Raw genomic sequence first — 138,267 nt, 5'->3', positions numbered from 1 at the left:
AAAAAATCTCTCCTGAAGACCCCTCGTGGCTAGCAGACCTCCTTGGCATTGGTATTTAGTGCCTGAACATGTTGCAATATAGAAGAATATAATATAATGGGCAAAAGGGCAGCACTCATCCCCGTTGTTGGTCAGTGGTGTGAACTCCACGTTCACGTGGCAGTAACCTTAAAAAATACATATTGCCTCTTCATGACAAATCAAACATCATTTTGATGGTGTTTGAAGACATTTATGAAATTATAAACTCATACAGAAACAGCTTCTGATGGAGATGGATACATGACCTGGCAGTCGCACGTTCGCCACTCGTTGCAGAGGTTCAAGGTTCGAATCAAGCAGCCGCCCTGATTAATACTGCGGGTGTATAACCATAATAATGCATGCTGTCTGCTTCGATGGATGCTAAAGATCACCTGACGTAATTTGCAAGAGTATGCCACTATGTGCTTGGAACTGGGTACAATGTTTGCCAATATGGAAACCTACACCACAAATTCCTCAATTTGTATTGTGCAATCATTGTCCCCCTACTGGCAGACTAATGCTCCAGGTCACTCTTGCAAATGAGACTTATCCTGGTCTCTTCAGATCTCACGAGGTTAAACAAAATACACTTTTAAATTGATTTTTTAAAAGTTATGGCTCTCTTCACAAATTCAGATATATATTTTTAATGTGGTTCATGTCTTTGTTCAAACTTACCTAGAAGTGTGCTCTAGCAGCTTGATGGCCACTTCTCTTTTCGTCTTGTGGTCCAGGCATCGGAGCACCTGACCAAAGGACCCCTTCCCAAGTACATTCAGTACTTGGAAGCGGTACACCAGGTGTTCACCCGTGATCTAGAACAAGATTACACAAGAGTTCAGTACTCAACCAGGGCCGTCTCTAAGTGCTCAAACATTACTCAGTCTAAATACACGGCTCATTCAAGTTCTCATTTCTTAGTCACTGGTTTAGAGAAGTGAAGCACCTTGACACCTCACTTCTCTAAACCAGCTTAAAAGACGCTACGAATCTTAACAACGTTCATTGAAGCTCTGTCGTCCCGACAGGTTTGTTCCTTTCACCTGAAGAAGGCCACTTGTGTTGTGGCCGAAACGTCGTGAGAATTTTATCGTGTTATTTTATTATTTTATTACTTCATTCTCATTCTACTTGACTTTACCGAAAGAACCAAAGAAGATGAATCCTTGCAGTCACGAAAGCTTTAAATCGAAACTCATGAACATGTCTGAGCTTTCCCTGATGTCTCTGCCAAATACATCTTTGCCTCACACTGGAAACCACTAAATCATTCTATGAAAAGTGTGGGTTATAGAATGTCCTTTAACTGTATTTATGATGACAAAGATAGTCACCACATCGCACGCTTTGAGTGCACTTCTGCGGCCGTCTGGAATGCTCTTCCTTCCGATATTAGGCAGCCACTGGAGCGATGCACTGTTAAATCTAGATTTAAAACTCAAGATCACAGGTGTCACTTTTACATAGCCATGTTCATTCAATTCCCACATTCCACCCACACAGTGAGTGGCTTCACTCTGTATGCCCTGCATACTATACTCATAGGCCCATTCTAGGCTATGCCAACCCCACCCACTACTCAGGTAGCCCCACCTTTTGATCGTATCAATGGTTGAGCATTAGGCCAGAAGATTTTAATCGAGATAAATCCACATTTTTTTTGTAGTTGCTTTGTGGCACCAGGAGAGCCTTTCTGAAAATGTCCAAAACTAGGACGTTGAGTAGCTTAACGTTTCAGTGTTCTTCACACAGAAAATCATTAGCAACTTATTAGGTATACACGTGCGTGTAAGGGATGTTGTGGTTTATAGTGGAATGCATGATTTAGTTGCAATGAACATGGCCCATATTGGAGAGTCTTACCGGAATGTAGTGGCCGTCGATGTCATCGTAGCCATCATTGGAAGGGCCATTTCGTTCCGAACGAATCTTGAAATAAAAAACTTCATTGAAACACAATATTTCTTGACGTTCCTGCTCTGTCATTCTGTCTTTGAATTTGTCCAAGACTTCTGCACACGCACACATGCCCAAAGACACACATGGTCATTCATGCACATATACACGTGTGCAACAAACGTAATTACGATCACAAATGAATGAAGCACATCATGTTACACTTAACAAAGAGACTCGATTTGGGCCTCTTGTATGTGTGCTCTTAACGGATTTGTAAAGCCATTTATGGATCGGTCTTCTAGATAGATATGATGTGTGTTTGTTATAGAGGAGTGTGGCAGTAATTCATGTGGTGAATGATGCTGAATTAAGTGGAGTAAAAACCTTGTGGTGTGCAGCTCATGCCTGCCACTGGGAAGACGACTTCATCCGATGGAGTTGCCTGTTTTTGTCACAGAGATGCGCACAGAGAGGCACGCGTGAACATGCGGGCAAGCACACAGACATAGACATGTATACAGACACAGTGGTACACACACAAACACCCACTGAGAGAGTGCTTGTGGAAGGGCCTAAATCGCACAAAGCTCTCAGAGGATTACCCTAGAGAGTATTTTTTAGCCTGCACCGCCGTGATGGCCTCATATATTGGAAAAGGTCAACGCTTTACCTCACTATGCATGATCGACGAGCTGCGGTGAACCCATTTACTGTATACTGTTGGGTGGTATTTAAGAAACTTGCCCCATTGAACTGCCATGCTTGGAGATTAAAGCAGCGACCTCTGGTGTGGAAACCACTACACCAAGCAGCATCCAAGACATAGAGATTCACGAATAATAGTATATTGTACCTCGATGATGTCAAATAATCTGACACTTTGGGAATATTAAACGGTGCCCATATTCCCAGGTTTGTGCCCAATTCCATTAAACATCTTCAACTGCATTATCCATTGATTTCTAATTTACACAAATATGGCAAAAGGGTCAATTGTTGAAGGTATTTTATGAAACTGGTTACAGGTCACGAACCTGACCGCATTCATGAAGTCCAAGTAGAGCACCTGCCAATACGTGTGCTGTGTAATACGCTCGTGTGTCTCCTGGTTGGTTCACGAGTACTAGAGTCCCTTACTGCGAACTGAGCTGACAAGAAATTGCCTTGACTGTGTCGTGAGTTTGCCGTGTGTAAGCGTGTCAGTACCGTTAGGTCAAAGCGGCCCGTTGTGGTACTAGTTATAATAGGCGTTTACTAACAGCACTTACCCCAGAGTCTATAGAGCTTACACGATGTGGGGTGGGGGGGGAACTTTGATTCTTTGCTGTCAGTTGAACTAGTAATAAACCCATTTGGTGGTGAAGTGACCTGAAAGCCTGCACTGTGTGTTGAGCTCATTGGTCAATGGTAATCGTTCTATTCTAGAATGGCAGTGAAACACGTAGTCCACGAATACTCTACGATAAAAAAAGAAGTGAGCTTGTCTCTGTATTGTGCAGTCTGCTTATAAGAGCTTGCTGTCAAGTGAGTTACTGACCTGCTGCACAATTGCAGACTGAACATCGAGTTGATCCATCTCCAAAAGATCGTTCTGGAACACAGCACAAATATAGCATTAAAACCTAAATAACCTCCTTTAGCACCCTTCATTCGACCAAGCTAAAAGCAGCAAGGGAGATCTCTCCAGCAGGTGTGGCACTCTCCCAGAACTGTCTTCAATAGGGAGTTCAAATCCCCGTTTAAAGATTGGGAACCCTTCATCCTTGAAGAGTTCGTGACAAAATTAAGTGCCACTTTGTGTTAATCAATTAGTTGTCCGTATATTTAAATATGGGCCTCGCCATAGGAATGTGGAATTTACACCACCTGAAAATCACTACCCATGACATGAAGCTTAATAGCTTATTGAGCCCTTTCGCAACCAAAACCAACAACATCTACCTAAACCACAATCGCCATTAGCATCACTAGCACCACCACGGAAATTGTCTCTGACATCACCACAATCACCACCAGAAAGCAACTAAACCATCACCCCTATCACTACAATTAGAATCTTCACGTAACTATCACTTGCAACACTCAACACGAGCAAAGAGCAGCTCTCCCCACTGCCACCAGCAACCAACTGCAATCAACACGACAAAGATCAATGTACCGTCCTCAACACCATTACCATCACTTACGGTGGATAAATCTCTCGTCGGCAAACTCGTACTCGCACTATTGAACATTCAAAACAGAGTCCTCGTGGCAAGAGCCGTAGGTCGTGCCGCGTGCCGTCTCGAAGTTTAGCGCTATGTTAATCGCATCCGGATAGTGACGTCAGTAGCGACGTCACGGCATCCGGTGCGCGGAGTGTCACGTGGGCGTTCGTGGGGGGTCGCGTGTTGTGTAATACACGTGTTGTGTATTACCACGTGTGTAATACACGTGTTGTGTATTACACAACACGTGTATTACACAACACGTGTTGTGTACAGTATGTTGGACTTCTTTCGCACCGCACGTAGACAGCTGTGCTAATCGGAGGTGCCGATTCGAGCTGCAGTACAGTATAGTACAGCTGTTACCATCAGCCACGATGTAGTTCTCATTACAGTACAGTAGTATAAAGAGCAGGAATAGTTATTTCATTAACTTCACTCCACTTTGCCCCCCCCCCGTACCCAATGGATGTTTGGCATCGCGTGACGCCCGTGAGCGATGCCCACAAAGTTGTAACGCCTCTTAAATTTTTATTTAAAGCTTTCGTGACTGCAGGGATTCATATTCTTGGTTCTTTCGGTAAAGTCACGTTGAAGGGAAACAATAAAATAATAAAAATATAAAACAATTAAATTCTCACGGCGTTTTGACTGCAACACAAGCAATCATCATCAGATGTGAAAACCACAATAAAATTTTAATAACCGCCACTTTTTTCAAATTTTCCTGTTGTGGTTTTACACCTGATGATGATTGCTGCTTGTGTTGCAGTCGAAACGTCGTGAGAATTTTATTGTTTTATATTTTTACTATTTTATTGTTTCCCTTCTACGTGGTTACTTTACCGAAAGAACCAAGAGAAATGTGACGTCACGTCAAAATGCGCAACTTCAAATAAATAAAGACAACACGTTCTACTTTATTAAATAGACGTTTTAATAAATGTTTTCTCCTACATCAGAGTGCAGCGCCACATTAAATACGCACTACAATGACAATAGTTTAAAGCGATTTGAAGCATGTTTTATTTTTTTGGGGGGGGCAGAGCTTTGTGACGTCATATTTGAGAGAGGGGGGGTCTGACTTTTTGTGACGCCGTGTGACTATGGTGGTGGGGGTCAAAAATCGCGTGCCGTCTTGTTATTCCACTGCTGGATGAGGGGGTTCGCCACGCAGCCGCAGATTGCGGGTGTATCTTGGGCCACGCATCATCGCCACGCTCGTCCATGTGGGTGGGTGGGTGAAGGCGGAGAAGCATGGAAGTTCAGTTCAACAGTTGATGTTGCTGTGCTGCACTGGCGGGCTATAACAATGCTGCTGAAATGATGCACTTTACCGATTTAAGGCCGTGAAGATGATGTGTAAGAAATGTTTTTTTTAATATATATGATACGGAGACGGAAATGCGAATGGGGGTATATGGTGTTACTCTTTGTTTTTTTCTTTGGTAAAGTCACCTATAAATAAGAAATAATAAAATAACATAATAGCGTACGACGTTTCGGTTGCAACATAAGCAGCCATCATCAGATACAGAAGAGCTAAATTTACGACAGAGGGGAAACATTACCCCAGATGTATATACAGACACCCAAGTAGGGGGGAACTAACACAGATACAACAGGGGACAGAGAGAGAGAAGCACACCAAAACAAACAGGGTTTAGCAAAATTTGGAAACCATATAAAGCAACACAGACGGTCAGTCAAAACAATTGACGCATAGTCTGGTTGATTACGCTATTTCAAAGATTGCTAAATTGCAAGTTAAGTATGAAATTTAAAATACAGACTGCACACACACACACATAGACATCCAAGTAGAGCGAACCAGCACAGAGACAAGCACAGAGTGAAGTCGCCTTAAATAGGCAGAGAAGGTAAGGCTGAGAGACAATGGGACAAATTAGCAAGAGGTATGCATGGAGCAAAGGGGACGCGGCAGCACACACTCGGAAACACCAAGGCCCACACACAGGCAGAGACAGCACAGAGACACAAATCCAAGCCAAAACAGAAAGGCAGACACACAAGCAGAGACAACACAAAGACACAGACCTCATACCTCCCCGTAGAGGTGGTTCAGACTTGATTCGAAGCTTTCGTGACTGCAGGAATTACTGCAGTCACGAAAGTATATGGTGTGCTTATTTATTTTGATATTTTATATTCTCCAAGACGACCCGAATTATTTTCGGTTGTACACTGGCAGGAAACAGCTCCATATGTAAAATTTACAAAGGGCTGTAGCATTACACTTACTCATTCATTCTGGCCACAACCTGATACCAACATTGACCGATTAAAAAAACCCTATATAATCTGTTTAATACGTAGGTTTTCGCGATCAATATTATTCTCAAAAGTTTTTTTGGGTTAGATCACGCAAATATCAGTGCTGTTAACCCACCACCACCACAGCCAATTAAGACGTTACATACACAAAACGTACCAATGAATTTTACTTCAGCACACCGATGTCGAAGAGGAAACGGACATTTACAACTTTAGTACGATGTTTCAATGGCGATTACAACCGGCTTTATCGGGCGATTTTCCCAAATTGTGAATAAGTCTTCCCGTTTCCAGTCTTAAGTCAGGCACTTCCAAATACGGCCTTCAGCGTTGCCAGCTGTTTGGTCGCGGGCTCTTGCAGCCGTGTGACCTCAAGACACACACACACCTGCGCAAGCACACGGACGAGAAGCCGTATAGCTGCAACGTGTGTGGCCAGACCTTTAGGTCGCTTCCACTTGCTTCAGATGTTGTTTTCCCCGCTTCAAATAAAAGGTGCATCGTGTTGAAAAGTAAAACATTGGACAGAGCCTCTATCGAGCTGCACAGGGCTCGCAAATCAGTTTGGCCACCGATGAGCCAACACGTTTAACGCATATTATAGATGAGCAACAAGTATGACCATTGGACACAGGTAAAGGTGGAAGTTTTAATAGTATTTTCTATAAACTCATTATGCATTTCCATGGAGCATTATGGATAAAGCAGGATTAACTCAATTGTGTTCACAAGTAAAACGTGTTTCAGTCGATCAGCCTATTAGTTATCCAGAAAAATATTATCAAGCAGCATTTGTTAAAGCAAGCAAACTGGACCAGTTTAAATATTGTGGGTCTCATCAGCAGTTAGGCTGGTTTAAACAAATGCTGCTGAATTACCGGATGTTATTAGCTAAGAGCATTCCAAATAAAAATGGGACCCCGTTTAATGCACAAAATCAAAGCGATACACAAACTCATGCGTTGCTGTGGATAATTTTTGGGTAACAGCATATATAATCATAACTCCATTTTTCTTGGTTCTTTCGGTAAAGTCGCGTAGAAGGGAAACAATAAAATAATGAACTCAAGCACGTACACCAAGCTCTTAAGGCTAATGGTTATTCCGATGACACAATCCGCAAAGCTATCACTCCAACCATGAAGAAGGACCCTCTTGAGAAGCCTTTAAAAACCATCACGTTACCCTACATTGTAGGGATCACAAAAAAGTTCTCCAAAATCTTGAATAAACACAAGATCCAGGTCCGATTCAACACATTACATAAAATCCGTGATCTGGTTGCGTCTGTAAAAGATGTGATTCCAGACATACAGTACCCTGGTGTCTACAAACTAAGTTGCCTCTGTGGTAGTAGTTACATTAGAGAAACCAAACGGCATGTCTCGGACCGCATTCGTGAACACAAAGCAGACCTGAAACACGGTAGGACCAACACCTCGGCCGTGGCAGATCACTTATAATTCAGTAGGTTCACATGACATTGACTTCTCCTAGACAGAGGTTCTTTGCAAGCCATCTGGCTACCATGAGAGATTCGTTCATGAGGCTATCCACATATACAAACACAGACAATTTCAACCGAGAAGATGGATTCTGGCTTAGCAATCATTGGAAGGATTTGATAAACCATTTTGGGACTTAATTGATTGATCACGCTTACGCTGGCTTTCAGACCGCACCCATTATTTTCGTCTCCCCCCTCCTAGTTTCCGAACATAGATGGACTCATCCATCAGAATAAACTGTCAACTCGCTCTCCGTGGTGCAAACGTTAAAAAACCGCCACTTTTTTTCAAAATTTCTTGTTGTGGTTTTCACACCTGATGATGATTGCTTGTGTTGCAGTCGAAACGTCGTGAGAATTTTATTGTTTTATATTTTTATTATTTTATTGTTTCCCTTCTACGTGACTTTACCGAAAGAACCCAGAATATGAATCCCTGCAGTCACGAAAGCTTTAAATCAAAACATAACTCCATTGTTTCCACGTTAAAATATTCTTCATTTTATATTTTAAAAAAGCCTTAAAACCGAGCTCCATGACACACCAGACAAACATTTTATTGGCCCTGATGTGAAAGAAAGAGGGGTTCATGAAGGGTCAGCATTAGTTAGTCCAAGGAAGGAAAAACACCACTGGTTGGTAACTGAAAGTTAGCTTCTATGAAAGAAGACAACAAGAGAACGTTTAATTCGGCGAGGGGTGGGGGGAAAGGGCAAACGAGCATGGATGCGGGTGGAAGCACCACAGGTAAATCGTTGTACCAACTAATTCTAGCAGAAAAAAAGTAATTAATTCTGTCCATTGTAACAGAGGTGTCCATAGAATTTTCTAAGCACATCCCACCATTGGGACCACCATCCGAATAGAGCCGTTTTGCAAATCCTTGAACGGTTTGGAAAGTGAAACCTCAACAGAGGATGCGCATTAGGGAACCTGCAAATTATGAATGTTCAGCACAACCAGTGCGATTAATTCACGCCTGTTAAACAAAAATATGGGTCTCCATTGTGTGCCACTGCCTGTAACCCACCAAGAAAAGTTCTGGTTACTTATGACAATTTCGATTTAAAGCTTTCGTGACTGCAATGATTCATCTTCTTTGGTTCTTTCGGTAAAGTCACGTAGAATGAGAATAAAATAATAAATTGATAAAATAAAATAACACAATAATATTCTCACGACGTTTCGGCCACAACACAAGCTGCCTTCATCAGGTGAAGGGGGCGAGACTGTCTGGTAGGACAGCGCTGGAGTGAGAGAGCCACGTTCAGATCACGGCTTTTAAGCTGTGTGAGAGGAACAAAGAGCCTTGAAGGAATTAGCATAAAATTTAGCATTGAAATGGCTGAATGATTAGCTTGTGACTGGTCACAGAAATAGCTATGTTAAAAGTTAAAGCATACACATCCGCAGAGGCACCCATTGTTAAAAGGAATTAGCATAGAATTTAGCATTGAAATAGCTAAGTTAAGGCATACACATCCGCAGAGGCACCCCTTGACAATGGGATTAGCATAGAATTTAGCATTGAAATGGCTGAGTGATTCGCTTGTAACTGCTACAGAAATAGTTACGTTGAAGTCAGAGCATACACATTCACCGAGGCACTTAGTACAAATCAAACAGGAGAATTTAGCATTGAAATAACTAGGCGAATTTAGCATTGAAATAACTGGGTGATTTGCTAGTGACTGGTCACAGAAATGACTACACATCTGAGCTATTCACAGTACTATATAGTGAACCAATAAAAACTAAAATATAAATTACCTTCATGTTATCAATAAACTCTATATTCTCCAATCAGCTAAGCTACCAACCATAAGTCGTTATGTATCACAATGCTATATGGCGAAAAAATGGGTGGATTCTTACCCTCAAATTTCCGTACCACGGATAGCTACGGGCCCCGTTCAGACGGACGAGTTCGTCCATGGTCGAAACAGAGGAGGGGGAGAGAGACAGCTGCGAAGCCCTAGTATACTCCATGTTGTAAACCATACCATTAACCGTGGTGTGAGAGGTATTAAGAGGCAATGCTGGCGAAAGAGCTGCGGTCTGAAGGTCATCGTAAAATTACAATTAATTAAGAACAGAAATGATTTAACACATCTATCCAGTGGTTACTAAGCCTGAATCCATCTTCTCGGTTGAAATTGTCTCTGTGCTTGTATATGTGAATAGCCTCATGAACGAATCTCTCATGGTAGCCAGTTGGTTTGCAAAGAACCTCCGTCTTGGAGAAGTCAATGTCATGTGAGCCCACTGAATTGTAACAGTGATCTGCCACGGCAGAGGAGTTCGTCTTACCGTGTTTCAAGTCTGCTTTATGTTCGCGGATGCGGTCCGAGATGTGTCTTTTGGTTTCTCCAATGTAGCTACTACCACAGAGGCACTTTAGTTTGTAAACGCCCGGGTACTGTATGTCTGGAAGAGCATCTTTTACAGATGGAACAAAATCACGGATTTTGTGTACTGTGTTGAATCGGACCTGGATCTTGTGTTTATTCAGGATTTTGGAGATCTTTTTAGTGACCTCTGCAATGTAGGGTAAGGTGATGGTTTTGAGTGGCTCCACAAGAGGATCCTTCTTCATGACTGGAGTGATGGCTTTGCGGATTGTGTAGTCGGAGTAGCCATTAGCCCTGAGAGCCTGGTGTACGTGCTTGAGTTCACTGGTAATGTGTTCCTGGTCGGAAATGCATTGGGCTCTATGGTATAGAGTCTTGATGAGGCAGTTCTTCTGGGATGGATGGTGGTGGGAATCCGGTTTCAAGTAAGCATCTGTATGGGTAGCTTTCCTGTAGACAGAGTGGCTCATTGAACCATCATGTCTCCTTTTAATTAAGACATCCAGAAAGGGTAGTTTGCCATCTTTTTCGACCTCCATGGTAAATCTGATGGCTGGGTGTATGGAATTGATGTGGTCGCGGAATTGGTCTAGAGCAGGCTGGCCATGTGGCCAGATGACAAAGGTGTCATCAACGTACCTCTTCCATAAGGTCGGGCGTAGAGTGGCAGTCTGGATGGCGTCAGTTTCAAATTTTTCCATGAATACGTTGGCTACAACCGGAGATAGGGGGGAGCCCATTGGGGTGCCCTCAGTTTGTTTGTAGAAAGTTCCATTTCAGGTGAAGTATGTGTTGGTTAAGCAATGTCTCACCAGGGGGGGTACATCAGTATGCAGTCCTTGATGAACCAGGTCTTCAATGATAGCGATGGTGTCAGGTACCGGGACTTTGGTGAACAAGGACACCACATCAAAACTGACAAGCAGGTCGTTTGGGGACAGGGAAATGTCTTTGATTGTCGATACCAGGTGAGTAGAATTTAGTACCGCAGAGGTGGTTTTTCCAGTGAAAGGTCGCAGTATATCAGCCAGAAAACGTGCCAGTTTGTAGGTGGGGGAGCTGATAGTAGAGACGATGGGACGAAGGGGTGTATCTTCTTTGTGTATCTTTGGAAGGCCATATAATCTTGGTGGTCTGGCAGCAGAGGGTTTCAACGAGAACTGTTTGTTCTCATCAATTAATGCTGTTGAATCAGAGATAATTTTGTTCGTTTTGGTGACCAGGCTGTTGGTGGGATCTCTTTTTATTTTTGTATAGCTGCCATCGTTGAGTAGTTCTTGAATTTTGTTGTTATATTCTGTTTTGTCCATGATGACAGTGGCATTGCCTTTGTCGGCTGAGAGAACGACAATATCATCCCTCTTTTTTAATTGAGATAATTCAAAACGTTCGTCTTTGCTGATGTTGCTAGGTGGCAACTTAGCGTTTTTGAGGGTTGCAGCGATTTCAGATCTTGCTACGTCTGCAGAGATGTGACTCAAGCCCTTGAGTGCAACGTCGACATGGGCAATGATATCATTAACCGGTAAGTTTCTCGGTGTGACAGCAAAGTTTAGACCTTTAGCTAAAACGGATTTCAGACCATCAGAAATGGAACTGTTACTGCGATTAATTACGACTTTGTTGACGTCTATCTTTTCGGTGTGTGGATCCGATTTGTTGCTGGAGAGGTGATTGAATTTGGAAATCAAATTGTCCCTACATTTGTTCGACATAGTGGCAGCCGAAGAGGTAGTCATATTGTCTACATGTTACCAATCCGATGTAGACATTGTCGACGTTGCACTCAAGGGCTTGAGTCACATCTCTGCAGACGTAGCAAGATCTGAAATCGCTGCAACCCTCAAAAACGCTAAGTTGCCACCTAGCAACATCAGCAAAGACGAACGTTTTGAATTATCTCAATTAAAAAAGAGGGATGATATTGTCGTTCTCTCAGCCGACAAAGGCAATGCCACTGTCATCATGGACAAAACAGAATATAACAACAAAATTCAAGAACTACTCAACGATGGCAGCTATACAAAAATAAAAAGAGATCCCACCAACAGCCTGGTCACCAAAACGAACAAAATTATCTCTGATTCAACAGCATTAATTGATGAGAACAAACAGTTCTCGTTGAAACCCTCTGCTGCCAGACCACCAAGATTATATGGCCTTCCAAAGATACACAAAGAAGATACACCCCTTCGTCCCATCGTCTCTACTATCAGCTCCCCCACCTACAAACTGGCACGTTTTCTGGCTGATATACTGCGACCTTTCACTGGAAAAACCACCTCTGCGGTACTAAATTCTACTCACCTGGTATCGACAATCAAAGACATTTCCCTGTCCCCAAACGACCTGCTTGTCAGTTTTGATGTGGTGTCCTTGTTCACCAAAGTCCCGGTACCTGACACCATCGCTATCATTGAAGACCTGGTTCATCAAGGACTGCATACTGATGTACCCCCCCTGGTGAGACATTGCTTAACCAACACATACTTCACCTGGAATGGAACTTTCTACAAACAAACTGAGGGCACCCCAATGGGCTCCCCCCTATCTCCGGTTGTAGCCAACGTATTCATGGAAAAATTTGAAACTGACGCCATCCAGACTGCCACTCTACGCCCGACCTTATGGAAGAGGTACGTTGATGACACCTTTGTCATCTGGCCACATGGCCAGCCTGCTCTAGACCAATTCCGCGACCACATCAATTCCATACACCCAGCCATCAGATTTACCATGGAGGTCGAAAAAGATGGCAAACTACCCTTTCTGGATGTCTTAATTAAAAGGAGACATGATGGTTCAATGAGCCACTCTGTCTACAGGAAAGCTACCCATACAGATGCTTACTTGAAACCGGATTCCCACCACCATCCATCCCAGAAGAACTGCCTCATCAAGACTCTATACCATAGAGCCCAATGCATTTCCGACCAGGAACACATTACCAGTGAACTCAAGCACGTACACCAGGCTCTCAGGGCTAATGGCTACTCCGACTACACAATCTGCAAAGCCATCACTCCAGTCATGAAGAAGGATCCTCTTGTGGAGCCACTCAAAACCATCACCTTACCCTACATTGCAGAGGTCACTAAAAAGATCTCCAAAATCCTGAATAAACACAAGATCCAGGTCCGATTCAACACAGTACACAAAATCCGTGATTTAGTTCCATCTGTAAAAGATGCTCTTCCAGACATACAGTACCCGGGCGTTTACAAACTAAAGTGCCTCTGTGTTAGTAGCTACATTGGAGAAACCAAAAGACATATCTCGGACCGCATCCGCGAACATAAAGCAGACTTGAAACACGGTAAGACGAACTCCTCTGCCGTGGCAGATCACTGTTACAATTCAGTGGGCTCACATGACATTGACTTCTCCAAGACGGAGGTTCTTTGCAAACCAACTGGCTACCATGAGAGATTCGTTCATGAGGCCATTCACATATACAAGCACAGAGACAATTTCAACCGAGAAGATGGATTCAGGCTTAGTAACCACTGGAAAGATGTGTTAAATCATTTCTGTTCTTAATTAATTGTAATTTTACGATGACCTTCAGACCGCAGCTCTTTCGCCAGCATTGCCTCTTAATACCTCTCACACCACGGTTAATGGTATGGTTTACAACATGGAGTATACTAGGGCTTCGCAGCTGTCTCTCTCCCCCTCCTCTGTTCCGACCATGGACGAACTCGTCCGTCTGAACGGGGCCCGTAGCTATCCGTGGTACGGAAATTTGAGGGTAAGAATCCACCCATTTTTTCGCCATATAGCATTGTGATATATAACGACTTATGGTTGGTAGCTTAGCTGATTGGAGAATATAGAGTTTATTGATAACATGAAGGTAATTTATATTTTAGTTTTTATTGGTTCACTATATAGTACTGTGAATAGCTCAGATGTGTAGTCATTTCTGTGACCAGTCACTAGCAAATCACCCAGTTATTTCAATGCTAAATTCGCCTAGTTATTTCAATGCTAAATTCTCCTGTTTGATTTGTACTAAGTGCCTCGGTGAATGTGTATGCTCTGACTTCAACGTAACTATTTCTGTAGCAGTTACAAGCGAATCACTCAGCCATTTCAATGCTAAATTCTATGCTAATCCCATTGTCAAGGGGTGCCTCTGCGGATGTGTATGCCTTCACTTAGCTATTTCAATGCTAAATTCTATGCTAATTCCTTTTAACAATGGGTGCCTCTGCGGATGTGTATGCTTTAACTTTTAACATAGCTATTTCTGTGACCAGTCACAAGCTAATCATTCAGCCATTTCAATGCTAAATTTTATGCTAATTCCTTCGTCAAGGCTCTTTGTTCCTCTCACACAGCTTAAAAGCCGTGATCTGAACGTGGCTCTCTCACTCCAGCGCTGTCCTACCAGACAGTCTCGCCCCCTTCACCTGATGAAGGCAGCTTGTGTTGTGGCCGAAACGTCGTGAGAATATTATTGTGTTATTTTATTTTATCAATTTATTATTTTATTCTCATTCTACGTGACTTTACCGAAAGAACCAAAGAAGATACTTATGACAACTTTGCAGTGCATTTACTTAGCTCAAAATTATTATTCGAAAAAAACATTCATTCATCAAATGTACTTCATACCAAAAAAAATACATACTGCTGCCACAGATGACAAAAGTCAGTCCTATTGAACAATATATTTTTTTAAACATGTACAGTTTTGCTGTTGCAGCAGCAGAAGATTAAATGCTAGTGACATGAGACCACTGTTAGGAGGTGGGGGGGGGCATGCTGACAACACACAAACGGACAACGATCACAAACTATGTACAATGCTTACCACCGCTGGGATTCCCAACGGACTATGTAGTGTCACGTGCCTGAGCCTATGGGGGGAAATGCAGAAGTTGCATTTCCCAGGAAACAACGTCAGGTTTTCTCGCAGACCCAATTATGGGTGGTTTTGAACACCTTCGGCATAAATAACAAGATGATGCTTTTACATATATACGTGATTTTTTTATGGTGGTAAATGCAGAATGATGCTGAAATGTGTTCCTTTGGTTTAAAACAACTTGGCGAATTCACTGGTCGAGAATTTGGAAACCAGCTCGGCAGAACCTGGAAGTTGATCGATGGAAGTGAGAAACGTTGAATCCAAAATCAGCTTAAGATGAGAACGATGCTGTGATCATCATGGTTGACACTTTTGGGAGGAATGGCCCTTTTACATCGCCGAGATAAAGATGGGATGGACATTGCCCAAAACAGACATTTTTTTTAGGGCAGTGTTAATGACGATTCGTGTTGAGCTTTTGTTATTTGTACATCACTGCCAATGCAATAGTAAACATAAAAGATAGAAATTAAGATGCAGAAAATGTAAGTATATATTTTTTTTTAATTGAAATAAAAATGCCGTCCCTGTTTTCCCTTCAGATATAACAATGTGCAAGTTGTAAATGAATAATCTGAGTCTCCTTGCACCACATAATTAATGCAACCCGTGATTCAGAAATTCAGCTACAAAATCAACATTTAAGGCATGTAAAAAATACCATTTCGGGAGAAATAATGGTGCCAAAGTAATGAAAATCTTTGAATGCAGAAGTCAGAATTCCTCACATTCACACATCCTAAATGGAAAAGACAGGTTACATAGATAAACTATTCTTAAACTTAGAACAAAAATTGACGAGAGAAGAAATGAAATTATTAAATGCTGCAAAAACAAGGACGAAAAACCGTGCACATACGTGGACTCTCTCACACTTTCCCAAAAGCGTTTGTCTCGAGAAAAATTTAGTTTTTCTCCCAGAAAGCACGGGCAGGGTTAAGGAAACATCACATAAACTGTTCAGGTCAGCGGGCTTGGTTCTTTGGGTAAAGTCACGTGGGTTGAAAATAAAATAGATTAAATCACGACGTTTAGGGCGCAGCACAAGCGGCCCGTCATCAGGTGGGACAACCAACAGGAAGCAACAAACTGCTGAAGTGGGCGAATCGGAGTTGCAGAGAGTTCCGCTTCAGCAATTTGTTTCTTGCTGTGGTTGTCCCAACACGATGACGGACCGCTTGCGTTGCGCCCGAAACGTCGTGATTTAATTCGTTTTATACCTACGTGACTTTACCGAAAGATTACAGCAACTTGGGAAGGCCTTCGTTGCAGCAGTGGACAGATCAGGGCTGAAGACACACACACACAAAACACATACAACGCACAAATTAGTAAATATAATGTAGTACACAATAAATGCACGCGCGCAAACGTCACGCGAGTAATTAAATAAATACAGTAAAACCTTGGATTGCGAGTAACTTGGTCTGCGAGTGTTTTGCAAGACGAGCACATTTTTTAAAATAAATATTAATTTGATAAACGAGCGAGGTCTTGCAATACGAGCAGTACGTACACGCTTTGTACTGCCGAGCGTCACGTGATCACAACTGATGTACGAGTGCTTTGATATACGAGTGCTTTGGATTACAAAACACGTTTCCGAAACGAATTATGCTCGCAATCCAAGGTTTTACTGTGTACAGTACATGCATACACATACCTATACAAACGCAAATCAATATATGCAATAATGAATAAATATATACACAGTATGATATGCACACAAGAGCAGGGGGGAACATAAACACGTAGGGTTTCATGGACGTACATAAAGCAGTGTTTTAGTACTCGATGTTCAACCTTGTTTTCATGGTTGGTCACCAACACTCTCCAATTCATCGCAATTGTATGTACGTTTAACTTCTTTTGCATCATACGGAGCCAACCGTGCTAATCGGACGTGCAGAGGATTCCATCCGGTGCCGGGACCCAAAACCGAAACATTAAATTAATTTACTATAGATATAGGGTGGCCCGATCTGTATAACCATGCGATTTATGGACAGTTACTACATGGCAACATGTGCGATTGCGAGTGACATCAAACAAGCTACAATGACCAACAATGGCAACTCGCACAACGAGCCATCGAAAGCACAATATGTATTCAACTACCTCGAACAACAAAGATCCCCTGTGTAGCCTTAACAAACTGTTGGGGCGAGTGCTGTTAGCACCTATAAAGGTCGGCCCTCCCCTAGGCCGAGCCGGCCTAGGGGAGGGCCGGCCTAGGGGAGGCCCAGGACCCGGTTCAGATATAATCGTCACTGGTGCTGGCCGGACGTGGGAATCGAACTCGGGACGCCGAGTTCATAGCGCAGCGCGCTCACCGCTACACCACCGCTCCACTTACACACACACTCCACACTCGCAGCCCAGACAACTGAGAAGCATACGTTAATTTTTCGTCTCCCCCCTCCTCTTTTCCGAACATAGATGGACTCGTCCATCTAAACAAACTGTCAAATCGCTATCCGTGGTGCTAACGTTTAAAAATAAATAAATACAAACCGCCACTTCTTTCAAATGTTCTTGCCGTTGTTTTTCACACCTGATGATGACTGCTTGTGTTGCAGTCGAAACGTCGTGAGAATTTTATTGTTTTATACATATTTTATTATTTTATTGTTTCCCTTCAACGTGACTTTACCGAAAGAACCAAGAATATGAATCACTGCAGTCACGAAAGCTTTATATGAAAATTTAAGGTGTAAACCGTTTTTGTGGGGTGCGAAGCGTGTCAGTGACCAACTAGGCTTCGGTGGTGGTGGTGGTGAAGGAGTGGATGGTGTTGGTCGTCGCGTGGTGGAGTCATGGATGACGCCGGTCCGGCAGTGCAGCGCTCAGGATTTAGTGCGGAGGGAGTTGGGGGGGGTAAGGGCTGGATGGGGCTGTCCCCTCGCACAGCCCCGGGTTGCCTGCCCGTTCATCACCTTTGCGTTGGTGTTCTCCATCTCAACTTACAGCTGTTTTATTGTCATAATCAGGGATAATTTTAGATGCGCGATGTGTTGATGATGCACCCAAGGCCACACTCGTCATTCTTCCACTCGCACTATCTGTCTCAGGAAAACAGTATTATTGCATTCCAACACTCCCTGCCCTTTCCAACTTACCCCCCTTGAGTGCTCGTGTATCTGGGTGCACCATCATATTCTACCCGGATTCTCCCGGAGGTGGTCTCGCGTCAAACTCACCCATGTTTTACCACAGGGTCCGGGAGTCACCATCTCACACCGAACTTTGCCAATTCTCTCTCACATGGGAAACCCATGGCCAGGTCACTCGCTCGGTTTGCCGGGATGAAAACCCAGGTGGAGAGGTTCGGTTTGTGTGTTCTAGTTGACCTAAGCGCTAGTCGGGGTGCGTGCATGGGGTGAATGCATGGTGTGTGTGTATGTGTGGGCTGTATGTGTGGTGTGTGCATATGGTGTGTGTGTGGGGTGTAGGTGTGCGTGGGGTGTGTGTGTAGTTTGTGCATGGGGTGTGTGTGTGGGGTGTGAGCATGGGGTGTGTGTGTGGGGGGTGTGTGTGGTGTGTGTATATGTGTGGGGTGCATGTGTGCGTGGGGTGCAAGCATGGTTTGTGTGTGTGCGTGGGGTGTGCACGGTGTGTGAATAGTGTGTGTATGCGTGGGGTGTGTGTGTGTGTGTGTGGTGCAAACAAGTAAAACAATATTAATAAACGTTCCAACAAAACCATAAATGCCAAGAAACATTGCTACAAATGAAAAATTTGTATTTACAAAATACTGAACACGAGGCTTGTTTGCAAACTTGCATGAAAGTAAAACGTATTGCACATTTAAATCTTCTGCATTAATACGTTCACGGTGAGACGGCCTTCCTCTAAATTCAATACACGATTAAACTAAACTAATATATTTACAGTTATTATATACGAGTTAAAAACAAACTTGCATGAAAGCAAAACGTATTGCACATTTAAATCTTCTGCTTTAATACTTTCACGGTGAGACGGCCTTCCTCTAAATTCAATACACGGTAAAACTAAACTAATATATATTTACAGTTATTATTATATACGAGTTAAATACAAACTTGCATGAAAGTAAAACGTATTGCACATTTAAATCTTCTGCATTAACACGTTCACGGTGAGACGGCCTTCCTCTAAATTCAATACACGATTAAACTAAACTAATATATATTTACAGTTATTATTATATACGAGTTAAAAACAAACTTGCATGAAAGTAAAACGTATTGCACATTTAAATCTTCTGCATTAATACTTTCACGGTGAGACGGCCTTCCTCTAAATTCAATACACGGTAAAACTAAACTAATATATATTTACAGTTATTATTATATACGAGTTAAAAACATCCTTAGCTATTTCATTAACAGTAAGTCAAGAGAAAGGAGGGGGGGGGGGTGTTTGTGTGTGTGGTGTGTTATTGGTGGGTGATGGTTGGGTGGTGTGTGTGTGCATAGGTGGTGGGTGCGTGATGTGTGTAGGTGGGTGGTGTGTGTGGGTGGTGTGTGTGTGGGTGAATGGGGTGTGTGTGGGTGGGTGGGGTATGTCTGTGTGAGGTGTGTGTGTGGTGTGTGTTGTGGGTGGGTGGTGGGTGGGGTGTGTGTGGGGTATGTCTGTGTGAGGTGTGTGTGGGTGGATGGGGTGTGTGGGTGGGTGGGGTGTGTGTGTGGGGTGTGTGCAGGTGGGGTGGTGGGGGGTTGCAGGATGTCTTGGGGTCTGGGGTCTCTGCCTCTTCCATTCCAGGTGTCGACATCCCCCGGTGACGTCACCTGTTCCGGGCACAAACCCAGGGGAAGCATTGGGGTCATCAAGGGACAGAGCACTCAAGACACACAGCAGCAGGTCTCCAGTCGTGTCTCAAGATGCTGCATGACATCGTGCGACAAGGGAGTGGAACACCAACGAGAGAAGCAGCCAGCTGGATGCAGTGCAATACAAATTTGGATTTATCTTCTCCATGTAAAATTGGTGGGAAAGATATTTTGCGGTGACGTAATGTTCACATACATTTCCTCGGGATGATCATGTATTTTTAAGCTATGTTAATGAAAGATTCTGATTATTATGAAATAAATAGCTTACACCAAAACAGAACTCTTAGACAAAATAATCCTTTTCTTTTCCAATACAGATCTTTGGTCTTTTCTTAAATTGAACATTTATCTTGTTGATTGTACTTTAGCTGAAAGATTTGCATGCATTACGCGAGAGCTGAGCTTCTGTTAAAGATCTCAAAATAAGAGCTGAGTTATTGTTAACACTTATTTTTGAATGTAATCTCTTACGTAACATTATTTAATGCTTGTTTTTCAACATTCCGGTTTCCTGAAATCCAAATAAATTGGAATTTTTGCCCACGTGACAACATCGTTTGATTGGCTGTCAGTAGAGGGAAAAGCTGAAAATTGTCAGATACCTCGACGATCTGACCCAAAGTAACGAATAATGAATCTAAGATTGGTCGTGAAAGCCGAGATATAATACTTTTTTACCTTTTAACGTGCACAGTGCTCACTCACTCTTACAACGCGAGAAACCACAGAACCACAATTGTCCAAGCTCTGAGGTCCTCTATACGTCAAGGTGTTATCGGCCAAATAATGAGTGGCTTTAAAATGTCGAAGGAAACTGGGGATCCGGAAAAAAAAACCCCACGCATGCGAGGCGAAAACCACTCAATCCCATCCAGACGGAACAGGTGGAGTCCACATTTTTGTTGTGCTGCCTTCTCCTGGCAAGCCAGGATACGGGTGCCCACGGAAAGGGAGCGACCCACCAAACCCTTACCTCCACTGTACTGGAGTGGTGGGGTGCGCCAACGATGGGGCCTTTATTCTTCCGCATTGCAGCAGCAATGCTTCCGGACAAATCTAAGAAATGTCCGGAGTCGCTGCCGCACACGGGCAAATCTCCGCCCAGGCCCCCTCGATGCCTTCGCTCCGGTGTTGGCGACAGCTTCACTTATCGCTTGATGGCTGCGTTGGTATTCCAGGGCAGTGTAGAAACTGGCGTTCGAGCTGAAAGAGAGTTGCAAGGGCCACTGTTATGCCTCTGTCTGCCTTTCTTTATTTGTGCTGAAACTTTCCTACTGCAATACAATTCCATTATCTATCCTACTGCTACTCCCTGGCCCTGCCCCCCAGCCACAACCAGGTCTACCCCTATCAGAATATGTTCAGAATCAGAATATTTATTTAGACTGTAGGAATATTATGACCTTTAAAGCTCTTTTTTTTACAGATGTCAAGTAGATCACTGCCCCTACACCTATCACTACCCAAACCCTTCTGAAGATAAGAAAAGCCAAAGCATTTTCACACTCAAACGAGCAAGCAGAGTGGTGGGAATTCCACATTCCCATGGCAGGGGCCAATCTATAAATGAAAACCAATGTTAGAATGATGTCCAGTACTGCTGGACATCATACTGGACATCCGTGAAAAAGAGCTTCATAGCTCATCAAATTCCTCCAGTATAAATAAATATTCTGATTCTTTTCTAGAGTTATAGGCAGAGGAGAAGAGGAAGATCTGGAGCCTAGAGTTGAACAAGAGCATGAAGTCGACAATGAAGATGGCTGGGGAAGGACAGTTCCAGACTGCAGAGGAGAAAGAGCAACGTCTCAAAGAGAGCTGCATGCAGAGAGAAAGCATTGAGCAGGGAGAAACATCAAAGTCACTTCATAAGAACCTAACCAACACAAATATTCTTCAAGATGCAACGTGCACGTGGAGACTCACGATTGGCTCTTGGCTGACACAAAATCTTCCTCGAGATCTGACCCAGAATCATTCGTCCAGCTCTGCTCGCATTGGCTCACACGATCCACCTCCACGATCTCGTCCATTTTAATCGATGCGTCCACAGCATCCGGTTCATTGTGACTAGCATGGCTTTTGTCCTTGGTGTCGTCCTGAAGCCACCTGTGGTTCAAAGCTTCCTCAGGCGTGAGCCGGCGAGCGGGATCCCACCTGCCAAGATATGAACGGTGAATCGTCAGGGTCCACTTACCGTCTACATTTCTTCTAATAATGGGGTGGAGGTGTGGCACATGCAATTATTTACCTTCATTATGCAAACGAATACAAGAAGGCACAAGGCATGAAATATTGCCCTGTTATGACACAAAGCCACTCCCTGTCAGTAAAACATCACTCCTAGTAATGTGCACTCTGTTTACGAGAGTGCTGATGGTGAACACGAAAATAATGATGAATTAAGATCATATGTAGACAGTACAGGTATATCTTACTCAAGGCATCCTTGAACAAAATCGATTAACTCTCTGTTCGTAGTCCGAAGCTTTTCCTTAAGAGAGGTGGTGCTTGGAACGACCTTCCTGCCGTTCACCCTGTGGCACCCTGTCTTGTCTGTGTTGGAGAGAAAATGAGTGAAACGGGTTTCCGAGGATTACGAACAAGGTACATTACGGCAATGCTTGCCTGGATAATTGTGACAACAGAAGTAGCAACCTCCCCTCCACTTACCGGTGTCAATGTACATTTCGGTCGCAGCATCAATCATGGACCTTGGTGGGAGACCAAAAATCTGTGCACAGGTCACAGTGAAATTAATATACATGGGTTAGGTCATTGGACTGTGTGTATCGTAAACATACATACAGTAGACTTCCTCAAATGTAAATGTCTCTAAAACTGAAACGTTTATTCACAAGGACTGCACATGCTTTTACAACATTACCATATATTTTAATTATTGGGTACTTAATGAACAAATATTGCCCATTAAAGTTACTTCATGAACCTCAGGGATGAACAATGAACCCGAAGAATGGAAAGGGTAATAGTCTGTCGCTCTGAGTGATGATTATCAACAAGGCCAAATCACATCATACGTGCCCAACTATTGTCTGATCACATTAAAGATATGACTATTCTCTATGTACATACTGGCAGCAGAGCAACATTTGTTCCCATGGAATGAGGCCAAAAGTATAATTGCTCCACAGATTGCAATCCACGGCAGTCTCCTCTATGGTTGTTAGCGACTAATGGACCATCACTCGGCATTAGCATTGTGAGCCGGCTCAGCTAAAACTAAGCCATGGGCTCTGCTGTTGGTTGCAATTCAAATTCATAAATAATGAGATTATATTTTAGCATATTTCAGGTACCGTGATCATTTGGGCAAGATAATCTCCAGTGGTCCGTAAGAGAGGGTAGCCAGAAGAGAGCTCAGCAATTACGCAGCCCAGGGACCACATGTCCACTGCGCAGGTGAGTTGGAGGCCCAGGAACATCTCTGGAGCCATGTATTTCCACGTTCCGAAAGATCCGAAAACTGCGCACCACACACACATGGACAGCACCGATTGAGCGAGAAGGTCATGCACGTTATTTGTCCACTTAGATTTTTGAGTGCACACAGATTAAAACATTTACATTTTGTAGGATGGTAAAATTGGTCATTCTATCCAGCAGATGAATGTGGATCTTTCTAAAACTGGCTCAGAACTGGAAAAGTGTGAGCGGCACTCCAAGAGACGTTTTGACATTGGTAAAAACGTTGTTTGCAAACACCTATTAATGCCTGTATGACCTGATAGGGTCTCTATGGCTGAGAATAATAACTGAGTCACTGAGAATGTAGTGCATTGTAAAGCTGCTCACCATGCCACGTTTCCAAACGCACACACATAAGAATAACAGGCGCCATTCGCCACTAGGTAGCAGTGACGTCACCACGGGACCTGTGCCAGGCCAGGTGCACTTTGAGGCCACGTGAAATGTCAAAGTCTCACTGACATATCACGAAAGATATCTAGGTGCCATGGGTTGTCGAACTGAGATGACTGGCATATGCACCAACTATGCCCCCTCTGTGTCAACACACATATAAGACAAAGATCCCCCGTATAGCCTTAACAGACTGTTGGGGCAAGTGCTGTTAGCGAGCACCTATGAAGGCCGGCACGGCACACGAGGTGGTGGGGGGCCAGCAGCACGCCCGGCTGCTTTTGTCTCCCTAGTGGCGATGTTTACACACCGCACGAGGCGCTCATTTGGGGCTGAGTCGACCTCGGGGAGTCCCAGGACCGGTTCAGATAATCGTCACTGGTGTCGGCCGTGAGCGGGAATCGAACTCGGGGCGGCCGGGTAGGTAGCGCAGCGTAGCGCTAACCGCTGCACCGCGCTAACTGCTGCACTAGCGCTCCCCACTCGTATATTCACAAAGATTCACAAAGACGCACAGACACACACACCCTCACACGAAAAAACACAAGCAAAACTACTCACTTGGTTTCGTCATTTTGATGCTCGCGCCAAAATCAATGATCCTGATGTTGCCGGTTGCGTGGTCTTTGACCATGGTGTTTTCCTAGGAAAAATAACAGGGGATAAAAGTGGTTAATGTTCAAAAGTGCTCATGGCATGGATGGCCGGCGTGAACTCACCTCTGATTAATCAACACGTATAATTGTGCACTCTGCTAATTGCTACGGAGAGACGGGTACATTTTCGTCATTATATGAGAAGGCAATGATGACTAGGGATAAGACCCCGAGCCCCACGTGCACTGTAGAGTGTACATTAGCTCCAATAATATGTAACTGTTACAATCATATTACTTTACTGTTAATCGAATGACAGGAACTCGGTAATGTTAATTGACGTTTGATTTATTGGTGGTAATGAAGATATTCACAATTAAGATTATGATATCAAAGTTGATTTCTATATTTAAAATACTTGGGTCTAGAAAATTAATAACACTGGTGCTCAATCCCTATTAACAGAGATATTTAGCAGCGGTGTTGTGAGGTGGAGGGTGTGCCTCGTCACTATTGCAGGTGTGAAGATGTTCAATTATTTTTTCCAGTTGTTTTTGTTAATTTTCAGTTTTTGCGCGGGAAATCTAATAATAATAAGATGGCGACGGCCTCGTGGTTAGTCATTTTATTAACTTGTTTATTTTGATCAATTCAACTCGAATCAATAGATATAACGGATTTAAAGTTTTCGTGACTGCAAGGATTCATCTTCTTTGGTTCTTTCGGTAAAGTCACGTAGAATGAGAATAAAATAATAAATTGATAAAATAAAATAACACAATAAAATTCTCACGACGTTTCGGCCACAACACAAGCGGCCTTCATCAGGTGAAGGGACGAGACTGTCTGGAGGACAGCGCTGGAGCGAACACAGCCAAGCTCAGACCGCGACCTTTAAGCTGTGTGAGAAGAAACAGAGCGCCTTCTATGACCAGTCACAAGCTAATCCCTCAGTTATTTCAATGCTAAATTCTCCTGTTTCATTTGTACTAGGTACCTCTGTGGATGTGTAGGCTTTGACTTTAACATAGCCATTTCTGTGACCAGTCACAAGCTAATCACTCAGCTATTGCAATGCTAAATTCTATGCTAATTCCTTTGTCAAGGCGCTCTGTTTCTTCTCACACAGCTTTAAGGTCGCGGTCTGAGCTTGGCTGTGTTCGCTCCAGCGCTGTCCTCCAGACAGTCTCATCCCTTCACCTGATGAAGGTCACTTGTGTTGTGGCCGAAACGTCGTGAGAATTTTATTGTGTTATTTTATTTTATCAATTTATTATTTTATTCTCATTCTACGTGACTTTACCGAAAGAACCAAAGAAGGTATAACGGAGTTGAAAGATGATTAGAGCATTTTGGTGATGAAAATAGAAGTAGCTTTTTTGTGAAAGTTGATCACATTTTGGTGTTATTGTACTCGTTGGTTCTATTCGGTAAAGTCACGTAAAAGTATAAAACAACAAAAAATAAAAAAATCACGACGTTTCGGCCACAACACAAGTGGCCTTCATCAGGTGAAGGGACCAGACTGTGTCGAGGACAACGTTAGTCCCTTCACCTGATGAAGGCCACTTGTGTTGTGGCCGAAACGTCGTTAATTTTTTATTTTTTAATTATTTTTTGTTGTTTTATACTTTTACGTGACTTTACCGAATAGAACCAAAGAGTATGGATCCTTGCAGTCACGAAAGCTTCAAATCTAGAATTGGTGTTATTGTGTTACATTGTGCGGTTCATTGCGAATGCACAAAATGGCCACGTTGTAGCAGCCATTTAATATTGACTTAATTTGGTAAACAGAATCGGCGTTACTGCAGAGGTTATATTCCTGATTAATAGTTGTTTTTATATATTTATTGTCAGTAAAATTTGATTTGCCTAATTTGCATGTCAATATAATTCCATATTAAATATGTATTTATTATTAATAACTATATAAGTACACCTTCTTTGGTTCTTTCGGTAAAGTCACGTAGAATGAGAATAAAATAATAAATTGATAAAATAAAATAACACAATAATATTCTCACGACGTTTCGGCCACAACACAAGCGGCCTTCATCAGGTGAAGGGAGCGAGACTGTCTGGTAGGACAGCGCTGGAGTGAGAGAGCCACGTTCAGATCACGGCTTTTAAGCTGTGTGAGAGGAACAAAGAGCCTTGACGAAGGAATTAGCATAAAATTTAGCATTGAAAAGGCTGAATGATTAGCTTGTGACTGGTCACAGAAATAGCTATGTTAAAAGTTAAAGCCTACACATCCGCAGAGGCACCCATTGTTAAAAGGAATTAGCATAGAATTTAGCATTGAAATAGCTAAATTAAGGCATTCGCTTGTAACTGCTACAGAAATAGTTACGTTGAAGTCAGAGCATACACATTCACCGAGGCACTTAGTACAAATCAAAACAGGAGAATTTAGCATTGAAATAACTAGGCAAATTTAGCATTGAAATAACTGGGTGATTTGCTAGTGACTGGTCACAGAAATGACTACAAATCTGAGCTATTCACAGTACTATATAGTGAACCAATAAAAACTAAAATATAAATTACCTTCATGTTATCAATAAACTCTATATTCTCCAATCAGCTAAGCTACCAACCATAAGTCGTTATATATCACAATGCTATATGGCGAAAAAATGGGTGGATTCTTACCCTCAAATTTCCGTACCACGGATAGCTACGGGCCCCGTTCAGACGGACGAGTTCGTCCATGGTCGGAACAGAGGAGGGGGAGAGAGACAGCTGCGAAGCCCTAGTATACTCCATGTTGTAAACCATACCATTAACCGTGGTGTGAGAGGTATTAAGAGGCAATGCTGGCGAAAGAGCTGCGGTCTGAAGGTCATCGTAAAATTACAATTAATTAAGAACAGAAATGATTTAACACATCTTTCCAGTGGTTACTGAGCCTGAATCCATCTTCTCGGTTGAAATTGTCTCTGTGCTTGTATATGTGAATGGCCTCATGAACGAATCTCTCATGGTAGCCAGTTGGTTTGCAAAGAACCTCCGTCTTGGAGAAGTCAATGTCATGTGAACCCACTGAATTGTAACAGTGATCTGCCACGGCAGAGGAGTTAACAGTGATCTGCCACGGCAGAGGAGTTAAGACGAACTCCTCTGCCGTGGCAGATCACTGTTACAATTCAGTGGGCTCACATGACATTGACTTCTCCAAGACGGAGGTTCTTTGCAAACCAACTGGCTACCATGAGAGATTCGTTCATGAGGCCATTCACATATACAAGCACAGAGACAATTTCAACCGAGAAGATGGATTCAGGCTCAGTAACCACTGGAAAGATGTGTTAAATCATTTCTGTTCCTAATTAATTGTAATTTTACGATGACCTTCAGACCGCAGCTCTTTCGCCAGCATTGCCTCTTAATACCTCTCACACCACGGTTAATGGTATGGTTTACAACATGGAGTATACTAGGGCTTCGCAGCTGTCTCTCTCCCCCTCCTCTGTTCCGACCATGGACGAACTCGTCCGTCTGAACGGGGCCCGTAGCTATCCGTGGTACGGAAATTTGAGGGTAAGAATCCACCCATTTTTTCGCCATATAGCATTGTGATATATAACGACTTATGGTTGGTAGCTTAGCTGATTGGAGAATATAGAGTTTATTGATAACATGAAGGTAATTTATATTTTAGTTTTTATTGGTTCACTATATAGTACTGTGAATAGCTCAGATTTGTAGTCATTTCTGTGACCAGTCACTAGCAAATCACCCAGTTATTTCAATGCTAAATTTGCCTAGTTATTTCAATGCTAAATTCTCCTGTTTTGATTTGTACTAAGTGCCTCGGTGAATGTGTATGCTCTGACTTCAACGTAACTATTTCTGTAGCAGTTACAAGCGAATGCCTTAATTTAGCTATTTCAATGCTAAATTCTATGCTAATTCCTTTTAACAATGGGTGCCTCTGCGGATGTGTAGGCTTTAACTTTTAACATAGCTATTTCTGTGACCAGTCACAAGCTAATCATTCAGCCTTTTCAATGCTAAATTTTATGCTAATTCCTTCGTCAAGGCTCTTTGTTCCTCTCACACAGCTTAAAAGCCGTGATCTGAACGTGGCTCTCTCACTCCAGCGCTGTCCTACCAGACAGTCTCGCTCCCTTCACCTGATGAAGGCCGCTTGTGTTGTGGCCGAAACGTCGTGAGAATATTATTGTGTTATTTTATTTTATCAATTTATTATTTTATTCTCATTCTACGTGACTTTACCGAAAGAATCAAAGAAGATGAATCATTGCAGTCACGAAAGCTTTAAATCGATATATAAGTACACATTGTTTCGTTTATGCAGTGTTATCAGGGACTGTGGGAAGTTTAGGAGGCATTAAAGATGTTTTGGGGCAGATGCTTCTTTTTAAATATTAAAGATGTTTTGGGGCAGATGCTTCTTGTTAAATGTTAAAGAATATAATGTTAAATGTTATTCGACATGATAAGTGGCTGCTACCATAATTGAGATTTGGGAAGACTCCATGCTGAGAGATTGAGCTGTGGTCTTGTGACGTGGAGTCGCTCACTTCTCAGGAGGACGGAACACAGCGTGGATTATCTGCTCGTGTTCTACAAACTGTACCACTTGAATCACTGTCTATTTAGCCGACCTGTCCCCCTCGTTAGGATAAGTTACAGGTGCTTCTCTCCTTTTCCTCGTGTCAGAAACTTGTCTAACATTGCCAATTGTAATTATCGCTTTTGAGTGTTGTGATTGTGGCCAATGTAAATTAGAATCTCTTCAAATAAACTGCAGAGTGTACTCTAGAGCAAGAAGAGATTAGACGATGTCCTGGATTGAAACAAGTGTCGATTACTTTTTATACATTTATCGAAACAATAGCATTATTGTTGTGCAATTCGGTATGAGGTGCAGGGTGTTTGGTTTTCAATTTTTTGAGTTACGAGAGAGGTCTTATTTTAGATTTGAAGCTTTCGTGACTGCAAGGATCCATACTCTTTGGTTCTATTCGGTAAAGTCACGTGACTTTACCGAATAGAACCAAAGAGTATAGGTCTGATTTTGCCACAGTTGCCTCAAGGCAAAACATATCCATGAATGACGGCAGTATGCTATTGTATTTACTTACCATCTTCAGGTCGCCATAAATGATGGCCTCCTTCTTAAGTTTTGCAAGGGCCCTCAACATGGATCTTGCATAGAGCCTGATTGTTGACGGTGCAAAGATCGTGGAGTTGCCATGGAATTGATCAAAGAGGTCGATGCTGCAAGACAAGATATCGTCAATGGTTAGTCCACCTTCGACTATCTTGGTCAATGCTTAGGATCGCTTCATGAACTGGAGGAATCATGCTTTACAATAGATTAGGAGTTTTATCATGTAAAACCAAATTCAAATTTCTCCCAGGTGAATGATGATGAAACATGACCTGCATATTGGGTTTGAGAAATATAATAACATCAACTTATAACATGCACAGTAATCACTTCACTGCAATATAAAGAGAACATTACTCAGACGTACGAGGAACCACAAACAGCAAGTCAACCAAAGTCATGAGCAGGCGCCAAAAGATGCCTAAGCTCTGCGGTCTTGTACATATAAAGGTATTTTCTAAAAAAAAAAAATGAGCGTTTACATGTTGGAAGAAAGCGGAGCACCCAGACAAAAACCCACACTTGCGAGGGGGCAATACTGTATCCCGTACAGATGTAACAGGTAGTCTACACTTTTGTTGTACTGCTCTCTACCGACAAGCCAGGGTATGGGCACCTCGACGCCCACGGTAGGGAGTTTCGCAAAATGTGTGACCCACCAAACCCTCGCCTCAGCAGTGCTGGATTACAGGCGGGCACCAAAATCGCCTGGCTCATAGGGCTCGTTATGATAATTTGCTGTTGCATCTGGTTTCATGATAAAGGTAATGGATGAGACAGGACGTTGCGGTAGGTAACAATGTTATTTACAGATAACGAGAAACATTGTTTACTGTATTTGTAATTATTATGAAGTGCTATGTTTTAATGTGCTGTACAATGTAAAATGGTGGTAACCACTCAGCTCATATGTATTAAGTAAGGTGGGAGAGCATCGTTGCATCATAAACAGTTACGTGCCACGTTAAGGAGACACCCGTGTCCCTTTCATATTTTAAAAACTACCAATAAAGCCTTAACATGAAAGGGCTGGTACAAGCCGATGGGTGGTGACATGGCCTAATGGCAGCATGATCCCCGCCTTTCGTCGAGGTTCATGGTTCGAATCCAGCAGCCTCCCTGATTAATGCAGCTGTAATAATACCACACACCGCGTCTGTCTCACAGCCGATGTTAAAAATTCGAAAATTACCCGAAAAATTAATTTATTGCCGTTGTACAACTTAGGAATCATCGCCCCCCTACTGGCAATCTAATGCCCCAGGTCACTGTTGCAAATGAGACTCATCCTGGTCTCTTGAGTTCTCACCTGGTCAAACAACATTTTTTTAAATCTGAATTTCATCAAATGTTACCTGCACGTTTTAAAAAAATGCTTGAGATAAACACGATGTTGGCGCACAGATGTGATTTTTTTACTTACGTCATGAGCTCCATAACGAAGCCGGGATGCTTTCTGAACATAAGATGCCCGATAAATCTAATAATGTAGTTATTTTCATTGTCCTTGGACTGCAACGCTTTCATGATATGCGCCTCCCTTCTGCATTTCTGAAGGTCGTTTCTGTGGAGGGAATGCATCGGTGAGTCTCACCCCACTCTTAAGCCTTGCATATTTTTATGCATTATCACGCACATGGGATGGCGCGGTCAACAGAGCTCCAGAGTCATGACTGTGAGCGCTTCATCCCGGTCAACGTCAACGTCGTCCCTGCCCGGTCGACGTGATCAGCGGCCAACTGGGGAGGCTGCACCAATCGGTTGGGAAGTTGTCGATGGTCGTTACCCGAAAGAGGTTACCACATCCCATCTCAGTGCGGTGAAAATGTTCCACCACTGGATTGTGATCACTGTGGTTTTTGAGCTATGTTAAGCGAGTAAGGTATAAAGTGTCCTGCTCCTCCAACCGAAACTGTGGACGATGTTGTGACGCACTGTGGTCTGTGCTCCTTTAATGCGCAATTGCAAAAGTTGAAAAAAAATCTCTCCTGAAGACCCCTCGTGGCTAGCAGACCTCCTTGGCATTGGTATTTAGTGCCTGAACATGTTGCAATATAGAAGAATATAATATAATGGGCAAAAGGGCAGCACTCATCCCCGTTGTTGGTCAGTGGTGTGAACTCCACGTTCACGTGGCAGTAACCTTAAAAAATACATATTGCCTCTTCATGACAAATCAAACATCATTTTGATGGTGTTTGAAGACATTTATGAAATTATAAACTCATACAGAAACAGCTTCTGATGGAGATGGATACATGACCTGGCAGTCGCACGTTCGCCACTCGTTGCAGAGGATCAAGGTTCGAATCAAGCAGCCGCCCTGATTAATACTGCGGGTGTATAACCATAATAATGCATGCTGTCTGCTTCGATGGATGCTAAAGATCACCTGACGTAATTTGCAAGAGTATGCCACTATGTGCTTGGAACTGGGTACAATGTTTGCCAATATGGAAACCTACACCACAAATTCCTCAATTTGTATTGTGCAATCATTGTCCCCCTACTGGCAGACTAATGCTCCAGGTCACTCTTGCAAATGAGACTTATCCTGGTCTCTTCAGATCTCACGAGGTTAAACAAAATACACTTTTAAATTGATTTTTTAAAAGTTATGGCTCTCTTCACAAATTCAGATATATATTTTTAATGTGGTTCATGTCTTTGTTCAAACTTACCTAGAAGTGTGCTCTAGCAGCTTGATGGCCACTTCTCTTTTCGTCTTGTGGTCCAGGCATCGGAGCACCTGACCAAAGGACCCCTTCCCAAGTACATTCAGTACTTGGAAGCGGTACACCAGGTGTTCACCCGTGATCTAGAACAAGATTACACAAGTGTTCAGTACTCAACCAGGGCCGTCTCTAAGTGCTCAAACATTACTCAGCCTAAATACACGGCTCATTCAAGTTCTCATTTCTTAGTCACTGGTTTAGAGAAGTGAAGCACCTTGACACCTCACTTCTCTAAACCAGCTTAAAAGACGCTACGAATCTTAACAACGTTCATTGAAGCTCTGTCGTCCCGACAGGTTTGTTCCTTTCACCTGAAGAAGGCCACTTGTGTTGTGGCCGAAACGTCGTGAGAATTTTATCGTGTTATTTTATTATTTTATTACTTTATTCTCATTCTACTTGACTTTACCGAAAGAACCAAAGAAGATGAATCCTTGCAGTCACGAAAGCTTTAAATCGAAACTCATGAACATGTCTGAGCTTTCCCTGATGTCTCTGCCAAATACATCTTTGCCTCACACTGGAAACCACTAAATCATTCTATGAAAAGTGTGGGTTATAGAATGTCCTTTAACTGTATTTATGATGACAAAGATAGTCACCACATCGCACGCTTTGAGTGCACTTCTGCGGCCGTCTGGAATGCTCTTCCTTCCGATATTAGGCAGCCACTGGAGCGATGCACTGTTAAATCTAGATTTAAAACTCAAGATCACAGGTGTCACTTTTACATAGCCATGTTCATTCAATTCCCACATTCCACCCACACAGTGAGTGGCTTCACTCTGTATGCCCTGCATACTATACTCATAGGCCCATTCTAGGCTATGCCAACCCCACCCACTACTCAGGTAGCCCCACCTTTTGATCGTATCAATGGTTGAGCATTAGGCCAGAAGATTTTAATCGAGATAAATCCACATTTTTTTTGTAGTTGCTTTGTGGCACCAGGAGAGCCTTTCTGAAAATGTCCAAAACTAGGACGTTGAGTAGCTTAACGTTTCAGTGTTCTTCACACAGAAAATCATTAGCAACTTATTAGGTATACACGTGCGTGTAAGGGATGTTGTGGTTTATAGTGGAATGCATGATTTAGTTGCAATGAACATGGCCCATATTGGAGAGTCTTACCGGAATGTAGTGGCCGTCGATGTCATCGTAGCCATCATTGGAAGGGCCATTTCGTTCCGAACGAATCTTGAAATAAAAAACTTCATTGAAACACAATATTTCTTGACGTTCCTGCTCTGTCATTCTGTCTTTGAATTTGTCCAAGACTTCTGCACACGCACACATGCCCAAAGACACACATGGTCATTCATGCACATATACACGTGTGCAACAAACGTAATTACGATCACAAATGAATGAAGCACATCATGTTACACTTAACAAAGAGACTCGATTTGGGCCTCTTGTATGTGTGCTCTTAACGGATTTGTAAAGCCATTTATGGATCGGTCTTCTAGATAGATATGATGTGTGTTTGTTATAGAGGAGTGTGGCAGTAATTCATGTGGTGAATGATGCTGAATTAAGTGGAGTAAAAACCTTGTGGTGTGCAGCTCATGCCTGCCACTGGGAAGACGACTTCATCCGATGGAGTTGCCTGTTTTTGTCACAGAGATGCGCACAGAGAGGCACGCGTGAACATGCGGGCAAGCACACAGACATAGACATGTATACAGACACAGTGGTACACACACAAACACCCACTGAGAGAGTGCTTGTGGAAGGGCCTAAATCGCACAAAGCTCTCAGAGGATTACCCTAGAGAGTATTTTTTAGCCTGCACCGCCGTGATGGCCTCATATATTGGAAAAGGTCAACGCTTTACCTCACTATGCATGATCGACGAGCTGCGGTGAACCCATTTACTGTATACTGTTGGGTGGTATTTAAGAAACTTGCCCCATTGAACTGCCATGCTTGGAGATTAAAGCAGCGACCTCTGGTGTGGAAACCACTACACCAAGCAGCATCCAAGACATAGAGATTCACGAATAATAGTATATTGCACCTCGATGATGTCAAATAATCTGACACTTTGGGAATATTAAACGGTGCCCATATTCCCAGGTTTGTGCCCAATTCCATTAAACATCTTCAACTGCATTATCCATTGATTTCTAATTTACACAAATATGGCAAAAGGGTCAATTGTTGAAGGTATTTTATGAAACTGGTTACAGGTCACGAACCTGACCGCATTCATGAAGTCCAAGTAGAGCACCTGCCAATACGTGTGCTGTGTAATACGCTCGTGTGTCTCCTGGTTGGTTCACGAGTACTAGAGTCCCTTACTGCGAACTGAGCTGACAAGAAATTGCCTTGACTGTGTCGTGAGTTTGCCGTGTGTAAGCGTGTCAGTACCGTTAGGTCAAAGCGGCCCGTTGTGGTACTAGTTATAATAGGCGTTTACTAACAGCACTTACCCTAGAGTCTATAGAGCTTACACGATGTGGGGTGGGGGGGGAACTTTGATTCTTTGCTGTCAGTTGAACTAGTAATAAACCCATTTGGTGGTGAAGTGACCTGAAAGCCTGCACTGTGTGTTGAGCTCATTGGTCAATGGTAATCGTTCTATTTTAGAATGGCAGTGAAACACGTAGTCCACGAATACTCTACGATAAAAAAAGAAATGAGCTTGTCTCTGTATTGTGCAGTCTGCTTATAAGAGTTTGCTGTCAAGAGTAGTTACTGACCTGCTGCACAATTGCAGACTGAACATCGAGTTGATCCATGTCCAAAAGATCGTTCTGGAACACAGCACAAAGATAGCATTAAAACCTAAATAACCTCCTTTAGCACCCTTCATTCGACCAAGCTTAGAGCAGCAAGGGAGATCTCTCCAGCAGGTGTGGCACTCTCCCAGAACTGTCTTCAATAGGGAGTTCAAATCCCCGTTTAAAGATTGAGAACCTTTCATCCTTGAAGAGTTCGTGAAAAAATTAAGTGCCACTTTGTGTTAATCAATTAGTTGTCCGTATATTTAAATATGGGCCTCGCCATAGGAATGTGGAATTTACACCACCTGGAAATCACTACCCATTGCCTGAAGCTTAATAGCTTATTGAGCCCTTTCGCAACCATCACCAACAACATCTACCTAAATCACAATCGCCATTAGCATCACTAGCACCACCACGGAAATTGTCTCTGACATCACCACAATCACCACCAGAAAGCAACTAAACCATCACCCCTATCACTACAATTACAATCTTCACGTAACTATCACTTGCAACACTCAACACGAGCAAAGAGCAGCTCTCCCCACTGCCACCAGCAACCAACTGCAATCAACACGACAAAGATCAATGTACCGTCCTCAACACCATTACCATCACTTACCGTGGATAAATCTCTCGTCGGCAAACTCGTACTCGCACTATTGAACATTCAAAACAGAGTCCTCGTGGCAAGAGCCGTAGCTCGTGCCGCGTGCCGCCTCGAAGTTTAGCGCTATGTTAATCGCATCCGGATAGTGACGTCAGTAGCGACGTCACGGCATCCGGTGCGCGGAGTGTCACGTGGGCGTTCGTGGGGGGTCGCGTGTTGTGTAATACACGTGTTGTGTATTACCACGTGTGTAATACACGTGTTGTGTATTACACAACACGTGTATTACACAACACGTGTTGTGTACAGTATGTTGGACTTCTTTCGCACCGCACGTAGACAGCTGTGCTAATCGGAGGTGCCGATTCGAGCTGCAGTACAGTATAGTACAGCTGTTACCATCAGCCACGATGTAGTTCTCATTACAGTACAGTAGTATAAAGAGCAGGAATAGTTATTTCATTAACTTCACCCCACTTTGCCCCCCCCCGTACCCAATGGATGTTTGGCATCGCGTGACGCCCGTGAGCGATGCCCACAAAGTTGTAACGCCTCTTAAATTTTTATTTAAAGCTTTCGTGACTGCAGGGATTCATATTATTGGTTCTTTCGGTAAAGTCACGTTGAAGGGAAACAATAAAATAATAAAAATATAAAACAATTAAATTCTCACGGCGTTTCGACTGCAACACAAGCAATCATCAGATGTGATAACCACAATACAATTTTAATAACCGCCACTTTTTTCAAATTTTCTTGTTGTGGTTTCACACCTGATGATGATTGCTGCTTGTGTTGCAGTCGAAACGTCGTGAGAATTTTATTGTTTTATATTTTTACTATTTTATTGTTTCCCTTCTACGTGGTGACTTTACCGAAAGAACCAAGAGAAATGTGACGTCACGTCAAAATGCGCAACTTCAAATAAATAAAGACAACACGTTCTACTTTATTAAATAGACTTTTTAATAAATGTTTTCTCCTACAACATCAGAGTGCAGCGCCACATTAAATACGCACTACAATGACAATAGTTTAAAGCGATTTGAAGCATGTTTTATTTATTTATTTTGGGGGGGGCAGAGCTTTGTGACGTCATATTTGAGAGAGGGGGGGTCTGACTTTTTGTGACGCCGTGTGACTATGGGGGTGGGGGTCAAAAATCGCGTGCCGTCTTGTTATTCCACTGCTGGATGAGGGGGTTCGCCACGCAGCCGCAGATTGCGGGTGTATCTTGGGCCACGCATCATCGCCACGCTCGTCGATGTGGGTGGGTGGGTGAAGGCGGAGAAGCATGGAAGTTCAGTTCAACAGTTGTTGTTGCTGTGCTGCACTGGCGGGCTATAACAATGCTGCTGAAATGATGCACTTTACCGATTTAAGGCCGTGAAGATGATGTGTAAGAAATGTCTTTTTAAAATATATGATACGGAGACGGAAATGCGAATGGGGGTATATGGTGTTACTCTTTGTTTTTTTTCTTTGGTAAAGTCACCTATAAATAAGAAATAATAAAATAACATAATAGCGTACGACGTTTCGGTTGCAACATAAGCAGCCATCATCAGATACAGAAGAGCTAAATTTACGAGAGAGGGGAAACATTACCCCAGATGTATATACAGACACCCAAGTAGGGGGGGAACTAACACAGATACAACAGGGGACAGAGAGAGAAGCACACCAAAACAAACAGGGTTTAGCAAAATTTGGAAACCATATAAAGCAACACAGACGGTCGGTCAAAACAATTGACGCATAGTCTGGTTGATTACGCTATTTCAAAGATTGCTAAATTGCAAGTTAAGTATGAAATTTAAAATACAGACTGCACACACACACACATAGACATCCAAGTAGAGCGAACCAGCACAGAGACAAGCACAGAGTGAAGTCGCCTTAAATAGGCAGAGAAGGTAAGGCTGAGAGACAATGGGACAAATTAGCAAGAGGTATGCATGGAGCAAAGGGGACGCGGCAGCACACACTCGGAAACACCAAGGCCCACACACAGGCAGAGACAGCACAGAGACACAAATCCAAGCCAAAACAGAAAGGCAGACACACAAGCAGAGACAACACAAAGACACAGACCTCATACCTCCCCGTAGAGGTGGTTCAGACTTGATTCGAAGCTTTCGTGACTGCAGGAATTACTGCAGTCACGAAAGTATATGGTGTGCTTATTTATTTTGATATTTTATATTCTCCAAGACGACCCGAATTATTTTCGGTTGTACACCGGCAGGAAACAGCTCCACATGTAAAATTTACAAAGGGCTGTAGCATTACACTTACTCATTCATTCTGGCCACAACCTGATACCAACATTGACCGATTAAAAAAACCCCTATATAATCTGTTTAATACGTAGGTTTTCGCGATCAATATTATTCTCAAAAGTTTTTTTGGGTTAGATCACGCAAAAATCAGTGCTGTTAACCCACCAGCACCACCACAGCCAATTAAGACGTTACATACACAAAACGTACCAATGAATTTTACTTCAGCACACCGATGTCGAAGAGTAAACGGACATTTACAACTTTAGTACGATGTTTCAATGGCGATTACAACCGGCTTTATCAGGCGATTTGCCCAAATTGTGAATAAGTCTTCCCGTTTCCAGTCTTAAGTCAGGCACTTCCAAATACGGCCTTCAGCGTTGCCAGCTGTTTGGTCGCGGGCTCTTGCAGCCGTGTGACCTCAAGACACACACACACCTGCGCAAGCACACGGACGAGAAGCCGTATAGCTGCAACGTGTGTGGCCAGACCTTCAGGTCGCTTCCACTTGCTTCAGATGTTGTTTTCCCCGCTTCAAATAAAAGGTGCATCGTGTTGAAAAGTAAAACATTGGACAGAGCCTCTATCGAGCTGCACAGGGCTCGCAAATCAGTTTGGCCACCGATGAGCCAACACGTTTAACGCATATTATAGATGAGCAACAAGTATGACCATTGGACACAGGTAAAGGTGGAAGTTTTAATAGTATTTTCTATAAACTCATTATGCATTTCCATGGAGCATTGTGGATAAAGCAGGATTAACTCAATTGTGTTCACAAGTAAAACGTGTTTCAGTCGATCAGCCTATTAGTTATCCAGAAAAATATTATCAAGCATTTGTTAAAGCAAGCAAACTGGACCAGTTTAAATATTGTGGGTCTCATCAGCAGTTAGGCTGGTTTAAACAAATGCTGCTGAATTACCGGATGTTATTAGCTAAGAGCATTCCAAATAAAAATGGGACCCCGTTTAATGCACAAAATCAAAGCGATACACAAACTCATGCATTGCTGTGGATCATTTTTGGGTAACAGCATATATAATCATAACTCCATTTTTCTTGGTTCTTTCGGTAAAGTCGCGTAGAAGGGAAACAATAAAATAATGAACTCAAGCACGTACACCAAGCTCTTAAGGCTAATGGTTATTCCGATGACACAATCCGCAAAGCTATCACTCCAAACATGAAGAAGGACCCTCTTGAGGAGCCTTTCAAAACCATCACGTTACCCTACATTGTAGGGATCACAAAAAAGTTCTCCAAAATCTTGAATAAACACAAGATCCAGGTCCGATTCAACACATTACATAAAATCCGTGATCTGGTTGCGTCTGTAAAAGATGTGATTCCGGACATACAGTACCCTGGCGTCTACAAACTAAGTTGCCTCTGTGGTAGTACATTGGAGAAACCAAACGGCATGTCTCGGACCGCATTCGTGAACACAAAGCAGACCTGAAACACGGTAGGACCAACACCTCGGCCGTGGCAGATTACTTATAATTCAGTAGGTTCACATGACATTGACTTCTCCTAGACAGAGGTTCTTTGCAAGCCATCTGGCTACCATGAGAGATTCGTTCATGAGGCTATCCACATATACAAACACAGACAATTTCAACCGAGAAGATGGATTCTGGCTTAGCAATCATTGGAAGGATTTGATAAACCATTTTGGGACTTAATTGATTGATCACGCTTACGCTGGCTTTCAGACCGCATCCATTATTTTCGTCTCCCCCCTCCTAGTTTCCGAACATAGATGGACTCATCCATCAGAATAAACTGTCAACTCGCTCTCCGTGGTGCTAACGTTAAAAAACCGCCACTTTTTTTCAAAATTTCTTGTTGTGGTTTTCACACCTGATGATGATTGCTTGTGTTGCAGTCGAAACGTCGTGAGAATTTTATTGTTTTATATTTTTATTATTTTATTGTTTCCCTTCTACGTGACTTTACCGAAAGAACCAAGAATATGAATCCCTGCAGTCACGAAAGCTTTAAATCAAAACATAACTCCATTGTTTCCATGTTAAAATATTCTTCATTTTATATTTTAAAAAGGCCTTAAAACCGAGCTCCATGACACACCAGACAAACATTTTATTGGCCCTGATGTGAAAGAAAGAGGGGTTCATGAAGGGTCAGCATTAGTTAGTCCAAGGAAGGAAAAACACCACTGGTTGGTAACTGAAAGTTAGCTTCTATGAAAGAAGACAACAAGAGAACGTTTAATTCGGCGAGGGGTGGGGGGAAAGGGCAAACGAGCATGGGTGCGGGTGGAAGCACCACGGGTAAATCGTTGTACCAACTAATTCTAGCAGAAAAAAAACAGTAATTAATTCTGTCCATTGTAACAGAGGTGTCCATAGAATTTTCTAAGCACATCCCACCATTGGGACCACCAGCCGAATAGAGCCGTTTTGCAAATCCTTGAACGGTTTGGAAAGTGAAACCTCAACAGAGGATGCGCATTAGGGAACCTGCAAATTATGAATGTTCAGCACAACCAGTGCGATTAATTCACGCCTGTTAAACAAAAATATGGGTCTCCATTGTGTGCCACTGCCTGTAACCCACCAAGAAAAGTTCTGGTTACTTATGACAACTTTGCAGTGCATTTACTTAGCTCAAAATTATTATTCGAAAAAAACATTCATTCATCAAATGTACTTCATACCAAAAAAAATACATACTGCTGCCACAGATGACAAAAGTCAGTCCTATTGAACAATATTTTTTTAAAAACATGTACAGTTTTGCTGTTGCAGCAGCAGAAGATTAGATGCTAGTGACATGAGACCACTGTTAGGAGGGGGGGGGGGGGCATGCTGACAACACACAAACGGACAACGATCACAAACTATGTACAATGCTTACCACCGCTGGGATTCCCAACGGACTATGTAGTGTCACGTGCCTGAGCCTATGGGGGGAAATGCAGAAGTTGCATTTCCCAGGAAACAACGTCAGGTTTTCTCGCAGACCCAATTAGGGGTGGTTTTGAACACCTTCGGCATAAATAACAAGATGATGCTTTTACATATATACGTGATTTTTTTTATGCTGGTAAATGCAGAATGATGCTGAAATGTGTTCCTTTGGTTTAAAACAACTTGGCGAATTCACTGGTCGAGAATTTGGAAACCAGCTCGGCAGAACCTGGAAGTTGATCGATGGAAGTGAGAAACGTTGAATCCAAAATCAGCTTAAGATGAGAACGATGCTGTGATCATCATGGTTGACACTTTTGGGAGGAATGGCCCTTTTACATCGCCGAGATAAAGATGGGATGGACATTGCCCAAAACAGACATTTTTTATAGGGCAGTGTTAATGACGATTCGTGTTGAGCTTTTGTTATTTGCACATCACTGCCAATGCAATAGTAAACATAAAAGATAGAAATTAAGATGCAGAAAATGTAAGTATATATATTTTTTTAATTGAAATAAAAATGCCGTCCCTGTTTTCCCTTCAGATATAACAATGTGCAAGTTGTAAATGAATAATCTGAGTCTCCTTGCACCACATAATTAATGCAACCCGTGATTCAGAAATTCAGCTACAAAATCAACATTTAAGGCATGTAAAAAATACCATTTCGGGAGAAATAATGGTGCCAAAGTAATGAAAATCTTTGAATGCAGAAGTCAGAATTCCTCACATTCACACATCCTAAATGGAAAAGACAGGTTACATAGAGAAACTATTCTTAAACTTAGAACAAAAATTGACGAGAGAAGAAATGAAATTATTAAATGCTGCAAAAACAAGGACGAAAAACCGTGCACATACGTGGACTCTCTCACACTTTCCCAAAAGCGTTTGTCTCGAGAAAAATTTAGTTTTTCTCCCAGAAAGCACGGGCAGGGTTAAGGAAACATCACATAAACTGTTCAGGTCAGCGGGCTTGGTTCTTTGGGTAAAGTCACGTGGGTTGAAAATAAAATAGATTAAATCACGACGTTTAGGGCGCAGCACAAGCGGTCCGTCATCAGGTGGGACAACCAACAGGAAGAAACAAACTGCTGAAGTGGGCGAATCGGAGTTGCAGAGAGTTCCGCTTCAGCAATTTGTTTCTTGCTGTGGTTGTCCCAACACGATGACGGACCGCTTGCGTTGCGCCCGAAACGTCGTGATTTAATCTATTTTAATTTTTTGTCTCCCCCCTCCTCTTTTCCGAACATAGATGGACTCGTCCATCTAAACAAACTGTCAAATCGCTATCCGTGGTGCTAACGTTTAAAAATAAATAAATACAAACCGCCACTTCTTTCAAATGTTCTTGCCGTTGTTTTTCACACCTGATGATGACTCGCGAGAATTGTATTGTTTTATATATTTAATTATTTTATTGTTTCCCTTCAACGTGACTTTACCGAAAGAACCAAGAATATGAATCACTGCAGTCACGAAAGCTTTAAATCAAAATTTAAGGTGGAAACCCTTTTTGTGGGGTGCGAAGCGTGTCAATGACCAACTAGGTTTCGGTGGTGGTGGTGGTGAAGGAGTGGATGGTGTTGGTCGTCGCGTGGTGAAATCATGGATGACGCCGGTGCGGCAGTGCAGCGCTCAGGATTTAGTGCGGAGGGAGTTGGGGGGGGTAAGGGCTGGATGGGGCTGTCCCCTCGCACAGCCCCGGGTTGCCTGCCCGTTCATCACCTTTGCGTTGGTGTTCTCCATCTCAACTTACAGCTGTTTTTATTGTCATAATCAGGGATAATTTTAGATGCGCGATGTGTTGATGATGCACCCAAGGCCACACTCGTCATTCTCGCACTATCTGTCTCAGGAAAACAGTATTATTGCATTCCAACACTCCCTGCCCTTTCCAACTTACCCCCCTTGAGTGCTCGTGTATCTGGGTGCACCATCATATTCTACCCGGATTCTCCTGGAGGTGGTCTCGCGTCAAACTCACCCATGTTTTACCACAGGGTCCGGGAGTCAACATCTCACACCGATCTTTGCCAATTCTCTCTCACATGGGAAACCCATAGCCAGGTCACTCGCTACGTTGCCGGGATGAAAACCCAGGTGGAGAGGTTCGGTTTGTGTGTTCTAGTTGACCTAAGCGCTAGTCGGGGTGCGTGCATGGGGTGAATGCATGGTGTGTGTGTTCTCCATCTCAACGAGCTCTTCAAGCATCTCTGCGAAACGCACAGGAACGGTAATGGGTACACGTAGCAATAAACGTACCAACATACAGTCAATCGTATTTTAAATCTATATTGAAAACCAATTTCTTTAGAGCTGCTTTTGGTGTTTAGTTTGTTGGCCTTCTCCCCACACCTCCGGTAAGCATGGCTGGCTACGTACGGTGCGAAAGAAGTTCAACATACACACATGCGTACGTACGGCAGACTTCGCATCCTACGCTTCAGGCCCAGCAATACGCAAATAGCTTTTTTTATTACTGGCAAGGCTTTGCAAATTCTTACACCGATGCCAGCCTGCAAGCCAGCACTATGGAAGCAGGATTGTTGCGGTCCCAACTCAAGGGTTTAAACACACAGCACGATTCCACCTTTGGGAATAGTTCCCGCAAGTAAGGGGAGGAGCACTCTAGATTGTTATTTACTGGAACATTTCAACATACGAACCTCACTGCAAAAGTTTACTGTTACAATAAATGGTCAATTTAAAAAATGGTATTAAATCTACCTTGCTTTAAAATTCGGTGTTAAGTCTCACTGGCAATGGTTGACAGCGTTCTGCATTTAATTCAGAGCGCAACGCTGTGCGTAATGGCCTGATACATTTCATGACCATGTCATAGATGCTAGACTGTGTTTGAAACGTGCGATGGATGCTATTTCACAGTGCGTTGTTGTGACAGATGCTAGACTGCGCTTGGAACTGTGCCTTGCATAGAGTCCTGAACCCACAAATTGTTTATTTAGTAATAAGAACACTACATGCAATTTATATGCCACGGCAGCGAGATGTTAACTACCCTGCCTGGTATACAGGAGGTCGTGGGTTCAATCCCGACCCGGATGCCTGTTGTATATTTGGAGTTTGCACGTCTCTCCCTGTGGTTGTGTGGATTTTTCTCCACGTTGTCAAGTTTTCCCGTCCACATTTAGAGTATTTGGCTGCAATGCATTTCCACACAATAAGCCACTTCGTTGAGCTATCAAATGTGGCCAGGTCGCTTCTGAAAAGGAGCTACGTAGCTCAGTGGGGCCTTATATGGTAAAATGAAAAGTTTAAGAGTTTAAAAATAAGTATTTTTTTATATGTTCGGCCGTAAAAACATTTTCTCTAAATGTCAACTGTTGACAGTACCGTGTTGCCATATGCTCGTTGATTTGTACCGATTTTATATTTGCGCAACACATTGTTACCACGAAACTATGCATCACACGTTTGAAAAGTTAAATCGTATCATAATTTCTCCGCACCTCCGGTTAGCACGGTTGGCCAAGCACGGTGCGAAAGAAATTCAACACACGTACGTATGTAATTGTCCAACATTCGCGTAAGCCAAAAGAGGCACAATCAACCAACAGAAAAACCACCGTGGCACGCACGTACCCCGTAAAGCGGCATCTCTTGCAGAGCGGTCATCGATGATGCCGATGACCTGCTCCGCAAAGTCTAATGTGCTGCACTCCCCCTGGCTCCAAAGGTCATGGAGCTGGTTCTCCAGCGACAGCTGCAGCAAGAACCTCTGTCGCACGCGGCAACGGCAACGTCAGTAAGGCGCGTTGAGGTTTTCAGGGCGCATCATTCGGGCAAGCTGCATCTCGCTACGCCGCAACGATCAGGCAACGTATGCGGGTATGTGGAACTTCTTTCGCACCGTACGTAGCCAACTGTGGCTAATCGGAGGTGTGGGGGAAGGTACAGCAAACCACAAAAAGCAGTTCTAAAGAAATGAGATTTCAATCTAGATTAACAACACTCAGGTATGTATGTTTTAAAACGTTTCCAGTCAATCGGTGTTGATACGAGCGAGAGGAAAACCCGAGTGCCCGGTGAAGACCTGCACGGGCGAGGGGGGAGGCAATACTATCCCATGCAGATGGAACGGATGAGAGATTAGTCCACACTTTATGTACCATCTTGTGCTGGCCAGCCAGGTTATATAGCAACTCGACGGACAACAGGAAGGGAGTTTTGAAACATCTGTGTGGTCTACCTCGCCTCCACAGTTCTCGATTTCGTGTGTGTGTGCGTAGACATAAGGCCTACTTTGGAAAAACAAGCGTAACAAATAATAGATAACGTAGGGTCAGAAATGCTTTATACAAAAAACTAAACTATTGGTGGAGCCCCCATTGAGGTGCTGCTAAATCGTTTATCGGACGACACGAGTGCGTCAAAAGCACGCAAGACGTGGACCCCCCGCGTCCGTCACGGCAACGGGAGAGTGCAAGCCGGCCGCTGAAGCAGGCCATCGCACCTGCAAGTCCACCTGGTGCTGCTCAATGATCTTATTCTTGAGCGGCTGGAGAAGAGACTCTTCGGAGGGCTGCCACAGTGGCATCTCCTCCTCCTGCGCATGCACGCATGGCCAACGCAGCACAAGGGGGAACAACACACGCTGGTAAATAAGCCCATCGGGTTATAAGGACTGGGGACAATTGATGGCAAACAGAATGATTGTACATTGCTCGTGTGGCAGCCCCTTTTGTCAATCCACTGCTGGATGAAGACCTTCCCCCGCACCGTGAAGGTCGGGGAGCGTGCATGTTTGGGAGAACGGAAGTATCTCTCTCGCATCACTACTTCCCACTCCACGCACTCTGCTACCTCTCTCCCCTCGCTCTACTTCCCACTCCACGCACTCTGCTACCTCTCTCCCCTCGCTCTACTTCTCACTCCACACACTCTGCTACCTCTCCCCTCGCTCTTCTCCCCTCCGTACACTCTGCTACCTCTCCCCTCGCTCTTCTCCCCTCCGTACACTCTGCTACCTCTCTCCCCGCTCTACTCCCCTCCGAACACTCTCCTCCCTCTCTCCCTGCTCTACTCCCCTCCGTACACTCTGCTACCTCTCCCCTCGCTCTTCTCCCCTCCTTACACTTTCCTACCTCTCCCCTCGCTCCACTCCCCTCCGTACACTCTGCTACCTCTCCTACCTCTCGTCTCGCGCTACTTCACCTCCACACACTTTCTGTTCCCAGTAGCCTTGGCATTCGCCCGAAGCTCCCAGTCAACTGTTCGCTCAGGGGGAGGTCGCTCACTCTCCTCTGTTGCCCCCCATATTCTGGGACTCCCTTTGCCCCCGGCCACCCATGCTGTCAGCTCCCTGCTCGCATTCAGGCTCATGGACTTACTTTTATTATTTTCTGCCGATGACTATTTACAAAACATGCACAATGTTTAAATGCCTCGTTAGGTGCCGTTGCTTAGATGTTCAATTGTGTAGTAGTTTCATTGATAGGTGGCTGGTTAGTTGTTTGGTTTCGTTTGTTTTTGTTTTTTCGTTCAATTGCTGAATAATACAGAGGGGAATGTCAATGTTTTTGTCTCTTCCTGAATGAAGAACTATTAATGCGTATTTGCAAATGAGTGTCAATGTTATTTTCTAATCGTCAGCGAGCGATTGTCAATGTTAATGTTTATTCGTCAATGTTTCGCGACTGTCACATGCCATCCTATGCCCGGGGGATGCTCAAATAAACCACCGGATTGATTTCCGTCTCAATGTCACTCGCCAGGATGAGAGAGGGCAGCCGGCGATGACGCGGCTGAGCGGCCTCCTTTTCCCCCGCCTCGTCCATATTGACGTCGTCCTCCGGTTCAGGCTTTACCACGGCGGTGGTGGGCGCGAGCGGTGCCGATTGTCGCTCCTCCCCACCCTGCTCCACCCCCAGCTCCTTGACCCTACATGCGGACATCACAGACGAGAACAAAGGGCAGACCGCCTTGACACCGCAGCCCTCCCAATACTGATGACTCATTCCACCCCTAGGATTTGTGTGGTGTGTGTATGTGTAGTGACTGGGAAGGTCACTGTTTGGTGCCAGGCTTGCGAGACCACGGCGGGATGTATACTGTTGTGTGTGCACCCCAGACACGGGGTGTAGTACCAGCCCTAGTGCGGGCTTGGGTGAGCGCTGGTTAAGCGCGGTGGCACCACGCACAGCGTGCGGTGCGGGCTCCCTTTGAGAGAGCGAGAGAGTCAGCCAGCTAGGGTTACGTTGGGGGCATGATATTCTGGCTGACCTGGGGACATGTGACAGGATGATACTGGAGGAGGGCAAGGGCGAGAGAGATCGAGAAGGTGGGCGGGGCAAGAGGCGGAGCCAGCCCCAGCCCGGCCCGATATAAGGCCCCCCCCCCCCCGTGAGGGGCTCGGGGTTCTTACTGTTGGAGAGGCAGGAGATCCACGTCAAGCTTCTAGCCCAGGGGTGTCCAAACTTTTTTTCCCAAGGGCCACATACAGAAAAATATACGAAGGACTGGGCCACTCACTAGACGTGAGGTATACTGCCTCACTTCTCATGCACTAATATTGGCAAAATCAATCAAATGCAGGTAAATTACATTTGATAATTGAACATGTTTAAAGAAAAAAAGCCTCCATCATTAAATTTTTTACAATAAAGTTGGCAGGTCATTCTCTCAGTGACAGCCTCAGATTGGTTCTTAGGGTGCTGATCCACCTTCATTGTCCTGTATGAAGGGAGAGACAAGAAGAGAAATAGGGGATGTGGATATTTCAAGCTTATTACACAAATAAATTATTGGGCTTGTTAACACATCAACTAATGTTTGCTAAAAAATTGTCATCAACTTTAATTGACTGAATTTATTAAGTAATTGGGCTTATTAACAAATGAAAACTGCGTGTTAAATTTTTTACTTACCTGTAATGGGAAGAATGTTGCGCTCAGTGGGAGCAGTGATGCTGCGCTTTGGTCTGAAGGATAGCTGGCAGGTCAGGAGTAAGTTAGGTAGTTGAGATCCGAAGGACGTCACGGAGATCGCTGTCGGTCGTTCTGGTTCTCAGTCTGCTTTTGTTCAGCGTTAACAGAGAGAATGTCCGCTGACAGATGTATGTTGAGCCGAACAGACTCATTATTCGTTTTGCGTGGCGTCTCATCAGAGGAAACTTGGCCTTTTCCAAGCTCCGGTAGAAGTCAGGTAGGGAGAGAAGCTAATGCTGATTCTTCAGAGAATCATCACACTGAATTTCGATCAGTTCTAATTGCAGACTCTCCTCCACTTCTTTTGCATCCATTGAAAACGGAGCCGCATATAGTGTGATTTCCTTCTCAATGACAGAAATATCTTGGAAGTGCTGACTTAATTCTGTCATGAGAGATGTGATCACAGACACATATTCTCCCATTGTTGCAGAGAGCTTGGCATTTGGAAATGTGCATTTGATTTTGGTCAGCGTGGGGAAGTGCGCTACATTGAAGTTGCGCAGTTGTGACTCGAAGAGACGGAGCATCGCATGGAATGCTTTCATGTGCGCATACAGCTGTGGTACCAGCTGCTCTTTGCCTTGTAGTCTCTTGTTCAGGGTGTTGAGATGATCAGTGAGATCAACTAAAAAAGCCAGGTCTGCCAACCATAAAGGGTCACTGATCTCATGGAGAGGTCTGCCCTTTTCTTTCAAAAACTTGTCGATATTTGATCTCAGGGAATAAAACCGCTGCAGCACGGAGCCGCGACTGAGCCAGCGCACTTCAGAATGATAGAGTAGGTCCCCGTATTCAGCGTCGACATCAGAGAGGAACGCTTGAAATTATCTGTGGTAAAGCCCTCGTGCCCGAATTATGTTGACAGTTTTCACAACTGTGTTCATCACATCGCCAAGCTGGATTATCTTGGCACAGAGGGCTTCTTGGTGGATGATACAGTGCATTTTGACAGCCTCACCTCCGCTCTCCCGCACCTTGGCACTCACCATAGAGGCCATTCCTTTGCGCTCGCCTGTCATTGCTGGAGCCCCATCCGTTGTAATTCCACACAACTTGTCCCATTTAACTCCAGCCTGGTCAATTGCATCTGACACAGCTTCAAACATGTCCTTCCCAGTTGTTGTCCCCTTTAGACTCCAAAGATCGAGCAGTTCCTCCGTAATGCAAAAATTATCAACTCCCCGCAAAAAAATGAACAGCTGTGCAGTGTCCATGGCATCTGTGCTCTCATCACATTCAATCGAGTAAAAATCGAAAGCACAAGCTTTATCTGACACTTGTAGTTTTAAGTTAGCCGACAAGTCTTCAATTTGCCGCACAACCGTATTTCTGGAAATACTAACAACGTTGAAATCCTGCATTTTCTCCAGGCACAAAATTCCCATGACTTTAGTGAGGCACTGTTTGATGAAGTCACCGTCTGAGAAAGGTTTCCCGTGTAGGGCAATGAGTTGAGCTACTTCATAACTGGCTATTGTTGCATTTTCTTGAGCTTTGTTAGCACGAAAAAAAACCTGCTGCTGCATTAGCAGGCTAGTTGCCATTTGCTTTACCTTCTTCTGCTCGGTGCCAGTGTAGGACGTGAAGGTCTGATGTTTAGTTTCATAATGCCGTCGTACATTGTACTCTTTTATCACGGCAAGACTCTCACTACAAATCAAACAAACACACTTCCCCTTGGTTTCTATGAAAAAATATTCATTTTTCCACTGAGTCTGAAATTTTCTGCACTCGCCTGCAATCTTGCGTCTCTTCGGTTCCGGCATTTCTGGTGACCCTGAGCAAATTTTTTCTTCGATTGCTTGCTTTGTGGAGACGCTGCCTTGTTCAAGACAATAGCGCCACCTAGGTTTTAAACGAAAAAGTTCAATACAGTGGGCCATAGTCCATTATATTTTTAGACTTTGATATGGGCCAATTAAAAATGGATGGCGGGCCGCAGTTGGCCCACGGGCCGTAGTTTAGACACCCCTGTTCTAGCCTATAGCCACACGGTCCGGGACCCAGCTTGTGGTCCGGACCGGGATAGTGGAACCGTGTCTAGTTCCGCCGTAACGTGGTTAGTTGGGTGGTAACCACCCGTGGGTATGTTGTGTCAATAGCCCTGGAGTATGTTGTGTTAATAGCCCTGGAGCATGTTGTGCAAATAGTTAATAAACGTGTTGCTCCCAAGACAACGTCTGCGACTCAGTTGGACTCACTACGTATGTACACACGTGCTTGTGTGTATGTGCATAACCTTATGGCAAGAGGTAGTGTGGTGTTTAGCGCACTGCGCTACGAACTTGGAGACCCGAGTTGGATTCCCGCTCACGGCCAACAAAACCGGTGACGATGATCTCAAGCGGTCCTGGTCTTCCCCTAGGTCGACTCAGCCGCAAATGAGTACCTGGTGCAATGCGGAGATATCGCCACGAGGGAGACAAATGCAGCCGGGTACAGTGCTGGCCACCCTGCCCCCTCATGTGCCATGCCAATTTTCATAGGTGCTTGCTAACAGCACCTGTCCCTACCGTCTGACAGGGCTATATGGGGGATCTTTGTCTTTGTCTACGTAACCTTATGGGAGGAGTGGCAGTGCAGTGCTACAAACTCGGCGACCCGAGTTCGATTCCCTCTCACGACCAATAATGGTGGCCAATATTTTAACCAATTATGGGCCTCCCCCTCGGTCGACTCGTGCTTAAAATGAGTACCCGGTGCGGCGTGTAAACGTTGCCACTCGGGACAGAAAGGCGGCTAGGTGTGGTGCTGGCCACCCCACCCCCTTCATGTGCCGGTGACAGCCTTCAATAGGTGGTCACAAACAATACTTGCCCCTGCGTACCCCACATTCGGCACTACAATTCACACACCCCTTCCCCCGGTGATTTGCCTCACCTGTCTGCGTATCGCAGCGTGTTGTTCGTGTGGTCACAGGAGCTCATCGCAGGAGAAATCATGGCGATCTGCAGCATCCACACGCGAGCACAGCGAGAGAAGCGGGCAGCGAGTGTGTATTCTATGTGCACAAAGCGGTAGTGGTGTCCCGGTTAGCGCTACGCTGCGCTGTGAACCCAGCCACTCGAGTTCCATTCTCGCTCACGGCCAACACCAGTGACAATAATCTAAACTGGTTCTGGGCCTCCCTAGGTCGACTCAGCCTCAAATTCGTACCTGGAGCAGTGCGGAAACATTGCCACTAGGGAGACAAAGGCAGCCAGGAGCGGTGCTGGCAACCCCTTTCCCTCGTGTGCCGTGCCGGCCTTCATAGGTGCTCGCTAACAGCACTTGCCCCTACAGCAGGTACTCATTTACTAATGCTTTATTATTTATTTACCAGGTAAGCCCGTCTGAGCTATATACAGTAAAACCTTGGATTGCGAGTAACTTTGTCTGCGAGTGTTTTGCAAGACGAGCAAATTTTTTAAATAAATATTAATTTGATAAACGAGCGAAGGTCTTGCAATACGAGTAGCACGTATACGCTTTGTACTGCCGAGCGTCACGTGATCACAACTGATATACGAGTGCTTTGGATTACAAACGCGTTTCCGGAACGAATTATGCTCGCAATCCAAGGTTTTATTGTAGCTATTTTACAGAAGCAACCTGCCCACAAACTCAACGAAATGGCTCATCATGTGGAACCTTATAGCAGCCAAATACTCTAAACACGCATTTCTAAACGTGGACGGAAAAACTTGACAACCCAAAGAAAATTCCACGCAACCACAGGGAGAGACGTGCAAACTCTAAATACACAGGCGTCAGGGTCGGGATCAAACTCACGACCTCCTGCATACCAGGCGAGAGAGATAACATCTCGCCACCGCGGGGCCCCGAGTCAACCTAGGGCAGAGGCCCAGGACCAGTTTAGATAATCGTCAACGATGGTGTTGGCCGTGAGCAGGAATCGTACTCGGGTCGCTGGGTTAGTTACGTAGCGCGCCAACTATTGCACTACCGCTCCCCACAAACGCTAATGCACATGCACGCGCACACACACGTACCATGCAGGTGCGGGAGTTCTCCCCGATGAACGAGTCCCTCAGCACCTGGGTGAGTTTGCTGCCGCGGAATGGCGTGTATGCCTTGTTCTGGCCCAGCGCTCGGATGCACTCCTACACAAGCGCACGTCGACACGTGAACGCACGCAGCACACGCATGTACAACAACAACAACCGCCGCCGCCATACGCCACCAGGTGGCAGCGACGTCACCACGGCACTTGTGCCAGGCTGTGCGCACTTCTAGGGTCACGTGAAGTGTCGAACGCCTGCTGGCAGGAGGTCACGGGACAAACCAAGGTGCCATGGTTTGACCAACTGAGATGGCCGATGCACCACCTGTGCCTCCGACTGTGCCAACTTGCTGCATTTTACCCGTCCGGCGCCATGCTCATTGTTGTGAGCGTCGCTCCTCTGCCTTCCGTTGTTGCTGGAGCGCGTCTGCCCCCAACTGCCCAGTAGTGTCCTTCACGAGCCTCTTCCACAGAAGCCAATCTTGACACCGCTGCTACCAATCATTGGCAAGTCCACTCAGCTCCACACTCTCATTCCACATCATTCCATCTCTTGTCGAGCCCGTGCCATACCCGTTTAGCACCCCCACGCAGACACGTGCGCGTCCTCATGGAAACGAGGCACAGCCAACAAACCCGTAGTGTCAGACAGGGGGGCATTCTGAGCCCCCCACAATTCTCAATATTTTGGTACAATAAAGCAATGGGCATTACAGTCTTTGTTCACATGCATAGCAAGTTTGAGGAGCTTGAGCAGATCGTATAATTACTCATTCTGTTTAGCGTTTACTGTTTGTCAAAAAGTATGTTTAACATTATCCGTGTCGCACCCCTCTTACATTGTGTATTCCCGCCCCTCCACTCCCCCTTTAAACAAAGTCATGCAGTAACAGGGTTAACAGCCATGGGCAAGGACCCCCTTGACAATCTGTGCAGGGTAGTGTCCCGTTTATACGATAGGAGATAACTTACGTTGAAATGAAACATGGATTTAAAGCAATAAAGAGGTAATAATGTACCTGTCAATCAACGGGTCGGATAGCCTAGAAATCATTTACAGGATCCCCATTTATTTCCATGGAGATTTTTAGATGCAGTTAGCAGCCCTGCACAATGTAGGGCTTCCTTACGACAATACCACAATTTGACCATACTGCACCACGCTGGCGAATTAAGGTAGGTGAATGTGCGGAGCATAGATGCGAGAGCCTCGGAGGTACAGCGCAACAATGGACTTTGCTGCTATGTCCCCCCGATACCCATGGCGTGGTCTCTCAAAAGCCCAAGGACACATATTTTATACATTTTGGTCACCCCTCCCAGCATTGTCCAGGCTCAAACCCGATTGGCGTCCAACATCTGATATCAAGTGCATTCTGGGTGATTAAGCCTTAGACAGAGTGTGATATTAGAGCGAAAATTGTACTGGAGCCAACGGCGCTGCTGCAGTTGTAGTTACGTTTGGGGAGGGCCCGTCCATAGTGGGGTGCGGGGCCCCAGGGTAAATATCACACCGCGTGGGGCCGCCCGAGGCCTTCAAACTAAATTATTACATCTGACACCGTGATGTCGAAGTGCGTGGCCCCCCACCCCCAAAACGCTGGGCACGGGACGGTCGTCCCGATTAGCCGTATCCCTAAGGGATGGCTCTGCATTTGGTCCCCAGGTCTCTGCACCGCCCTGGTGGAGAGATGGCCAAGCGGTATGGCGTTTGCTGCAGCTGTTGACAGTTCGAATCTAGCGGCCGCCCTTGCTGCATACCGCAGGTGTATCAACCCTAAAAATACACGGTCGGCTTCGCAGCGGACGTTAAAGATCCGGCGACGTCGTGTGCACGAGCAGGCCCATTGTGTGCCGGCGTCACGGTCCACGTTTGCCAAATTTGCAAACGTACCCTCAAATAACTCAACTGGGATTATACCGGGGACCGGCAACTAAAATAACACGCGCCATTGTTTTTCGAATTCGTACAACAAAAAAAAACTAAATATTTCAAGAGCTTGTATTGCATGTGAATACAAGACACTGCTGAATAAACAATATCACGAAGCAGTCCTTAAAGAACCGCATGCCACTCCAGAGCCGCAGGTAATAACAATCATCAGTATGGGGGGGGGGGGACTGCAAAAAAAGACTTGGCAGTACCGTCCTGAAAGCAAGTCACGAGACTCGGCGAGGGTTTGCTGGGCAAAAAAACAATCCAATAACAAACCTTCAGCGCCAGCAGGCTCTTGTTGATCTCGGCGCCCTCGCGGCACATTTGCAGGTCGGAATTGCCCGTGTCGGCGCCGCGCTCGCTGCCGGCGAGATCCACGAGCGAGAACTTGCCGTGCAGGAGCTCGCCGCGCCTCAGTATCAGCTGGAAGATGGCGTGCGAGCGCGACGACGTCGCATTCGCCGATGTCTGGCCCGACGTCCTGTGCGCGCGTCACACGGGTTCCGCCCGCGTTAGCAAACCTAGAGGTCTGTGCGCCAAGGAAAGCCTTTCCCGTTCCAAAACGCCTGCAAGTGCCGAACCTCGAAACGCACAAGCGGCTCGTACTCGCCGGAGAGAAACGTAGCGACACGATCGCCGCACTCTACGATATTCTGGTGCCAAACTGTGCCACACGCCCTCCCGCATGGGCCTTGTGGCAGCCTCGGTAACGATCAAGTTATTTTATTTTAGTTTTCATCATGTACACGTACGTCACCAGAACTCAATCAGAAGAAAAACTGATGATGTACGCGTGCGGAACGGGATAGGCTTAAGTTGTGTACACGCGTATATATATACGGACGTGCAGGCATTCCTCGATTCACGAAAGCGATGTGTTCCATCCAAAAAACACGGCGTAAAACAAAACGTTGTAAATCAGAATGTTTTTCTTTCGGAGTCATTCCAACTCTACTCCGAACCTAAAAATGCATACCTATATCACTTTTCACAATACAAAACAAATATTAAAACAATTGGATACCAGTAATAGGTGTTTACCCTTCTAGCTGGCACAAAAACTGACACCTTTATACAAGGGGATCATGTTTGCAATAACCACAACACAAGCAGTCAAAAATGCAAACAAAAAGAAACAACTCTGATAATGATATTGGCACTGTCCTTGAATTTGATTGGTCCACACCCGAGACGGATTTTCTTAGAGCCTAGTCTCCACTGGTGTTGGACCAGATGACACCATAAGGCGTGCAACTCAAAAACAGCGCACTATCAGAGTATTGAGAGCTCGGGGTAAGCCTTTACATTATGAGACCTCCTTTGCCAGTAACAAGATATAGTAATAGGTTTTACCCTTTTAGCTGGCACAAAAACTGACACCTTTATACAAGGGACTAGGCTCTAAGAAAAGCCGTCTTGGGTGTGGACCAATCAAATTCAAGGACAGTGCATATCATCAGAGTTGTTTCTTTTTGTTTGCATTTTTGACTGCTTGTGGTGTGGTTATTGCAAACATGATCCCTTGTATTAAGGTGTCAGTTTTCGTGCCAGCTAGAAGGGTAAAAACCTATTCCTATATCTTGTTACTGGCAAAGGAGGTCTCATAATTGGATACTAATTAATTAAATGAAAGTATTATTATCACCAAATTATTTGTTTTATACATGTGCGTGCATGCTGACCTGCACTTGCTCCCAGTCTCAATGAGGGCGAGCACCTCTTCGCTGGAGGAGACGGGGCACTCGATGAGCCCCAACACCTGCACCTGCTGCTTGCTATCTTCCAGTATTCGCAGGGGCGCCCGCTTATTCAGCAAATCGAACACCTGCAATTCCAGTCACACGGAGACAAAAACCCCCACCCACCTCATGGCCTTAACAGACTTTTGGGGCAAGTGCTGTTATAAGCGAGCACCCTACCTTTGCCGGCACGGTACACGAGGTGGTGGTTGGTTATGACATTATAATGCATTATAATAAGGTCGCACTCAGTACACACAAAGTGCCTGCCACCAATGAACCACAATACCTTGCCGATTCTCGTCAAGAAACATAAACTATCATCGCACGAACACCGGTCATCCTCACAGCAGCGGCTTTTGGCTTGGCCACCGAACAAAGGTGGTCACCACATCGTGCGCTTTCAGAAGCGCTCCTGCGGCCATCTTCAGTGCTCTTCCTTTGGGTATTATGAAGACATTTTTAAACCTGGATTGAAAACGAATTTCTTTGGAACTGCTTTTTGCGTTTAATTTGTCGTCCTTCCCCCGCACCGCCGATTAGCACGGTTGGCCACATATGGTGCGAAAGAAGTTTAACATACAGCAATAGGTTTTACCCTTTTAACTGGCACAAAAACTGACACCTTTAAAAGGGTAAAACCTATTACTATATCTTGTTACTGGCAAAGGAGGTCTCATAAAAGTTTAACATGCTCAATCATGCTCAACCATCTGTGTCTCCTCGGCGGCAAATTTTACACGCCACACCAGGTATTCCACTTTGAGGCTGTCGACCTATGGGAGGACCCAGGACGGGTTCGGATAATCGTCACTGGCGATGGCCGTGGACGGGGATCGAACTCGAGTTGCCGGGTTCGTAGCGCGGCACGCTAACCGCGACACCACTGCTCCCCACACACCCCAAATAGCATTCGGGTAAGGAACCCAGGGGGCCCATGGGCTGTACCTGGTTCACATTTATTTCATACAACCGGCAGTTTGCGCACCGCGCTTTGAACCTGGCGACCTGAATTCCCATTCCCAGCCATGGCTGACATCAGTGGCGAGTTGATGTCCGAACCGGTCCTGGGAAGCCCATTCACCAACAACCCGCACTGACCAGCATGCTGAAGTTACCCATGACGGACGTGACATGGGGAGGGGCCCTTCATTCAGAGGTTGAGAAAAGACTATAAAAATTACATCGCATTCCATTCACACGCACATCTGCACACATGCTGCATTCCCACGGGCATTCCATTCATTCACACGCTCACACTCATTACATGCGCACGTCCTCACCTTCCCGCTGTAGATCTCAAAGAAGGTGGCGTACACGTGCAGATTCAGATGTCTGTAGTGCTTGTCTCCCTGCAGGTCAAACACATCACGTGCTAGGCAGGATGGGGGAGGGAGGGTGGGAAAGTCAAAGAAAAATTATAAATTCCACCTATCATCATTATTTCTATGGGACCATTATGCCAGTATCAAAATATTGAATGATTTAATTTAAAGTTTTAACTATTCTTGACCATCGGTAATCATCCCTCCTAGACGTACATCATCCTGCCCAAGCGCTCTTACTTTACTTGGGTGACCACCATGCACACATGGGTTATTATACGGCTATGGGGGCTAAATGCTGTGCAGCAGACGGCAGTCAAGCAAACCAAGTGTTGTACTGTATTTCTATGCTCTAACGTCTATGCAACCCACTTTCAACAACACGCACTTATCAGCGGGGAAGAAGGATAATGCTCGCGGCTGGCATCTCGCGAGGAGGCCCTCGTCAGCCTCTTTTGATAATTGTCACTATCGCCAGCATTTTATTTGAAGATTTCAGAGTCGCTTGCTCAGCTTTCTAACTAGAGCATAAGTTCCATGAGACACCCAACACCAGCTCAAGATCCCAGGGGTGCTGGCTCGGTGATATGAAGTGGACATTGCCATCAAACCACTCGGCCACCTCCTCCAGTACTAATGTTGACTATGCCAGAAGAGAGCTTCAAAATGATAAAGACAATTGCGCACCCCCCAACACCCCCCCCGCCCCACCCCCCAATGATGGGCACGCGGACAGCGTGGGGGGTGAGGGGGGAGGGGGCTACAAATAATATAATTAAATAACAATCACATGCGGGGGGCCTTAGGAGGTTGTTAAGACGCAGACCGCGAAACGATAGCCTCTCGTGGAGTTGAGAATCTTCGGTTTTAATAGTGCGCACTCCCGTTCCCCAGAGGTTAACGGGCCGCGACCCCGTCGCAAAAACTGCTCCACCGCCAATGACGAAGGGCGACCGCGCGGTGGCCTAGAACTCACGTGGGTTTTGCCGCTTCCCGTCTGTCCATAAGCGAAGCACGTGGCCATGCCCTTGTTGAAGATTGACTGCACCAATGGGTAGGCGGTGAATCTAAACAAAGAAACAGATCCCCCGTGTAGCCTGAACAGACTGTTGGGGCAAGTGCTGTTCGCGAGCGCCTATAAAAGCCGACCCGGCACATGCAAAGGGGTGTAAGGTAGCCAGCACCACGCTCGGCCGCCTTCGACTCCCCAGTGGTACTGCATACACATCGCACCAGGTACTCATTTGAGGCCAAGTCAACATAGGGGAGGCCCAGGACGGATTCAGATATGTCACTGGTGTTGGCCACGAGTAGGAATCAAACTCGGGTCGCCGGGTTTGTAACACTACTGTTCCCCAAACACAAACGACTTGTTGCGGCAAGTGGTTAGCGAGCACCTAACACACACACACACACACCCGGGTGGGGCATGGTGGCAGCAAGTAACCACACGCACAGGCACACAGACACACGTGACACATGCACGTGAGCAATTGCAAGGACACAAAGATTCATCACCCACCCTCACTTGATGCAGTGCACTTGCCACATCTAATTTCAACAGCCATTTACAGCGTCAAATCAGACCAGCTGTTTTAACAACCCTATTTATCTAAAGTGTTTTAAAGGGCACATGGCCCCTATTATAGAAGTAAAGCTGGTAGCCCTGAGCTCCAGGGTTTAAGCCCGGTGGGGGGGGGGGGGGTGGTGGGTGGGGTTCGATGTCTCTGATTAGCAAGGTTGGCTACGTACGACGCGAAAGAAGTTCAACGTCACAGCAAGGACCAAGGCCATGGGGTCGGCAACCCGCGGCTCCGGAGTCGTATGCGGCTCTTTAAGGACTGCTTCGTGACGTTATTTCTTGGGGACCGCAGTCTCCTATTCACGCGCATTGCGGCCCTTGACATTTTTTTTTCTCTACCGAATTTGACAAAAACAGCTCCTCTTGTTACTTTGGTTGCCGACCCCTGACCTAGGCGCTATATAATGCACTGCTGATTGAAGGAAGAGTGTTCATGCATGGCAATGGCTCAATGGGGTGGTGGGTATGGGGGGGGGAGTGGCAGTGGGTGGGCAGCGGCGGTGGCAGCGACCCAGCCGCGCCGTCTCACTTGTAGACGATTTCGTTGGAGGTCGACTCGTCGAAGGCATAGTCGAAGCGGAACGTCTGGTTCTCCAGGTACTTGGTGAGGTCAACCTTGTGTTTGGGCTCGTGGATCATGAGCACATCGCGGCTGGGCACCGTCACCACATCAATCTCCTTCTGCGCCAGCTCTGGGTCACGCGTGCGCAGACACCACCAACGGGATCGTCGTCCGATTTCGCAATTAATTTTCGGGTCACATCGCGCAGGTAAAAATGGGTGTCGTAAGCAATTCACAGAATTTAACGAACCGTTAAGATTGTTGTGAATTGCTCGACAGCACACCGGATATACTGAAGCAGTAAGAGACTGGCACACGTTTGCTCACGTTACAACTTTTATAAATTGGGTGTGTTGGGTGGTGGAGGGTGTACGACACACATGTACTTAAGATGACCGGACCGATACAAAATTATGAACCATAATATTGGTCGCAAAATGCCTAGGCATTAAATTTCAGCCATCATCATCGTAAAACCGATTATAGAAATATTTGTCAACAGCTCTTGCATGCGGTCTTAGCGGGGGTGGGGGGGTAGCGTGGGGGGGAGTAGCGGGGGGGTGGGTACTACGTATTGTTCGGTATGTGACTGCAAATGAGTCTTGAAATGCTACACAATAAACATTCAACTAGATTGCAAACTCGTTTCTTTAGCACTGCTTTGTTTAAATCGTTGTCCTTTCCCCACACCTCTGATGGCACGATTGGCTACTAATGGTGCAAAAGAAGTTCAACATGCATACAATTATTCCTGCGATAACACACGGGCATCATCAGTCGTGAGTGCAGACAGCTGAGGTTTGTCTACAGGACCAATCGCTGAACTACTTGTGTAATCCCCGTTATCTTCTTTGGTTCTTTCGGTAAAGTCACGTAGAATGAGAATAAAATAATACATTGAGAATGTTATTGTGTTATTTTATTTTATCAATTTATTATTTTATTCTCATTCTACGTGACTTTACCGAAAGAACCAAAGAAGATGAATCCTTGCAGTCACGAAAGCTTTAAATCAAAATTTAATTCCCGTTACACTGCAAAACTGACTACGTAGCCTCCCACCCACGCCCCCCTCCCACCCTCACACCCCCCCTCCCACTCACGCCCCACCTCCCACCCACGAGTACCTTTTTTGTTGAGTGGGCGCTTTCTGACGCAGACGCAGATCTTTCGCTCCTCCACCTGAATAGAGCCAAGGTTCACACGGTATAAAGTCAGAGTACTGAAAGAACGGAACTTGTATCGTACCAGGTAAGGCCCACTGAGCTATGTAGCTCTTTCCAGAAGCGACTTGGCCACAAGTGATAGCTGAACGAAGCGGCTTATCACGTGGAAATGTGTAGCAGCCAAAATAATACTCTAAACGCACGTTTAGAAATGGAGAGAAAAACCGGAGCACCCGGGAAAAAAAATTCGTGTGACCACGGAGAGAACATGGAAACGCCAAATATACAGGCACCAGGGGTCGGGACTGAACCCACCGACCTCCTGCATACTAGGCGAGATAGTTAACAAGGCATGGGGAGGGGGGGCCTTCAAGAACCTGGTCAAAGATGGAGAGCGGATGGTAGTCGAGGTTGGCACGGTATTCCTGGATCATCTTCAGGAACACCCAGTGAGGACCATTAGCTGTCTGTGTTTTAAATGAACACGGCACATGCAGGACATCACATGCACATGCAACATGAGCACGTGGCACAGGTTTGCAAGTGGCTATTATTAGTGTTCGTTCCACAACCTCCATTGATCCATTGACATATGAACCTGATGGCAGGACCCCGGGGTCCCATAAGCCCCCGGCTCTCGCATGAACTGCATTGCGACGTCATTTAATGTCTGAAGGCGACCGATTCGGCAATCTATTCCTCTCGATGAGCTCTGCACGATGCGCTTATCAAAGGTTCAAAGTTTTGTTCCTTCTGCGCATTCGTCCTCGCTGCGCTTGGACGACACGGCAACAGAACGATCCGCGCCAGGTGGGTCGCGGCGTTTTATGTGCGCGGTGGGACGGAGTCGCCAAAAGTAAATTAGTTCATTGCGATTTTCACTTCCGTTTATTCGGGACCCCGGGGTACCCACCATGAGGTTCATATGTGCACCCCACTAAAATAATACGGAGAAATGACGGTGAAAAGAACGTTTTATTTCAAAGCTTTTTTGTGGCTCTCGCCACACTCAATGCACTTTATGAATCCCTTTGACATTCTCCTTTGTCATGTATGCAAGCCATCGGTTTCGCAATATTCAATCACCCTTTCGAGAAGACTTGTTATTGAAACATCACAGGTGTATCAATACAGTGATCGACCTGTGTACAACATTACAATGTACATGTACAGCCCTTTAATAATGTATTTGGTCACTCTTCCATCTATTTTACAATTTGATGCAGAACGGCCGATTCTGTACAATATCTTCGCTTGCAGTTGCATATGACGTCAGTTTACATTCGAGTGAAATAATTACCCTAATTCCATGTCAATGTTTACATCACTACACTTTGCTGTGAACGGTTTTAAATGTCATTTGTCAGAAGATAACCTTTGTTAAAGGAATTTAATCGAGTTTAATATTGATTCATGTCCGTGCGTTCTTTTTCTTATTCCATCTGCGACGCTATTGCTTGCTCTTTGGTTCTGTCGGTAAAGTCACGTAGGTAATTTTATTAAGTTTTTACCTACGTAAGTTTACCGAAAGAACCAAAGAATATGGATCCGTGCAGTCACGAAAACTTCAAATCTAGAATTAACCACGCTATTGCTTGTTTCCTCTGATTTCTCTTCACTTCGTAGTTGCACGTGATTATTTGTTATTCGCTTTTGTAATTTTGATGACTCGGGGTCCACACTCCCTGCAAGTGAATCTCTCCGTTCTCTCGAGGATTCACCTGCTCATTAGAAATTAGTGGAGGGCCTCAAAATTCGATGACCCGGTACATCCTCTGTATTGATGGCTTGTATGTTGTCAGTGGCTTAAATGCGTGTTGATGCACTGGCTTTGCATATGTGCAGATAAGCCAGACGAGCGGTCCACTCCAGTCATGGATGACTCCTATGGCAACGTAGCAGCGGATCATGTTAAAATTGAGTCCTATGAAGGTACGGCTTGAACACCATTGTGTATACAATATCACCACATTAATTGCAAGCTATGTAAACTCTTTTACTGTTACTTGATGTTACTGTTTATATGCTATCCATAATAGAGGTTATTTTGAGCTACATCGTGTAAATCAAAATGCGTCGTTAAACCCACCACCACACGACACGGCCAATTAATAATGTTTGTCACATAAACAAAACTGTACTCGAATTGTAAACGTTGTGGGTTTTACCCTTCAACGCACCGGTGTGCTGAACTAGTAACGAATTGGCAGGTTCTGTTTACGGAACAAACCTTACTAATTAGTTGTCTGGTGGTAGAGAGCTTTAACGACACATTTATATTTACACGATCTAACCCAAAAACTTCCGTTATGGATATTGGTCGCGAAAGCCCACGTGTTAAACTGCTTATGTGTCATTTAAAATATCCCGTTTATTCGTAGTGTTATATTGCGGAAAATAATATTTTGTTGCGTTAATGTTATTGTAATGCAGCCCTACCACCGCACGCACACCCGTGCTTGGTCACCGTCGGTTGGTAAAGGAACCATTTAGATATCACTTGCCGCTGATGGTTGCCGTGACCGGGAATCCAAGTCATGTCGCGGGTTCAGTATTCCGCAGTGCAAGAACCACCGCACTACCGTTCACAGGGTCACTCGCGCAAAAGTGACAGGTGCAGCAGTAACTTTGCCTGACAGCAGTTTCGTTTTGAACACTTGGCCGCTTGTTTTCCCCCACTTCCAGATGACGACGCTTATTTCTCCAATTCCATACTGGTTCCTCAATTGACGGAGCAAGGCTCCGTGGAGTACACTACCAAGAAACGCTTTGGTAAGTGTGAGTCGAAACGGTGGATGTTTAAAACAAATGCTGGTGGCACCAAATGAATGCATGCAAAAAAAACCCGTCGTCAAATTTGCTTCTTCGCTCAAATTTGAATAATTTCTAGTTCCGTGAGATTTTTAAAAATACCATTGTGACCAACGCGAACACCATTTCTGTAATATGCCGTTTTAACGCTTTGCATGGATACCCTATCGCCCGGCCACGTTACGTGTCTTTCAACCGAGTAATTTGCCCGGTCGACACTAACTTTAATTTCTACTTTATTCAGTTTAAACGCGTGAGAGCAATGCGACTGGCGCATCTTCTGCTGCAGGTAAACGTCTGCCGGAGAGCCATCCAGATATCATCATTGAAGGCGTGACCTCGCTGCCCAATGCGTACGAGGTAGGCGCTGGCCAGTACGCTTCGTCAGAGTCGGAGAAAGGCCAAATGACCGAAGCAGAAGAAGAAATCGCCGCCACCGCCCTCGTGAAGGCTGCAGCCCAGCCGCCGAGGGGGCGTCGTTCATTCCCGCGCAGGCAAACCATCGGCAGGAGGGTCTCGGCAAAGCGACGGGGCAGAAGCCCTCCGGTGGAGATGCCGAGCCGTACGAGCGCAAGTGCTCGCTGGCGAATGCAGCCTCCGCCGACAACCCGCACCGCTGCAAGGTGTGCGGTCAGGCGTTCGCGCAGGCGTTTGGCCTGCGGCGCCACCTGCAGATGCACTCGGGCGAGAAGCCCTTCTGCTGCGACGTGTGCGGCCACTGTTAAAAACGAGGGAGTGCGAAAGAAAATGTGGCCGGAGTGGATCAGGGGCCAGAGCACTTCTCTGGCGCCGCTGAAAACCTCGGTTCAAATCCAGCTTTCAGTTTCTGTTCTCAAGTGGAGTGACTTGACGACGGTCTTGGCCTGGTCACAAATGACTGCACAAAACCCCACCACGTTGAATTTGGCTTTCGCTTTACAGATAAGTCCCCGAGTTACGATGGTCCGACTTACGATATTTCGATGTTACGATGGCGATAGCGATACGACAAAATTGTAAAATATTTAAAATTTCGCGCGGCAGGCAAACGCAGCAGCATACGAGGTACGATACTGTGCGTTGGGACGCTGCCGGGATGTTCGCATCTCCCTCCTTGTGTGGTGATGCCTCACTCTCAACACTCTGGTCGACGGAGTGAAGTTGTCACGGTGTTAGCGCGTGTACTGTACCTGTTTTTTTTACTTTACATTTTGCTGTGCAACACAGTATTGTAATTAATAAATACATACAGTATATAGTTGATACAGTACGGTACTGTAAATTGCTCTGTTTTGCTAAATTATCACCTTTCTTTAAGACTCCTGGGTAGGCTAGGCCATCTTCGACTTACGATATTTTTTTACTTACGTTGGGGTCGTCGTAACGCATCTCCATCGTAAGTAGAGGACTACCTGTATTTGGCTGAACATTTATCTTTATCGGGACGAATGGGAAAGTGCACCGCCTAGTATATGGATAAAATACAGTCGCTGAAACAGTTGTCAGAAGTCATTCTATGATGTAATTTTTTGCGGGCAGTCCTTATAGCATGTGAGTGAGTGAGACTTTGGAGACTTGGTGTCTCCCACAGTCTCACTTGTGAAAGAGGTGTGCTATTTCAATATGCTCTTTTCATCTGGTTATAGTCAGAAAGATCATCGCAAGCAGCAGTCATGTTATGAGACCAGATAAAAATACAACTCGTAAGATTTGAGACAATGCCACAAGACAAAGAGCAGATTTCAAAACCATGCTTATTAAGGTGAGCTAATCAGGTAACTTGTTTCGGAGAATATGGGTGCGTGTTTAAGGTTCAATGTTTTTGGCACAGTTCTTGGTACTGGTTTTAAATAACCAGATAAAGAGTTTTGAGTGAGGTTATGTAGCGAAGTCGAGGTTTAAGGTAAATGCACAGATAAATGGGAAGCCGAATTGTTAGCAGCAGACACTGCTACGAAATTGTCCGCATCGGAGGCAGCAGCTGAAGCAAGGGTGGCTGTACAAATGTGTTGTCAATGCTTGTGGAATTCTCATCTAGTACAAACCATCCTGGTGTAGCGAGAGCACCGTGGATAGTGCAACTGTGCTGAGAACCTGGCAAAACCTGAGTTTCTATTTTCTGGCCACAGCTAATATCGCTTGCAAATTTGTATTTGTGCCGCTCCTGGGTTCCAACCACTTCAGCCCGGCACTGACTAGCGTGGTGAAAGATGGTCAAGCAATCCCCCACAGTCAGCGCGCTGGGGAGGCCTTCCATCCAGCAGTGGATGGATAAAGGATTGTAAATTACTATTTGTTCTTATTACTCGCGGATATAGCCTCAAGATTGATGGCTTTTGTGACTCAACAGCCATCAATCGCCAGTGGCAACGCGTGCCCGGGTAACACTTACACCGCCTCACCGAGGTTTTCGGAGCCTCATATGAGCGCATGGAAACTTGCACTGGCATAGTCAACAAAGCCCATATTGTCTCCCTTCTCAGACAAATATGAAGTAGCACTAATTGGTGGAAATTCCAAATTTCTATGATGGGAGAGGGGGGGGGGGCTTTCTTTCCATGGAGCTCGTTGACCCACAAGGTGGTACTCGATCGATTTATCACAGAGGGATAATGGTGGGCCAGGTTGATCTCCAACCAATAATTTAACTTGTAACTTTCTTATACCCCTTTTACACCATACAACTGAGCCGTGCCAAATAAGTCTGTCCGTGGCTCAGTAGGCACCGGTTTAATTTTTTTTACCCCACTCATGGTCCTGCTTGGCCCCAAGACATATTCAGTTGTCTTGTGAGGCCAGAGTTGCTTTTGGCTCAGCTTTGCAAATATCCAGTGGGATCCACACACACACACATACCGAGGGCCGTGCGCTGGTGCAGCTCAGATGTGTTCGACTGGTGCTGTCAAATGCTCTTTAAGTTCATGCATAAATGTGTTTGACTTTTAAAGGCCAATATAGTTCATGCTGAATTCACTGTTGGTGAAAAAGTGAAATTTTTGAATACTTTTTTTTTATCAACCCGGAAAATGTCAAACGCAGCATCTAAATCATCCTCTGCATCACTAGCATTCATCATCAAAGCCATGTGCAAAAATTGTGATGTAATTTACATGTGTTGTGACGCCGACACGTGACTTTTAAAAGCCTTTATTCAGACACGGCACTAACGATGCCCAGGACTGGTTCTTGACCCTTGATCTTCATCTCTCGAATCTCCCCAATCCCTGTGCTTGTCTCCTTTTATACCTCCCAAGCCCCCTCTCTGGAAGCTTCTTTCGCCCCCACTCCCTTCGGCCAATCCTGACCCCCACCAACGGTTCTCCACTGTCCTCCAGTCCACCCCTTGCTTTTCCCACCTTTTTACCTTCAAAATATTTCCTCCAAAAACCTTCAATCTTGCCTCCCGACCAATCACAGTGGAGGCCTCTGCACCAATGGGAGGCATTGGCTTACATGCTGATTGTCAGACCGTACAATTGTGTCAGGTAAGCGGTCTGTTTTCTCGGTCATTACTAAAGCATGCTGGGTTTGGCTTTGAAGACAGATTCATGCATATGTAATTTGCGTTCATCGTTATCCAATGTGGTAATGAAACTCAAGTTGTGTACCACATGAGTAAGTGCTATGAGCTATGACAGCACTGAGTTAAAATCAGTGTGCCTGGAGAAACCCATGGCATGCATGCCAACACGCAAAACTCTGAATAGATACATCAGCCTACCTAATGCCCTGCATTTGACAAACGCCAAATTAATTAAGTATTCTCCAACTCGCAGCATCGTGAGAGAGATGATGATGGCTCGGAGAAGGCTTTTTATCCAACATGGCTGCTGCTGATCTTTCGCAAGGTTGCAGATGTGGATGCAGAGCCACAACAACTACAATTTCACATTCAAGTGAGATAGCCACGTCAGGAGCCAGCGGAGTGTGTCGCTGTGATGTCTCCTTCGTTTTTTCTGGATCGGGCATTGCTTCATATGCTGGATGGTCTGTTCTGGATGACCACAGTCGCACACTGGAGAGTTTTCATTTTCCAGGTATCCGCATCTGCCATGGTTTGTACAGATGCGGTTTAGGGTGGACCATGAGCTTTGTGAGTTCTGTTGAACTCCCTTATTTTTTTCCAAGCTTCATCGGGGTTGAATTCGCATTGTTAAAGGTTAAGGGAATGGGACCAAAATGGTTTGCGTGACGTCAAGCAACGGCGAGGGACGTTATTGAGGCCCTGATGAATGGGAAGGCGGCTGTTTCGCTCAATTCGCAGGAGTTTCCCGGAGGGTTGCAGCGTTGTGATGAATAGTGTTGGGGTCGACTTGAGGGTTCCACTGCATTGCAATGTTCCATTGGACATTAACAAGTTGAGAGTGACTATGAGGTATATGTGGGTTATGGAAATTTGATGATATTCATGTAAATTCAATGAAATTTGAAAATTGCATAATTTATCCGAAATTATGTTAATTTGGGTAATTATGCGTATAAATTATGCGAGTGAATGTGGTTATGTTAATGAGAGCATTATGAGAATCAGGCCCCGCCTCGGTGACGAGGGTCAGTTATCAATCGGGATAATGCAATTAATCGTATGCAATTATGCAGGTGCCGTGATCATACCAGAGTCAACTCGGCTTCGTTGTTTAACTTTGCATCATCGATCGGTATAATCACTTTAACATGTACTGAAAGTATTAGTGTGCTTAGGTCACCAGGTTCAGATCTCAATCGCAGAATTCAGTTATTATGCAGAATCACGGAAAGAATCACACACAACCCTTCTGCTTTAATAAATTTTATTTTCTAGCTAAACTTTAATTTTTGGATAATGAGAACTCTCAATCTCGGAATTTCAACACAGCATTAACACGGTAACCATCACGATTACGTTTTCACTTTGGCCTCGGCCATATGGTTAATTACCGCGTAACGCGACCTCAGTTGTTGAGAGAGAGAGAGACGTAATAAAAAAAAACATGCAAATGCTACTCTAAGCAAAACCTTAATTCTCTATTATGAATGATTATACTGGAATTTGCACACACAGTACCGCGTTCATTCCTAGATCCATAACAAGATGATGCAATTAAAGACGACCGACTGAAATACTTCTAAGTGACCGTATCCACGTAATTCAATGGGTTAGCCATGTTCTTCATTATCATTTGATATTTCAATGTACTTTATCATTAGTCTTGATGTGGTATGGCTGAGGTGGATTGTCGCTTTGGTAAATTCTCGTGTGATCGGGCAACGTCAGCGAAAGCGGGTTTGTGAAGGCGGGGGAGGGGCACACGACCGATGGCTGAGTTGAATTCTCGCTCGGGGTGCGAAGCATCGCCGGCACGCTGCGTTCGTCCTGGTGCTGCCCGAACGCTCTCAGCGCTGGCCCGCAGCGGCCGTGGCTTCTGTCACTGCTGCGGGCAGCTCCCTCTCCTTGAAGATGCGCGATCGCGCTCAGCTGGTCGGTGCGAGTGTGGGTCGAACACACGGGGCGCTCGCTGGCGCTGACACACTCTTGTTCACGGGCGGCTGCTCAGGCTCTTTCCGCTGCTGGATGAGCCAAGTCGCACGCTCTCTCTCTGTTGAGACGCCCCGAGCGCTCTCAGCGCTGATTCGCTGACAGCCGGCTTCTTCACTGCTGGATGACTGCTGCACGCTCTTGCTTGGCGGCGCTGACTCGTTGACTCTTTGTTTGTTGGCGGCTGGCCAAGCTTTTTCCGCTACTGGATGGCTGGCACTTGATGTAGGAATACGTTTTGAGCGATACTTCGTCCCTCAGCTCTGAACTCACACTCGGTGGCACCTCGCTAATTCTGTGAGTCTCGCCATGCTCGGTTGATCGAGGGGCCCTTCAGAGCCAGCCTCTCGCTCTCGCCATCTCTTCTGCCGCTCCCGGCTGTTGAACTCGGTGTGTCGAACTTAACTGGAACGGGCTGGACTGGTTTGTCGAGATGATGGTGGGCCATTATATTCAAAAAGAACCTCGGCTCTTCGCAGTGGAGGGGGGGCGTGGCTTGTGTGTGTGTGCGTTCGTGTGTGTGTTCGTGTGTGTGTGTGTGTCCGTGTGGTGGTGCATCAGCCAGTCATCTCAGTCAGTCGACCCGTGGCACCTGGGTCTGCCCCGTGACCTCCTGCCAGCGGGCGTTCGACACTTCACGTGGCCTCAGGGTGCACATAGCCTGGCACAAGCGTCGTGGTGACGTCACCGCCACTTAGTGGCGAATGGCGGTTGTTGTTGTGTCCGTGTGTGTCCGTCAACAAGCCATCCTGCGTTATACATCGATCACCGGACCCTCCTCACAAGGTATCCCTTCACCCAGCGAATCCAGATGGCTCCTCCTAAATTATTTTCCCGTGCTGCGGGGAGAGACAAAGACGGCCGGGGTCTCTCTCTCCAACCCTTGAGTGAGAGAAAACAGATACCCCTTTTTCACCGTCCTTCCGTGGCAGTCTGGAGATTTCGCAGATAACCTCTCTGCCCTCTCTTGGGGTTTCTTATTCTATACATTTATGGCATTTTTACGATTTCCATCTGTGATTGCGTGTTTTTGGGTTTGTGTGTTTTTATTCATTATTTTTTCTTTATTATTAAAAATAAATATATCGGCAGATATTATTGGTAATAGAAATTTTGGACAAGGCTCATGTATCCAACAACTACTTCTGGTCCATACTGGTTCACGGTACTCGGCTACAAAGTACGCAAGTGCCATCATTGCTGTCCATAGCACTGGGTGCTGATGCTCCCCAGCTTGTGCTAGCCAGTTTGCGGACCAGGTTGACCCTTGTTTTGGTCTTGGCAGCTACCAGTTTCACACCGAGGTAGGTTGGAGTGGGGTTGTTGTTTCACAGTGTTGCCAGAGAAGGTCACGTTCAGAGTGTGCTGCTGATTTGACAGGTGCTGATATGACAACTATTTCAGGACGGATACTTGTAAGTGTCCATCAGATAATTAAAATCTGGCTAATCACTTTAAGGAGCACAAATGAGTTTTATCTACTGAATGGAATGCGGCTGAGATATTGTCCGCCGAGAAGATGGAGTGATGAACTCTGAGCATGTGCAGATGATGAACGTATTCGCTGCGTTAAAGGCGAATTGGAGAACGGCCTCCACCCGTTACGGTCCACCACACGACTTGCTGTAAGGCCACATACACGTGCTCCCCGACTCCCCTCTACCTCTGTTTGCCACGCGATCCGTGATGGGGATCAGCGGGAGCGAGGTTGAAGAGTTTCCCCACTGGCCGTGCTGGACACTTGAATGCCAGGGAAATTAATCTTGCGCATGGCCTCTGCCTGCCGCGCTTATTCTCGAGCCTACCCTCTCCACGCTACTCAACATGCACACAATGCCAATGCCACACTTTGATACAGTGAGGGAAAAAAGTATTTGATCCCCTACTGATTTTGTACGTTTGCCCACTGACAAAGAAATGATCAGTCAATAATTTTAATGGTAGGTTTATTTGAACAGTGAGAGACAGAATAACAAAAAAAATCCAGAAAAACGCATGTCAAAAATGTTATTATTTGATTTGCATTTTAATGAGGGAAATAAGAATTTGACCGCCTCTCAATCAGAAAGATTTCTCTTAAAAGGAGTGCTCCTAATCTCAGCTTGTTACCTGTATAAAAGACACCTGTCCACAGAAGCAATCAATCAAATTCCAAACTCTCCACCATGGCCAAGACCAAAGAGCTCTCCAAGGATGTCAGGGATAAGATTGTAGACCTATACACGGCTGGAATGGGCTACAAGACCATTGCCAAGCAGCTTGGTGAGAAGGTAACAACTAATTTTTATTTAAAGCTTTCGTGACTGCAGTAATTCATATTCTTAGCTCTTTCGGTAAAGTCACGTTGAAGGGAAACAATAAAATAATAAAATATATATAAAACAAAATTCTACTCACCTGGTATCGACAATCAAGGGTATTTCCCTGTCCCCAGACGACCTGCTTGTCAGTTTTGATGTAGTTTCCTTATTCACCAAGGTTCCTGTACCTGACACCATCGCAATCATTGAAGACTTGGTTCATCAAGGACTAAACACTGAGGTACCCACCCTGGTGAGACACTGTTTAACCAATACATACTTCACTTGGAATGGAACTTTCTACAAACAAACTGAGGGCACCCCAATGGGCTCCCCCCTATCTCCGGTTATAGCTAACATTTTCATGGAGAAATTTGAGACTGACGCCATCCAGACTGCCACTCTGCGCCCAACCTTATGGAAGAGGTACGTGGATGACACTTTTGTCATCTGGCCACATGGCCGGCCTGCTCTAGACCAATTCTTCGACCACATCAATTCCATACACCCAGCGATCAGATTTACCATGGAAGTCGAAAAAGATGGCAAGCTACCTTTTTTGGATGTTATAATTAAAAAGAGACCTGATGGTTCAATGAGCCACTCTGTCTACAGAAAAGCTACCCATACGGATGCTTATCTGAAACCGGATTCCCACCACCATCCATCACAGAAGAATTATCTCATCAAGACTCTGCATCATAGAGCCCAATGCATATCCGACCTGGAACACATAGGCAGTGAACTCAAGCACGTACACCAAGCTCTTAAGGCTAATGGTTACTCTGACTATACAATCCGCAAAGCTATCACTCAAACCATGAAGAAGGACCCTCTTGAGGAGCCTTTCAAAACCATCACTTTACCCTACATTGCGGGGATCACAAAAAAAGATCTCCAAAATCTTGAATAAACACAAGATCCAGGTCCGTTTCAACACATTACATAAAATCCGTTATCTGGTTCCGTCTGTAAAAGATGTGATTCCGGACACACAGTACCCTGGTGTCTACAAACTAAGTTGCCTCTGTGGTAGTAGTTACATTGGAGAAACCAAACGCCATGTCTCGGACCGCATTCGTGAACACAAAGCAGACCTTAAACACGGTAGGACCAACACCTCGGCCGTGGCAGATCATTGTTATAATTCAGTAGGCTCACATGACATTGACTTTTCCCGGACAAAGGTTCTTTGTAAGCCATCTGGCTACCATGAGAGATTCGTTCATGAGGCTATCCACATATACAAACACAGAGACAATTTCAACCGAGAAGATGGATTCTGGCTTAGCAATCATTGGAAAGATTTGATAAACCATTCAGGTCTTAATTGATTGTTCGCGCTTACAGTGGCTTTCAGACAGCATACTTTAATTTTTCGTCTTCCCCCTCCTCTTTTCAGAACATAGATGGACTCGTCCTTCTAAATAAACTACCAAATCGCTGCACGTGGCGCTGACGGTTTTTATAAATAAATAAACCTTTACAAATCAATAAATGTATGCAAACCGACACACCTGATGACGACCGTTTGTGTTATGGTCGAAACGTCGTGAGAATAAGGTAACAGTTGGTGCGTTTATTCGCAAATGGAAGAAACACAAAAGAACTGTCAATCTTCCACGGCCTGGGGCTCCATGCAAGGTCTCACCTCGTGGAGTTGCAATGATCATGAGAACGGTGAGGAATCAGCCCAGAACTACACGGGAGGATCTTGTCAATGATCTCAAGGCAGCTGGGACCATAGTCACCAATAAAACAATTGGTAACACACTACGCCGTGAAGGACTGAAATCCTGCAGCGCCTGCAAGGTCCCCCTGCTCAAGAAACCACATATACATGCCCGTCTGAAGTTTGCCAATGAACATCTGAATGATTTGGAGGAGACCTGGGTGAAAGTGTTGTGGTCAGATGAGACCAAAATGGAGCTCTTTGGTATCAACTCAACTCGCCGTGTTTGGAGGAGGAGGAATGCTGCCTATGACCCCAAGAACACCATCCCCACCGTCAAACATGGAGGTGGAAACATGCTTTGGGGATGTTTTTCTGCTAAGGGGACAGGACAACTTCATCGCATCAAAGGGACGATGGACGGGGCCACGTACCATCAACTCTTGGGTGAGAACCTCCTTCCCTCAGCCAGGGCATTGAAAATGGGTCGTGGATGGCTATTCCAGCATGACAGTGACCCAAAACACACGGCCAAGGCAACAAAGGAGTGGCTCAAGAAGAAGCACATTAAGGTCGTGGAGTGGCCTAGCCAGTCCCCAGACCTTATTCCCATAGAAAATCTGTGGAGGGAGCTGAAGGTTCGAGTTGCCAAACGCCAGCCTCGAAACCTTAATGATTTGGAGAAGACCTGCAAAGAGGAGTGGGACAAAAGCCCTCCTGAGATGTGTGCAAACCTGGTGGCCAACTACAAGAAACGTATGATCTCTGTGATTGCCAACAAGGGTTTTGCCACCAAGTACTAAGTCATGTTTTGCAGCCGAGTCAAATAATTATTTCCCTCATTAAAATGAAAATCAATTTATAACATTTTTGACATGCGTTTTTCTGGATTTTTTTCAGTCTCTCACTGTTTAAACAAACCTACCATTAAAATTATAGACTGATCATTTCTTCGTTAGTGGGCAAATGTACAAAATCAGCAGGGGATCAAATACTTGTTTCCCTCACTGTATACTTACAGCTGTTTTTATTGTCATAATCGGGGATAATTTTAGATGCACGATGTGTTGATGATGCACCCAGGCCACACTCGCCATTCTTCCACTCGCACTATCTGTCTCAGGAAAACAGTATTATTGCATTCCAACACTCCCTGCCCTTTCCAACTTACCCCCCTTGAGTGCTCGTGCATCTGGGTGCACCATCATATTCTACGCGGATTCTCCCGGAGGTGGTCTTGCGTCAAACTCACCCATGTTTTACCACAGGGTCCGGGAGTCAACATCTCACACCGAACTTTGCCAATTCTCTCTCACATGGGAAACCCATGGCCAGGTCACTCGCTCGGTTTGCCGGGATGAAAACCCAGGTGGAGAGGTTCGGTTTGTGTGTTCTAGTTGACCTAAGCGCTAGTCGGGGTGCGTGCATGGGGTGAATGCATGGTGTGTGTGCATGGTGTGTGTATGTGTGGGCTGTATGTGTGGTGTGTGCATATGGTGTGTGTGTGGGGTATATGTGTGCGTGGTGTGTGTGTGTGGTGTGTGCATGGTGTGTGTGTGGAGTGTGTGTGGGGTGTATGTGTGCGTGGGGTGTGTGTGTAGTTTGTGCATGGGGTGTGTGTGTGGGGTGTGAGCATGGTGTGTGAGCATGGTGTGTGTATGTGTGGGGTGTATGTGTGCGTGGGGTGTGTGTGGTGTAGGCATGGGGTGTGTGTGTGGGGTGTGTGTGTGCGTGGTGTGTGTGGGGGGTGTGTGTGGTGTGTGTATATGTGTGGGGTGCATGTGTGCGTGGGGTGCAAGCATGGTTTGTGTGTGTGCGTGGGGTGTGCACGGTGTGTGAATAGCGTGTGTATGCGCGCGATGTATGTGTGTGTCGTGCAAGCAAGTAAAACAATATTAATAAACGTTCCAACAAAACCATAAATGCCAAGAAACATTGCTACAAATGAAAAATTTGTATTTACAAAATACTGAACACGAGGCTTGTTTGCAAACTTGCATGAAAGTAAAACGTATTGCACATTTAAATCTTCTGCATTAATACTTTCACGGTGAGACGGCCTTCCTCTAAATTCAATACACGATTAAACTAAACTAATATATATTTACAGTTATTAATATATACGAGTTAAAAACAAACTTGCATGAAAGTAAAACGTATTGCACATTTAAATCGTCTGCATTAATACTTTCACGGTGAGACGACCTTCCTCTAAATTCAATACACGATTAAACTAAACTAATATATATTTACAGTTATTATTATATACGAGTTAAAAACAAACTTGCATGAAAGTAAAACGTATTGCACATTTAAATCTTCTGCATTAATACTTTCACGGTGAGACGGCCTTCCTCTAAATTCAATACACGATTAAACTAAACTAATATATATTTACAGTTATTATTATATACGAGTTAAAAACAAACTTGCATGAAAGTAAAACGTATTGCACATTTAAATCTTCTGCATTAATACTTTCACGGTGAGACGGCCTTCCTCTAAATTCAATACACGGTAAAACTAAACTAATATATATTTACAGTTATTATTATATACGAGTTAAAAACATCCTTAGCTATTTCATTAACAGTGAGTCAAGGAGGGGGGGGGGTGTTTGTGTGTGTGGTGTGTTATTGGTGGGTGATGGTTGGGTGGTGTGTGTGTGCATAGGTGGTGGGTGCGTGATGTGTGTAGGTGGGTGGTGTGTGGGTGGGGTGTGTTCATGCGTTGGGTGTGTGTATGTGTGTGAGGTGTGTGTTGTGGGTGGGTGGTGGGTGGGTGCGTTGTGTGGATGGGGTGTGTGCATGCGTTGGGGGTGTTTATGCGTGGGGTGTATTTGTGTGTGGTGTGTGTTGTGGGTGGGTAGTGGGTGGGTGGTGTGTGGATGGTGTGGTTTGTGTGGGTGGGTGGCGTGTGTCTGGGTGAGTGGCGTGTGTCTGGGTAGGTGGCGTGTCCATGGGTGGTGGGGTGCATGATGTGTGTAGGTGGGTGGTGTGTGGGTGGGGTGTGTGTATTCGTGGGGTGTATGTGTGAGGTGTGTGTGTGGTGTGTGTTGTGGGTGGGTGGTGGGTGGGTGGGTGGTGTGTAGATGGGGTGGTTTGTGTGGGCGGGTGGCGTGTGTCTGGGTGGGTGGCGTGTGCATGGCTGGTGGATGCGTGATGTGTGTAGGTGGGTGGTGTGTGTGGGTGGTGTGTGTGTGGGTGAATGGGGTGTGTGTGGGTGGGTGGGGTATGTCTGTGTGAGGTGTGTGTGTGGTGTGTGTTGTGGGTGGGCGGTGGGTGGGGTGTGTGTGTGTGTGGGGTATGTCTGTGAGGTGTGTGTGGTGTGTGTTGTGGGTGGTGGGTGGATGGATGGGGTGTGTGTGGGTGGGTGCGGTGTGTGTGTGTGGTGTGTGTTGTGAGTGGGTGGTGGGTGGATGGGGTGTGTGGGTGGGTGGGTTGTGTGTGTGGGGTGTGTGTGTGTGGGGTATGTCTGTGTGAGGTGTGTGTTGTGGATGGTGTGTGTGTGGGTGTGTGGGGTGTGTGTGTGAGGTGTGTGCAGGTGGGGTGGTGGGGGGTTGCAGGATGTCTTGGGGTCTGGGGTCTCTGCCTCTTCCATTCCAGGTGTCGACATCCCCCGGTGACGTCACCTGTTCCGGGCACAAACCCAGGGGAAGCATTGGGGTCATCAAGGGACAGAGCACTCAAGACACACAACAGCAGGTCTCCAGTCGTGTCTCAAGATGCTGCATGACATCGTGTGACAAGGGAGTGGAACACCAACGAGAGAAGCAGCCAGCTGGATGCAGTGCAATACAAATTTGGATTTATCTTCTCCATGTAAAATTGGTGGGAAAGATATTTTGCGGTGACGTAATGTTCACATACATTTCCTCGGGATGATCATGTATTTTTAAGCTATGTTAATGAAGGATTCTGATTATTATGAAATAAATAGCTTACACCCAAACAGAACTCTTAGACAAAATAATCCTTTTCTTTTCCAATACAGATCTTTGGTCTTTTCTGAAATTGAACATTTATCTTGTTGATTGTACTTTAGCTGAATGATTTGCATGCATTACGCGAGAGCTGAGCTTCTGTTAAAGATCTCAAAATAAGAGCTGAGTTATTGTTAACACTTATTTTTGAATGTAATCTCTTACGTAACATTATTTAATGCTTGTTTTTCAACATTCCGGTTTCCTGAAATCCAAATAAATTGGAATTTTTGCCCACGTGACAACATCGTTTGATTGGCTGTCAGTAGAGGGAAAAGCTGAAAATTGTCAGATACCTCGACGATCTGACCCAAAGTAACGAATAATGAATCTAAGATTGGTCGTGAAAGCTGATATATAATACTTTTTTACCTTTTAACGTGCACAGTGCTCGCTCACTCTCACAACGCGAGAAACCACAGAACCACAATTGTCCAAGCTCTGAGGTCCTCTATACGTCAAGGTGTTATCGGCCAAATAATGAGTGGCTTTAAATGTCGGAGGAAACTGGGGATCCGGAAAAAAAACCCCACGCATGCGAGGCGACAACCACTCAATCCCATCCAGACGGAACAGGTGGAGTCCACATTTTTGTTGTGCTGCCTTCTCCTGGCAAGCCAGGATACGGGTGCCCACAGAAAGGGAGCGACCCACCAAACCCTTACCTCCACTGTACTGGAGTGGTGGGGTGCGCCAACGATGGGGCCTTTATTCTTCCGCATTGCAGCAGCAATGCTTCCGGACAAATCTAAGAAATGTCCGGAGTCGCTGCCGCACACGGGCAAATCTCCGCCCAGGCCCCCTCGATGCCTTCGCTCCGGTGTTGGCGACAGCTTCACTGGTCGCTTGATGGCTGCGTTGGTATTCCAGGGCAGTGTAGAAACTGGCGTTCGAGCTGAAAGAGAGTTGCAAGGGCCACTGTTATGCCTCTGTCTGCCTTTCTTTATTTGTGCTGAAACTTTCCTACTGCAATACAATTCCATTATCTATCCTACTGCTACTCCCTGGCCCTGCCCCCCAGCCACAACCAGGTCTACCCCTATCAGAATATGTTCATAATCAGAATATTTATTTAGACTGTAGGAATATTATGACCTACAAAGCTCTTTTTTTTACAGATGTCAAGTAGATCACTGCCCCTACACCTATCACTACTCCAAACCCTTCTGAAGATAAGAAAAGCCAAAGCATTTTAACACTCAAACGAGCAAGCAGAGTGGTGGGAATTCCACATTCCCATGGCAGGGGCCAATCTATAAATGAAAACCAATGTTAGAATGATGTCCAGTACTGCTGGACATCAAACTGGACATCCGTGAAAAAGAGCTTCATAGCTCATCAAATTCCTCCAGTATAAATAAATATTCTGATTCTTTTCTAGAGTTATAGGCAGAGGAGAAGAGGAATATCTGGAGCCTAGAGTTGAACAAGAGCATGAAGTCGACAATGAAGATGGCTGGGGAAGGACAGTTCCAGACTGCAGAGGAGAAAGAGCAACGTCTCAAAGAGAGCTGCATGCAGAGAGAAAGTATTTAGCAGGGAGAAACATCAAAGTCACTTCATAAGAACCTAACCAACACAAATATTCTTCAAGATGCAACGTGCACGTGGAGACTCACGATTGGCTCTTGGCTGACACAAAATCTTCCTCGAGACCTGACCCAGAATCATTCGTCCATCTCTGCTCGCATTGGCTCACACGATCCACCTCCACGATCTCGTCCATTTTAATTGATGCGTCCACAGCATCCGGTTCATTGTGACTAGCATGGCTTTCGTCCTTGGTGTCGTCCTGAAGCCACCTGTGGTTCAAAGCTTCCTCAGGCGTGAGCCGGCGAGCGGGATCCCACCTGCCAAGATATGAACGGTGAATCGTCAGGGTTCATTTACTGTCTAAATTTCTTCTAATAATGGGGTGGAGGTGTGGCACATGCAATTATTTACCTTCATTATGCAAACGAATACAAGAAGGCACAAGGCATGAAATATTGCCCTGTTATGACAGAAAGCCACTCCCTGTCAGTAAAACACCACTCCTAGTAGTGTGCACTCTTTCTACGAGAGTGCTGATGGTGAACACGAAAATAATGATGAATTAAGATCATATGTAGACAGTACAGGTATATCTTACTCAAGGCATCCTTGAACAAAATCGATTAACTCTCTGTTCGTAGTCCGAAGCTTTTCCTTAAGAGAGGTGGTGCTTGGAACGACTTTCCTGCCGTTCACCCTGTGGCACCCTGTCGTGTCTGTGTTGGAGAGAAAATGAGTGAAACGGGTTTCCGAGGATTACGAACAAAGTACATTACGGCAATGCTTGCCTGGATAATTGTGACAACAGAAGTAGCAACCTCCCCTCCACTCACCGGTGTAAATGTCTATGTCGGTCGCAGCATCAATCATGGACCTTGGTGGGAGACCAAGAATCTGTGCACAGGTCAAGTGAAATTAATATACATGGGTTAGGTCATTGGACTGTGTGTATTGTAAACATACATACAGTAGACTTCCTCAAATGTAAATGTCACTAAAACGGAAACGTTTATTCACAAGGACTGCACATGCTTTTACACCACTGCCAAATAGATTACATTTTTTATTGGGTACTTAATTAACAAATATTGCCCTTTAAAGTGACTTCAGGAACCTTCGCGATGAACAATTAACCGAAAGAATGGAAAGGGTAATAGTCTGTCGCTCTGAGTGATGATTATCAACAAGGCCAAATCACATCATACGTGTCCAACTAGTGTCTGGTCACATTAAAGATATGTCTATTCTCTATGTACATACTGACAGCAGAGCAACATTTGTTCCCATGGAATGAGGCCAAAAGTATAATTGCTCCACAGATTGCAATCCACGGCAGTCTCCTATATGGTTGTTAGCGACTAATGGACCATCACTCGGCGTTAGCATTGTGAGCCGGCTCAGCTAAAACTAAGCCATAGGCTTCAAATTCATAAATAACGAGATTATATTTTGGCATATTTCAGGTACCGTGATCATTTGGGCAATCTGACGTCCTGTGGCCATGAAGAGTGACTGCCCTGAAGCTAGCTCAGCAATTACGCAGCCCAGGGACCACATGTCCACTGCGCAGGTGAGTTGGAGGCCCAGCAATATCTCTGGAGCCATGTACTCCAACGTTCCGAAATATCCGAAAACTGCACACCACACACAGAGGAATAGCACTGATTGAGCGAGAAGGCCATGCTCGTTATTTTCTTAGATATTTTTTTTTTAGTGCACACGGATTAAAAAAAAACATGTTGTAGGATGTTAAACGTTGTCATTTTATACAGCAATTGAATGTGCATCTTTCTACAATTGGCTCAAAACTGGAAAAGCGTGAGTGGCACTCCAAGAGATGGTTTGAATTTTGGGTAAAAGTTGTTTGCAAGCACCTATTAAGGCCTACATGACCTATTAAGGCCTCTGTGGCGGAGGATTAAACTGAGTCACTGAGATTGCAGTGCACTGCAGTACTGCTCACCATGCCACGTTGCCACACGCACACACATTAGAATAACAGTCGCCGTTGGCCACTAAGTGGCGGTGACGTCACCACGGCGCCTGTGCCAGGCCATGTGCACTTTGAGGCCACGTGAAGTGTCGAAGGTTCATCGACAGGTCACGGGACCGAAATGAGTGGCAGATGCACCAACTATGCCCCCTGCTGTGCCAACACACATATAAGACAAAGATCCCCCGTATAGCCTTAACAGACTGTTGGAGCAAGTGCTGTTAGCGAGCACCTATGAAGGCCGGCACGTGGCGCACGAGGGGGTGGATGGCCAGCACCACACCCGGCTGCTTTTATCTCCCTTGTGATGTTTACACCACACCGCACTAGGTGCTCATTTGGGGCTGAGTCGACCTAGGGGAGACCCAGGACCGGTTCAGATAATCGTCACTTGTATCGGCCATGAGCGGGCATCGAACTCGGGGCGGCCGGGTGCGTAGCGCACCGCGCTAACCGCTGCACTTGCGCTCCCCACTCGTATATTTGTTGAGGAGTAGAGTGGTGACGGGATGTCCCACTCGCCTCGGGAGGAGCGATGTCATGTCCCCTCAGGGTATTTGAGGGGGGACCGGTGACGTGGACGGGGTCTTCGCCGGGAGCCGGGATCGTGAGCGGTAGGGAAGTTGGGACCCAGGGTAGGGGAGAAATAGCACCAGGCTAGGGGGGGCTACTTTACCCGGCTGGCCGAGTTGGATGAACCGTCGGTCAGTGCTGTGGGAAGAGCCCGTTAGCCTGGGAGGCGTAGGGATTCCCAGTACCCTTTTCCCCTGGGGAGATTTAGCTTATCTAGTGACTTGTGTTTGCCCTTGACCGAAAGCTAGGCGAAAGCCCTTAATGAACCGTTTGGCGTCAGCCCCGACAACGCTCTGCCTTCGTGTCGTCATTAACACCACAGCATATTCACAAAGATTCACAAAGACGCACAGACACACACACCCTCACACGAAAACACAAGTAAAACTACTCACTTGGCTTCGTCATCATGACGCTCAGGCCGAAATCAATGATCCTGATGTTGCCGGTTGCGTGGTCCTTGACCATGATGTTTTCCTAGGAAAACAATAACAAAGGGCAATAGTGGTTAACGTTCAAAAGTGTTCATGGCATGCAGCTCCTACCCGTTTAGACATCCAGTTAAGACTGCATTTTACATATCAGTGAAAAAGGTGGTTCTCACCTTTACTCGTGTAAGAAATGTGTCTAACTTTGGGCCAACTGTAGCTGTTGTCATTGTGACGAATGTAAATGAGAATCTTTTCAAATAAACTGCAGAGTGTACTCTCGAGCAAGAAGAGAATAGACAATGTCCTGGATTGAAACAAATGTCGATTACTGTTTTATACATTTATGGAAACAATAACATTCGGTGTTTGGTTTTCAATTTTTTTGAATTACGAGAGAGGTCTCACTTTTTTTTGCCACAGTTGCCTCAAGGCAACACAGATCCATGAATGACGGCAGTATGCTATTGTATTTACTTACCATCTTCAGGTCGCCATAAATGATGGCCTCCTTCTTAAGTTTTGCAAGGGCCCTCAACATGGATCTTGTATAGAGCCTGATTGTTGACGGGTCAAAGATCGTGGAGTTGGCATGGAATTGATCAAAGAGGTCGATGCTGCAAGATAAGATGTCGTCAATGGTTAGTCCACCTTCGACTATCTTGGTCAATGCTTAGGGTCGCTTCATGAACTGGAGGAATCATGATTTACAATAGATTAGGCTTTTCATTATGTAAAAACCACATTATACATTTTCCCAGGGTAATGAAGATGAAACATGACCTGCTCATTGTCTTCGAGAAGTAATAATAATAACAATAATACATCAACTTATAGTATGCAGAGGAACGATGAACCATAGACAAGCAGGTGGTCAACCAAGCGATGAGCAGACGCCAACAGAAAGCCCCAAGTTCTGCGGTTCTCTCTATGTCAAGGTACTAACGGAAAATGAATTGAGTTTCAGTTTCATTTTATTGGGAATAACCCTGTGAAGCCATTCGGCTCTTGATTCGGGTGGCAACCGCAACAAACAATAAAATAACAAGATACATTTAAAATTGTACTGCACGCAAATTTAAACATTCCCTACAAAAACAATGAAATCTTCGAGAAAAAGCACCATTAGTTTATGCTGCGTACGAAAAAAAGAATCCCATTTTGATGTTTGATCACAATAACAATCATAATACAATTTAGATTAAAATGTTTAGTCTAACTCTATACTATATAAAAAAAATCGGGCTAAACTAAACCCTTCTAGAAATTAATAAAATAATGCTATAAAAACAATGTAACGGTGATAATAAGAAATGTGATTGAAAGTTAACAATAGCGACATACATAACATATTATTACTAAACCTAGCATCCCTCGCTAGCTGCATGAAGGTCAATCCATAATAGCAGGAGTAACAATACTAGTAGAAGCACACTAGAATCATGTTTATATGTGGGAGCAAACCAAAGCACCCAGACAAAAACCCACACAAGGGGACAACACTCGATCACCGTTCAGGTGGAACAGGTAGAGTCTACATTTTCTGCTGGAATGCCCTCTCCTGACAAGCCAGGGTATGGGCACCTCGACGTCCACGGTAGGAAGTTTATCAAAATGTGTGTGACCCACCAAACCCTCGCCTCAAAAGTGCTGGATTACAGGCGGGCACCACCCTACCTGGCTCATAGGGCTCGTTATGAGAATTTGCTGTTGCATCTGGTTTCATTATGAAGATAATGGATGAGACAGGACATTGCGTTATCTAGCAATGTCGTTTACAGATAACGAGAGCCATTGTTTCCTGTTTATGTGATTAATTTTGCAAGCGCTATGTTTTAATGTGCTGTACGATGTTAAACGGTGGTGCCACTCAGCTCGTATGTATTCAGTAAGGTGTGGGAGAGCATCGTCACGTGCCACGTTAAGGAGCCACCCGTGTCCCTTTTATATTTTACCAAGTACCAATAAAGCCTTGAAATGGAAACGGCTGGTACAGTCTGATGGGTGGTGACATGGCCTAATGGCAGCATGATTCCCCACCTTTCGTCGAGGTTCATGGTTCGAATCTAGCAGCCGCCCCGATTAATGCAGCTGTACTAACACTCACACACTGTTTGTCTCACAGCAGATGTTAAATAAAAAAATACCTGCAAAATAACTTAATTGCCAATATAAGAATAGCTTTCACCCTTTTGGCATTGAAACAGGCATTAAGCTATTTAGACAACCCATTAAGTCCTTAATTGCCGTTGTACAACATAGGAATTAGTCACCCCCGCCCCTTCTGGCAGACGAATTCCCCAGGTCACTTTTGCAAATGAGACTCATCCTGGTCACTTGAGTTCTCTCCCGGTTAAACAAAAAAATAATCTGAAATTCATCAAATGTTAAACCTCCGCGTGTAACAAAACAAAAAAACTTGCGTGGATAAACACGATGGTGGCGCACAGGGTGTGATTTTTCTTTTTTTTACTCACGCGACTAGCTCCATGACGATTGCGGGATGGTTTCTGAACATAAGGAATTCGAACAATCGAATGATGTAGTTATTTTCCTCATCTTCGGACTGCAAGGCGTTTAAGATCTGCACCTCCATTTCACATTCCTCAATGGTCTCGCTGTGGAAGGAATGCATCGATAAGTCTCACCCCACTCTTAGGTCTTGCACATTTGTAGGCATTGCCACACGTGGAATGGCGCGGTCAACAGAGCTCCAGAATCATGGCTGTGAGCGCTTAATCCCGGTCAACGTCAACATCGTCCCTGCCCGGTCGACGTGATCAGCGTCCAACTGGGGAGGCTGGACCAATTGGTTGGGAAGTTGTCGTTGGTTACAATATGGGACCTTTCTTGCCAGTATCATAAGATAAGAATAGGTTTTTTTACCCTTTCTGGCAAAGAAAAAAACAGGTGTTAAGGGCTTAAAACACCAAACAGAATCCTTTTGCAAGGGGTAAAACCTATTCTTTTTTAATACTGGCAATAAAGGTCCCATATTGTAGCTGCTCACCCCGAGCTATAAATACCCTGATAGTGGCATTGTCTTTGTGCTGTTCGCCTTGTGGCATTCTCTGGTCTAACACTGTTTGAGACTAGGCTCTAAAGAAAAGCTGTCTCTGGTGTGGCTCAATCAGTTTCAAAGACAATGCCATATATTATCAGAGGATGTTTGTTTTGTGCATGTTCACCACAAATACGTGTGGTTAATGCAGACTTGATTCCTTGCAAAAGCATTCTGTTTGAGGTTTGAACATCTTAACACATATTCTTGGTTCTTTCGGTAAAGTCACGTAGAAGGAAAACAATAAATAAATAAAAAATTCTCACGACGTTTCGACTGCAACACAAGCAATCATCAAATTTTCTTGCTGTGGTTTTCACACCGGATGATGATTGCTTGTGTTGCAGTCGAAACGTCATGAGAATTTAATTGTTTTATATTTTTATTATTTTATTGTTTCCCTTCTACGTGGTGACTTTACCGAAAGAACCAAGAATATGAATCCCTGCAGTTACGAAAGCTTTAAATCAAAAATCTTAACGCCTGTTTTATTGCCAGAAAGGGTAAAAACATTTATTATATTGTCCATGGTTGTTACTCGAAGGAGTTGCTGCATCGCATCTCAGTGAGGAAAAACATTTTCACCACTGGATTGGAATCACCTTGGTTTTCAGCTATGTTCGGCGAGTAAGGTACAAAGTGTTCTACTGCACCAACCCAAACTGTGGACGATATTGTAAACCACTATGGTCCGTGCTCCTTTAATGCGGAATTGCTAAATTTAAAATCTCTCCTGAAGCCCCCTCGTGGCTAGCAGACCTTGGCATTGGTATTTAGCGCCTGAACATGTTACCATATGCAAGATTAGAATGAGCAAAAGGGCAGCACTCATCCCCGTTGTTGGGCAGTGGTGTCATTTCGACATTCACATGGCAGGAACCATAAACATTACAGACTGCCACTTGATCAAAAATAAAACATTATTTTGACGGTGCTTGATGACATTAATGATTAATACTGCGGGTGTATAACCATAATAATGCATGCTGTCTGCTTCGATGGATGCTAAAGATCACCTGATGTCATTTGCAAGAGTATGCCACTGTGTGCTTGCATCTGGGTACAATTTTTGCCAATATCGAAACTTACTAGACAAATTCCTCAATTTGTATTGTGCAACATAGCGATCATCGTCCCCTACTGGCAGACGAATGCTCCAGGTTACTCTTACAAATGAGACTCGTTCTGGTCTCTTGAGTTCTCACGAGGTTAAAGAAAATCAACTTTAAATTGTATCACTATTTAGACTTCCTCTGCAATATGTAAATTAGCACAACTTATTACAAGTTACAAAACCAGATTTCAAGATGTGGTTCATGTCCTTGTTCAAACTTACCTAGAAGTGAGCTCTAGCACCTTGATGGCCACCTCTCTTTTCGTCTTGTGGTCCAGGCATCGGAGCACCTGCCCAAAGGACCCCGTACCAACTACATTCAGTACTTGGAAGCGGTACACCATGTGTTCATCCGTTATCTGGAACAAGATTACAGAAGTGTTGAGCACTCAACCAGGGCCCTCTCTCAGTGCTCAATCATTACTCAGTCGAAACACACGGCTCATTCAAGTGCTCATTTATTGCTCACCGCTCTTGACATTCCCGCACTCCTGAAAATGTCTAAGCTTTCTCTGCTGTCATTGCCAAAAACCACGAAATCATTCGATGCAAAGCATGTCTTATAGAATGCCCTTCATCTGTATTTGTGAAATGGTATCCTCAGATGCGCATCTGCGGCCGTGTGTAACGGTCTTCCTTCCAATATTAGGAAGCCAATGGAGCTATACCCTTTTTAAATAATCTAGATTAACAATTCATTTTGGGGTCTGTAGTGGGATGCATGATTAGCTGGAATAAACGTTGCCCAAATTGAAAAGTCTTACCCAGGGACGGTCCAAGGATGAGCTGCCAGCATCTGGCGCCCTAGGCGAACCAATGCAATTGGCAACCCCCGACCCCCAAGGGCAGATGTAGGCTGAGGTTTACGTAAACTGGGGAAAAATGTTGCCCATATTTTCCCACTTCATGTGTTTTTAAGCGTGTTTTTTTAAACAGAGGAACGATTATAAATGTTGAGAAAGGAATTATAATTAATAGTCCCTCTACACGCACGGGAATTGAAATAATGACATCTTCGTGATCTAATTTGTATATTTTTATTGTATTTTTTTTCCTCGAATCTCGCACCCCACTTAACTTGGCACCCGAGGTGACCGCCTAGTCGCCTATATGGACGGGCTGCCCCTGGTCTTACCGGAATGTAGTGGTCGTTCACGTCATCGTAGCCATCATTGCGAGTGCCATTATGTTCCGATCGAATCTTGAAATAGAAAACTTCATTGAATTTCATGATTTCTTGACATTCCTGTGCTGTCATCCTGTGTTGGAATTTGTCCAAGATTTCTACACGCGCACACATGCCCAAAGACAGACACATACATAGTCATTGATGAACATACACGTGTGTAACAAACACAATTACAACACAACGGTGTGCTGTACTAGTGACTTTTTTTGGCATGTTTGGTTTACGTGACAACCCTTACTAGTTGGCTGTGTCGGGTGGTGGTGGGTTTAACGACACATTTATATATTTACGCGATCCAACCCAAAAAAACCCCTCTATTATGGACAATTACAACCACAAAGTAACCACGCATATAGTGCTAAACTTAAAGAGAATCGATTTGGGCCTCCTGTATGTGTGCTCTTAATGGAGTTGTAAAACCATTTAGGGATTGACTCTGGATGTGTGTTTGCTATAGAGGAGTGTGGCAGTAATTCATGTGGTGAATGATGCTGAATAAAGTGAAGTAAAACCTTGTGGTGTGCAGCTCATCCCTGCCACTGGGAAGACGACTTCATCCGATGGAGTTGCCTGTTTTTGTCACAGAGATGCGCACAGAGAGGCACGCGTGAACATGGGGGCAAGTACACAGACATGGACATATATACAGAGACACAGTGGTACACACACAAACACCCACTGAGAGAGTGCTTGTGGAAGGGCCTAAATCGCACAAAGCTCTCAGAGGATTACCCTAGAGAGTATTTTTTGGCCTGCACCTCCGTGATGGCCTCATATATTGGAAAAGGTCAATGCTTTACCTCACTATGCATGATCGACGAGCTGCGGTGAACCCATTTACTGTATACTGTTGGGTGGTATTTAAGAAACTTGCCCCATTGAACTGCCATGCTCGGAGATTGAAGCAGCGACCTCTGGTGTGGAAACCACTACACCAAGCAGCATCCAAGACATAGAGATTCACGAATAATAGTATATTGCACCTCGATGATGTCAAATAATCTGACACTTTGGGAATATTAAACGGTGCCCATATTCCCAGGTTTGTGCCCAATTCCATTAAACATCTTCAACTGCATTATCCATTGATTTCTAATTTACACAAATATGGCAAAAGGGTCAATTGTTGAAGGTATTTTATGAAACTGGTTACAGGTCACGAACCTGACCGCATTCATGAAGTCCAAGTAGAGCACCTGCCAATACGTGTGCTGTGTAATACGCTCGTGTGTCTCCTGGTTGGTTCACGAGTACTAGAGTCCCTTACTGCGAACTGAGCTGACAAGAAATTGCCTTGACTGTGTCGTGAGTTTGCCGTGTGTAAGTGTGTCTGTACCGTTAGGTCAAAGCGGCCCGTTGTGGTACTAGTTATAATAGGCGTTTACTAACAGCACTTGCCCCAAAAGTCTATAGAGCTTACACGATGTGGGGTGGCGGGGGGGGTGGAACTTTGATTCTTTGCTGTCAGTTGAACTAGTAATAAACCCATTTGGTGGTGAAGTGACCTGAAAGCCAGCACTGTGTGTTGAGCTTATTGGTCAATGGTAATCGTTCTATTCTAGAATAGCAGTGAAACACGTAGTCCACGAATACTCTACGATAAAAAAGAAGTGAGCTTGTCTCTGTATTGTGCAGTCTGCTTATAAGAGTTTGCTGTCAAGTGAGTTACTGACCTGCTGCACAATTGCAGACTGAACATCGAGTTGATCCATCTCCAAAAGATCGTTCTGGAACACAGCACAAAGATAGCATTAAAACCTAAATAACCTCCTTTAGCACCCTTCATTCGACCAAGCTTAGAGCAGCAAGGGAGATCTCTCCAGCAGGTGTGGCACTCTCCCAGAACTGTCTTCAATAGGGAGTTCAAATCCCCGTTTAAAGATTGAGAACCCTTCATCCTTGAAGAGTTCGTGAAAAAATTAAGTGCCACTTTGTGTTAATCAATTAGTTGTCCGTATATTTAAATATGGGCCTCGCCATAGGAATGTGGAATTTACACCACCTGGAAATCACTACCCATGACATGAAGCTTAATAGCTTATTGAGCCCTTTCGCAACCATCACCAACAACATCTACCTAAACCACAATCGCCATTAGCATCACTAGCACCACCACGGAAATTGTCTCTGACATCACCACAATCACCACCAGAAAGCAACTAAACCATCACCCCTATCACTACAATTACAATCTTCACGTAACTATCACTTGCAACACTCAACACGAGCAAAGAGCAGCTCTCCCCACTGCCACCAGCAACCAACTGCAATCAACACGACCACGACAAAGATCAATGTACCGTCCTCAACACCATTACCATCACTTACCGTGGATAAATCTCTCGTCGGCAAACTCGCACTCGCACTATTGAACATTCAAAACAGAGTCCTCGTGGCAAGAGCCGTAGCTCGAGCCGCGTGCCGCCTCGAAGTTTAGCGCTATGTTAATCGCATCCGGATAGTGACGTCAGTAGCGACGTCACGGCATCCGGTGCGCGGAGTGTCACGTGGGCGTTCGTGGGGGGTCGCGTGTTGTGTAATACACGTGTTGTGTAATACACGTGTTGTGTACTACACAACACGTGTTGTGTAATACACGTGTATTACACAACTCGTGTTGTGTACAGTATGTTGGACTTCTTTCGCACCGCACGTAGACAGCTGTGCTAATCGGAGGTGCCGATTCGAGCTGCAGTACAGTATAGTACAGCTGTTACCATCAGCCACGATGTAGTTCTCATTACAGTACAGTAGTATAAAGAGCAGGAATAGTTATTTCATTAACTTCACCCCACTTTGCCCCCCCCCGTACCCAATGGATGTTTGGCATCGCGTGACGCCCGTGAGCGATGCCCACAAAGTTGTAACGCCTCTTAAATTTTTATTTAAAGCTTTCGTGACTGCAGGGATTCATATTATTGGTTCTTTCGGTAAAGTCACGTTGAAGGGAAACAATAAAATAATAAAAATATAAAACAATTAAATTATCACGGCGTTTCGACTGCAACACAAGCAATTATCATCAGATGTGATAACCACAATAAAATTTTAATAACCGCCACTTTTTTCAAATTTTCTTGTTGTGGTTTCACACCTGATGATGATTGCTGCTTGTGTTGCAGTCGAAACGTCGTGAGAATTTTATTGTTTTATATTTTTACTATTTTATTGTTTCCCTTCTACGTGGTGACTTTACCGAAAGAACCAAGAGAAATGTGACGTCACGTCAAAATGCGCAACTTCAAATAAATATAGACAACACGTTCTACTTTATTAAATAGACTTTTTAATAAATGTTTTCTCCTACAACATCAGAGTGCAGCGCCACATTAAATACGCACTACAATGACAATAGTTTAAAGCGATTTGAAGCATGTTTTTTTTGGGGGGGGGGGCAGAGCTTTGTGACGTCATATTTGAGAGGGGGGGGGGTCTGACTTTTTGTGACGCCGTGTGACTATGGTGGTGGGGGTCAAAAATCGCGTGCCGTCTTGTTATTCCACTGCTGGATGAGGGGGTTCGCCACGCAGCCGCAGATTGCGGGTGTATCTTGGGCCACGCATCATCGCCACGCTCGTCCATGTGGGTGGGTGGGTGAAGGCGGAGAAGCATGGAAGTTCAGTTCAACAGTTGATGTTGCTGTGCTGCACTGGCGGGCTATAACAATGCTGCTGAAATGATGCACTTTACCGATTTAAGGCCGTGAAGATGATGTGTAAGAAATGTTTTTTTTAATATATATGATACGGAGACGGATATGCGAATGGGGGTATATGGTGTTACTCTTTGTTTTTTTCGGTAAAGTCACCTATAAATAAGAAATAAGAAAATAACATAATAGCGTACGACGTTTCGGTTGCAACATAAGCAGCCATCATCAGATACAGAAGAGCTAAATTTACGAGAGAGGAAACACATAACCCCAGATGTATATACAGACACCCAAGTAGGGGGGAACTAACACAGATACAACAGGGGACACAGAGAGAGAAGCACACCAAAACAAACAGGGTTTAGCAAAATTTGGAAACCATATAAAGCAACACAGACGGTCAGTCAAAACAATTGACGCATAGTCTGGTTGATTACGCTATTTCAAAGATTGCTAAATTGCAAGTTAAGTATGAAATTTAAAATACAGACTGCACACACACACACATAGACATCCAAGTAGAGCGAACCAGCACAGAGACAAGCACAGAGTGAAGTCGCCTTAAATAGGCAGAGAAGGTAAGGCTGAGAGACAATGGGACAAATTAGCAAGAGGTATGCATGGAGCAAAGGGGACGCGGCAGCACACACTCGGAAACACCAAGGCCCACACACAGGCAGAGACAGCACAGAGACACAAATCCAAGCCAAAACAGAAAGTCAGACACACAAGCAGAGACAACACAAAGACACAGACCTCATACCTCCCCGTAGAGGTGGTTCAGACTTGATTCGAAGCTTTCGTGACTGCAGGAATTACTGCAGTCACGAAAGTATATGGTGTGCTTATTTATTTTGATATTTTATATTCTCCAAGACGACCCGAATTATTTTCGGTTGTACACCGGCAGGAAACAGCTCCACATGTAAAATTTACAAAGGGCTGTAGCATTACACTTACTCATTCATTCTGGCCACAACCTGATACCAACATTGACCGATTAAAAAAACCCCTATATAATCTGTTTAATACGTAGGTTTTCGCGATCAATATTATTCTCAAAAGTTTTTTTGGGTTAGATCACGCAAATATCAGTGCTGTTAACCCACCAGCACCACCACAGCCAATTAAGACGTTACATACACAAAACGTACCAATGAATTTTACTTCAGCACACCGATGTCGAAGAGTAAACGGACATTTACAACTTTAGTACGATGTTTCAATGGCGATTACAACCGGCTTTATCAGGCGATTTGCCCAAATTGTGAATAAGTCTTCCCGTTTCCAGTCTTAAGTCAGGCACTTCCAAATACGGCCTTCAGCGTTGCCAGCTGTTTGGTCGCGGGCTCTTGCAGCCGTGTGACCTCAAGACACACACACACCTGCGCAAGCACACGGACGAGAAGCCGTATAGCTGCAACGTGTGTGGCCAGACCTTCAGGTCGCTTCCACTTGCTTCAGATGTTGTTTTCCCCGCTTCAAATAAAAGGTGCATCGTGTTGAAAAGTAAAACATTGGACAGAGCCTCTATCGAGCTGCACAGGGCTCGCAAATCAGTTTGGCCACCGATGAGCCAACACGTTTAACGCATATTATAGATGAGCAACAAGTATGACCATTGGACACAGGTAAAGGTGGAAGTTTTAATAGTATTTTCTATAAACTCATTATGCATTTCCATGGAGCATTGTGGATAAAGCAGGATTAACTCAATTGTGTTCACAAGTAAAACGTGTTTCAGTCGATCAGCCTATTAGTTATCCAGAAAAATATTATCAAGCAGCATTTGTTAAAGCAAGCAAACTGGACCAGTTTAAATATTGTGGGTCTCATCAGCAGTTAGGCTGGTTTAAACAAATGCTGCTGAATTACCGGATGTTATTAGCTAAGAGCATTCCAAATAAAAATGGGACCCCGTTTAATGCACAAAATCAAAGCGATACACAAACTCATGCGTTGCTGTGGATAATTTTTGGGTAACAGCATATATAATCATAATTCCATTTTTCTTGGTTCTTTCGGTAAAGTCGCGTAGAAGGGAAACAATAAAATAATGAACTCAAGCACGTACACCAAGCTCTTAAGGCTAATGGTTATTCCGATGACACAATCCGCAAAGCTATCACTCCAACCATGAAGAAGGACCCTCTTGAGGAGCCTTTCAAAACCATCACGTTACCCTACATTGTAGGGATCACAAAAAAGTTCTCCAAAATCTTGAATAAACACAAGATCCAGGTCCGATTCAACACATTACATAAAATCCGTGATCTGGTTGCGTCTGTAAAAGATGTGATTCCGGACATACAGTACCCTGGCGTCTACAAACTAAGTTGCCTCTGTGGTAGTAGTTACATTGGAGAAACCAAACGGCATGTCTCGGACCGCATTCGTGAACACAAAGCAGACCTGAAACACGGTAGGACCAACACCTCGGCCGTGGCAGATCACTTATAATTCAGTAGGTTCACATGACATTGACTTCTCCTAGACAGAGGTTCTTTGCAAGCCATCTGGCTACCATGAGAGATTCGTTCATGAGGCTATCCACATATACAAACACAGACAATTTCAACCGAGAAGATGGATTCTGGCTTAGCAATCATTGGAAGGATTTGATAAACCATTTTGGGACTTAATTGATTGATCACGCTTACGCTGGCTTTCAGACCGCATCCATTATTTTCGTCTCCCCCTCCTAGTTTCCGAACATAGATGGACTCATCCATCAGAATAAACTGTCAACTCGCTCTCCGTGGTGCTAACGTTAAAAAACCGCCACTTTTTTTCAAAATTTCTTGTTGTGGTTTTCACACCTGATGATGATTGCTTGTGTTGCAGTCGAAACGTCGTGAGAATTTTATTGTTTTATATTTTTATTATTTTATTGTTTCCCTTCTACGTGACTTTACCGAAAGAACCAAGAATATGAATCCCTGCAGTCACGAAAGCTTTAAATCAAAACATAACTCCATTGTTTCCACGTTAAAATATTCTTCATTTTATATTTTAAAAAGGCCTTAAAACCGAGCTCCATGACACACCAGACAAACATTTTATTGGCCCTGATGTGAAAGAAAGAGGGGTTCATGAAGGGTCAGCATTAGTTAGTCCAAGGAAGGAAAAACACCACTGGTTGGTAACTGAAAGTTAGCTTCTATGAAAGAAGACAACAAGAGAACGTTTAATTCGGCGAGGGGTGGGGGGAAAGGGCAAACGAGCATGGGTGCGGGTGGAAGCACCACGGGTAAATCGTTGTACCAACTAATTCTAGCAGAAAAAAAACAGTAATTAATTCTGTCCATTGTAACAGAGGTGTCCATAGAATTTTCTAAGCACATCCCACCATTGGGACCACCAGCCGAATAGAGCCGTTTTGCAAATCCTTGAACGGTTTGGAAAGTTAAACCTCAACAGAGGATGCGCATTAGGGAACCTGCAAATTATGAATGCACAACCAGTGCGATTAATTCACGCCTGTTAAACAAAAATATGGGTCTCCATTGTGTGCCACTGCCTGTAACCCACCAAGAAAAGTTCTGGTTACTTATGACAACTTTGCAGTGCATTTACTTAGCTCAAAATTATTATTCGAAAAAAACATTCATTCATCAAATGTACTTCATACCAAAAAAAATACATACTGCTGCCACAGATGACAAAAGTCAGTCCTATTGAACAATATTTTTTTAAAAACATGTACAGTTTTGCTGTTGCAGCAGCAGAAGATTAGATGCTAGTGACATGAGACCACTGTTAGGAGGGGGGGGGGGCATGCTGACAACACACAAACGGACAACGATTACAAACTATGTACAATGCTTACCACCGCTGGGATTCCCAACGGACTATGTAGTGTCACGTGCCTGAGCCTATGGGGGGAAATGCAGAAGTTGCATTTCCCAGGAAACAACGTCAGGTTTTCTCGCAGACCCAATTAGGGGTGGTTTTGAACACCTTCGGCATAAATAACAAGATGATGCTTTTACATATATACGTGATTTTTTTTTATGCTGGTAAATGCAGAATGATGCTGACATGTGTTCCTTTGGTTTAAAACAACTTGGCGAATTCACTGGTCGAGAATTTGGAAACCAGCTCGGCAGAACCTGGAAGTTGATCGATGGAAGTGAGAAACGTTGAATCCAAAATCAGCTTAAGATGAGAACGATGCTGTGATCATCATGGTTGACACTTTTGGGAGGAATGGCCCTTTTACATCGCCGAGATAAAGATGGGATGGACATTGCCCAAAACAGACATTTTTTATAGGGCAGTGTTAATGACGATTCGTGTTGAGCTTTTGTTATTTGCACATCACTGCCAATGCAATAGTAAACATAAAAGATAGAAATTAAGATGCAGAAAATGTAAGTATATATATTTTTTTAATTGAAATAAAAATGCCGTCCCTGTTTTCCCTTCAGATATAACAATGTGCAAGTTGTAAATGAATAATCTGAGTCTCCTTGCACCACATAATTAATGCAACCCGTGATTCAGAAATTCAGCTACAAAATCAACATTTAAGGCATGTAAAAAATACCATTTCGGGAGAAATAATGGTGCCAAAGTAATGAAAATCTTTGAATGCAGAAGTCAGAATTCCTCACATTCACACATCCTAAATGGAAAAGACAGGTTACATAGAGAAACTATTCTTAAACTTAGAACAAAAATTGACGAGAGAAGAAATGAAATTATTAAATGCTGCAAAAACAAGGACGAAAAACCGTGCACATACGTGGACTCTCTCACACTTTCCCAAAAGCGTTTGTCTCGAGAAAAATTTAGTTTTTCTCCCAGAAAGCACGGGCAGGGTTAAGGAAACATCACATAAACTGTTCAGGTCAGCGGGCTTGGTTCTTTGGGTAAAGTCACGTGGGTTGAAAATAAAATAGATTAAATCACGACGTGTAGGGCGCAGCACAAGCGGTCCGTCATCAGGTGGGACAACCAACAGGAAGAAACAAACTGCTGAAGTGGGCGAATCGGAGTTGCAGAGAGTTCCGCTTCAGCAATTTGTTTCTTGCTGTGGTTGTCCCAACACGATGACGGACCGCTTGCGTTGCGCCCGAAACGTCGTGATTTAATTCGTTTTATACCTACGTGACTTTACCGAAAGATTACAGCAACTTGGGAAGGCCTTCGTTGCAGCAGTGGACAGATCAGGGCTGAAGACACACACACACACAAAACACATACAACGCACAAATTAGTAAATATAATGTAGTACACAATAAATGCACGCGCGCAAACGTCACGCGAGTAATTAAATAAATACAGTAAAACCTTGGATTGCGAGTAACTTGGTCTATGAGTGTTTTGCAAGACGAGCACATTTTTTAAATAAATATTAATTTGATAAACGAGCGAGGTCTTGCAATACGAGCAGTACGTACACGCTTTGTACTGCCGAGCGTCACGTGATCACAACTGATGTACGAGTGCTTTAATATATGAGTGCTTTGGATTATAAAACACGTTTCCGGAACGAATTATGCTCGCAATCCAAGGTTTTACTGTGTACAGTACATGCATACACATACCTATACAAACGTAAATCAATATACAAAAACAAATGTATACGTACGCAATAGAGTATGCAATAATTAATAAATATATACAGCATAATATGCACACAAGAGCAGGGGGGAACATAAACACGTAGGGTTTCATGGACGTACATAAAGCAGTGTTTTAGTACTCGATGTTCAACCTTGTTTTCATGGTTGGTCACCAACACTCTCCAATTCATCGCAATTGTATGTACGTTTAACTTCTTTTGCATCATACGGAGCCAACCGTGCTAATCGGACGTGCAGAGGATTCCATCCGGTGCCGGGACCCAAAACCGAAACATTAAATTAATTTACTATAGATATAGGGTGGCCCGATCTGTATAACCAAGCGATTTATGGACAGTTACTACATGGCAACATGTGCGATTGCGAGTGACATCAAACAAGCTACAATGACCAACAATGGCAACTCGCACAACGAGCCATCGAAAGCACAATATGCATTCAACTACCTCGAACAACAAAGATCCCCTGTGTAGCCTTAACAGACTGTTGGGGCGAGTGCTGTTAGCACCTATAAAGGTCGGCCCTCCCCTAGGCTGAGCCGGCCTAGGGGAGGTCCAGGACCCAGTTCAGATATATTCGTCACTGGTGTTGGCCGTACGTGGGAATCGAACTCAGCACGTCGAGTTCATAGTGCAGCGCGCTGACCGCTACACCACCGCTCCACTTACACACACACTCCACACTCGCAGCCCAGACAACTGAGAAGCATACGTTAATTTTTTGTCTCCCCCCTCCTCTTTTCCGAACATAGATGGACTCGTCCATCTAAACAAACTGTCAAATCGCTATCCGTGGTGCTAACGTTTAAAAATAAATAAATACAAACCGCCACTTCTTTCAAATGTTCTTGCCGTTGTTTTTCACACCTGATGATGACTCGCGAGAATTGTATTGTTTTATATATTTAATTATTTTATTGTTTCCCTTCAACGTGACTTTACCGAAAGAACCAAGAATATGAATCACTGCAGTCACGAAAGCTTTAAATCAAAATTTAAGGTGGAAACCGTTTTTGTGGGGTGCGAAGCGTGTCAATGACCAACTAGGTTTCGGTGGTGGTGGTGGTGGTGAAGGAGTGGATGGTGTTGGTCGTCGCGTGGTGAAATCATGGATGACGCCGGTGCGGCAGTGCAGCGCTCAGGATTTAGTGCGGAGGGAGTTGGGGGGGTAAGGGCTGGATGGGGCTGTCCCCTCGCACAGCCCCGGGTTGCCTGCCCGTTCATCACCTTTGCGTTGGTGTTCTCCATCTCAACTTACAGCTGTTTTTATTGTCATAATCAGGGATAATTTTAGATGCACGATGTGTTGATGATGCACCCAAGGCCACACTCGTCATTCTTCCACTCGCACTATCTGTCTCAGGAAAACAGTATTATTGCATTCCAACACTCCCTGCCCTTTCCAACTTACCCCCCTTGAGTGCTCGTGTATCTGGGTGCACCATCATATTCTACCCGGATTCTCCTGGAGGTGGTCTCGCGTCAAACTCACCCATGTTTTACCACAGGGTCCGGGAGTCAACATCTCACACCGATCTTTGCCAATTCTCTCTCACATGGGAAACCCATAGCCAGGTCACTCGCTACGTTGCCGGGATGAAAACCCAGGTGGAGAGGTTCGGTTTGTGTGTTCTAGTTGACCTAAGCGCTAGTCGGGGTGCGTGCATGGGGTGAATGCATGGTGTGTGTGTTCTCCATCTCAACGAGCTCTTGAAGCATCTCTGCGAAACGCACAGGAACGGTAATGGGTACACGTAGCAATAAACGTACCAACATACAGTCAATCGTATTTTAAATCTATATTGAAAACCAATTTCTTTAGAGCTGCTTTTGGTGTTTAGTTTGTTGGCCTTCTCCCCACACCTCCGGTAAGCATGGCTGGCTACGTACGGTGCGAAAGAAGTTCAACATACACACATGCGTACGTACGGCAGACTTCGCATCCTACGCTTCAGGCCCAGCAATACGCAAATAGCTTTTTTTTATTACTGGCAAGGCTTTGCAAATTCTTACACCGATGCCAGCCTGCAAGCCAGCACTATGGAAGCAGGATTGTTGCGGTCCCAACTCAAGGGTTTAAACACACAGCACGATTCCACCTTTGGGAATAGTTCCCGCAAGTAAGGGGAGGAGCACTCTAGATTGTTATTTACTGGAACATTTCAACATACGAACCTCACTGCAAAAGTTTACTGTTACAATAAATGGTCAATTTAAAAAATGGTATTAAATCTACCTTGCTTTAAAATTCGGTGTTAAGTCTCACTGGCAATGGTTGACAGCGTTCTGCATTTAATTCAGAGCGCAACGCTGTGCGCAATGGCCTGATACATTTCATGACCATGTCATAGATGCTAGACTGTGTTTGAAACGTGCGATGGATGCTATTTCACAGTGCGTTGTTGTGACAGATGCTAGACTGCGCTTGGAACTGTGCCTTGCATAGAGTCCTGAACCCACAAATTGTTTATTTAGTAATAAGAACACTACATGCAATTTATATGCCACGGCAGCGAGATGTTAACTACCCTGCCTGGTATACAGGAGGTCGTGGGTTCAATCCCGACCCGGATGCCTGTTGTATATTTGGAGTTTGCACGTCTCTCCCTGTGGTTGCGTGGATTTTTCTCCACGTTGTCAAGTTTTCCCGTCCACATTTAGAGTATTTGGCTGCAATGCATTTCCACACAATAAGCCACTTCGTTGAGCTATCAAATGTGGCCAGGTCGCTTCTGAAAAGGAGCTACGTAGCTCAGTGGGGCCTTATATGGTAAAATGAAAAGTTTAAGAGTTTAAAAATAAGTATTTTTTTATATGTTCGGCCGTAAAAACATTTTCTCTAAATGTCAACTGTTGACAGTGCCGTGTTGCCATATGCTCGTTGATTTGTACCGATTTTATATTTGCGCAACACATTGTTACCACGAAACTATGCATCACACGTTTGAAAAGTTAAATCGTATCATAATTTCTCCGCACCTCCGGTTAGCACGGTTGGCCAAGCACGGTGCGAAAGAAATTCAACACACGTACGTATGTAATTGTCCAACATTCGCGTAAGCCAAAAGAGGCACAATCAACCAACAGAAAAACCACCGTGGCACGCACGTACCCCGTAAAGCGGCATCTCTTGCAGAGCGGTCATCGATGATGCCGATGACCTGCTCCGCAAAGTCTAATGTGCTGCACTCCCCCTGGCTCCAAAGGTCATGGAGCTGGTTCTCCAGCGACAGCTGCAGCAAGAACCTCTGTCGCACGCGGCAACGGCAACGTCAGTAAGGCGCGTTGAGGTTTTCAGGGCGCATCATTCGGGCAAGCTGCATCTCGCTACGCCGCAACGATCGGGCAACGTATGCGGGTATGTGGAACTTCTTTCGCACCGTACGTAGCCAACTGTGGCTAATCGGAGGTGCGGGGGAAGGTACAGCAAACCACAAAAAGCAGTTCTAAAGAAATGAGATTTCAATCTAGATTAACAACACTCAGGTATGTATGTTTTAAAACGTTTCCAGTCAATCGGTGTTGATACGAGCGAGAGGAAAACCCGAGTGCCCGGTGAAGACCTGCACGGGCGAGGGGGGAGGCAATACTATCCCATGCAGATGGAACGGATGAGAGATTAGTCCACACTTTATGTACCATCTTGTGCTGGTCAGCCAGGTTATATAGAAACTCGACGGACAACAGGAAGAGAGTTTTGAAACATCTGTGTGGTCTACCTCGCCTCCACAGTTCTCGATTTCGTGCGTGTGTGCGTAGACATAAGGCCTACTTTGGAAAAACAAGCGTAACAAATAATAGATAACGTAGGGTCAGAAATGCTTTATACAAAAAACTAAACTATTGGTGGAGCCCCCATTGAGGTGCTGCTAAATCGTTTATCGGACGACACGAGTGCGTCAAAAGCACGCAAGACGTGGACCCCCCGCGTCCGTCACGGCAACGGGAGAGTGCAAGCCGGCCGCTGAAGCAGGCCATCGCACCTGCAAGTCCACCTGGTGCTGCTCAATGATCTTATTCTTGAGCGGCTGGAGAAGAGACTCTTCGGAGGGCAGCCACAGTGGCATCTCCTCCTCCTGCGCATGCACGCATGGCCAACGCAGCACAAGGGGGAACAACACACGCTGGTAAATAAGCCCATCGGGTTATAAGGACTGGGGACAATTGATGGCAAACAGAATGATTGTACATTGCTCGTGTGGCAGCCCCTTTTGTCAATCCACTGCTGGATGAAGACCTTCCCCCACACCGTGAAGGTCGGGGAGCGTGCATGTTTGGGAGAACTGAAGTATCTCTCTCGCATCACTACTTCCCACTCCACGCACTCTGCTACCTCTCTCCCCTCGCTCTACTTCCCACTCCACGCACTCTGCTACCTCTCTCCCCTCGCTCTACTTCCCACTCCACGCACTCTGCTACCTCTCTCCCCTCGCTCTACTTCTCACTCCACACACTCTGCTACCTCTCCCCTCGCTCTTCTCCCCTCCGTATACTCTGCTACCTCTCCCCTCGCTCTTCTCCCCTCCGTACACTCTGCTACCTCTCCCCTCGCTCTTCTCCCCTCCGTACACTCTGCTACCTCTCCCCTCGCTCTTCTCCCCTCCGTACACTCTGCTACCTCTCTCCCCGCTCTACTCCCCTCCGAACACTCTCCTCCCTCTCTCCCTGCTCTACTCCCCTCCGTACACTCTGCTACCTCTCCCCTCGCTCTTCTCCCCTCCTTACACTTTCCTACCTCTCCCCTCGCTCCACTCCCCTCCGTACACTCTGCTACCTCTCCCCTCGCTCTACTCCACTCCGTACACTCTGCTACCTCTCGTCTCGCGCTACTTCACCTCCACACACTTTCTGTTCCCATTAGCCTTGGCATTCGCCCGAAGCTCCCAGTCAACTGTTCGCTCAGGGGGAGGTCGCTCACTCTCCTCTGTTGCCCCCCATATTCTGGGACTCCCTTTGCCCCCGGCCACCCATGCTGTCAGCTCCCTGCTCGCGTTCAGGCTCATGGACTTACTTTATTATTTTCTGCCGATGACTATTTACAAAACATGCACAATGTTTAAATGCCTCGTTAGGTGCCGTTGCTTAGATGTTCAATTGTGTAGTAGTTTCATTGATAGGTGGCTGGTTAGTTGTTTGGTTTCGTTTGTTTTTTCGTTCAATTGCTGAATAATACAGAGGGGAATGTCAATGTTTTTGTCTCTTCCTGAATGAAGAACTATTAATGTGTATTTGCCAATGAGTGTCAATGTTATTTTCTAATCGTCAGCGAGCGATTGTCAATGTTAATGTTTATTCGTCAATGTTTCGCGACTGTCACATGCCATCCTATGCCCGGGGAATGCTCAAATAAACCACCGGATTGATTTCCGTCTCAATGTCACTCGCCAGGATGAGAGAGGGCAGCCGGCGATGACGCGGCTGAGCGGCCTCCTTTTCCCCCGCCTCGTCCATATTGACGTCGTCCTCCGGTTCAGGCTTTACCACGGCGGTGGTGGGCGCGAGCGGTGCCGATTGTCGCTCCTCCCCACCCTGCTCCACCCCCAGCTCCTTGACCCTACATGCGGACATCACAGACGAGAACAAAGGGCAGACCGCCTTGACACCGCAGCCCTCCCAATACTGATGACTCATTCCACCCCTAGGATTTGTGTGGTGTGTGTATGTGTAGTGACTGGGAAGGTCACTGTTTGGTGCCAGGCTTGCGAGACCACGGCGGGATGTATACTGTTGTGTGTACACCCCAGACACGGGGTGTAGTACCAGCCCTAGTGCGGGCTTGGGTGAGCGCTGGTTAAGCGCGGTGGCACCACGCACAGCGTGCGGTGCGGGCTCCCTTTGAGAGAGCGAGAGAGTCAGCCAGCTAGGGTTACGTTGGGGGCATGATATTCTGGCTGACCTGGGGACATGTGACCGGATGATACTGGAGGAGGGCAAGGGCGAGAGAGATCGAGAAGGTGGGTGGGGCAAGAGGCGGAGCCAGCCCCAGCCCGGCCCGATATAAGGACCCCACCCCCCCCCCCCGTGAGGGGCTCGGGGTTCTTACTGTTGGAGAGGCAGTAGATCCACGTCAAGCTTCTAGCCCAGGGGTGTCCAAACTTTTTTTCCCAAGGGCCACATACAGAAAAATATACGAAGGACTGGGCCACTCACTAGACGTGAGGTATACTGCCTCACTTCTCATGCACTAATATTGGCAAAATCAATCAAATGCAGGTAAATTACGTTTGATAATTGAACATGTTTAAAGAAAAAAAGCCTCCATCATTAAATTTTTTACAATAAAGTTGGCAGGTCATTCTCTCAGTGACAGCCTCAGATTGGTTCTTAGGGTGCTGATCCGCCTTCATTGTCCTGTATGAAGGGAGAGACAAGAAGAGAAATAGGGGATGTGGATATTTCAAGCTTATTACACAAATAAATTATTGGGCTTGTTAACACATCAACTAATGTTTGCTAAAAAATTGTCATCAACTTTAATTGACTGAATTTATTAAGTAATTGGGCTTATTAACAAATGAAAACTGCGTGTAAAATTTTTTACTTACCTGTAATGGGAAGAATGTTGCGCTCAGTGGGAGCAGTGATGCTGCGCTTTGGTCTGAAGGATAGCTGGCAGGTCAGGAGTAAGTTTGGTAGTTGAGATCCGAAGGACGTCACGGAGATCGCTGTCGGTCGTTCTGGTTCTCAGTCTGCTTTTGTTCAGCGTTAACAGAGAGAATGTCCGCTGACAGATGTATGTTGAGCCGAACAGACTCATCATTCGTTTTGCGTGGCGTCTCATCAGAGGAAACTTGGCCTTTTCCAAGCTCCGGTAGAAGTCAGGTAGGGAGAGAAGCTAATGCTGATTCTTCAGAGAATCATCACACTGAATTTCGATCAGTTCTAATTGCAGACTCTCCTCCACTTCTTTTGCATCCATTGAAAACGGAGCCGCAAACAGTGTGATTTCCTTCTCAATGACAGAAATATCTTGGAAGTGCTGACTTAATTCTGTCATGAGAGATGTGATCACAGACACATATTCTCCCATTGTTGCAGAGAGCTTGGCATTTGGAAATGTGCATTTAATTTTGGTCAGCGTGGGGAAGTGCGCTACATTGAAGTTGCGCAGTTGTGACTCGAAGAGACGGAGCATCGCATGGAATGCTTTCATGTGCGCATACAGCTGTGGTACCAGCTGCTCTTTGCCTTGTAGTCTCTTGTTCAGGGTGTTGAGATGATCAGTGAGATCAACTAAAAAAGCCAGGTCTGCCAACCATAAAGGGCCACTGATCTCATGGAGAGGTCTGCCCTTTTCTTTCAAAAACTTGTCGATATTTGATCTCAGGGAATAAAACCGCTGCAGCACGGAGCCGCGACTGAGCCAGCGCACTTCAGAATGATAGAGTAGGTCCCCATATTCAGCGTCGACATCAGAGAGGAACGCTTGAAATTATCTGTGGTAAAGCCCTCGTGCCCGAATTATGTTGACAGTTTTCACAACTGTGTTCATCACATCGCCAAGCTGGATTATCTTGGCACAGAGGGCTTCTTGGTGGATGATACAGTGCATTTTGACAGCCTCACCTCCGCTCTCCCGCACCTTGGCACTCACCATAGAGGCCATTCCTTTGCGCTCGCCTGTCATTGCTGGAGCCCCATCCGTTGTAATTCCACACAACTTGTCCCATTTAACTCCAGCCTGGTCAATTGCATCTGACACAGCTTCAAACATGTCCTTCCCAGTTGTTGTCCCCTTTAGACTCCGAAGATCGAGCAGTTCCTCCGTAATGCAAAAATTATCAACTCCCCGCAAAAAAATGAACAGCTGTGCAGTGTCCGTGGCATCTGTGCTCTCATCACATTCAATCGAGTAAAAATCGAAAGCACAAGCTTTATCTGACACTTGTAGTTTTAAGTTAGCCGACAAGTCTTCAATTTGCCGCACAACCGTATTTCTGGAAATACTAACAACGTTGAAATCCTGCATTTTCTCCGGGCACAAAATTCCCATGACTTTAGTGAGGCACTGTTTGATGAAGTCACCGTCTGAGAAAGATTTCCCGTGTAGGGCAATGAGTTGAGCTGCTGACAGTTAGAATCTAGCGGCTGCCCTTGCTGCATACCGCAGGTGTATCAACCCTAAAAATACACGGTCTGCTTCGCAGCGGACGTTAAAGATCCGGCGACGTCATGTGCACGAGCAGGCCCATTTGTGTGCCGGCGTCACGATCCACATTTGCCAAATTTGCAAACGTACCCGCAAATAACTCGACTGGAATTATACCGGGGACCGGCAACTAAAAGAACAAGTGGCATTGTTTTTCGAATTCGTAAAAAAAAAACTCAATATTCAAGAGCTTGTATTGCATGTGAATACAAGACACTGCTGAATAAACAATATCACGAAGCAGTCCTTAAAGAACCGCATGCCACTCCAGAGCCGCAGGTAATAACAATCATCAGTATGCAGGGGGGGGGGGGAATGCAAAAAAAGACTTGGCAGTACCGTCCTGAAAGCAAGTCACGAGACTCGGCGAGGGTTTGCTGGGCAAAAAAACAATCCAATAACAAACCTTCAGCGCCAGCAGGCTCTTGTTGATCTCGGCGCCCTCGCGGCACATTTGCAGGTCGGAATTGCCCGTGTCGGCGCCGCGCTCGCTGCCGGCGAGATCCACGAGCGAGAACTTGCCGTGCAGGAGCTCGCCGCGCCTCAGTATCAGCTGGAAGATGGCGTGCGAGCGCGACGACGTCGCATTCGCCGATGTCTGGCCCGACGTCCTGTGCGCGCGTCACACGGGTTCCGCCTAGAGGTCTGTGCGCCAAGGAAAGCCTTTCCCGTTCCAAAACGCCTGCAAGTGCCGAACCTCGAAACGCACAAGCGGCTCGTACTCGCCGGAGAGAAACGTAGCGACACGATCGCCGCACTCTACGATATTCTGGTGCCAAACTGTGCCACACGCCCTCCCGCATGGGCCTTGTGGCAGCCTCGGTAACGATCAAGTTATTTTATTTTAGTTTTCATCATGTACACGTACGTCACCAGAACTCAATCAGAAGAAAAGCTGATGATGTACGCGTGCCGAACGGGATAGGCTTAAGTTGTGTACACGCGTATATATATATACGGACGTGCAGGCATTCCTCGATTCACGAAAGCGATGTGTTCCATCCAAAAAACACGGCGTAAAACAAAACGTTGTAAATCAGAATGTTTTTCTTTCGGAGTCATTCCAACTCTACTCCGAACCTAAAAATGCATACCTATATCACTTTTCACAATACAAAACAAATATTAAAACAATTGGATACCAGTAATAGGTGTTTACCCTTCTAGCTGGCACAAAAACTGACACCTTTATACAAGGGGATCATGTTTGTAATAACCACAACACAAGCAGTCAAAAATGCAAACAAAAAGAAACAACTCTGATAATGATATTGGCACTGTCCTTGAATTTGATTGGTCCACACCAGAGACGGATTTTCTTAGAGCCTAGTCTCCACTGGTGTTGGACCAGATGACACCATAAGGCGTGCAACTCAAAAACAGCGCACTATCAGAGTATTGAGAGCTCGGGGTAAGCCTTTACATTATGAGACCTCCTTTGCCAGTAACAAGATATAGTAATAGGTTTTACCCTTTTAGCTGGCACAAAAACTGACACCTTTATACAAGGGACTAGGCTCTAAGAAAAGCCGTCTTGGGTGTGGACCAATCAAATTCAAGGACAGTGCATATCATCAGAGTTGTTTCTTTTTGTTTGCATTTTTGACTGCTTGCGGTGTGGTTATTGCAAACATGATCCCTTGTATTCTTAGTTTTTTCGGTAAAGTCACGTTGAAGAGAAACAACAAAATAACAAAATATATATAAAACAATAAAAATTCTCACGACGTTTCGACCATAACTCAAACGGTCATCATCAGGTGTGTCGGTTTGCATAAATTTATTTTGGAAACGGCATATTTATTTATTTATATAAAAAATAACGTTTGCGTCACGCGCAACGATTGGCTGTTTGCCAGGACTAGTCCATCTATTTTTTGAAAAGAGGAGGGGGGAGACGAAATTTGTTTTTATGTATGCTGTCTGAAAGCCACTGTAAGCGTGAACAATCAATCAAGAACTGAAATGATTTATCAAATCTTTCCAATGATTGCTAAGATAGAATCCATCTTCTCGGTTGAAATTGTCTCTGTGTTTGTATATGTGGATAGCCTCATGAACGAATCTCTCATGGAAGCCAGATGGCTTACAAAGAACCTCCGTCTTGGAAAAGTCAATGGCATGTGAGCCTACTGAATTAGAACAATGATCTGCTACGGCCGAGGTGTTGGTCCTACCGTGTTTAAGGTCTGCTTTATGTTCACGAATGCGGTCCGAGATATGGCGTTTGGTTTCTCCAATGTAACTACTACCACAGAGGCAACTTAGTTTGTAGACACCAGGGTATTGTATGTCCGGAATCACATCTTTTACAGATGGAACCAGATCACGGATTTTATGTAATGTGTTGAAACGGACCTGGATCTTGTGTTTATTCAAGATTTTGGAGATTTTTTTTGTGATCCCAGCAATGTAGGGTAAAGTGATGGTATTGAAAGGCTCCTCAAGAGGGTTCTTCTTCATGGTTTGAGTGATAGCTTTGCGGATTGTATAGTCGGAGTAACCATTAGCCCTAAGAGCTTGGTGTACGTGCTTGAGTTCACTGCTTATGTGTTCCTGGTCGGATATGCATTGGGCTCTATGATACAGAGTCTTGATGAGAGAATTCTTCTGTGATGGATGGTGGTGGGAATCCGGTTTCAGATAAGCATCCGTATGGGTAGCTTTCCTGTAGACAGAGTGGCTCATTGAACCATCAGGTCTCTTTTTAATTAGGACATCCAAAAAAGGTATCTTGCCATCTATTTCGACTTCCATGGTAAATCTGATGGCTGGGTGTATGGAATTGATGTGGTCGAAGAATTGGTCTAGAGCAGGCCGGCCATGTGGCCAGATGACAAAAGTGTCATCCACGTACCTCTTCCATAAGGTTGGGCGCAGAGTGGCAGTCTGGATGGCGTCAGTCTCAAATTTATCCATGAAAATGTTAGCTATAACTGGAGAAAGGGGGGAGCCCATTGGGGTGCCCTCAGTTTGTTTGTAGAAAGTTCCATTCCAAGTGAAGTATGTATTGGTTAAACAGTGTCTCACCAGGGGGGGTACCTCAGTGTTTAGTCCTTGATGAACCAAGTCTTCAATGATTGCAATGGTGTCAGGTACAGGAACCTTGGTGAATAAGGAAACTACATCAAAACTGACAAGCAGGTCGTCTGGGGACAGGGAAATACCCTTGATTGTTGATACCAGGTGAGTAGAATTTTGTACCGCAGAGGTGGTCTTTCCAGTGAAAGGACGCAGGATTTCAGACAAAAAACGAGCTAGTTTGTAGGTGGGGGAGCTGATAGTAGAGACTATGGGACGAAGAGGTGTATCAACTTTATGTATTTTTGGTAAGCCGTATAATCTTGGTGGCCTGGCAGCAGAAGGTTTCAATGAAAACTGTTTAGATTGATCAATTAATGCGGTTGAATCAGAAATTATTTTGTTGGTTTGTGTGACGAGGCTGTTGGTGGGATCTCTTTTTATTTTTGTATAACTACCATCGTCGAGTAATTCTTTAATTTTGTTGTTGTATTCTATTTTATCCATGATAACAGTAGCATTGCCTTTGTCAGCTGAGAGAACTACAATATCATTCCTCTTTTTTAATTTATATAATTCAAAACGCTCATTTTTGCTGAGGTTGCTAGCTGGCATCTTAGCGTTTTTGAGGGTTGCAGCGATTTCAGATCTTGCTACGTCTGCAGCGATGTGACCCAGGCCCCTGAGAGCAACGTCTACTTGGGCAATTATATCATTAACTGGTATGTGTTTAGGTGTGACTGCAAAGTTTAGACCTTTAGCTAAAACGGATTTCAGACCATCGGAAATAGAACTGTTACTGCGATTAATTACGACTTTATTAACGTCTAACTTTTTGGTGTGTGGGTCCGGTCTTTTGTTGAATAGGAGGTTAAATTTGGAAATCAGGTTTTCCTTACATTTGGTCGACATAGTAGCAGCTGAAGAGGCAGTCATATTGTCTACATGTTCCCAATCCGATGTGGACATTATTGCCGTCAATGATAAGTGTGATTTGTAGAGTGTCTTGTCTAACTGATCTAGTTCTGTGCGTATAAGTCTGATTTTTTCTGAGATAAGAGCTAAGCTAGTTTTGAAAAGAATTCGTTTCGCATTAGAAGAAGTTACAGTAGCAGAGGTGAGTGTAAATGCGATTGGTATTACCCCAGAGTCGCGGCATCTCTTCAGGAAGGTGAGAGACTCGATCAGCTGAGCTTTCTTATCCCGGAGTTTGTTGAAAGATCTTAAAGTTATGTGAAAACCCTCCCCGTAGAGGCGATTAAATTTTGATTTAAAGCTTTCGTGACTGCAGTAATTCATATTCTTAGTTTTTTCGGTAAAGTCACGTTGAAGAGAAACAACAAAATAACAAAATATATATAAAACAATAAAAATTCTCACGACGTTTCGACCATAACTCAAACGGTCATCATCAGGTGTGTCGGTTTGCATAAATTTATTTTGGAAACGGCATATTTATTTATTTATATAAAAAATAACGTTTGCGTCACGCGCAACGATTGGCTGTTTGCCAGGACTAGTCCATCTATTTTTTGAAAAGAGGAGGGGGGAGACGAAATTTGTTTTTATGTATGCTGTCTGAAAGCCACTGTAAGCGTGAACAATCAATCAAGAACTGAAATGATTTATCAAATCTTTCCAATGATTGCTAAGATAGAATCCATCTTCTCGGTTGAAATTGTCTCTGTGTTTGTATATGTGGATAGCCTCATGAACGAATCTCTCATGGAAGCCAGATGGCTTACAAAGAACCTCCGTCTTGGAAAAGTCAATGGCATGTGAGCCTACTGAATTAGAACAATGATCTGCTACGGCCGAGGTGTTGGTCCTACCGTGTTTAAGGTCTGCTTTATGTTCACGAATGCGGTCCGAGATATGGCGTTTGGTTTCTCCAATGTAACTACTACCACAGAGGCAACTTAGTTTGTAGACACCAGGGTATTGTATGTCCGGAATCACATCTTTTACAGATGGAACCAGATCACGGATTTTATGTAATGTGTTGAAACGGACCTGGATCTTGTGTTTATTCAAGATTTTGGAGATCTTTTTTGTGATCCCAGCAATGTAGGGTAAAGTGATGGTATTGAAAGGCTCCTCAAGAGGGTTCTTCTTCATGGTTTGAGTGATAGCTTTGCGGATTGTATAGTCGGAGTAACCATTAGCCCTAAGAGCTTGGTGTACGTGCTTGAGTTCACTGCTTATGTGTTCCTGGTCGGATATGCATTGGGCTCTATGATACAGAGTCTTGATGAGAGAATTCTTCTGTGATGGATGGTGGTGGGAATCCGGTTTCAGATAAGCATCCGTATGGGTAGCTTTCCTGTAGACAGAGTGGCTCATTGAACCATCAGGTCTCTTTTTAATTAGGACATCCAAAAAAGGTATCTTGCCATCTATTTCGACTTCCATGGTAAATCTGATGGCTGGGTGTATGGAATTGATGTGGTCGAAGAATTGGTCTAGAGCAGGCCGGCCATGTGGCCAGATGACAAAAGTGTCATCCACGTACCTCTTCCATAAGGTTGGGCGCAGAGTGGCAGTCTGGATGGCGTCAGTCTCAAATTTCTCCATGAAAATGTTAGCTATAACTGGAGAAAGGGGGGAGCCCATTGGGGTGCCCTCAGTTTGTTTGTAGAAAGTTCCATTCCAAGTGAAGTATGTATTGGTTACCAAAAATACATAAAGTTGATACACCTCTTCGTCCCATAGTCTCTACTATCAGCTCCCCCACCTACAAACTAGCTCGTTTTTTGTCTGAAATCCTGCGTCCTTTCACTGGAAAGACCACCTCTGCGGTACAAAATTCTACTCACCTGGTATCAACAATCAAGGGTATTTCCCTGTCCCCAGACGACCTGCTTGTCAGTTTTGATGTAGTTTCCTTATTCACCAAGGTTCCTGTACCTGACACCATTGCAATCATTGAAGACTTGGTTCATCAAGGACTAAACACTGAGGTACCCCCCCTGGTGAGACACTGTTTAACCAATACATACTTCACTTGGAATGGAACTTTCTACAAACAAACTGAGGGCACCCCAATGGGCTCCCCCCTTTCTCCAGTTATAGCTAACATTTTCATGGAGAAATTTGAGACTGACGCCATCCAGACTGCCACTCTGCGCCCAACCTTATGGAAGAGGTACGTGGATGACACTTTTGTCATCTGGCCACATGGCCGGCCTGCTCTAGACCAATTCTTCGACCACATCAATTCCATACACCCAGCCATCAGATTTACCATGGAAGTCGAAATAGATGGCAAGATACCTTTTTTGGATGTCCTAATTAAAAAGAGACCTGATGGTTCAATGAGCCACTCTGTCTACAGGAAAGCTACCCATACGGATGCTTATCTGAAACCGGATTCCCACCACCATCCATCACAGAAGAATTCTCTCATCAAGACTCTGTATCATAGAGCCCAATGCATATCCGACCAGGAACACATAAGCAGTGAACTCAAGCACGTACACCAAGCTCTTAGGGCTAATGGTTACTCCGACTATACAATCCGCAAAGCTATCACTCAAACCATGAAGAAGAACCCTCTTGAGGAGCCTTTCAATACCATCACTTTACCCTACATTGCTGGGATCACAAAAAAGATCTCCAAAATCTTGAATAAACACAAGATCCAGGTCCGTTTCAACACATTACATAAAATCCGTGATCTGGTTCCATCTGTAAAAGATGTGATTCCGGACATACAATACCCTGGTGTCTACAAACTAAGTTGCCTCTGTGGTAGTAGTTACATTGGAGAAACCAAACGCCATATCTCGGACCGCATTCGTGAACATAAAGCAGACCTTAAACACGGTAGGACCAACACCTCGGCCGTAGCAGATCATTGTTCTAATTCAGTAGGCTCACATGCCATTGACTTTTCCAAGACGGAGGTTCTTTGTAAGCCATCTGGCTTCCATGAGAGATTCGTTCATGAGGCTATCCACATATACAAACACAGAGACAATTTCAACCGAGAAGATGGATTCTATCTTAGCAATCATTGGAAAGATTTGATAAATCATTTCAGTTCTTGATTGATTGTTCACGCTTACAGTGGCTTTCAGACAGCATACATAAAAACAAATTTCGTCTCCCCCCTCCTCTTTTCAAAAAATAGATGGACTAGTCCTGGCAAACAGCCAATCGTTGCGCGTGACGCAAACGTTATTTTTTATATAAATAAATAAATATGCCGTTTCCAAAATAAATTTATGCAAACCGACACACCTGATGATGACCGTTTGAGTTATGGTCGAAACGTCGTGAGAATTTTTATTGTTTTATATATATTTTGTTATTTTGTTGTTTCTCTTCAACGTGACTTTACCGAAAAAACTAAGAATATGAATTACTGCAGTCACGAAAGCTTTAAATCAAAATTTAATCGCCTCTACGGGGAGGGTTTTCACATAACTTTAAGATCTTTCAACAAACTCCGGGATAAGAAAGCTCAGCTGATCGAGTCTCTCACCTTCCTGAAGAGATGCCGCGACTCTGGGGTAATACCAATCGCATTTACACTCACCTCTGCTACTGTAACTTCTTCTAATGCGAAACGAATTCTTTTCAAAACTAGCTTAGCTCTTATCTCAGAAAAAATCAGACTTATACGCACAGAACTAGATCAGTTAGACAAGACACTCTACAAATCACACTTATCATTGACGGCAATAATGTCCACATCGGATTGGGAACATGTAGACAATATGACTGCCTCTTCAGCTGCTACTATGTCGACCAAATGTAAGGAAAACCTGATTTCCAAATTTAACCTCCTATTCAACAAAAGACCGGACCCACACACCAAAAAGTTAGACGTTAATAAAGTCGTAATTAATCGCAGTAACAGTTCTATTTCCGATGGTCTGAAATCCGTTTTAGCTAAAGGTCTAAACTTTGCAGTCACACCTAAACACATACCAGTTAATGATATAATTGCCCAAGTAGACGTTGCTCTCAGGGGCCTGGGTCACATCGCTGCAGACGTAGCAAGATCTGAAATCGCTGCAACCCTCAAAAACGCTAAGATGCCAGCTAGCAACCTCAGCAAAAATGAGCGTTTTGAATTATATAAATTAAAAAAGAGGAATGATATTGTAGTTCTCTCAGCTGACAAAGGCAATGCTACTGTTATCATGGATAAAATAGAATACAACAACAAAATTAAAGAATTACTCGACGATGGTAGTTATACAAAAATAAAAAGAGATCCCACCAACAGCCTCGTCACACAAACCAACAAAATAATTTCTGATTCAACCGCATTAATTGATCAATCTAAACAGTTTTCATTGAAACCTTCTGCTGCCAGGCCACCAAGATTATACGGCTTACCAAAAATACATAAAGTTGATACACCTCTTCGTCCCATAGTCTCTACTATCAGCTCCCCCACCTACAAACTAGCTCGTTTTTTGTCTGAAATCCTGCGTCCTTTCACTGGAAAGACCACCTCTGCGGTACAAAATTCTACTCACCTGGTATCAACAATCAAGGGTATTTCCCTGTCCCCAGACGACCTGCTTGTCAGTTTTGATGTAGTTTCCTTATTCACCAAGGTTCCTGTACCTGACACCATTGCAATCATTGAAGACTTGGTTCATCAAGGACTAAACACTGAGGTACCCCCCCTGGTGAGACACTGTTTAACCAATACATACTTCACTTGGAATGGAACTTTCTACAAACAAACTGAGGGCACCCCAATGGGCTCCCCCTTTCTCCAGTTATAGCTAACATTTTCATGGAGAAATTTGAGACTGACGCCATCCAGACTGCCACTCTGCGCCCAACCTTATGGAAGAGGTACGTGGATGACACTTTTGTCATCTGGCCACATGGCCGGCCTGCTCTAGACCAATTCTTCGACCACATCAATTCCATACACCCAGCCATCAGATTTACCATGGAAGTCGAAATAGATGGCAAGATACCTTTTTTGGATGTCCTAATTAAAAAGAGACCTGATGGTTCAATGAGCCACTCTGTCTACAGGAAAGCTACCCATACGGATGCTTATCTGAAACCGGATTCCCACCACCATCCATCACAGAAGAATTCTCTCATCAAGACTCTGTATCATAGAGCCCAATGCATATCCGACCAGGAACACATAAGCAGTGAACTCAAGCACGTACACCAAGCTCTTAGGGCTAATGGTTACTCCGACTATACAATCCGCAAAGCTATCACTCAAACCATGAAGAAGAACCCTCTTGAGGAGCCTTTCAATACCATCACTTTACCCTACATTGCTGGGATCACAAAAAAGATCTCCAAAATCTTGAATAAACACAAGATCCAGGTCCGTTTCAACACATTACATAAAATCCGTGATCTGGTTCCATCTGTAAAAGATGTGATTCCGGACATACAATACCCTGGTGTCTACAAACTAAGTTGCCTCTGTGGTAGTAGTTACATTGGAGAAACCAAACGCCATATCTCGGACCGCATTCGTGAACATAAAGCAGACCTTAAACACGGTAGGACCAACACCTCGGCCGTAGCAGATCATTGTTCTAATTCAGTAGGCTCACATGCCATTGACTTTTCCAAGACGGAGGTTCTTTGTAAGCCATCTGGCTTCCATGAGAGATTCGTTCATGAGGCTATCCACATATACAAACACAGAGACAATTTCAACCGAGAAGATGGATTCTATCTTAGCAATCATTGGAAAGATTTGATAAATCATTTCAGTTCTTGATTGATTGTTCACGCTTACAGTGGCTTTCAGACAGCATACATAAAAACAAATTTCGTCTCCCCCCTCCTCTTTTCAAAAAATAGATGGACTAGTCCTGGCAAACAGCCAATCGTTGCGCGTGACGCAAACGTTATTTTTTATATAAATAAATAAATATGCCGTTTCCAAAATAAATTTATGCAAACCGACACACCTGATGATGACCGTTTGAGTTATGGTCGAAACGTCGTGAGAATTTTTATTGTTTTATATATATTTTGTTATTTTGTTGTTTCTCTTCAACGTGACTTTACCGAAAAAACTAAGAATATGATCCCTTGTATTAAGGTGTCAGTTTTCGTGCCAGCTAGAAGGGTAAAACCTATTCCTATATCTTGTTACTGGCAAAGGAGGTCTCATAATTGGATACTAATTAATTAAATGAAAGTATTATTATCACCGAATTATTTGTTTTATACATGTGCGTGCGTGCTGACCTGCACTTGCTCCCAGTCTCAATGAGGGCGAGCACCTCTTCGCTGGAGGAGACGGGGCACTCGATGAGCCCCAACACCTGCACCTGCTGCTTGCTATCTTCCAGTATTCGCAGGGGCGCCCGCTTATTCAGCAAATCGAACACCTGCAATTCCAGTCACACGGAGACAAAAACCCCCACCCACCTCATGGCCTTAACAGACTTTTGGGGCAAGTGCTGTTATAAGCGAGCACCCTACCTTTGCCGGCACGGTACACGAGGTGGTGGTTGGTTATGACATTATAATGCATTATAATAAGGTCGCACTCAGTACACACAAAGTGCCTGCCACCAATGAACCACAATACCTTGCCGATTCTCGTCAAGAAACATAAACCATCATCGCGCGAACACCGGTCATCCTCACAGCAGCGGCTTTTGGCTTGGCCACCGAACAAAGGTGGTCACCGCATCGTGCGCTTTCAGAAGCGCTCCTGCGGCCATCTTCAGTGCTCTTCCTTTGGGTATTATGAAGACATTTTTAAACCTGGATTGAAAACGAATTTCTTTGGAACTGCTTTTTGCGTTTAATTTGTCGTCCTTCCCCCGCACCGCCGATTAGCACGGTTGGCCACATATGGTGCGAAAGAAGTTCAACATACAGCAATAGGTTTTACCCTTTTAACTGGCACAAAAACTGACACCTTTAAAAGGGTAAAACCTATTACTATATCTTGTTACTGGCAAAGGAGGTCTCATAAAAGTTTAACATGCTCAATCATGCTCAACCATCTGTGTCTCCTCGGCGGCAAATTTTACACGCCACACCAGGTATTCCACTTTGAGGCTGTCGACCTATGGGAGGACCCAGGACGGGTTCGGATAATCGTCACTGGCGATGGCCGTGGACGGGGATCGAACTCGAGTTGCCGGGTTCGTAGCGCGGCACGCTAATCGCGACACCACTGCTCCCCACACACCCCAAATAGCATTCGGGTAAGGAACCCAGGGGGCCCATGGGCTGTACCTGGTTCACATTTATTTCATACAACCGGCAGTTTGCGCACCGCGCTTTGAACCTGGCGACCTGAATTCCCATTCCCAGCCATGGCTGACATCAGTGGCGAGTTGATGTCCGAACCGGTCCTGGGAAGCCCATTCACCAACAACCCGCACTGACCAGCATGCTGAAGTTACCCATGACGGACGTGACATGGGGAGGGGCCCTTCATTCAGAGGTTGAGAAAAGACTATAAAAATTACATCGCATTCCATTCACACGCACATCTGCACACATGCTGCATTCCCACGGGCATTCCATTCATTCACACGCTCACACTCATTACATGCGCACGTCCTCACCTTCCCGCTGTAGATCTCAAAGAAGGTGGCGTACACGTGCAGATTCAGATGTCTGTAGTGCTTGTCTCCCTGCAGGTCAAACACATCCCGTGCTAGGCAGGATGGGGGAGGGAGGGTGGGAAAGTCAAAGAAAAATTATAAATTCCACCTATCATCATTATTTCTATGGGACCATTATGCCAGTATCAAAATATTGAATGATTTAATTTAAAGTTTTAACTATTCTTGACCATCGGTAATCATCCCTCCTAGACGTACATCGTCCTGCCCAAGCGCTCTTACTTTACTTGGGTGACCACCATGCACACATGGGTTATTATACGGCTATGGGGGCTAAATGCTGTGCAGCAGACGGCAGTCAAGCAAACCAAGTGTTGTACTGTATTTCTATGCTCTAACGTCTATGCAACCCACTTTCAACAACACGCACTTATCAGCGGGGAAGAAGGATAATGCTCGCGGCTGGCATCTCGCGAGGAGGCCCTCGTCAGCCTCTTTTGATAATTGTCACTATCGCCAGCATTTTATTTGAAGATTTCAGAGTCGCTTGCTCAGCTTTCTAACTAGAGCATAAGTTCCATGAGACACCCAACACCAGCTCAAGATCCCAGGGGTGCTGGCTCGGTGATATGAAGTGGACATTGCCATCAAACCACTCGGCCACCTCCTCCAGTACTAATGTTGACTATGCCAGAAGAGAGCTTCAAAATGATAAGGACAATTGCGCACCCCCCAACACCCCCCCCCGCCCCACCCCCCAATGATGGGCACGCGGACAGCGTGGGGGGTGAGGGGGCTACAAATAATATAATTAAATAACAATCACATGCGGGGGGCCATAGGAAGTTGTTAAGACGCAGACCGCTGTTGTATATATAGGTGTTATGAAAATTGATGAAAATAATGAAAATTAAATGAAATTTGAGATTTGCATAATTTATCCAAAATTATGTTAATTAGTGTAATTATGTGCATAAATTATGCTGATTCGAGAGATAATCGTATTAATTTATGCGAGTGGGCGTGGTTATGATAATGCAGGTCGTTATGGATTATCAGGTCGAGCCTCGGTGACGAGGATTGTGTTATGAATTGGAATAACGCAATTAATCGTATGCAGTGACGCAGGCGTTGTGAGCGTGAATGAGAGAGAGACGATTCGACTCTGCTCTTCAATTCCGTATTATCGATAAGGATACGATTACTCTCGATTGAACATTACGGATTATGTGTGTTATGGATCATGTGGTGATAGTGTGCTTATGATAGGTCCCCAGGATTCAGATCTCATACGCAGAACAATATTATGCAGAATTTCAGGAAGAATCACACACAAACCTTCTGCTTTAATCAATTTTATTTCTAGCTAACTTTAATTTTTGGATAATATGAAAAACTCAATCTCGGGATTTTGGAATTTCAACACAGCGTTAACACGATACCATCACGATTGCGTTGTTTCACCTCGATAGCGGCACCTGTGGTTAATTCCCGACGCGTAACGCAATCGATCGGTTGTTGAGAGAGAGATTAAAAACATGCGAACTATTCTATCAAACCTTAACTTTATAATATGCAAACTCGTATGCTTGAATTGTTACACAACACGGCACTTGGTCTTTGATTCGTATCCAATCCTTAATACATTCTGATATGCGAAGTTATTATGCTTGAAATCGTCAGCACAGTACCACGTTGATGTTCGTTCATTGATTCATAACGATTATGAATTTAAAGCGTTCGACTGTAATACTTCTAATTGCCTTATCAACACCACTCGATGGCCACAAAGCTTCGTTACTTGAATCGTCACACAAAACAGCATTCGGTCACTGATCATGCGCGGCCCTTAATGCAATTATTGTCACGTTGTTAACAATAGGATGACTGATTATTATGCAACGCTACTCGTTGACAGGGCACTCCAACCGGTATTATTCTTGGAGGCACAAATATGCGTTTGAATTCGTTATTTCATTCGTGGATACCGGCAAGATTATGCAGAAAGACAAATATTAACGAACGACTCAAGTATTCCTAATCAACTTCTCAACGCGACTCAATGGGTGGCGATGTTTCCTTTTGAGATCCTTATCTCGGGCCAATCTTTTAATTGATTGTGGCCAGACCCCTGACAGGGAACCGGTTGAACAAGCTCTCTATCCCCGCGAGCGGCGCTCCGTGGTGAGGAGCCAAGAATTAATCCTTGTTAATGGGTCAGTTGGTAATTTATGCGGTTAGAAGTACAGCCCCAGCACAATATTACAGAGAAAAATCATGAACACTCTTAAAAACGATGGATTATTCACTCGGTCGTTGCGATGTTTCCACAATCACGGATGGTTCAATGGCTTGAGGTTTTTAGGCTTGTTAATGACCCGTGTGTGTGTGTTGAATGGTGTGAGTGGTGTAAGAGTAGGCCAATGTTCAGAATCGATTCTTTGCGTCAAGCAGACGTCTGGTTTGTGTGTAGTGGGGGGCAGTGTATCATACGTATCAGTTGATTCTTCTTTCAGTAGTTGGTTCGGACTCGACGGACGTTGGTGAACGAGTAGATGCGTTGTTGTAGCTGAGATGACCGTCTAGTAGACGGCGTTAGAAGCACGCCCGCAGCGGCGCGCTGGTGCTGATGGCTGGTGCTGATGGCACGCTGGTGGCGCGCGCTTCCTCTCCTTGAAGACGCGCGAACGCGCCCGTGCTGGTTCGCTGATAGCAGTTTCTCTCCACTGCTGGCTGAGCTGCTGCACGCTCTTGCTTGGCGTTGCTGGCCGCGCTCTTTCTCCTTGAAGATGCGCGAACGCGCCCGTGCTGATTCGCTGACAGCAGTTTCCTCCACTGCTGGATGAGCTACGCCGGCGCGCGCTCTTTCCGCTGCTGTAGTAGCTGACGCTGCGCTCGCGAGCGACAGGTCAAGTTTTTCTTCTGCTGAGTTGAGTTGAGATGAGTCTTCTTCTGTTGAGCTGAGTTGAGATGAGTCTTCTTCTGTTGAGCTGAGTTGATATGAGTCTTCTTCTGTTGAGCTGCCCCCGAGGGCTGATGAGTTGGCCCCGAGGGCTGACGAGCTGATTTCAATGCTGAAACGGCTCCTTTTTATGCCAAAAATCTCTCCCCTTCTCGGCTCCCCCTCACGAGGTGGAGCTATCTTTGATCTGATCGTATGTCGGTGGGGGGGGTTCGTGTGTCGGTGGTGGGGGGTTCGTGTGTCAGTGTGTATGTTTGTGTGTGTGTCATTTATGACATGGCTCTGTTGGGGTCTTTCCTCAAGCCATAAACATCAAGACAACAGACACCTCGATTCATCTTGGTGGCGTCTGGTTGTCTAATCCCTCCACCCAGAGAGAGGGGCGGGTTCCCCCCCCTTTTCCGTACGCGTTCCGACGCACAAAGAAATGGTTAAGATTTTTTTTAAGTTTAACATTTCACATCACAGTTGGTATCTTATCATACACAGTTATGATCCTGCTTGTGATTCATAGTATTTGATTTATTTCCAAGTGAAGATGCTCTTCCGAGCGTATGCATTTTATCACGTTCTGCAGGGAAAGACAAAGGTGGCCGGGAGCACCTCTTTATACTTTTGACTTATATTGCTCAAATACCATTTGGTCCCATGTTCGCCAAGACTCGTGTTTGTAACTGCGTCCTCCCGACACCTCTCGGTTTTACCGAGGTTCGAATTGTTATGATGGAATTATTAAAAAGAAAAATAATTATCATCCTGAGTTTAAGAGGTCCGTTTCTTGATTGTTGGAATCCATATCCCTTGGTTCTGTAAGGTTCTATAATGGAATGTCGTGTAAGGTTAACACGTTGTTATTATTAATATTATCTTGCAATTTTCTTTAAAACTTTCTTTGCCTGGTTGCCGTGTGTGGGGTGGGTGTGTCTCCTCATCAAGCCCGGCTGGCTTTTCCAGATGGCCCCTTGTGATAAGGTGTAATTCCTGCTTCTCCGCGCTGTGAGAGAGACAAATGTGGTCGGGGTTGCTTGGAATATTGTTTAAACTCTTTCGCAAGTTTGCTCGTTGTCTCATTCCTTCTCGATAACCTTTGATGTGACTCGGTATTCTTGCTCCAAGCTTTTGTTTTAACAGTAAAGGTATTAAAGGTGAAAATCATTTGATAGCGAATTAATCATTGTATAATAATTCACTGATGTGTCTGGTGGCCTGTTCTTAATTGGAGTGAGCGTTAGGCTCGCTACTTTTATCTTATTCTTGTTGTTGCCTTTTAATTTTTTTGTTGTTGTTTTACTGGAAAATAAGGAAAAGAATATGTATACGATTTACCCTGTTGGCGTCTGGTGTCTGCTCTCTTGGTGTTCTGACCTCGGAGGGACCTTTCCTAAGGGGCCCATCAAACTCTTGTTCATCTGGAGATTTTCGCCGATAGCTGTTACATCCTCGCCTTGAGAGTTTTATTATTTCTTTATTCTTTAATGGTCTGTTTATGACCGACATCTGGTTTTTCGTGTTTCTGGCTTACTGGTTTGATTCATTAAAAAAAATATATATATATTGTTTGTCACGAAAGAAAGGAAAAAGAAATCTAGGTGTATGCATCCGTAAATATTCTTATGGATATTAATTGTGGAAAAAGGGCCGTATACAACATTCCGCCCTTTTAAAAATGATCGGTGGTCTGCCACCGGTTATTTTTAATATTAAAGAAAAATGCCTTTTTCCACCATGAACTATCGATTGTCTTCAAGTTTGTGATTTTTCCTTACAACGCGCGCGTACGTGTCACAACTTAGCATGATTACATTTGAAATAAGAAAATAAAAGAACAGGAAAAAGAGAAAAATTAAGGCAACATGTTACATCGGGTCTTATCAATTATTGCTTTGATTTTTGTTTCAGTTCCTGGGAAACACTGGATAGCGGTTTCGAGCCCGGTGGTACACCGTTTCCCTCCTGGCATCTCTTTGTTTAATGTTTACCAAGTTATTGGCAACCTTACTGCCACGTTTGGTCAAAAGTACAGAATAATTTTTCTCATGACCAGGTATTTTCGAGTAACCTGTGACCTTTCCATGCAACATCATCACATCGTCGTTTTGGTTCATCGTCGGTATGGCTTTAGCCAAATTAGCACGGTTCCTTGGTTCGTATCGGTAATTTTTTTTATCCCTCGCCTTCCCTGTGGGTTTATGTGGCGTGAAGCCATGTCGAGCGCCACCAGGATTAGTACACAACACGAGTTTCCGTGCTCGACTGTTGGGGTCATTTGCCTTCTCCGCAGCCATGTGCAGATTTGCTGACTCCGTACCACGATTCGATTCCATGCCTCGATTCGATTCCATGTTTTTGCGTGTGCTGGATTTCCACACATTCCCCGATCCGTCATGGATTTTTGTCTCCGTAACGCGTTTCCCTGGCACTTTTACAGTATTCTCACGCAATTTTGCGACACAATTGATCGCGTTTCCATTTACCAAACAAGCATGTTTCTCCTCCCGATCCTGTTGGTTATCATTTCCTGTTAGATCACGCTTCATGGTTAATTTTCCTTGTTCAATAGGTGTGTTCACCACGGGAGCGACTCTCGCGTTCCCCACCACATCAAAGCGTGTGCATGGCGCATTTAGTTTTCCACAATCATGGTTCCCCTCTTGGTTCTGTTTGTAACCTCCAGCCTGCTTGATTTTTTCCAAGGGCTGTGAATTTTTTTTCAGATCAGCGGACACCTCTTTCCCTGTCATTTTCCTCTCAACCAGTGTGAGCGATTTGTCACGTGCCCATGTCACCCTCTTTGTTACAGCCAAGCCATGTGTGCCCCTTGTGTATCGTGGAATGGGGAATCGGCGTGATTCTGCTCTTGGCCTATACACGCCGTGATTCTCGCGATTATGTGTCTTTGTGTGTCGTGGCCGCCCATTCTCTATGTGCCACTGTCGACCGTAATTGTTATCTCGCCATCTGTGTGGGTAATTTTGGCCGGCTGTGTGCCGCTGCATTGGGTGAAGATATGGTCCTGCTCTTTGCTTCCACCCGTGGCGATTGTCGCAAATACGCGTCTCTGCACGCTGCGAACGCTCCTGGCCTGTGTGCCGTGGAATTGGGAACTGGTCTGACTTTGCTCGTGGTTTCCACGCGTTGCGATTCTCGCAAATACGCGTCCCTACATGCTGCGATCGCTCCTGCTCTGTGTGCCGTGGAATTGGGCACTGGTCCGACTTTGCTCGTGGTCTCCACACGTTGCGATTGTCGCAAATACGCGTCCCTGCACGCTGCGATCGCTCCCGGTCTGCGTGCCATTGTCTCGTGTAATTGTTATCTGACCACCCGTGTATGTAATTATGTTGGTAATCCGTGGGTGCTTTTTGTTTTCTGCACTGTGGGCCTGCGTGCATCAAATGCCTCACATGTTTTTTTTTTTCCTCTGATAGGCTGGTTGCCTTGTCCCGTTCACTGTGTGCTGTGAAATCATTGTTTTTAGCCCGGTACAGCCAAGCCATGTGTGCCCGATCCACTATGTGGTCTAAGGAGGCTGTCTCTGGATTCAAGACCATTCCCACAATTTCTGTAATCTCTGGACTCAAAGATCCAAAAAACATAATTTTGAACCTTTTGTCACCTTCGTGATACTGATCCACATCGCCCGCATAGTACGCTCTTTTAAATCGCATGAGGTAATCCCGAGGATCCTCGTCTGCACACTGGGTCATAGATTTTGCAGCGTTAAATCCCTCAGACAGTGTTAAATATTCTCCAAACTTCCGAATCACTGCCAGGCTCAGCTTTTTAAAATCGTTCCGAACCTCGTATGGTAGCGACTTTACCCATGATATGGACTGTCCATGCAAGCTGCGTTTCAGCAAACTCGCTTTTTCATCCGTTTTCCTCAGACCCCTGATCATTGCTTCTGCTTCTACCGTTGCGATGTGAGTGTGAATGTCCCTGTTCTTATTGTGTGGATCAAAATAGGGAATTCTGACGAGAGCTTTGTCCATCAAGTTCAGAGTGTTACTACTGAACGAGTATTCGGAAAGTTGATCATCGTCATCCGAGTCAGATTCGGATGAGTCATTAACATCACGGTGGCGTTGCTTAACATGATTTTTGTAGTGTATTTTGCGCCTGTAACGTGGGTCAACTTTGCTCGGTGACTCCTGTTTTCCCCATGGCTCATACTTAGGTGGTTTTTGTGGGGTGTTTGATTTATATTTGTCTGGTGCGTCGTGCCTGTCGCGATGTTTGTGTCGGCCGTCTGTGCGTGGTGTGCGTTTTCCTGGAGAGTTGCCTCGGAGCTTCGGCTCCGCCCTTTCTCGCGTTATTAGTACATAATCTCCTGGTGATTTAGTTTTGATATTCTGTCTCACTCTGACTTCGGGGTTATCAGTCCCACCTGTTTCTTTTCCGAAATTTTCCTCATCCCATAATCTCTGTTTGTCTGTCTGTGCGAGAGGGTCTGAGTTCAGCGTAGCTATTCCTGATGTTTTTACATCGTGTTCGCTTTTCTCCCATTTTATCCAGTTCTTAAGCAGTGTCCCAATGTCATCAATACAGCTCCCCTTCCATGTGTCTCCCTGATTTGTTTGCTCTGTAGCAGATCGGCCTGACCTTTTTGGTACAAGTTCCCAATATCCCGCAATCCACTCAAAAATTACTCTTAATACGAGCATCTCTGGAATTTCACTTCAGAGTGCATATCAAAACAGTTGTATCCAGAATGCATCAGTTCGACTCCTGTGACTCTGGTATTCCCTTCAGAGTACGTATAAACAATTGTATCACAGGATATGGTCAGTTTGACTCGAGCAAATAATCTTACTTCAATTGTCTTTGTTATACCCTGCTACTCTGGAATTTCCCTTCAGAGTGCGTTTTTTGTTTGCTTTACACCCGTTACAGTCACAGGGCAACGTTAGATCATAAAACCTTGGTTAATACAACAGTGATTTGTTCCTTAATTCAAGCATAAACTGTCTGCGAGAGATCCCGGACGAGCCCCCAATATGTTGTATATATAGGTGTTATGAAAATTGATGAAAATAATGAAAATTAAATGAAATTTGAGATTTGCATAATTTATCCGAAATTATGTTAATTAGTGTAATTATGTGCATAAATTATGCTGATTCGAGAGATAATCGTATTAATTTATGCGAGTGGGCGTGGTTATGATAATGCAGGTCGTTATGGATTATCAGGTCGAGCCTCGGTGACGAGGATTGTGTTATGAATTGGAATAACGCAATTAATCGTATGCAGTGACGCAGGCGTTGTGAGCGTGAATGAGAGAGAGACGATTCGACTCTGCTCTTCAATTCCGTATTATCGATAAGGATACGATTACTCTCGATTGAACATTACGGATTATGTGTGTTATGGATCATGTGGTGATAGTGTGCTTATGATAGGTCCCCAGGATTCAGATCTCATACGCAGAACAATATTATGCAGAATTTCAGGAAGAATCACACACAAACCTTCTGCTTTAATCAATTTTATTTCTAGCTAACTTTAATTTTTGGATAATATGAAAAACTCAATCTCGGGATTTTGGAATTTCAACACAGCGTTAACACGATACCATCACGATTGCGTTGTTTCACCTCGATAGCGGCACCTGTGGTTAATTCCCGACGCGTAACGCAATCGATCGGTTGTTGAGAGAGAGATTAAAAACATGCGAACTATTCTATCAAACCTTAACTTTATAATATGCAAACTCGTATGCTTGAATTGTTACACAACACGGCACTTGGTCTTTGATTCGTATCCAATCCTTAATACATTCTGATATGCGAAGTTATTATGCTTGAAATCGTCAGCACAGTACCACGTTGATGTTCGTTCATTGATTCATAACGATTATGAATTTAAAGCGTTCGACTGTAATACTTCTAATTGCCTTATCAACACCACTCGATGGCCACAAAGCTTCGTTACTTGAATCGTCACACAAAACAGCATTCGGTCACTGATCATGCGCGGCCCTTAATGCAATTATTGTCACGTTGTTAACAATAGGATGACTGATTATTATGCAACGCTACTCGTTGACAGGGCACTCCAACCGGTATTATTCTTGGAGGCACAAATATGCGTTTGAATTCGTTATTTCATTCGTGGATACCGGCAAGATTATGCAGAAAGACAAATATTAACGAACGACTCAAGTATTCCTAATCAACTTCTCAACGCGACTCAATGGGTGGCGATGTTTCCTTTTGAGATCCTTATCTCGGGCCAATCTTTTAATTGATTGTGGCCAGACCCCTGACAGGGAACCGGTTGAACAAGCTCTCTATCCCCGCGAGCGGCGCTCCGTGGTGAGGAGCCAAGAATTAATCCTTGTTAATGGGTCAGTTGGTAATTTATGCGGTTAGAAGTACAGCCCCAGCACAATATTACAGAGAAAAATCATGAACACTCTTAAAAACGATGGATTATTCACTCGGTCGTTGCGATGTTTCCACAATCACGGATGGTTCAATGGCTTGAGGTTTTTAGGCTTGTTAATGACCCGTGTGTGTGTGTTGAATGGTGTGAGTGGTGTAAGAGTAGGCCAATGTTCAGAATCGATTCTTTGCGTCAAGCAGACGTCTGGTTTGTGTGTAGTGGGGGGCAGTGTATCATACGTATCAGTTGATTCTTCTTTCAGTAGTTGGTTCGGACTCGACGGACGTTGGTGAACGAGTAGATGCGTTGTTGTAGCTGAGATGACCGTCTAGTAGACGGCGTTAGAAGCACGCCCGCAGCGGCGCGCTGGTGCTGATGGCTGGTGCTGATGGCACGCTGGTGGCGCGCGCTTCCTCTCCTTGAAGACGCGCGAACGCGCCCGTGCTGGTTCGCTGATAGCAGTTTCTCTCCACTGCTGGCTGAGCTGCTGCACGCTCTTGCTTGGCGTTGCTGGCCGCGCTCTTTCTCCTTGAAGATGCGCGAACGCGCCCGTGCTGATTCGCTGACAGCAGTTTCCTCCACTGCTGGATGAGCTACGCCGGCGCGCGCTCTTTCCGCTGCTGTAGTAGCTGACGCTGCGCTCGCGAGCGACAGGTCAAGTTTTTCTTCTGCTGAGTTGAGTTGAGATGAGTCTTCTTCTGTTGAGCTGAGTTGAGATGAGTCTTCTTCTGTTGAGCTGAGTTGATATGAGTCTTCTTCTGTTGAGCTGCCCCCGAGGGCTGATGAGTTGGCCCCGAGGGCTGACGAGCTGATTTCAATGCTGAAACGGCTCCTTTTTATGCCAAAAATCTCTCCCCTTCTCGGCTCCCCCTCACGAGGTGGAGCTATCTTTGATCTGATCGTATGTCGGTGGGGGGGGTTCGTGTGTCGGTGGTGGGGGGTTCGTGTGTCAGTGTGTATGTTTGTGTGTGTGTCATTTATGACATGGCTCTGTTGGGGTCTTTCCTCAAGCCATAAACATCAAGACAACAGACACCTCGATTCATCTTGGTGGCGTCTGGTTGTCTAATCCCTCCACCCAGAGAGAGGGGCGGGTTCCCCCCCCCTTTTCCGTACGCGTTCCGACGCACAAAGAAATGGTTAAGATTTTTTTTAAGTTTAACATTTCACATCACAGTTGGTATCTTATCATACACAGTTATGATCCTGCTTGTGATTCATAGTATTTGATTTATTTCCAAGTGAAGATGCTCTTCCGAGCGTATGCATTTTATCACGTTCTGCAGGGAAAGACAAAGGTGGCCGGGAGCACCTCTTTATACTTTTGACTTATATTGCTCAAATACCATTTGGTCCCATGTTCGCCAAGACTCGTGTTTGTAACTGCGTCCTCCCGACACCTCTCGGTTTTACCGAGGTTCGAATTGTTATGATGGAATTATTAAAAAGAAAAATAATTATCATCCTGAGTTTAAGAGGTCCGTTTCTTGATTGTTGGAATCCATATCCCTTGGTTCTGTAAGGTTCTATAATGGAATGTCGTGTAAGGTTAACACGTTGTTATTATTAATATTATCTTGCAATTTTCTTTAAAACTTTCTTTGCCTGGTTGCCGTGTGTGGGGTGGGTGTGTCTCCTCATCAAGCCCGGCTGGCTTTTCCAGATGGCCCCTTGTGATAAGGTGTAATTCCTGCTTCTCCGCGCTGTGAGAGAGACAAATGTGGTCGGGGTTGCTTGGAATATTGTTTAAACTCTTTCGCAAGTTTGCTCGTTGTCTCATTCCTTCTCGATAACCTTTGATGTGACTCGGTATTCTTGCTCCAAGCTTTTGTTTTAACAGTAAAGGTATTAAAGGTGAAAATCATTTGATAGCGAATTAATCATTGTTTAATAATTCACTGATGTGTCTGGTGGCCTGTTCTTAATTGGAGTGAGCGTTAGGCTCGCTACTTTTATCTTATTCTTGTTGTTGCCTTTTAATTTTTGTTGTTGTTGTTTTACTGGAAAATAAGGAAAAGAATATGTATACGATTTACCCTGTTGGCGTCTGGTGTCTGCTCTCTTGGTGTTCTGACCTCGGAGGGACCTTTCCTAAGGGGCCCATCAAACTCTTGTTCATCTGGAGATTTTCGCCGATAGCTGTTACATCCTCGCCTTGAGAGTTTTATTATTTCTTTATTCTTTAATGGTCTGTTTATGCCCGACATCTGGTTTTTCGTGTTTCTGGCTTACTGGTTTGATTCATTAAAAAATATATATATATTGTTTGTCACGAAAGAAAGGAAAAAGAAATCTAGGTGTATGCATCCGTAAATATTCTTATGGATATTAATTGTGGAAAAAGGGCCGTATACAACACCGCGAAACGATAGCCTCTCGTGGAGTTGAGAATCTTCGGTTTTAATAGTGTGCACTCCCGTTCCCCAGAGGTTAACGGGCCGCGACCCCGTCGCAAGAACTGCTCCACCGCCAATGACGAAGGGCGACCGCGCGGTGGCCTAGAACTCACGTGGGTTTTGCCGCTTCCCGTCTGTCCATAAGCGAAGCACGTGGCCATGCCCTTGTTGAAGATTGACTGCACCAATGGGTAGGCGGTGAATCTAAACAAAGAAACAGATCCCCCGTGTAGCCTGAACAGACTGTTGGGGCAAGTGCTGTTCGCGAGCGCCTATAAAAGCCGACCCGGCACACGCAAAGGGGTGTAAGGTAGCCAGCACCACGCTCGGCCGCCTTCGACTCCCCAGTGGTACTGCATACACATCGCACCAGGTACTCATTTGAGGCCAAGTCAACATAGGGGAGGCCCAGGACGGATTCAGATATGTCACTGGTGTTGGCCACGAGTAGGAATCAAACTCGGGTCGCCGGGTTTGTAACACTACTGTTCCCCAAACACAAACGACTTGTTGCGGCAAGTGGTTAGCGAGCACCTAACACACACACACACACCCGGGTGGGGCATGGTGGCAGCAAGTAACCACACGCACAGGCACACAGACACACGTGACACATGCACGTGAGCAATTGCAAGGACACAAAGATTCATCACCCACCCTCACTTGATGCAGTGCACTTGCCACATCTAATTTCAACAGCCATTTACAGCGTCAAATCAGACCAGCTGTTTTAACAACCCTATTTATCTAAAGTGTTTTAAAGGGCACACGGCCCCTATTATAGAAGTAAAGCTGGTAGCCCTGAGCTCCAGGGTTTAAGCCCGGTGGGGGGGGGGGGGGTTCGATGTCTCTGATTAGCAAGGTTGGCTACGTACGACGCGAAAGAAGTTCAACGTCACAGCAAGGACCAAGGCCATGGGGTCGGCAACCCGCGGCTCCGGAGTCGTATGCGGCTCTTTAAGGACGGCTTCGTGACGTTATTTCTTGGGGACCGCAGTCTCCTATTCACGCGCATTGCGGCCCTTGACATTTTTTTTTCTCTACCGAATTTGACAAAAACGGCTCCTCTTGTTACTTTGGTTGCCGACCCCTGACCTAGGCGCTGTATAATGCACTGCTGATTGAAGGAAGAGTGTTCATGCGTGGCAATGGCTCAATGGGGTGGTGGGTATGGGGGGGGGAGTGGCAGTGGGTGGGCAGCGGCGGTGGCAGCGACCCAGCCGCGCCGTCTCACTTGTAGACGATTTCGTTGGAGGTCGACTCGTCGAAGGCGTAGTCGAAGCGGAACGTCTGGTTGTCCAGGTACTTGGTGAGGTCAACCTTGTGTTTGGGCTCGTGGACCATGAGCACATCGCGGCTGGGCACCGTCACCACATCAATCTCCTTCTGCGCCAGCTCTGGGTCACGCGTGCGCAGACACCACCAACGGGATCGTCGTCCGATTTCGCAATTAATTTTCGGGTCACATCGCGCAGGTAAAAATGGGTGTCGTAAGCAATTCACAGAATTTAATGAACCGTTAAGATTGTTGTGAATTGCTCGACAGCACACCGGATATGCTGAAGCAGTAAGAGACTGGCACACGTTTGCTCACGTTACAACTTTTATAAATTGGGTGTGTTGGGTGGTGGAGGGTGTACGACACACATGTACTTAAGATGACCGGACCGATACAAAATTATGAACCATAATATTGGTCGCAAAATGCCTAGGCATTAAATTTCAGCCATCATCATCGTAAAACCGATTATAGAAATATTTGTCAACAGCTCTTGCATGCGGTCTTAGCGGGGGTGGGGGGGTAGCGTGGGGGGGAGTAGCGGGGGGGTGGGTACTACGTATTGTTCGGTATGTGACTGCAAATGAGTCTTGAAATGCTACACAATAAACATTCAACTAGATTGCAAACTCGTTTCTTTAGCACTGCTTTGTTTAAATCGTTGTCCTTTCCCCACACCTCTGATGGCACGATTGGCTACTAATGGTGCAAAAGAAGTTCAACATGCATACAATTATTCCTGCGATAACACACGGGCATCATCAGTCGTGAGTGCAGACAGCTGAGGTTTGTCTACAGGACCAATCGCTGAACTACTTGTGTAATCCCCGTTATCTTCTTTGGTTCTTTCGGTAAAGTCACGTAGAATGAGAATAAAATAATACATTGAGAATGTTATTGTGTTATTTTATCAATTTATTATTTTATTCTCATTCTACGTGACTTTACCGAAAGAACCAAAGAAGATGAATCCTTGCAGTCACGAAAGCTTTAAATCAAAATTTAATTCCCGTTACACTGCAAAACTGACTACGTAGCCTCCCACCCACGCCCCCCCCCCTCCCACCCTCACACCCCCCCTCCCACTCACGCCCCACCTCCCACCCACGAGTACCTTTTTTGTTGAGTGGGCGCTTTCTGACGCAGACGCAGATCTTTCGCTCCTCCACCTGAATAGAGCCAAGGTTCGCACGGTATAAAGTCAGAGTACTGAAAGAACGGAACTTGTATCGTACCAGGTAAGGCCCACTGAGCTATGTAGCTCTTTCCAGAAGCGACTTGGCCACAAGTGATAGCTGAACGAAGCGGCTTATCACGTGGAAATGTGTAGCAGCCAAAATAATACTCTAAACGCACGTTTAGAAATGGAGAGAAAAACCGGAGCACCCGGGAAAAAAAATTCGTGTGACCACGGAGAGAACATGGAAACGCCAAATATACAGGCACCAGGGGTCGGGACTGAACCCACCGACCTCCTGCATACTAGGCGAGATAGTTAACAAGGCATGGGGAGGGGGGGCCTTCAAGAACCTGGTCAAAGATGGAGAGCGGATGGTAGTCGAGGTTGGCACGGTATTCCTGGATCATCTTCAGGAACACCCAGTGAGGACCATTAGCTGTCTGTGTTTTAAATGAACACGGCACATGCAGGACATCACATGCACATGCAACATGAGCACGTGGCACAGGTTTGCAAGTGGCTATTATTAGTGTTCGTTCCACAACCTCCATTGATCCATTGACATATGAACCTGATGGCAGGACCCCGGGGTCCCATAAGCCCCCGGCTCTCGCATGAACTGCATTGCGACGTCATTTAATGTCTGAAGGCGACCGATTCGGCAATCTATTCCTCTCGATGAGCTCTGCACGATGCGCTTATCAAAGTTTCAAAGTTTTGTTCCTTCTGCGCATTCGTCCTCGCTGCGCTTGGACGACACGGCAACAGAACGATCCGCGCCAGGTGGGTCGCGGCGTTTTATGTGCGCGGTGGGACGGAGTCGCCAAAAGTAAATTAGTTCATTGCGATTTTGACTTCCGTTTATTCGGGACCCCGGGGTACCCACCATGAGGTTCATATGTGCACCCCACTAAAATAATACGGAGAAATGACGGTGAAAAGAACGTTTTATTTCAAAGCTTTTTTGTGGCTCTCGCCACACTCAATGCACTTTATGGATCCCTTTGACATTCTCCTTTGTCATGTATGCAAGCCATCGGTTTCGCAATATTCAATCACCCTTTCGAGAAGACTTGTTATTGAAACATCACAGGTGTATCAATACAGTGATCGACCTGTGTACAACATTACAATGTACATGTACAGCCCTTTAATAATGTATTTGGTCACTCTTCCATCTATTTTACAATTTGATGCAGAACGGCCGATTCTGTACAATATCTTCGCTTGCAGTTGCATATGACGTCAGTTTACATTCGAGTGAAATAATTACCCTAATTCCATGTCAATGTTTACATCACTACACTTTGCTGTGAACGGTTTTAAATGTCATTTGTCAGAAGATAACCTTTGTTAAAGGAATTTAATCGAGTTTAATATTGATTCATGTCCGTGCGTTCTTTTTCTTATTCCATCTGCGACGCTATTGCTTGCTCTTTGGTTCTGTCGGTAAAGTCACGTAGGTAATTTTATTAAGTTTTTACCTACGTGAGTTTACCGAAAGAACCAAAGAATATGGATCCGTGCAGTCACAAAAACTTCAAATCTAGAATTAACCACGCTATTGCTTGTTTCCTCTGATTTCTCTTCACTTCGTAGTTGCACGTGATTATTTGTTATTCGCTTTTGTAATTTTGATGACTCGGGGTCCACACTCCCTGCAAGTGAATCTCTCCGTTCTCTCGAGGATTCACCTGCTCATTAGAAATTAGTGGAGGGCCTCAAAATTCGATGACCCGGTACATCCTCTGTATTGATGGCTTGTATGTTGTCAGTGGCTTAAATGCGTGTTGATGCACTGGCTTTGCATATGTGCAGATAAGCCAGACGAGCGGTCCACTCCAGTCATGGATGACTCCTATGGCAACGTAGCAGCGGATCATGTTAAAATTGAGTCATATGAAGGTACGGCTTGAACACCATTGTGTATACAATATCACCACATTAATTGCAAGCTATGTAAACTCTTTTACTGTTACTTGATGTTACTGTTTATATGCTATCCATAATAGAGGTTATTTTGAGCTACATCGTGTAAATCAAAATGCGTCGTTAAACCCACCACCACACGACACGCTCATTAATAATGTTTGTCACATAAACAAAACTGTACTCGAATTGTAAACGTTGTGGGTTTTACCCTTCAACGCACCGGTGTGCTGAACTAGTAACGAATTGGCAGGTTCTGTTTACGGAACAAACCTTACTAATTAGCTGTGTCAGGTGGTGGAGAGCTTTAACGACACATTTATATTTACACGATCTAACCCAAAAACTTCCGTTATGGATAATATTGGTCGCGAAAGCCCACATGTTAAACTGCTTATGTGTCATTTAAAATATCCCGTTTATTCGTAGTGTTATATTGCGGAAAATAATATTTTGTTGTGTTAATGTTATTGTAATGCAGCCCTACCACCGCACGCACACCCGTGCTTGGTCACCGTCGGTTGGTAAAGGAACCATTTAGATATCACTTGCCGCTGATGGTTGCCGTGACCGGGAATCCAAGTCATGTCGCGGGTTCAGTATGCCGCAGTGCAAGAACCACCGCACTACCGTTCACAGGGTCACTCGCGCAAAAGTGGCAGGTGCAGCAGTAACTTTGCCTGACAGCAGTTTCGTTTTGAACACTTGGCCGCTTGTTTTCCCCCACTTCCAGATGACGATGCTTATTTCTCGAATTCCATACTGGATCCTCAATTGACGGAGCAAGGCTCCGTGGAGTACACTACCAAGAAACGCTTTGGTAAGTGTGAGTCGAAACGGTGGATGTTTAAAACAAATGCTGGTGGCACCAAATGAATGCATGCAAAAAAAACCCGTCGTCAAATTTGGTTCTTCGCTCAAATTTGAATAATTTCTAGTTCCGTGAGATTTTTTAAAATACCATTGTGACCAACGCGAACACCATTTCTGTAATATGCCGTTTTAACGCTTTGCATGGATACCCTATCGCCCGGCCACGTTACGTGTCTTTCAACCGAGTAATTAGCCCGGTCGACACTAACTTTAATTTCTACTTTATTCAGTTTAAACGCGTGAGAGCAATGCGACTGGCGCATCTTCTGCTGCAGGTAAACGTCTGCCGGAGAGCCATCCAGATCTCATCATTGAAGGCGTGACCTCGCTGCCCAATGCGTACGAGGTAGGCGCTGGCCAGTACGCTTCGTCAGAGTCGGAGAAAGGCCGCCGAGGGGGCGACGCTCATTCCCGCGCAGGCAAACCATCGGCAGGAGGGTCTCGGCAAAGCGACGGGGCAGAAGCCCTCCGGTGGAGATGCCGAGCCGTACGAGCGCAAGTGCTCGCTGGCGAATGCAGCCTCCGCCGACAACCCGCACCGCTGCAAGGTGTGCGGTCAGGCGTTCGCGCAGGCGTTTGGCCTGCGGCGCCACCTGCAGATGCACTCGGGCGAGAAGCCCTTCTGCTGCGACGTGTGCGGCCACTGTTAAAAACGAGGGAGTGCGAAAGAAAATGTGGCCGGAGTGGATCAGGGGCCAGAGCACTTCTCTGGCGCCGCTGAAAACCTCGGTTCAAATCCAGCTTTCAGTTTCTGTTCTCAAGTGGAGTGACTTGACGACGGTCTTGGCCTGGTCACAAATGACTGCACAAAACCCAACCACGTTGAATTTGGCTTTCGCTTTACAGATAAGTCCCCGAGTTACGATGGTCCGACTTACGATATTTCGATGTTACGATGGCGATAGCGATACGACAAAATTGTAAAATATTTTTAATTTCGCGCGGCAGGCAAACGCAGCAGCATACGAGGTACGATACTGTGCGTTGGGACGCTGCCGGGATGTTCGCATCTCCCTCCTTGTGTGGTGATGCCTCACTCTCAACACTCTGGTCGACGGAGTTGTCTCGGTGTTAGCGTGTGTACTGTACCTTGTTTTTTTTACTTTACATTTTGCTGTGCAACACAGTATTGTAATTAATAAATACATACAGTATATAGTTGATACAGTACGGTACTGTAAATTGCTCTGTTTTGCTAAATTATCACCATTCTTTAAGACTCCTGGGTAGGCTAGGCCATCTTCGACTTACGATATTTTTTGACTTACGTTGGGGTCGTCGTAACGCATCTCCATCGTAAGTAGAGGACTACCTGTATTTGGCTGAACATTTATCTTTATCGTGACGAATGGCAAAGTGCACCGCCTAGTATATGGATAAAATACAGTCGCTGAAACAGTTGTCAGAAGTCATTCTATGATGTAATTTTTTGCGGGCAGTCCTTATAGCATGTGAGTGAGTGAGACTTTGGAGACTTGGTGTCTCCCACAGTCTCACTTGTGAAAGAGGTGTGCTATTTCAATATGCTCTTTTCATCTGGTTATAGTCAGAAAGATCATCGCAAGCAGCAGTCATGTTATGAGACCAGATAAAAATACAACTCGTAAGATTTGAGACAATGCCACAAGACAAAAAGCAGATTTCAAAACCATGCTTATTAAGGTGAGCTAATCAGGTAACTTGTTTCGGAGAATATGGGTGCGTGTTTAAGGTTCAATGTTTTTGGCACAGTTCTTGGTACTGGGTTTAAATAACCAGATAAAAAGTTTTGAGTAAGGTTAAGTAGCGAAGTCGAGGTTTAAGGTAAATGCACAGATAAATGGGAAGCCGAATTGTTAGTAGCAGACACACTGCTACGAAATTGTCTGCATCGGAGGCAGCAGCTGAAGCAAGGGTGGCTGTACAAATGTGTCGTCAATGCTTGTGGAATTCTCATCTAGTACAAACCATCCTGGCGTAGCGAGAGCACCGTGGATAGTGCAACTGTGCTGAGAACCTGGCAAAACCTGAGTTTCTATTTTCTGGCCACAGCTAATATCGCTTGCAAATTTGTATTTGTGCCGCTCCTGGGTTCCAACCACTTCAGCCCGGCACTGACTAGCCTGGTGAAAGATGGTCAAGCGATCCCCCACAGTCAGCGCGCTGGGGAAGCCTTCCATCCAGCAGTGGATGGATAAAGGATTGTAAATTACTATTTGTTCTTATTACTCGCGGATATAGCCTCAAGATTGATGGCTTTTGTGACTCAACAGCCATCCATCGCCAGCGGCAACACGTGCCCGACTCACCGCCTCACCGAGGTTTTCGGAGCCTCATATGAGCGCATGGAAACTTGCACTGGCATAGTCAACAAAGCCCATATTAAATTTTGATTTAAAGCTTTCGTGACTGCAGTCATTCATATTCTTAGTTATTTCGGTAAAGTCACGCTGAAGGGAAACAACAAAATAATAAAATATATAAAAACAATGTTTTATATATTTTAAAATATATATAAAACATTGTTTTATATATATTTTATATATTTTTTATTATTTTATTGTTTCCCTTCAACGTGACTTTACCGAAAGAACTAAGAATATGAAAGCCCATATTGTCTCCCTTCTCAGACAAATATGAAGTAGCACTAATTGGTGGAAATTCCAAATCTCTATGATGGGGGAGGGGGGGCTTTCTTTCCATGGAGCTCGTTGACCCACAAGGTGGTACTCGATCGATTTATCACAGAGGGATAATGGTGGGCCAGGTTGATCTCCAACCAATAATTAAACTTGAAACTTTCTTATACCCCTTTTACACCATACAACTGAGCCGTGACAAATAAGTCTGTCCGTGGCTCAGTAGGCACCGGTTTAATTTGTTTTACCCCACTCATGGTCCTGCTTGGCCCCAAGACATATTCAGTTGTCTTGTGAGGCCAGAGTTGCTTTTGGCTCAGCTCTGCAAATATCCAGTGGGATCCACACACACACATACCGAGGGCCGTGCGCTGGTGCAGCTCAGATGTGTTCGATTGGCGCTGTCAAATGCTCTTTAAGTTCGTGCATAAATGTGTTTGACTTTTAAAGGCCAATGTAGTTCATGCTGAATTCACTGTTGGTGAAAAAGTTAAATTTTTGAATACTTTTTTTATCAACCCGGAAAATGTCAAATGCAGCATCTAAATCATCCTCTGCATCACTAGCATGCATCACCAAGGCCATGTGCAAAAATTGTGATGAAATTTAAACGTGTTGTGATGCCGACACGTGACTTTTAAAAGCCTTTATTCAGACACGGCACTAATGATGCCCAGGACTGGTTCTTGACCCTCGATCTTCATCTCTCGAATCTCCCCAATCCCGGTGCTTGTCTCCTTTTATACCTCCCAAGCCCCCTCTGTGGAAGCTTCTTTCGCCCCCACTCCCTTCGGCCAATCCTGACCCCCACCAACGGTTCTCCACTGTCCTCCAGTCCACCCCTTGCTTTTCCCGCCTTTTTACCTTTCAAATAGTTCCTCCAAAACCTTTCAATCTTGCCTCCCGACCAATCACAGTGGAGGCCTCTGCACCAATGGGAGGCATTGGCTTACATGCTGATTGTCAGACCGTACACTTGTGTCAGGTAAGCGGTTTGTTATCTCGGTCATTACTAAAGCATGCTGGGTTTGGCTTTGAAGAAAGATTTTTGCATATGTAATTTGCGTTCATCGTTATCCAATGTGGTAATGAAACTCAAGTTATGTACCACATGAGTAAGTGCTATGAGCTATGACAGCACTGAGTTAAAATAAGTGTGCCTGGAGAAACCCATGGCATGCCTGCAAAGGGCCAACATGCAAAACTCTTCATAGATACATCAGCCTACCTAATGCCCTGCATTTGACAAACGCTAAATTATTTAAGTATCTCCAACTCGCAGCATCGTGAGAGAGATGATGATGGCTCGGAGAGGACTTTTTATCCAACATGGCTGCTGCTGATCTTTCGCAAGGCTGCAGATGTGGATGCAGAGCCACAACAACTACAAATTCACATGCAAGCCAGATAGCCACGTCAGGAGCCAGCGGAGTGTGTCGCTGTGATGTCTCCTTCGTTTTTTTCTGGATCGGGCATTGCTTCATATGCTGGATGGTCTGTTCTGGATGACCACAGTCGCACACTGGAGAGTTTTCATTTTCCAGGTATCCGCATCTGCCATGGTTTGTGCAGATGCGGTTTAGGGTGGACCATGAGCTTTGTGAGTTCTGTTGAACTCCCTTATTTTTTTCCAAGCTTCATCAGGGTTGATTTCGCATTGTTAAAGGTTAAGGGAATGGGACCAAAATGGCTTGCGTGACGTCAAGCAACGGCGATGGACGTTATTGAGGTCCTGATGAATGGGAAGGCGGCTGTTTTGCTCAATTCGCAGGAGTTTCCCGGAGGGTTGCAGCGTTGTGATGAATGGTGTTGGGGTCGACTTGAGGGTTCCACTGCATTTCAATGTTCCATTGGACATTAACAAGTTGAGAGTGACTATGTTGTATATGTGGGTTATGAAGATTTGATGAAAATAATGAAAATTAAATAAAATTTGAAATTTGCATAATTTATCCAAAATTATGATATGTAATTATGCGTATACATTATGCTAATTCGGGAGACTCGTATTTATGCGAGTGGGTGTGGTTATGTTAATGACAGCCTTATGAGAATCAGGCCCTGCCTCGGTGACGAGGGTCGGTTATCAATCGGGATAATGCAATTAATAGTATGCAGTTATGCAGGTGCCGTGATCATACCAGAGTTAACTCGGCTTCGTTGTTTAACTTCATATTATCGATCGGTATAATACGATTAGTCTCACTTTAACATGTACTGAATGTATTAGTGTGCTTAGGTCACCAGGTTCAGATCTCAATCGCAGAATTCAGTTATTATGCAGAATCACGGAAAGAATCACTCAACCCTTCTGCTTTAATCAATTTTATTTTCTAGCTAAACTTTAATTTTTGGATAATATGAGAACTCTCAATCTCGGAATTTCAACACGGCATTAACACGGTAACCATCACGATTGCGTTGTTTCACTTTGGCCTCGGCCATATGGTTAATCACCGCGTAACGCGACCTCGGTTGTTGAGAGAGAGAGACGTAATAAAAAACATGCAAATGCTACTCTAAGGAAAACCTTAACTGTCTATTATGAATGATTATACTGGAATTTGCACACACAGTACCGCGTTCATTCCTAGATCCATAACAAGATGATGCAATTAAAGACGACCGACTGAAATACTTCTAAGTGACCGTATCCACGTAATTCAATGGGTTAGCCATGCTCTTCATTATCATTTGACATTTCAATGTACTTTATCATTAGTCTTGATGTGCTACGGCTGAGGTGGATTGTCTCTTTGGTACATTCTCGTGTGATCGGGCGACGTCAGCGAAAGCGGGTTTGTGAAGGCGGGGGAGGGGCACACGACCGATGGCTGAGTTGAATTCTCGCTCGGGGTGCGAAGCATCGCCGGCACGCTGCGTTCGTCCTGGTGCTGCTCGAACGCTCTCAGCGCTGGCCCGCAGCGGCCGTGGCTTCTGTCACTGCTGCGGGCAGCTCCCTCTCCTTGAAGATGCGCGATCGCGCTCAGCTGGTGGGTGCGAGTGTGGGTCGAACCCACGGGGCGCTCGCTGGCGCTGACACACTCTTGCTCGCGGACGGCTGCTCAGGCTCTTTCCGCTGCTGGATGAGCCAAGTCGCACGCTCTCTCTCTGTTGAGACGCCCCGAGCGCTCTCAGCGCTGATTCGCTGACAGCCGGCTTCTTCACTGCTGGATGACTGCTGCACGCTCTTGCTTGGCGGCGCTGACTCGTTGACTCTTTGTTTGTTGGCGGCTGGCCAAGCTTTTTCCGCTGCTGGATGGCTGGCACTTGATGTAGGAATACGTTTTGAGCGATACTTCGTCCCTCAGCTCTGAACTCACACTCGGTGGCACCGCGCTAATTCTGCGAGTCTCGCCATGCTCGGTTGA

At 45.0% G+C, this 138,267-nt stretch overlaps 4 protein-coding genes and 2 long non-coding RNA genes across 6 annotated transcripts; 1 reads left to right on the top strand and 5 right to left on the bottom strand.

The window, feature by feature from the left end:
• Positions 1–19,768: 19,768 nt before the first annotated feature.
• LOC142925543 (dual specificity tyrosine-phosphorylation-regulated kinase 2-like) lies at positions 19,769–35,600 on the bottom strand. Its single transcript, XM_076068447.1, has 12 exons — positions 33,890–35,600; positions 33,470–33,618; positions 32,285–32,421; positions 31,027–31,167; positions 29,575–29,710; positions 24,423–24,504; positions 23,300–23,466; positions 22,653–22,713; positions 22,418–22,535; positions 21,906–22,136; positions 20,953–21,182; positions 19,769–19,934 (listed from the first exon to the last, which is right to left on the bottom strand). The coding sequence occupies exons 1-11, from the start codon at positions 33,906–33,908 to the stop codon at positions 20,996–20,998; spliced, it is 1,428 nt and encodes a 475-aa protein (XP_075924562.1). The 5' UTR covers positions 33,909–35,600; the 3' UTR covers positions 19,769–19,934; positions 20,953–20,995.
• Positions 35,601–41,392: 5,792 nt separating this feature from the next.
• On the bottom strand, positions 41,393–60,886 carry LOC142929774 (kinesin-like protein KIF2C). The gene is made up of 12 exons (XM_076071701.1): positions 60,548–60,886; positions 60,132–60,186; positions 58,972–59,134; positions 57,773–57,927; positions 56,819–56,910; positions 55,479–55,621; positions 54,073–54,277; positions 51,850–51,960; positions 50,738–50,805; positions 46,640–46,808; positions 45,382–45,474; positions 41,393–44,646 (listed from the first exon to the last, which is right to left on the bottom strand). The coding sequence occupies exons 1-12, from the start codon at positions 60,746–60,748 to the stop codon at positions 44,419–44,421; spliced, it is 1,683 nt and encodes a 560-aa protein (XP_075927816.1). The 5' UTR covers positions 60,749–60,886; the 3' UTR covers positions 41,393–44,418.
• Positions 60,887–75,969: 15,083 nt separating this feature from the next.
• Positions 75,970–85,490, bottom strand: LOC142927402 (dual specificity tyrosine-phosphorylation-regulated kinase 2-like). The gene is made up of 10 exons (XM_076069224.1): positions 85,354–85,490; positions 83,434–83,574; positions 81,438–81,573; positions 80,924–81,005; positions 79,430–79,596; positions 78,796–78,856; positions 78,561–78,678; positions 78,049–78,279; positions 77,095–77,324; positions 75,970–76,078 (listed from the first exon to the last, which is right to left on the bottom strand). Exons 1-9 carry the CDS (start codon positions 85,473–85,475, stop codon positions 77,138–77,140), a joined length of 1,245 nt encoding a protein of 414 aa, XP_075925339.1. The 5' UTR covers positions 85,476–85,490; the 3' UTR covers positions 75,970–76,078; positions 77,095–77,137.
• A 639-nt stretch (positions 85,491–86,129) lies between these two features.
• On the bottom strand, positions 86,130–88,844 carry LOC142930169 (uncharacterized). Its single transcript, XR_012946230.1, has 3 exons — positions 87,994–88,844; positions 86,833–86,890; positions 86,130–86,415 (listed from the first exon to the last, which is right to left on the bottom strand). It is a non-coding gene; the product is annotated as an uncharacterized LOC142930169 (long non-coding RNA).
• Positions 88,845–100,429: 11,585 nt separating this feature from the next.
• LOC142925142 (kinesin-like protein KIF2A) lies at positions 100,430–130,969 on the bottom strand. Its single transcript, XM_076068099.1, has 8 exons — positions 129,827–130,969; positions 129,411–129,465; positions 128,252–128,414; positions 126,981–127,221; positions 115,273–115,368; positions 113,933–114,075; positions 104,118–104,322; positions 100,430–101,116 (listed from the first exon to the last, which is right to left on the bottom strand). Exons 1-8 carry the CDS (start codon positions 130,025–130,027, stop codon positions 101,033–101,035), a joined length of 1,188 nt encoding a protein of 395 aa, XP_075924214.1. The 5' UTR covers positions 130,028–130,969; the 3' UTR covers positions 100,430–101,032.
• A 352-nt stretch (positions 130,970–131,321) lies between these two features.
• LOC142929842 (uncharacterized) lies at positions 131,322–133,436 on the top strand. Its single transcript, XR_012946002.1, has 3 exons — positions 131,322–131,381; positions 132,139–132,225; positions 132,554–133,436. It is a non-coding gene; the product is annotated as an uncharacterized LOC142929842 (long non-coding RNA).
• The last annotated feature ends 4,831 nt before the right edge of the window (positions 133,437–138,267 follow it).

This window comes from Petromyzon marinus, chromosome 1 (assembly GCF_048934315.1).
Source record: "Petromyzon marinus isolate PM22_M1 ecotype Great Lakes invasive population chromosome 1, UKy_Petmar_22M1.pri1.0, whole genome shotgun sequence".
Classification (NCBI taxonomy): domain Eukaryota; kingdom Metazoa; phylum Chordata; class Hyperoartia; order Petromyzontiformes; family Petromyzontidae; genus Petromyzon; species Petromyzon marinus.
Note: the sequence above shows the minus strand (reverse complement) of the source record. Positions and strands in the feature narration are given on the sequence as shown.

Coding starts and splice junctions, on each gene's coding strand:
- LOC142925142 (XM_076068099.1), bottom strand. CDS start 130,027: ATGGAGGTTGTGGAACGAACACTAATAATAGCCACTTGCAAACCTGTG. Junction 127,222..128,251: donor TCCAACGAAATCGTCTACAA/GTGAGACGGCGC, acceptor TTCTTTGTTTAG/ATTCACCGCCTACCCATTGG. Junction 101,117..104,117: donor AGAGCCTGCTGGCGCTGAAG/GTTTGTTATTGG, acceptor GTCCGCATGTAG/GGTCAAGGAGCTGGGGGTGG.
- LOC142925543 (XM_076068447.1), bottom strand. Junction 32,422..33,469: donor TCGACGGCCACTACATTCCG/GTAAGACTCTCC, acceptor ATCTTGTTCTAG/ATCACGGGTGAACACCTGGT. Junction 29,711..31,026: donor TTCGTTATGGAGCTCATGAC/GTAAGTAAAAAA, acceptor CTTGTCTTGCAG/CATCGACCTCTTTGATCAAT.
- LOC142929774 (XM_076071701.1), bottom strand. CDS start 60,748: ATGGAGGTTGTGGAACGAACACTAATAATAGCCACTTGCAAACCTGTG. Junction 60,187..60,547: donor CGCTCTCCATCTTTGACCAG/GTTCTTGAAGGC, acceptor GGCTCTATTCAG/GTGGAGGAGCGAAAGATCTG. Junction 54,278..55,478: donor GAGACTGGGAGCAAGTGCAG/GTCAGCATGCAC, acceptor ACGCGCGCACAG/GACGTCGGGCCAGACATCGG.
- LOC142927402 (XM_076069224.1), bottom strand. CDS start 85,475: ATGGTGTACCGCTTCCAAGTACTGAATGTAGTTGGTACGGGGTCCTTT. Junction 78,857..79,429: donor AGATTGCCCAAATGATCACG/GTACCTGAAATA, acceptor ACCTGTGCACAG/ATTCTTGGTCTCCCACCAAG. Junction 78,679..78,795: donor CGACATAGACATTTACACCG/GTGAGTGGAGGG, acceptor TCTCCAACACAG/ACACGACAGGGTGCCACAGG.